Consider the following 141,364-nt stretch of genomic DNA (forward strand, 5'->3'; position numbering starts at 1 on the left):
ATGCTTATTATTATTTTCATTATAAAAAATATTGAAATTTTAGAAAAACGCACCTTCATCCATCTTTTTTTATAATATCAGTATGGATTTTTTATCAACATTAAAACAAAATACCTTTAGCTTTTGTAACAAACAGAAATGGTGTAATTGTATAGCACGATAAATTAATGAAGTTCCAAATTTAAGAAAGATCCAAGAACTGTCTGTCGTCGTCATTAAGTCGATAATAAACTCGTCCTGTCCTCTGTGTCACTTATCTATATGTACTGATAGCAAGATTCCAAATTTCGTATTTGGAGTTTTCATGTTAGTTTCCAAATACATTAGTATGGAGTCCCTTTTCGTCTGCAAATATCAATGCAAATATCAATGCAAATATCAATGCAAATATTTGATATATTTTGTTCACATGTATTTGCTATGTTTTTATTGTTTTGCTTTTTTTCTTTACATTAATGCATCAATTTTCCGTTATGATTTTTATTGTTCGTTGATCGTTTTCAGATAAAACAATAAAGACGATAAAGTATGTTAATGACTCTCGTCTTTTGTCTACATCTTGAACATTTAATCTCCAATGATTTCCCCCGTGCATCATGTATTCTGAATTTGACATCCTCATTGCCCTGTCATAAAAACACAAGACTTGGACGTTTCTGTCTGAATTTGCACACACTGTCTATTCACCTACTAAAATATAACAGATAATCAAACAATGAGTTTTGGGTTTTCTTTTGCTATCTCACGAAGGAAATGACTCGGAAATAAATAATAATCGGTCAATAATAAACAGACAGACGGACGAACGGACGAACGGACGGACCATTAACTAATTAAAATTCTGTGAACTTTACATACTATCAAATCTTTGGTTGAACGACTAGACGATTAAGTATATCATTTAAAAAGTATCTTTGTAAAGTAGCGAAATCCGATATACATGCACACCTTTACAACTAAGATGGTCTGTGTTCTCATTCCTAAACTGGCAATCTACATAATTGTAATACTGTCGTATGATATACTAGTAATAAACACTCTGTACTTCCTTTTTTGTGTACTTCAATTTTAAGAGGTGTCTCGAGAAGGAAAGAAAATCATTAAAAACATGAACAAAAAAGTACCAGCATTATTCTGAAAACTCTGAGAAAGGAGGCATTTGCTCATAAACACAAAGAAAAATAACTTAAACTTCGAGGATGGGGGGAAACGGGACAGGAAAATGATTATGTATAACCGAAACAAAATAGAGACAGGACAGATTCAGAATAAAATTAATATCTGGAAACCTATACAAGGAGAGTGAGAACAGGAGTCAGAGAGATTAATCATTTTAGACTACATCCAGATAAAATAACATTTCCTCCTGACAACATGTCAGCGACCATATGACATTCTTATAGGCTTCATCAACTGCCGTTTAGAAAATCTGAGTTGGAAGTTTTGTTCGACATTGTCAACATACGTTGTTAAAAGTCTGGTTTCGGTTAAGAAGAATGATCCGACAAACCCGGAAGTTGTATAAACTAATATCCTACACGAGGCTATGTCTACATTGCCAAAGGGAGACTACTCATGGATGACCATACAAAAGGGAAATATTTATGTTTCTTCGCGAATATTTGATGTTGAAGGTATGAAAATATCTACTTTTAATGAAAATATTTAGTTCGTAAACACATTTACCTGTTAACTCTACATATCTTCTACACATCTTTCGAAGAGCTCCTGTCGTCTTCGTCGGCATGTTATCTATGTAATTTAACCTGTCGCATTTTTTTTTTTCACAAATAAACATGATACCGCATGTGCCAAACCAACACGTGACGTATCACGTATTAAAATGTCACGTGGCCTATGGGACAAGTACGATAGTTAAACAGATTGACAGATAAAGATCACATATGCGTTGGGTAAAAAGAATGAATAGTCTTGAATCGAAATTATTTTTCATCAAATGCCTTATTCAGTTATTTAAGCAGGTATCGAGGTTTTGTAAATCTCCGTCTAAGCTTCGTGATATCATTACACGTACATTGTTTTGTGCGTGTAATCATACACATAATGAATTCCATACAGAAACTTTATTTTTTATCGATGATACATGCGTGTTTTATTGTCCATTGGAAAACAACTAGAAAATACAAACATGTCAACATAATCATAATCCAAACTCAAATTCAATAAAAATTGGGCAAAACATCAACAAAAAGAAAATTTTCACAGAGACTCCTACTCCTAAAAGTACACTGATAATAAGACCAGGTGTTTCGGAAGAGTAAGTGTCTTTTGCTCAATCGACGACACTCGCCATGTAAACCTTGGTCAATACAAGTAAGTAATGCCACGTTCTCAAATGAGAACAAGGTATACAACAACGGAACCTATAGACAAACTAAAAACATCAAACACGCCCAGTTTCATTTTTCAGTTTTCACAAAAAAAAGGATATCTTTCAAAGAGATCACTATGACGACCGTAAAACTTCCCCATAATTTTCATCAATCTGCATCTTTTGAAACCTTGCTTTACGATTTGGAAGTTATCTGACGGCGTCTTACATAAAAAACGTGACCATAGGAACAGGCCCTTAAATATCAATCATGTTAACATCAGAGGTTGAATGGGTTGTTACTTTCCAGAAATGGAAAATTCACAAAAGGCAAAAATATATCCATCACGTTTATCATACAGCTTGGTGAAAAGATGTCCATGTTGGCTTCGTTGAGGGAGAAGATCGGGATAAGCGGCTTATAATCATGAATTTAAATGAGTGTCTGACATTACTCTACATGTTAAGTATTATATGAAGAGATGATTTAAATTCAAATCGACGAAACAAGATCAGAATATTAACAAATGTACAGTTAACGCTGAGATCACTTAAAAAAGCAGGGACAACCAGACCGGATTTTACGTAAGAGAAAGCATCTTCTGGTTCATCGACGTTATTTGATGTCCTCAGTCGATACAAATTTGTGATGTTTCCCAAATGAGAAAAGGAACAGGTGAATTACAATTGGTTACTTCATATAGCAAACGGATATGACATATTTTCATTGAAATTATGGTGACAATCATGAAATAATTTTCATCATCATAAACCCGCATCTTGTGCCGTAATCTTATCATAAGATTTTATTATATTTTATGAAAACTATAATTAATGTGAACAAATTCATGTATATTCAATCCACTCTTACTTTACAGATAGTTGAATTCTGGTTTCGCTGAAGGCAAAGATTAAGGAGCTGATCTACGTGAGTCCGCTGTGTTCTTGATTTCCAATTATAGTGGGAACTCCAACCATTTGATAGCACGAGCATAATATTCTAGTGGGGATTCTGACAATCTGATGGCACGTTCATAATATTCTGGTGGGGATTCTGACAATCTGATGGCACGTTCATAATATTCTGGTGGGGATTCTGACCATTTGATGGCACGTTCATAATATTCTGGTGGGGATTCTGACCATTTGATGGAACGTACATAATATTCTGGTGGGGATCCTGACAATTTGATGACACGTTTATGATATTCTGGTGGGAACTCTAACCATTTGATGACACGTACATAATATTCTGGTGGGGATTCTGACAATTGGATGACACGTACATAATATTCTGGTGGGAATTCTGACAATTTGATGGCACGTTCATAATATTCTGGTGGGGATTCTGACAATTTGATGACACGTTTATGATATTCTGGTGGGAACTCTAACCATTTGATGACACGTACATAATATTCTGGTGGGGATTCTGACAATTGGATGACACGTACATAATATTCTGGTGGGAATTCTGAAAATTTGATGGCACGTTCATAATATTCTGGGGATTCTGACAATTTGGACACGTTTATGATATTCTGGGACAATTTGATGGCACGTTCATAATATTCTGGTGGGGATTCTGACAATCTGATGACACGTTTATAATATTCTGGTGGGAACTCTAACCATTTGATGACACGTACATAATATTCTGGTGGGGATTCTGACAATCTGATGGCACGTACATAATATTCTGGTGGGGATTCTGACAATTTGATGACACGTTTATGATATTCTGGTGGGAACTCTAACCATTTGATGACACGTACATAATATTCTGGTGGGGATTCTGACAATCTGATGACACGTACATAATATTCTGGTGGGGATTCTGACAATTTGATGACACGTTTATGATATTCCGGTTGGAACTCCAACCATTTGATGACACGTATCCTGGTGGAAACTCCAGCCATTGTGAACTCCAAACCAAAAATTCCTGAATACGTGTTTTGCTTAACCATTCGAAATTACACAAATGAACAACCTCAACAACAACAGGAAGGGGCAATTGTGTGTCTTATTTTGTTGAATAATTGCGAAATGGCCGCCGAATTGTTTAGACATTTTACGAGCCTTCTGAAAATTATAACACTATTATTGCTTCGTGTTGAATCAAACGATATTGCCTGATGGCGTGCACGACTTATATTTCCTTGTCGATAACACAATCTTCGAGTTATTTTCCTTTGGTAAGCAACATTTCGTCTCCTTAAAAACAATGTCCCCGAACGTTACACAACTGGCGGCAGAACAGAAAGAAATATTTTTTTCAGATGTCAAGTCACAAGATTTTGAAATAAACTGGTGAATGTCAAGTGAACGATTCAGAAATATCCGAACCGGTCGTGGGAAAGAGGCAATATAGAGAATTCATGTCAAAGTAAAGACAGACGGGAGCCATCTCGACGCTCTGCCAGGAATCATTTTGTAACATGAAAATAACCGTTGTTTTAATTTTGATTTAAATCTATTTTATTGTACATAAGTAGAAATAGGATTGGGCACACATTCACAACTTATATAAAGCCCTTTCCAAACAAACCAATGTACACACAATACATGTAGTAGTCTATAATAACAATGAAAAATCGTAAACAAGTTGTGAGTCAGTGAGAGAGAGAGAGAGAGGGGGGGAGAGAGGGAGAGAGAGAGAAAGAGAGAGAGAGAGAGAGAGAAAGAGAGAGAGAGAGAGAGAAAGAGAGAGAGAGAGAGAGAGAGAGAGAGAGAGAGAGAGAGAGAGAGAGAGAGGGGGGGGGGTGGGGGGGGGGGTGCGGAGCTAGTATACAAAACAATGGGCTACAAAATTAAAAAGGGATTTTGAGGGGTGGGGGTGTGGTAATAGGCAGGTAAATATTTAAGAACAGGATGGATGGAAGGGTGTATTGGCTGGTAGCTGTGATACTGGAAAAAGTACACTTATGCACGACGGTCATGTAAGAGACTGGAAACTGATGTAATGATAAATACCAATTCATGAATTCTGTTGTATTTTATCATTGTGTACTGCAGGTGATATATGTTACAATTTACATAAATTAGAGACATTATTCTGTTATCTTTATTGACCTTTTTCAATAATTTCCATTCGATCACATATTTAACAGAAAGCATTTCCCATTTATTACAAGTTTGGGCTTTATGCTGAACAAGGATTGAGCATTTAGTTTAAGTAAGTTGTGTACAAATGTTTTTATATACGGAATGACCTGAAAGGCCATTGACGAATAAATAAAGTCAACTTTACATATTGAAACGTTGTTATTACTGATATTATTAAAATGCAAGTTTGTTTATTTAAAGAAAAATGTATCAATCAGAGCGGAGAATACTTGTCCTTTGAAAGGTATAGAGAGTTATCGTCCTTGCCACGTGACGTGATTTTCATGGAAGATAGGCCAAATTTCGTGACGTTTTCTTATGTTGTTCATGATCTCTTATAAATAAACTTCATTACTACCAGCTAATGATTACTTAGACAGTCTAATAAATCATAAATACAATGACACAAATATAATCAAACTTGCAGCAATATTACGCCGTCAAATCCACTTTCTGACTCGTTAAGTCGTGGTTATTCACCATCAACTTGATAAAAAAGAATATGAATACTTTGATACGGTTTCTTGACTTTGAATAAGATTTTGGAATTGATCACATTAAAAACAACATACAATTGTTTCCTTTCCAGTGTTACAGAGCTTGCAGAGAGGACAATCTTTTCGTTTCGCTTTAATAAAAAAAATTGTACTTAAAGTAATGTGTATCATTCTAAGTGATTTGCAAAGGTTTAACCAGTTCTCATCTTTAAAATCATAAAGTTCCCCATTCTTTTTTTGCTCTTAAATTTTGACGGTTCTCTCTCATAAAAAATCATAACATGCTATTGAACCTTTAGTATATTTAATATTCAGTGACCTCCTGTTGTTATCGATAATAATAGTAAGCCTTAGCGCTGCCCAGGAGCCCAACATAAATATAATTACATATACTATTAGGAAAGGACTTCAAAATTTCTCCTTATCTGAAAGTTAGAAATCATAGAAGGACAGTCTGGGGATTGGGCTGGACATAGAAGACAAGGACCCCCTCCGAAAGTGCAGACACAGTGCAACACCAGATCTGTCAATCCCCAGATGACTCCAAGCCATGAGGGGAGAACCCCCCTCACGTCGCCAGAGAATCGACTTTAGTCGATTGGACAATGCCCGGCAAAATGCAGAGTCACTGAGACTAAAACACATCATCGCCTTACCATTCTTTCGAACTGAGTGACGCTTGAATGCCTACTTTTGAGGGAAAGACACGCCCACCATCCTCCCTTTGGTGTACTTCTAATATAGGACTCATAGAGTCGTCTGCATGGGTGTACGCTCATTTGCATACATAGTACACAGTTTCACTTAAAATGCAATGCAACGAATAAAACCAACCTATCGAGAGGTATTCATGCTTAATACAACAAATTACGTAGCAATAGTTTCGCGAAAAAAGTTAAATATGGTGAGATTTTGAAGATATTGGGTACTGGTGTTGCAGATCTGTTTTACATACGTTCAATATACGTTATCTATCCCGTGATACACAATGATATCATGAAAAAACAATTAATTACAATTAGTTAAAGGAAGGTAAAGTGCGATATTTAATTTCACAATTTACGTAATGTAATATCCAACATTAGGCCGCTGTCTGATTTCGTTATATATTCTGAAATTGGTGTATTTTGAAATGAACAAATTTGAAACACCGCGAATAAGATTTTTCCTGTTGTATATATAGAAAACAAAAGCGAGATCAATCCACGTCTTCTAATAGAAGCCAAGTGTGATTTTCCTGACACGCATGGATTGTCACACGAACAACGCTACCTGAAGTAGTGTTCTGTTAATCCCTTTTTCTTAATCTCTTTTATGTAGGAGACTGTGGTGTGTGCGTTACGGAGTTTTTATACACAATTGGAGATCCTTGTGCACGCGGGATGGCCGTGTCCTTATATTTTGGTTTTTGGTTTTTTTTTTTTTTATTTATTAACTGCTGTAAATTGCATTTGTATTGAGAGAGAGAGAGAGAGAGAGAGAGAGAGAGAGAGAGAGAGAGAGAGAGAGAGAGAGAGAGAGAGAGAGAGAGAGAGAGAGAGAGAGGTGTTATACTTTGTATATATGTGTCGATCATGCATCTGCTCATTCTCCACTCAAGCGAAACAGCTGATACACTGTCCACATGTCTAAACTCATAACTTATTGTGACCGTTGTCTAAATTAGAAGGATATAACTACTTGATTCGATGCTGGAACATAATGTAATTTACCCACAAAAAAGCAATTTGCAGGCGATTCTTTCTATTTTGCAGTCTGAAGTTCGCTTGACGAAAAATTGCTATTGGGCGTCTGTTATGCTACGTAATGAATTAAGAAATTGATAACACTCACGGCTTGAGAGGTGACTAGGAAACAAACTTCTGTGTTCCGCGAAGTTTTGGGGCTGTATTTGGTATTTTGACATAGGTACCATGAAAACAGTACGCTCGTTCTCAGTAATATGCCCCATGTGGGGTTTCAAACTATCTGAAAATTAAAGATTGAGCTAGAGTTTGAACTTTGTTGTTTATAAACTCTCATGTATTAGTTGCAGTATTACACCAAACGATTTCAAGTTAAGTGTTCTAGTTTACATGTCATATGCTGTTAAACTTAAGGTGTCATTCTTATAAAAAGTTGAAGTGAAACATACGTTTGTTCAGTATCAGCTGTTTACATCACACCGGCTCAACTATTTAATGACCTTAACTAAATGTAATACTACTTTTTTCAACATATTGGGTATATACAGTAGATGTATCGAACAGTTCCGTGTTCATATATATAGTCAACTCAGAGAAAATGAGTATCAACAAAAACCACATTTATCTATTTTCGAAATCTTTGTTATCGCTATGATAAACACAACGGAATCAATTAACATGAATTGAAAGTAGAGTAACTATGCCTTCAAAATAATTCCATGTGCATTTTGATCCTCGAATTCGTTCATGGTTGTAGACGGATTAAAAAATATAGCGATTCCTGTACTGCGATGAAGGGCTGTCTGTCCAGTAGTGAACACACTTGGAATCCTGATATTCTGGAATCCGCAGATCATAAAACATATCCAGAATTTTTAGTACGGTAGAAGCAGAATGGGTATTAGTATCGGATACTGCGACGTAACTACGATGTTCAACTCCCTTTATCAACGTGATCCTTGAACTCACAAACCTCTTTTTCCTGCAGTAGGAAAAAACCCACAAGTGAGAATTCCTCTACGACAAGTTTCATTTTTGTCTTTTTCTGATCACCAGCTACCACTCTTTTCTAGGCGGAGAAAGAAACTTGAGCTCGAAGTTTATCTTTTGGCACATCTACATTGTTTTTCACAAATTCATCTGGATTTTGGCTGACATTCGGTATACCTTCTTTCCTCGGCATCTGAAGCTTCAGCGCAAAGTTTTGGTGTTTCGTACACAACCAGGTTTGTCGACTGGGAAAATTGGTCAGCTGGATGTACCTTGGCCGTATTCTACAAAAGCTTGCAAATGAAATATTCACTCCTGGATTTTCTGAGAGGTATTTCTGGTGTAGATTTCCCATATAATCTGTTAGTACCCTTTTCTGAACTTGACCCTCCTCCATTTTAACAGAATCTCTTTTACCCGGTTGTACTCGGCAATTATCTTCTCTCTCTAGAAACTGTATAACACTGTCTTGGTACTTTCCAATAACTCTCTTTTTCCATTGCTTTCTTAAATCTATCTTTTCCTTTATGAAACTGGAAAGATTTTCTACTATCAATACTTGTTTCCTTACTCAGCTTTGCTACACATCTGTACTTTTGTACATTTTTACCTGCGAGTGTGCTATACAACATGTTTTTCTTCATTCTATCCTGTTCTATTCCACTTTTCTGTCTCAGCTGTTCAGTGATGACATTACTGAATAAGAGTTGCTTTCTGATTTTAGATCTGTGAGGTTCTTTGAGTCCAAATTCATTCAAAATTCGATCAGTCTTCCTGCGTGGTGTGAATAAACCTTTGTTAGATTTTTTCTTTAATCGTTGTAATTTTCTTTGCGTTGTTTTCAATTTTTAGTGTAAGTCTGTTTTTTCCTTTTGCAGGTTTTTAAAGTGTCTGTGAGCAGTGGATAAGGCTCTACTTAATCGTTTCCTTCTTGCATTTGGAAGTCTCACTATTAATTTCTGCGAGCAGCTTGATTCTTGTGTTTCGTAACCACTAGTAACTTCAGAACTCTCATTCATTTGAACTAGATCCTCTTGCAAGCTAACTTTCTTCTGAAGTCTGTATTTTTTGTTAACTCTTTGGCTTATTTTTTCTTTTCTTTTCTTTCTTTGGGAATTTGTTAGGGAAGCTGCAGGGACATAATTTTTCTTTTGTCTGGCTCTTTCTTTGGCTGAATACGCTTCGCCATCCTGTGCCTTGTTTCTATCCCTGTATAATTTTTGAATTTCTGCTCTGGTGAGAGTTATGTTTGAGCTGAAAAAGGGCGGACATTTGATCATTCATTTCATTTGAAACATACGTTACATTTATGTGAAAGAGGTTGATGAGTTGGAAATAAATAGACTATTGAAATATCTGGTTTATTCATCAATAGTTTTGCTTGGGGGACCCTTACGCTTTTTTTCGAAGAAGAGTGAAATGTTGTTTGTAGAAATAACACAAAATTTTGTGAGAATTTTAATCTGAATTTTTTTTTTACATTAGTGTCTAATATGTGAAAAAAACCTTCTTATTCATAGATTTGTAAATATTCTTCAAGAACACGATATAAAATGTCAATCTCGCTATAAAAGCAAAGAATAACAGCAAAATTTAATTGTCCACTGTGTTTTAATATTTGATAAAAATCATTAAAAAAAATATTTAATAATGGCGCCATCAATCAAAACACGTGGAAAGATTGGTGACGTCAATATAAAGTTGTTTTGGCATATTTCGTATTTTACGGTCACGGAGGTTTCAGTAACGTAGGTTTCAATCAAAGGTTTTTTATACGCAGTGGTCTATTGTGAAGATAAATCTCACGGCAACATAGTTTTGACTACAAGGTTGCTCCTGAACTTTTACAAAGTTCTATCAACATTTGTATCAATATAACAAGCTACAAAACGCAACAACGTATGTTTCACTGTTATCCATACGCTTTCATACACGAACAAAAGCGCATGCATGTTCTAGGATTGTGACCCGTCTCTGTTTAAAACTCTTTAACAACTTTATTAATATTGGTTTACCGAATTTATGACCGAAGGTAGGGCTTCACATATTAGAATTTAAACGACAATATTTATGTTTTGTTCTGGGAAACGTAGGTTTCACATAAGTTGGCGACGCTTGATCATCCATACATAACAGTTTTCATAAATGAATAATTCAAACAAAACACCTTCTTGTAATCAATTTAGGTCTCAATTTTGAAAAATAAAAGTCAATATGTGATGATATGTGCCTCAAATAGAAACTTATGTTCAAATTTAAATAGATACAGAGTCTGGCGTCAGTAACGAATGTTATGTTTCAGTACATTTGCCAACATTTTTTTTTTTTTTTTTTTTTGGAAATTTCTGTCTTGAAAACATAAATTTTCATCAGTAAATGCTCAGATTCATGAGTTCTTTGATCTTATGAAAGTAAAATACTCCGAACTATATTGGTGTTTTGTGCAAGTTCCAGCGACATCGATTGGGGCATATTGCTGAGAATGAGCGTGTAGGCCTGAATTTGAAAGTGTATATTTTCACCCGTGATGAATGTCTTTGGTTAGTGACTGTCCGTATTTTCCAAAACCTCACATGGATTTTCGAGGAGGACAATACGCCATGTCATGTCGCGGCTCGCCAAAATTAAGAGAACGATGTGGGCACATTTCCCTAGCCCTCACAGAGGCATTGATATATATCGGAGGGTGCTGCAAATCCGTGTACAAAAGAGGGCAACTGAGGTTAGTCGTCCAATTGGAGTGATCTCCCTCTACATTATATTCAGAGTCTTTACGCCAGTCTGCCGATCGGGATACGCTGTGTTTCACGTGTTGACAAACACAGGTGAGTATAATGTTATATTAATGAAGTTGATAAAACATAAACATTTCAAATAATTAATGCAATTTGAAAGCTTAAGCTGCTGCAGCCATTTTACGAAAATAATAATGTTACGCTGCTCTAGTTGGGGAGACAGGAAAATCTTATTAAGTCGACTCAGGAAAGATATAAAGTGAATCATACAGCGTTGACCTATCGTACACATGTTAACATCAGCCTTTACTGTGTAATAACCAGATTGTCTCCCCTTTGTGAGCAGTCTGATAAGAGTCTTGATCATTAGATACTATCATATCAGCCGATATAGTACAAAGTACAAATCTACTGACGCAGAGGCGTACGAAGGGCATTAAAAAAATACATACATTGATATGTTGATAACAAGCCAATCTATGTTTCAAATAACTCACAACATGATTAAGCAATTTTACTCGAGCTGCAGTAGAGGTAAGATGTAAACAAAACTTTAATATCTCAATGCGCATTTGTTGGTCAGATCTATTTTTTAGCTATAATTTTTAGACACGTGTGTTATAGCCAGAATGTGCCCGTTGATATAAACATTTTAAATCTCTTTTAAAAGTTCTATAAAAAGTACAATTTTTGAGTGGAGGTAAGCGACTGGATGGCTTTCTATATTGTTAATTATCATAGACATAGACTAATGTGTTTACGAAACTACGCAAATGTATGATGTATCGTTATAAATAGGCAACTTTAAGTATCGTGTACTGTTACTGAGCATCGTTCACGGTTGTTGAGTAGTTTAGTGAACGCGTGGGAAAACTTTTTGTCTGTTTTTGCTTCCCCCATCATGTAAAATATCTATCCGGTGCCAAAGGATTTTTGATTAGTTTCCATGATTTTAAAATCTAGCCTTGCAGTAGTTTTTGATAAAATGAACTGATAAATAATATATTTTCGTGGTGTTTCTATTTTCGTGACATTTTTGATCATAGATAAGATTACCCTATGAAATCTAAGGAAGAATGTCACCTGTCAAAATAGTTCACAAAACTCAGGGTAAATGAGCTAGGAACAGCACAGGAAGATTGAATTAACTGCATTATGAAAACATTGATTCGGGAAGCTGGAGTGTTGTTAACAATCATTGTAAAGTTCATAATAGGGAAATGGAAATCGCCACACTTATACAGCTTAGTAGGAAACTGTGCATGTAGGTTGCGCTGTAAGCAGAGTTTAAGAAAAGTGCTAATGTAGAAGAGTCGATTTCAGATTCTTATGAATTGTTTGTGATCGATAAAATGTATTATGTAACATATAATAGAACTGTCAATTATACGAAAATAATGACTTCACATTAAAGATTACCGGAAGTGGTTACAATAGTGATCGATTTGCAGCAACATTTGTTATCTTGTCTCTGTATATTTTACAGGGGAAAACTAAAAAGGCAATCACAAAAATGTTTTATGTGACTGTATTCTTGTTTGGTATAAAATGAAATTCACCCTGGAAAAGAGATGTAATATTTTTACTAGAAGTTCTTTTTTTCAAAGATATAAAAGATGGTGTTAACGATATAACTGTTGATGATGACGTGTATATCTATAATGAACTATATTCAGAATTATTAATAATATAGTCATGCTCACTGAATTTATTTGATGTACTCAGGTTTACATCAAGAGGATGAGTTTCTTTATCGTAATTCTCCTGATACTAACATACGTGATATCAAAGGCATTCCTCAGAAAACTGAAGATTCCTCGGATCTACGACAAATATGTGTTCGTAACTGGATGTGATAGCGGTTTTGGAAATTTGTTAGTCAAACGTCTGGATTATCTAGGAGCTAACGTGTTCGCAGGATGTTTGACAGAAGAGGGGAGAAGTAAATTGGATAAGTCGACGTCATGTCGCGTGACGCCATTGCTTGTTGACGTCACTGATGAGGATAGTATCAAAACGGCTTGCACGTTTGTGAAATCTAGGCTTCCTGATGGACGAGGTAAAACTTGTAACTTCTATATCTACTCCTCATTTAGAATATACAGTTAAACCTCGTTATCTCGAACTCGTATAACTCGATGAACCATTTTGATTAAAAAAAATCCAAAATTTTTAACCAAATTTTCAATCTCAATTAAATCGAATACTCGGATAATTTGAAGATTCAAACGGTCCCGCCGATTTCGAAATAACGAAGTTCGACTGTAGTTCAATTGATTTCAATGTACATGATTATGCGTAATTTCATCTAATTATTCTATACGAAAAATGCTACATGTGTAAGTTCAGATGATTTGAGTAACTGATTTCAACGCCAAATAAAATTTCAAAAATCGTGATTCAAAAGTTATACAAACATCGTTTCTTAACGACCGTATGTGATATGTGCTACAATACAATAGTGACAGTTGATTATGATAATTGCTTTGTATCGGTATGAAAAATAGTATAATTATGGTTCCGATCTCACTTCCACAATATAAAGTTATATAATAGGTTCCGAAACATTATTTGTATCTATACTGACGGTCACTCTTATCAGTTATAATAGTATCGTTTACAACAGAATCTCATTAAAACTCAATTTCTAATACTGATTACAAACATAGAGTTTATAGTTAATCAATATAACCTGATAGAAATTCAACATGTGTGTTATTATTGTGAGAGAAAATCAAACAGCGCCCTACATCAGAACTGGATATTATTATGCTGAATGGACCGTTATAAATCCGAGTATATCATTGGCCTTTAACCAATATTGATAGCATGGGTGAGTTCTTTACCTACATATATTTTTAACTCTTTTCAATGTTCATTCGTCATTATTGCATTATTAATACGACCGAAAATGTTGGTTGATTTCTTACCATCTCGTTACACTATCTTCAAACTGTGTGTACATAGGATTATAGAACGGCCGAAAATGTTGGTTGATTTCTTACCATCTCGTTACACTATCTTCAAACTGCGTGTACATAGGATTATAGTACAGCCGAAAATGTTGGTCCATTTCTTACCATCTCGTCACAGTATCTTTGAACTCAGCGTACATAGGATTATAGTGCAGCCGAAAAAGTTGGTCTATTTCTTACCATCTCGTACAAAGCGTACATTTTGTACGTCAGTGCTAGTACGCTTCACACTGTCATTTGTCTGGTAAACGTGATCGTGTAGTCATCGAAACGTCACACTCTAGGTAGCAGGAAACAGTTAATTTGCATTTTTTTCTGAAATCATTCCTCATGTTTGAGATATACAGGTATAGCAGTTTGGTTATGAAAAACACATCCTTAATTATATATATGTTGTTATGTATACACATATAGGTAGCTGTATGTAAACCATCCACAGATGGTCAAAGGGGAGATAACTTCGATAACTGTTTTACATGATTGCCTCCCTTGTATTGTAACTCTCATGTGTTAGGATGAGAATAAAGGAAGATAGTTGAAGAGGATGGTTGTTTTATGTATATTTCCTCTCACTACCCAGAGCCTAATTCGCGACAATATATTTATAAATTACATAATAATTTCATTCATAGTAGAGAGATAAAATTTATGTAAATCAAAATTTCCTCTGATTTCTGACATGTGATTGTCATGGTTACCAACTGAAAAAATGCTAAAAATGCTAAAATACTGCTAATTCCAACCTAACACTACAACTTTCTAGAAGAAATTTATTTCTGAACACCTGTCTTAAAATCAGCAACACTGTCATGGTAACAAAGTACTTACATTTCAGCAAATTCCAACTCGGAAATCCTTCACAACATGACCACGTCTAAACACTATGAAAATTTCACTTCCTGTAAAGCTAGTTTTTGGTGCGTTGACACAGATTCGAGGCTGCCCAAACAGTAATTTCCAACAAAAAGCTAAAATATTATTCTAAAAAAAAAAAAAAAAAAATGAAAACCTAGATTATCCACTTCAACATTACATGACCAATTTAACAAGGGTTTGGTTATTTTAACTTTAGTTAAAACCTTTATAATGGGGTAATCTAATGAACAAAAATATCACCAATGGACACACGGAGAAACTGGGTACTGCTATCCTAATCATCTACTGGCTTTGTTTTTAAGAACTCTTAATCTATTGATATTACTATTACTGTTCAGAATAAACTTTAATAATACATTTATTAATATACTCAGGATTACATGGTCTGGTCAACAACGCTGGTATTTACGATGGAGTTGGCCTCTTGATGTCAGAATGGATTCCGATCGAAGATTACAAGCGTATGATGGATGTAAACTTATACGGAATGGTTCGAGTGACAAACAGGTTTCTACCACTACTGAGAGCAGAGAGGGGTCGAATTGTAAACATGTCTAGCGTCTGTGGCAGATTATTTGCGTCAGGGGGATCCCCATACGTCTGTTCGAAGTTCGCGGTGGAAGGCTATTCGGATATTCTCAGGTACGTTTCAAAGGCTTAACAAATTTGACAAAAAGTGAACATTCCCATAATCTGAGGAGGGAGAATATGAATTAAAAAATCACAAATTAAGATCTCAACATTCTCATTTATGCTTAGTAATCAAGAATCTAATTATAACATAACCTTAATTCCGGAACCCCTCGGTCCGTATTCATGGAACTATTCATATCTTCAAGCAGGAAATTTGTGTTGAACTCAAATTTCTGAAATCTCGCTAAAGTCATTAAACATTAATGCAAAAGAAAATCCTGGACATAAAACGTGATGATGTCTCACTTGAAATCACTCCGAATTTCCTTTATATTATTAAAATTTTAATTCAGGATTATCACCAAATATATTTGAACCAGAGAACAAAATATTTATTTGAGCATGAGTGTACGGTTTCATTAATACGGCTCCTATTTTCACGTAAATGATTTGTTTGTATTTTACTTTATTTTCATGGAATTGGAGTTTTGTGAAACTTTTTTTTTATCTCAATTTGAAAAACATCGAAGACAACAAATATATTTTAAGCCGACAAATGCACTTCGCAATAAGTTCTATTTTGAAGAGTAGCATTCACAGTAATTATTATTATATCTATCAAACACGAAGTAAAATGAAAAAAATAAAACATTTGAATATTTAGAATGCACCATAGACATTTAATATAAGTGTACACGTTTTTCTTTGTACTTTAAGACAGGAATATTATTCGGCCGGCATCAAAGTCAGTATCATTGAACCGAGTGGATATAAAACCAACATATACGACATTGAAAAACTGAAGAAGAAGCTACGTGAATGTTTTCATCGTCAAGAAGATGATGTTGTGGAGTACTATGGAAAGGATTACCCTGATGTGTGTAAGTGTATATGGAAACAATGTTTACAATATTGGCAGTTTGCTAATTCAATTAAATTCAGAAGTGTAACTTTATTTTATGACTTGATGAAGCAGAAGACGCCTTCACTTCTGAGACACCTGGTCTAATTTTCTTGTCCTTTTTAGGAGTGTCTATGCAAATCGTTTTTCTTTTGTTTCATATCTTGCCCTAGTTTTAGTGAATTTGAGTTTGGATTATAATTATGTTCTTGGTCCGTCAGTAATTGTCATTAACATGTACTGTTTGAGCTCAGCATCTGCAATTGCTTATGTACCTGTCCTTAATACAAAATTCCCAACTCTCCTTAAAACTTGATGAAAGTGTGACATTATATGATTGGTTATTACCTCTCCGATGTAACAAAAGTGCCACCTCGGGGATTTCCTCTAAAACGAAAGACTACTTGTTATTTTAGAAACTGTTATTATCATTAATCTTCGAGGTTTTATTTAGAAAACATTTCTGCTTTTCATATTCTTAAACGATACTATTTTCTGGCATAGAGTTGCTATAGTGTGCTAGCTGTTTGATATATTAAAGCATTTAAGCGATGTATTATCTAAATGAACTAATCCTATTCAGTTTTGTTTGGAGTTATGTAAAGCCTGTTTGTCGGTAATTATCAGAAACAAAATACATATTGCTACTTTTCTTGAGTCCCGAGTAACTGAATTGTTCAACTGATTTTGCGTCCAAATTTAGATTCTTTATGAAATTTTGCAAAATTATGAATCCTGTTTTGGAAGACATATATAAATATCGGGGTGTAGATACGGGAATTCATAGATTTACAAGACGGTAATTATTTGCAACAATACCCAAATCATCTTCAATGATTGCAGAGAAGACTATAAGACTCTTTCATATGCGTGTATGTAGGATAGGGATATTCCACCCGAGGGTCACAAAATATGGTGAAACCCGAGGCTCTGCCGAGGTTTTTACCATATTTTGTAACCCCGAGGGTAGAATATCCCTATCCTACATACACACATAATGAAAGAGTCTTTTTCTCTCATATCTTTACCAAAATTTTGGGAAAAGGACAGTCAGTCGGCCATTATCTTCATTTTTTTCATTTTTTTAATCCGAAGTTTTTATGAGAAACGAACTGGATATTCTTAACGATCATACCCATATTTTGCAAACTTTAAGTTTGCTGTCAAATTTCAAACCATTTTTCGGTATATTGCAGGATAAATATATTATTCGCAGATGAAAAAAACCAAAAATGATCTCTGTGTGATTATATAGTATGTGTAAGTAAACATCCGCGAAAAGAAATTGTTCGGTCAAATACTTCAAAGAAATCAACAAGGAACGGATTTTTATAATTCAACATATAGTTTTATCATCAAAATCACATATTTGATCATTTTAAGAAATATATCAATGTATCTTTTTACTGTTTTAACATTTTTTCAAAATACTGTGACGCTGACATGACGTCACCATAGTCAAAGGAATTCCATTCATAAATTCAAGGCGTGACGTCACACGATCTCCTATTCCGAGTCGCTGTCGCTCTCGATCACCATGATTCGACGACGTTTTGGTGGTGGAACATTTTTGGTGATATTTACGGTGATTTGGCAATTTTCAATGTGAGAACCAGCAAACAAGGATTCGATGCGAGTTTCAGATTGTTTCTGTGATACAGGATTGTAGGTGTTAACCGTGTTTTCTTGTTGTGATGACGATGGTAAACACACTGTGGCATCAGATGTAGGCCTAGTAACTGTTAAAGTTGATGAAATGGTGGCAGAGGATGGTGTTCGGTTTGATGGAATTAATTCGGAGCTTTTTGTGTTTGACAACATATTGGAAATCATATACTTCTGTCTGTCATTCAGTGTCCTGTAATTATTCAGCGACTGTGTGTTTGTATGACCCGTGACATAAACCTGCAAGTATCGGGTACATGGTTGTCGGTCATTTTTTGTACAAGGGATTTTCGGACGCTGTAAGAGTTGTCTCCCCTGAACACAGATTACTCCGCGCACGTGTTTGCCCATGTAAGATAGAATTTTCTTACATAGCTATCTTACATTGGCAAACTCTATCCAATATGGCGGGATATGAGAGAAATACACGTAAAATATACATGTCACGACAAATCTAGAATAAGATGCATCGAAAGCATGGTATGATTTAAACAGCATCATGCACCTGTTTCCTCCTTCTATGACTCATTAATGATGCCATACTCGAACTGAATGGCCTCAAGCTTTTTCTGGCGCAACATCAAAATTAAGAAAGGGACATGCAAAAACTTTCTTAATTTTAGTATTTTTATTACTTCAAAAGAACAGCTTTGACATGTGTCTATCATGAGCTATTAATCTTCTGTATGAATGAATCCGATTTATTTGAAGTATATGTTTCAGTAATTGATGCCATGCGGCCAAACAAATGGTTTTCCGACCGACTCTGCCAGGTCGTGGATGCGTACGTTCATGCTTTGACGTCCAAGTATCCTGAAGGCCGATATCTTGTTGGCAAGGACAGCAAAACATTCTTCAGATTGCTGTATCTTGCACCGGAATGGCTGTCAGCAATGGTGATGGGAACTCTTAATTGGCCTTTACCTAAGGGCTTACGTAGGTCTCACTCTCATACTGAGTTTCAATTTATTTAATATAAGAGCACCAAAGACAAATTAATGACTAGAAATGTAGAAATGTCATATGACACTAAAAAAAGAAAAATATGAAATATTGGTTTTTTTGCATTATTAGAAAAATCCTGCAATAAATTTGTAAACAACAGATTCAGACAATAACACGTTATGACGAAGAGATCACAGAAATCATGTTATATTGTTAAAATGAAGCATTTCTGAAGCTGATGAAATTTTGTTACAAGTATAGCATCAACAACGAATAAGAATGTGATTGACCTTTCAAAGGGATATGTTATGCCCATATTGGATATCATGCTGGAGTTCGTTCTATTTTCACTTTTTTGTTTACACCTAAGTACTGTAAAATCATATATTTTGATGGGGCAGAACTTCATTGATTTTCAAAAGACTACCATTTTGTCGACGCTTAATATCATGTAGTAATAGTAACTTAGAACTCTACATATACCTGTTGTTAGAGATAGTCTATTTATAGACATAGGAATTCATGGATTAGAAGTCCTGACTGAAATAAATCCTCCGCAAAAATGAATCATGTTAAGACTCCCCCATAGAGAATATACTTACATGCTTTATATATTATTTGTTTACAGGAAAGCCTTAGATACAGAGATGGGAGAATGACACGTGATCTCATCAACATATTATCATTGGATGTTACCAAAAGGTCACCGGGAAATGGGGACATTGCTTGAATGTTGAGTATTAATTACTCGCCAATCAACCCAACTCATATTGTGTTTATCACTCTGAAAGGAGACATGCGATTTTGTAATAAACGTGTCTATATTTAATTTCGTCTTTTATACGTTTTTACTGTGAATTATTTGTCCGATTCTTTTAAAACGACCGAATTATATTTTAACATATGTGAATTTCGCAATTTGGACGTAAACGACATTAAATGTGTATGTGACTTATTATTTCATAGATTAAAATATCGCGATCACATTAATGAACAGCGAAACTATCTCTATTTACGGGCGGAGCTTCTTCAAGATACTTGGGGTACTTAATCAATGCCACAAAAAACAGCCAGGTGATGCTAATAGTCATCATAAGAGACACATACTTGATATGTATATGTAGATATGTAGATTTGTATTTCCAAACGAGTTGCAACTGTCATACGATTGTAATAGCTGGAAGTGTTTCATGAATTGCATATGGAATATAAATTCATATAAGATCAGATATGTATGAAATGCACCTGTATATTTCCAAACAGGAATTGGATGAAACTGATATATTTTTATAAATGATACACGCATTAATTCTACATTATATAATTGTGCTACTTGTGTATTTTCATAAACAACAAAGATTTCGATATTCAATAAAATTTTGCATTTCTGGACGGTAGGGATTCTGCTTCCCCAAACCTCGATGTTTATGTTTTATATAGATATAGGTACTGCAGACCTTAGCCATAGTTTTTCGATGTCCTTTAAATATGTCGACATCTGACAGACATGCTTCGAGAGAACGCAGGTTAACGCGTTTAAGGTTTTACGTTCCTCATTGTGACCTCAGTCGGAAACACTTTATTACCTGATACAATATGCGATTAGATGTGTTCTTCACTTGTAAGAACGTGTTGAGGGCTTTTTCCCCTTTTAGAATATAACATAACTTAGATGACTAAGATAAACATCGACATTTCTTGAAATGTCCGTGAAAGAAAATTGTTTTCGTTTCGGATCAGCAAAGAGGCCCTTGAATATCGAATACATAGCGACATGTAACCATCATAGATTAGGGCGCATACAATGGCTGTTTATCATATGTGAACATCATAGCATAATGTGAAATGATCACGTACAGGACTACTGATAAGTGAAAATCGGAAGATACATAGCTTATCAGTGAGGAAAATGATTGAGAATGGGCTAATCAGTACAAAGCTTTGATCATCAGATTGATCCGAATTTGATAAATATAGCACAGCACTTTGCTTGATAATACAAATATTATATAATTGTCTACCTGTTCGTAGAATCTTGATATGTGTTTGCAGATTAAACACAACATACAGAGCAAAGTTCAAAGAATCAAACCAGGGGTTATTAAAGGACAATTAACGTATATATTTAGGAAGAAATTTAGATAAAACTATGAATAATCTTCTTTATTCATCATTAGATGGTTATTCAATTTTATTTCATGCTTAAACAGATAACAAGTGGTATCATAGCATAGATATTAGCCACACTTTATCAAATTATCTCCCTGTACAAGCCCATCTAAATGTTTCGAAGCCTCCGCTAGAGTCGCATCTTTTTCGCCATATTGACCTGATTACGGCAGAGGTAAGTTCATGTGGCTGGACGTTAGAGAAATAGATAAATATTTAATCAGAAATGTATTAATGATACATATTTAACATATTCACAAGAATAGTTTAATACATAAGTGTCATTCTTAGATCATTGTGAATAATTATCATGTATACAGTAGGTGAGAAAAGGATTTCAAGTCATGTGATATTTCAAAATTGTTTCAAAAGGAAAAAACGTTCATTGTTCTTTTTTTCTGTCGTAATGTTTTTGTAACAGACGTCTCAAACATTAAATTTCTTCCTAACATCAAACGTAACAGTGATGTGATTACTAAGAGAAAATTCTGTCCTGTAGCACTTACAATTACTACATTCACGGCTGATACAAACCAACACTTTATCAGCAAAATTATTGTAAAGTAATGCTTTTTTTCATAAACACATGTGATAAAATATTTTGACTGTCCATATATCTCTCCTCTCAAGAATTTATATGTACGTGACATCATTTGAAGCAGTACTTTGATCATTTCATTATCATAAACTTTCGAACGACCTAAAAGTATGATTTGTTTTTCATATGCATTCAGATATATTTTAAGAAGATGAGTTTCTATATCGTCGCTCTCCTCATAATAACCTATGTGTTTTCGAAGACTTTCCTGAGAAAACTGAAGATTCCTCGGATCTTCGACAAATATGTGTTCATAACTGGATGTGATCGCGGTTTTGGACATTTGTTAGTCAAACGTCTAGATTATCTAGGAGCTAACGTGTTCGCAGGATGTTTGACAAAAGAGGGGAAAAATATGTTAGACAAAACAACGTCGTATCGGGTAACGTCATTGCTGATCGACATCACTGACGAAAATAGTATTAAAGAGGCATGCGCATTTGTGAAAACGAGGCTACCTAATGGACGAGGTAAAATTTGAATATTTTGATGATCATTATGCTTACTGACAATAGCAACACCTTCCGATTGATTTAAACGATGTTTATACTTTAATGCGTTTCTAAGAAAATTGTTGTGATGAATGATTTAGAAAAAAAAACCCAATAAAACAATGTCAACATATTCAAATCAATAAAACTAGGGCAAATAAGAACAAAAGAAAGATTTACATGGAGACTGAAAAATACAAGGATAATAAGACCTGGTGTTCTGGAAGATTATGCGTTTTCTGCTTTATCGAAGTCATCCGCCATGTAAACATTGGTCAATCCATGTAAGTAATGTCACGTTAATTGATTGATTGTCAGAATTTTGACATTCATTTGTTTGAAATATGCATAGACTTACCTGTAAAAAATGGTGATAACCATTCCATACGTTTGCATTTTATATTCAACTAACTTTTCTAATTTCCTTTCTCAGAAAAAATAACTCGCAAAAGTAGTCATCGGTGATCAATTGGCAGAACAGATACTGTTTCATGAGCATAACTATCTCATGTATGAGCAGCCGCCTCAATGCAGGCAATGACCGCAGTTTAATAAGCACAGAAATTCGGTTGAGATGCATCGTTTATTTCCCAATTTACACACTAATTTTTAACTAATGTACGACAAAATGTCTTCAAATAATTTTCACAGTTGTAATGCAATATTCAACTACAATTAGAAGAAAATTTGGCAGCATCAACAGCGTCGTTAATTATATTGCCTAATTCATTTGTTTCATACTTCTAGAACACGTATTGATCGAAGGAAATTTCAAAAAGTAGTTGGAGAGGTGCAGTAGCTTTGTCATTCCATTTATTTCTATGAAATCGTTATTTATCTGGTAACCTGAATATAACGTCAAGTACATGTGTGTATCCTGAACAGTGTCACCATTTTAATGAAAGGCATGCAGGTAAAAACAAACCTCGTGAACTAAAATTCCACAAGCACTGCCTACCGCTTGCAGTCTCGAGGACTATTGAAAAAGCACACAAACATAGCTTGCATAGAGCGCCAAAAGTTAATTTCGGCCGTGTGCAATTCAACTGTAAATATCGATAATTGGTAATAATGAAGAAGGTATGTCTATACAATAGTAGAAATCGTGGGGAAATAGTGGGACTTGGAAAAGGTAAACACTGGTGATGTGTGATTATATAGACTGTTGTAATTTCAGTTGAAAGATAGTGACTGCCTCTTTTTATCTGTAAGTGGAAGGTGTTAACATATCGAATATATCGATAAGTATGACACAATGTTCTTGTTTATCCATGCATATCACTTTCTCTACCCATATATTTATATTCATTAACTTAGTTTGGGATTCAAGTAAGTCATACACAAAACGTTGATTACTTGAACACATTTCAGGTATTCAGATTGAGAATAAATGCATTTTAAAAACCAAAAATTAAAAAAAACAGTAATTTTGACAGTAAAGAAAGTATATACTAGACGTAATATCAAACCTTTACAAGACATTTTGTAGTAAACGCTCTATAAAATATAACTTTTAAATAATTGTTTTATTTTGTAATACAAGTTTATGCCTTGTTATTTCTCTAAGGTTTGCATGGTCTAGTTAACAATGCCGGTATTTACGACGCAGTTGGCCTCTTGATATCAGAATGGATTCCTATCGAAGATTACAAGCGTTTGATGGATGTAAACCTGTATGGAATGGTTCGCGTGACAAACAGGTTTCTACCACTACTGAGAGCAGAGAGGGGTCGAATTGTAAACATGTCGAGCATATGTGGCAGATTAATTGCGTCGATGGGTGCGCCGTATGTCTGCTCGAAGTTCGCAGTGGAGGGGTATTCGAATACTCTCAGGTTATAGTTTGACAAAGTAAAATCTTGCCAATTTGTAAAATAAAATTTCAGATTTATAACAAGATAATATTTTTAGGAATTGACATGGCGAGTAAATTCAATCGAACGCTTATTATCCTTGTACTTTTTTGAGGTGTCCCAATGTATATAAATGTATTTCTATCGCTTTTAATTTTTTGTCATTTTATCGCTCCTGACTTTTTTATGAAAAGATTTTGTCGATGTTGTCTTGTTGTTTTTGTGATCACTATTATGTCTTTAAGGACCCATTGAAAAAGTGAATGCAAATATGATATGATCTGAGTTGTTTTATTTTTAATCTAATATGTAGAAGGTAACATTAATGAATCATTGATTATTAAGGCTTTGGGATAAAATATATAAAAATTAATGACGCTACTTGATAATTATGTGTTAGATACTGTTGAACCAAACAATAGATAAAACTGCATCTTACAGCTGTTTCGTCCCTCTAGAACTCGTCGGTGATGCTAAAAGCCTCAAGTGTGAAGCCTAAGAGGCGACTGGCGAAAATAAAAAATGATCGAAAGAAAATTTTATATCTAGGCTGGGAGATGCAGCAGCCCCAGGACTAAATAAAAATTATAATATTCATATACCAGACAATTTTAGATATCGTCAATCATATTACATCATGTGCAACTTGGTATTCAAAATATACATGTTATTACATTTTATAATTAGGGATCAATTTGAATGATATAGTATAAATTTTATACGCATACTTGTTAAAGGTGTGTGTTGATTTTGGTTTTCGTGAAACTGTGTGTTAATATATATTAGATATCATTACAACAGTTTTAATATATTAATATCTTATCTTTTGCAGACAGGAATATTATTCAGCCGGTATCAACGTGAGTATTATTGAACCTAGTGGATATCAAACCAGCATCTTTGACAATGAAAAACTGAAGGAAAAGTTACGTGATTATTTTAAACGTCAAGACGAGGATGTTCAGGAGTATTACGGGAAGGATTACCCAGATCTTTGTAAGTATATATAAAGATTGATAAGTTATTATAGTTTTTCGGGCTAAAAAAGGATTTTGAATTGTTACATATTAAATGCAGAGAATTATTATTATTTTGATTAGAGTGTTGTTACGATGCAAGATATCCAGATAGGGAGATTAGAACACTTCTTCTTCTTCTTCAGGAATGGCAGGATTATGTCTTGCTGTTTCATTCTTTAGGAATATAAATATTATGTACAAATTAGGTCTAAATCATCCTTAGATGAAAAGGAATCAATTTTGTGCAAAATGTGTCTCTGTCATTGGGATTGGATGGGTAACGACAAGTATGGGAAATAGAGCGAAATCTTTAAAATCTTTCCTGTGTAAAAATGACAAGACTGTCCGTATTTGGTCTTAATCATTTTTGGAAAGAGACTTTGTATAAATGATTAGCTGATCCACTGGGGGGGGGGGGGGGGGGGGGGGGGGGGAGAGGTTGGAGCCAGTAGGGAAGTAGATATGAACCTTTAAAATTCCCCGTTTTTAGTTTAGATTAAGTAATTACAGTCAAATCCAGGCTCGTGATAAATGCTCTTTAGGACTGTTTTTCAGTTGATAATTTTTACATTAGTAACCATAATAAAACATACGATATTACGTGAAATTACATGAATATGCCTATCTCAGGAAATACGCCAGAAATGAAAATAACATCAAATTAATAGAAAAAATTATTGGATCAGAAAAGTACATATTCTCTTTGTAGTAAGAAGATCGGAAATAAACTCAAATTTAAAACAGTTTGTAAAAACATTTGGTACCTCAAAATTAATAACAATTGGTATCATTTAGTCAGATAGCAATAACATGTCTAATTACTTATTATGATATCTTTCAGTAACAAAGGACATGCTATCCAACAGATGGCTTTCTAACCGTCTGTACCAAGTCGTCGACGCATATGAACATGCTCTGACATCCAAGTATCCAGAGGCTCGATATATTGTGGGCAAAGACAGTAACACGTTCATAAGACTTCTGCATTTCGCCCCCGAATGGTTCGCCGCGAAGGTGTTGGGAACTCTCAATTGGCCGCTACCTAAAGCCTTACGTAAGGGTCGATTGCTGGAAGCTTATAAATCATAATGTGTTTGGAATAATATTGTTTGTTTTAAACTACGTTTCTGTTACTGGCAAAAAAAATCGAATAAGGATATTTCGAATTCATTACCATCAATATAGTGTAATATAGTATAGTGTAGTGCATTAACTACCAGGTGATCTGTTTTACATTTTATTGTGTAATAAAGTGCAAAGATACCTAGTGGCGCTGTGATTGCCTTGATGTTTTAATCGTTGGTGACGTGATTTGCGCTGTGACGTCATCAACGATTAAGCATATGTTAAAGGAATATGACGAATGGACGAAAGCATTCTAGTCACGAGGTTTTTATTTCACCTCTCTAACAGCTCAGTAAGTTCAGAATATCTCAGACTATTTTCATAAATTGCAAACGTATTTTCGTATTTATGAAACTAGCACTATATTTCTGTTTTGTTCTAGCGATTTTTAGGAGTGCATAATAGGAATCTTCGTAATGAGTCTCACACTAATATTCGAATAAAACATCTGTTGATCACATCGTTTGAGATCTTAGAATATTTGAAAAAAAAACTGTTTTCTTGTTGTACAATATAAAGTGTTCAATTACACAGACAATGGTTATTTTTAGAGTGAAATGCAATTTCCTTTTCTCTGTAATTGGATGACAACCGAGCAGTTCATAATGAATTTAAACGTTAACTATATAATTGCTTAACGGCTAACTAATATTTTTGTCGTGAATGTTTTAATAGATTATCACAAGTGAATGAAAAATCGGTATGAATGAGCATTGTAAATTTTGTTTTGTAATTGCAGGAAACCCTTAAATTCGGAAATACACGGATTTGTACAATCTCCTGACATTATTAACCTCGGATGATTGCAAAACCTCTGCCAATAGCAATGGCAGTATTCAACATTTGAATACAAATTGTTATCATTGATAATGTTGTTTTCTGCCTATCTGAAAACATAATTGTACAGTGTAATAAACGGAAATGGATTACTATTTCTTCGTTTTAATGTATTCCTTCATAGGTTGTATCATTTCTGTTATTTCATCTATTTCTATAACTATTATTATAAGTAACAGTATTACAAGCTAACCGTTAAGAAATATTTACATATTAGTTTATTCAAAATACAGATTTGTCTTAAAAATTGTATTTTTATAAGTATCCTAATAATAGCCAAAGGGTCGATAAAAAGTGCCATAGATGAGCCCACAGACGTAACCGAGTCCTTGTTTAAAACTATGCTGTACCATAAATTATCGAATGTTTGCTCCTCAGTACATAAGAAATTTACATATAGATAGTTCCGACAATAGCTTGCTACTTAAGGAAAAAGTAGTCGATGAATTTATGGAATAACTTCCGAACTTTAGTGAGCTTTGCATATACTGACTTTTTCACACGCGCATATTACCTAGTGCATGTTGCAGCATTTTAAACGAAATGGCGGCCTTTACAGGCATAGTACATTTAACAGCAAATATTTCGTCCGTAAATCAGACCATCCAACATGAACACGTCTTAAGTGTGAAATAAAAATTCGCAGAGTTTAAACGACACAAAATGGGTACACATATTATCATACTGTTATCGGAGCTTCATGTACCTATGATATCTTTACGCGGCAGAACACTAAGTACATGATCCGATAAGATAATTTTTGATACAACATTTGTACGGATTTACCTCAAGGACGCTTATCAAATACAAATATAAACACATGGTATCGCATTTCATAATTTGAAAAGCTAATAGATAACAGAAACTTTTCGTTAAGAAGACATGCGATAATCGTATCACTACATCGTATACGTGTCTTTCCCCCAAAGTGTGAAAGCTTTAAGCAAACAGATACCACTGTGATGTACTAAAAAAGCAAGTTCCTTTCCTTCGTGCAACAAATAATTGAATATTAAAATGTATTGATTTAGTCTAATGCTCTGAGATATAAGATATAATTAGATCAGCAGGTTTCGAAATGTCCGCATATCTTATAATAATTGAGTTTTGTTTAATTTCTTGGTATTGGTATTCAGTTTTTATTTCAACGAGTAAACAAACATTTAAACGTTTTATATATACTGGCAGATTTTTTAGACAAGATTTAAAACGAAATTCAGTGCCAAGGAAAATGTGTAATCTTTGGAAACCCACAAAAAATATATGATTCTACAACAATTCTTTACATAAAGCATGACTCCTTGATATTTGCTTCAAATAACTTCTTTTACCCACATCAGTAACATACCTTGATTGGCAGTATTCCCAATACTGGAAGTCATTGAATTTAGGCGATACAGTTCCAAATTCAGATCGTGGTATAAAATTGGAAATGGAACTTAAAATATGTAGCAGTAACGAACAAATCGAAAAAAAATCTTAACAAATGATGAAATGAACAATGGAAGAAAAAGACTATTTGGAAGACTAGTTGATAGGAGAGGATATCAGGCACATACAGTGTATAAATGTTTAAACTTGGAAGCACAAAAATCTAACATTGAAAATCAACATCAGAAGGGGGTCGTGGTAAAAGAAAGGAAGCGTATTTTTTAAGATTCGGTATAGATTGACGGTTTCTATGATATTTAATCCCACTGTTGGTTGCAACCATTGTCCCTTGCTTGTAGATATTGCTTATCTTATATTTGACTGTACTAAGACTTCTGTGATGTGATGCATGATAACCAATGACTTAATTAATGCATCAGTTGAAAAATCGAATTTTAGAAGGAAGTGGTCACATGATATTGCCCCTAAAATATCATTACTGATGGTATATGACATTAAAAATCATCAAAAAATAAAAATAGCAATCTGTTGTCCAAGGGAAAATACCCACCTCCTCATGGATATGGACTGTGGTCGGATCACTCACAATTTCTTAATACATGAAAATATAAAAGCCAAAACAAGAGACAATACCAGGAATACAACAATGAGAGTATGGAAGTGAAAGTAAATTGCGTCGGAGGTACAGAAATGGTAAACAGGAAGACAGATATTCCATTTTCCCGTATTATGTTTTAATACTATCAAACCACGTTGCAGTTGATGTTTACCAAACGTAATTTAAAATATCAAAGTAATGGGATGAAAAGGTCAGCTAATTTTTATCATATGTCATTTTCAAAAAACTGAAAATAAACAGATACTTAATTAGCTTAATAATCATCAAATTTCTCAAACAAACAAAAAATTGAAAATGAATAAATGATAAAGCAAACAACAAATACCGATGATGTGGCGAGTCATTTATTGCCATATGAGAATGTAATACTACCTTTGTTATCTCCCTTTTATTTGAAAGCGTCGATAAATCAGATTGTTGATAGGAGAGACGATCTGATAACAGAGAGTGTAAAGGTCAAAATGAAACAGAGGCGCAATTAGGACAATAAGAAAAAAATCAAACACCACGTAATAAAAACTGCAAACAAGTTTGCTTGCTATGAAAATTGACATAAATAACATCTGTGCTTTTTGTATGATAAAAACATGGAGGGGGAGTTTATTGAATAATAATCAGTGCAAAGTATTTACCCTTGTTGTACCCGTCCTGGTTTTCACCCTCTCATGCAGGATTTCCAGATTTTTTAGGGAGTTATTTACAAATGTGCGTCTGCTACATCTAGAGATACAGGTAAGTGCTGTTACCTGTTTATATTAGTTAAAGGACGAATATAGTTGTAGCCGTTGATTAAAAAAATCTAAATCGTTGCCCTTGTCGTCTTGAACAATGTTATCTTAAATACATTGCACTATAATAATCCGATAATATATTTCCTCAAATGAGGCTCGCCATAGAGAAACATGTTCTGTCTTCCAATGGTGGCAATGGTGTTACCAATGGCGACGGCACAATTTTTTGTCTGCGTTCTGTGCTAGAAATTCGATTCTTTTTATTACTGAAACGCAGTTGCTTATTATTCTGTCCCTGACAGAGAATTTTGATATTTCTTTGGCCCCTTTATAAATTGTACATCTATTGTATATCGACTGTAGTTTCCTTATAAGCTTGTGCAAGGGACATGTTGATTATTCTTTGACATGTAAAAAGAATCTCTTGGATATTTTGTTTACTATTTTAGTTTGCAACATTTTCTTTAAGTGAAATGATTGTTTTCATTGGGAAAATTGTTGAATATCCAGATTCAATTCAATAAATGTTTGGACAATAAAAATACTGAAGATTACAATGAAATAGTGAACTAGGTGTATGTTCAGTGTATACATTTTCAATAAGAAAAACTTAAAATGTGTACAACATAATATCATTATCACAATAAACTGATAAACGTCTCAGTACTCAGAAAATTAGCATACAGACTTTAAACTATCAAATACCCGCGGTCGTCGACTATGCGGCTCTCCAAAAGCATTGACGTCATCTTTTGGTCTATTTGTGTATAACAAACTCACGAAAAACCGCCATTGTTGCAATTTTATAAAAATAAATGACAGGTGAAAGAAAATCGAATTGTTGGTCGCCTTACGGTATTTTAAAATATGCATTAGACAGTGGATTTCTATACTTGTACTTTTGAATTACACCATTCAAAATTTCTGTCATTGTAAAAAATCAATATCGTTAGTGTAAAAATCTCTCTGAACTAAATATGATAATAATCTTAATACAAAACAAACGCATTTGGGAGTTTCATTTTTAATCTATCATTGGAGAATGAAATAAAAGAACCAAGAAAATACCATCATATCAGTGGAACACCTTACATAGCGCATGATCTTACTGGCATTGTATTTCTGTTGCAGGGTAAATCGTTTTTCTTTGTCCTAATTTGATTAAATTGCACATTTGTATTGAAAAGATTTTATTGGTTTTATTACAGGATTAAAATGGAGGCTCTCACACTCTTCAGCTATTCTCTTCTCTTTATGACGTGCTATGCGCTCGTTAAAAGGCAATTTCGCCGATTTAAAATCGCGAAGAAAGATGATCTTTATATCATGATAACAGGGTGTGACTCTGGCTTCGGTAACCTACTAGCAAAAAAACTAGACAACCTCGGTATGAACGTATTTGCCGGCTGTCTTACAAAAAAGGGAAGCGAGGATCTGAGAAAAGCAACATCTAACAGAGTTGTCACCATCGACCTCGATGTTACCAATAACGAAAGTATCACTAAGGCTTACGAGGAGGTGAAGAACAGACTTCCCCGACACAAAGGTAAGATTAACTTGCTTAATTTGATGGTAGTCGACGGTTCTGCGTTTTACCTATGGTTAATAGAACTCCCAAAAATCAATTACATTTCCAAATATAAGAAAATATAAAACCCAGGTTGGATACAGGGTTTTTCAATACAGCTGTCTCCTTTTAAGTCCCATAGAGGAATCGAACTCAGGTAATAGTGGTAAATTTCAATTACAGCGCTTCAAGCAATCTGAAAACAAACAATTGACAGTGATAACTTTTGACCACCAAATTAACTCTATTAAGGACATATGAGTATTTAGATGCCAATGAAGAAAAAAAATGTAGAAAATATGTTAATTTAATTTTGGACGTGCCTGCTGACGTTTCTGAAACTTAACAATATTGATGAGAGATTGTAATGTACCGCAAAGAAATAAGAAATCATAAGACAGACATAATGAGTTGATGTTGTGGAATTGTTAAAGGTAAGGGAGAATACTCCTGAATATGCCAGCTTAAAACTGTTTTATTCCAGTATTTATTTTTGCTAGAGCAATTCAATTAATTCAAAAATTTGAAATTAGTGTATTGAGTATACCATTGTTTCTGTCATTGTTGTACATGGTCTTATATTTTGTCAAACACTTAATCCTGAAACATGAAGCATACTGTATTAATAGCGAAAAAACACTGTCATTCTTACAACCCTGATGTGTTTTGTAAATGTAAATAGAAATGTTTAAGCAATTACATACATAAACTCTCGCTTATTTTACACGTGATTGTTACAGGTCTATGGGGCCTTGTTAACAATGCTGGTGTATTCGGGCAGAGTTGTTACGTTGCCGCCGATTGGTTAAACATCGAAGAATATAAATCTGTGATGGCTGTCAACTTATACGGAACCGTCGAAGTGACGAGGATATTCCTGAATTTGATCAGGAAGGAGAAAGGTCGAATTGTCAACACAACAAGCGTGTCGGGTAGAGTGGCTATAGGCGGTGCACCGTATGTTTGTTCTAAATACGCCGCGGAGGGTTTTGCTGATACTTTGAGGTAAAATAGCTCACTACGAAAATTACTTTGGTTGAATTCTATCGTACTTTATAAATTACCAATTTGTTTCAAGTTTTATTTTATTTGAATTTGATGTTGTTTTTTTGAACGTTTTGCCTTGAAATGGCTCTTTCTAACTCGTAATAATACGTTCAGGACAGAACTTTGGAAATCGGGTGTCTCCGTCCATATAATTGAACCAAGTGGTTACAAAACTAATTTCTGTTCCGGAGAGGGTATTATAGAAAACATATGGAAATGTTATCGGGCACTTGATCCGGAGAGAATGGCATATTACGGAGAAGAATTTGTTCGAAGATGTGAGTATCATTACTGTATCAACTGACGGGTGTAGATCTAAATAGAGACAAAAATGAGGACTTGTATATCAAAATATTCCCAAAATTTGAACTTAACTTTTGAAGTGATGCAATTATCAATACTTCCTTTTCTAAGTCATAGGAGTATCAATGTTAATATACTGACACATTATCAAACAAAATTCGTGTTTACAAAATATAGTACATGCTTATACATTTTCATATGCAACTAACTGGTTCATATGACTGATTCTTGTTCAATACAATTTTAATTGAACAATGTTGTGTTGACGATTGTAGAACCATAAAAAACTGTTTAGAGAGAAAATGAAACTTCTGGATCGGCTAAATAAAAAAAGTGGTTTGAATTCGTTCATCTAGCATCCCTGGTCGCAAAGATTGTACAAAAGATATACAAATGAAAAGTTTTTACATAATTTAGAATAAAAAACTATCATACAGCTGTTTTTTTCTTCTAGGACTCAGTGATACTAATGACCTATTTTTGAAATCTAGGAGGCTACTAAGAACATCCATTGATGTCAGAATCTAGAAATAAGTCTTGGCATTGGGTGAAGGAGTAGCTGCTAGGGGTTGAGTTTTCTGCTCAAAGATTTGAAATATGAATTTAGAGATCAATACAATAATAGCAAGGAAACTGAATTCAAATGCTGTGACATTCAATATTCTGTTTGCTTTTCTTAGTAACGACGAGTCTGGATTTCGATGGCAATATGTCTTCAAATCTGAACGAGGTGATTGAAGCTTATACGCATGCGCTGACTGCTCGCTTCCCTAAGGCCCGTTACGTGGTAGGATGGGATGCCAACACACTCTACCGATTTCTATGGACAGCCCCGGAATGGTTGTGTTCGTTTCTTCTCAGTAGATCATGGCCAACTCCTCAAGGTGTGAAAGTACAACATAGATGATGCCTAAATTTTTAAATTAATGCCAAAGAGTGGAAATTTCTGGAACTCGTGATCCGTATTTTTGGGTTTGACTTTGATACACTAATTTATTAACAATGTTTTGTTCAATGCATTATTCTGACAATACTAATGACGAACCGTATGTTGTAAAAATTACTGACAGTTTGAAATTGTGCGAGTGCTTGCTGGTATGGACATGGGAATAAACACTAATGAAAAGTGTTATATGTTGGCACAGATATAAATGGTTACTTACACTAGTTTATTTTTCAAGAAACTGTACGTATATTTCGGGTTATTCCTACTGTTTCTGTTAATAACGTATACATTTATCCATTTATTACCTGAATTACTGCTTTTGTTGACATGAATGACTAGTTCACTATTTCTGGCAAATTTATATTAAAAAGAAGAACTCATATCGTTGTCTTATCAATTCCTGTCAATATTAAGATTGTACAAGAAAAGAACAATACTTGTTTTATTCTTTAATGTTATTAAACAAATCTGAATACTGAATTTACATAAACTTAGCCATGCGTTCGCCTGACCTGCATAGCAATTAGCTTTTTCGAAAAGCGAATTCGATCACCATCATTGGGTTAAAGATAAAATGATTTTACAAATAGAAATGGCTATTCACGTTAAAGGCGAAATAATGTGCTTTACAGCTGAAACTATCAGTGTGATTTCTTTGAACATATTTCTTTAGTAATTTTCTTTGACTAAGCGGCCTCGACACGCATAATCGATACTGGTGATGGTCATCACTGCATGAAGTTTCAAGTAAAAATATTAAATCTAAATTTGGTCGTCCAGTAATACAAAAAATATCAAAGGGCTTTAGATGTTTTCTAGATGTTTTCTAGATGTATTATATCTTTGTATAACTTGTGGTATATTGTATACACCATTTCTTTTTGTTATTGTTGCGAATTTTAGCTGTCTTACGTAGTCAGGATGTTGATGTAAATCTACTCTGGTTTGTTCATACTGTGATATAAATTATGAGGTTAGTCGTTAGGTGTTAAGAATATAAATCTTCTCTAGTTTATTCATACTGGAATATAAACTGTGAGGTTATGTAATGAGAATATAAATCTACATTGGTTTGTTCAAGTCATGATATAAACAGTTAGGTTAGCCGTTATAAGGTGAGAACCTAACTATGTATTATTTATTCTTGTTTGTTGACACTATAAAATTAGACATAGTTGTAGATGATACAGCTATAAAATTACTTTTGCTTGTTAAGACTTTTGCGTATCCTGTGATTTAAAAGCACTGTGCGAAAGATAATGCTATTATACTCCTCTAGCTTGTTAACGTTTTGATTTATCTATAAATGAATTGGACGATGTGATGTATGGATGTACTTTTATATTGAATACACGATAATTAAACAAATAACAAACAAATTGTGTTTTCATTGCGATTTAATTCATCACTACCAATTATCAACCATCAACACTTATACCTGAGTTTTTTCTTATTGCTTTTCACACTTTAACTTTCTGTTGTTTTTACCAATACTTCATAAATAGATTATATATTACAGTAACTATTACTAATATATACAAAACAAATCCTCTATCAATATACATTTACGTATATACAAGTTTTATAATAAATATCTACCTATAAATATATCATAGAATGAGACATACTTTGGATTATTTCTTTTTCTAGCTCTTTTGTCTGACATCCTTATCGAATGTTTCAAGACTTGAAAAAAATAATTTAATAACCTCGGTTCACGTACTGTCACGTGACTGAATTCATGATAATTTTTCGTGTTATCGGTTAGAACAAAATGGATGAAATTTGAATCAAACGGCATGTCATTGTTATCAAGTAGAAACAAAAAATCAGTTCAACAGATAAGGCTTCACATCTCCATCAAACATTTCTACAGAAAAATGTCATATGTAAATTAACGACACTTTTTTTTATTGATTGTTCAACGTTTAGACATATATGACGAAACACACAGAATTGTTCGCTATAATCCTAGCAGAAGCAATAGGCATACCATTCTTTAGTCTTTAACACAAAAAATGGAATTGATCATTTCTTTAATATGATTTTTGATTTTTGTATGTTTCTGTAGAAAATATAAATTGGTGTCGTGATCATAATTGGATATGTTTTACACGTGCATTATTCCTTTAATATTTAGATATAACTTAGTCAGTTAAAGAGAATAGCATTAATTCCATATAAAAGAATCTAACGAAAACAAAACATTTTATAATTCATGATTCAAGAATTTAAGCACCCTGAAAAGACAACATACTGCGACAGGTCAAAATCTTTGTAAAATTATGTTAATACTGTTATTAAAATGCTGCAGATACTCGTAATACTTGTATCTGCCATTGCATAAGAGAACAGGTCGCTTATCAATGCAATATATCAGCCCTCTATCCCTGTCTTATTCAGTGTACATAGTGTTATTGTTTAGTACTTACATAATTAAAAGATATCATTACGACTACCCTCCACACTTATAACTAATGCATTTATGCCAATGCGTTGCAAAGTTCGAACTTCCCTCATGCCTTTCAAAAACAATAAGAACGGCAAAGGTCTGACGCATCTTGCCTTAATTCCAGTTTTGATAGTGTGATTAATGAGGAAAACATCGCTCCTGGTTCTACAGGATTACGATACTGTTCATAATATGCGCTTAAATCAATTTGTCATTCAATTTCTTTTAACGATATTGAATGCGAATGTCAGTCATCCCCGATACTCCAAACGAATCTCTAAGTCGTATAACTGTTTATTGTGATGGCTTTGGAGTTGGGTGTCGCACCTTTGTAATCCTCAAAATCAGCGTATCAGCCTGTGATTGTTAAGTTTTCCTCTCCTGGAACGCATGAAATATTTCGATTGTACCTTTAATTTTGCTATGACATGTTCCAATGGTGCAGAGAGCGAGAGAGCGAAATTGATTGTAACTCTTGCAGTATCAAGTCTTTTCCATTGGGATTTCAACAGGAAATCGAACCGTTTTTTTTTTAAATTCTCATATTGGAACATATCCGAATGCCACATATCGGAATACCACATATCGGAATGCCACATATCCAAATGCCACATATCCCAATGCCACATATCCGAACTTTCAATTTCTTTTCATCTTGCTGGTAGTTATAGTAATTATCATGACTATAACAGTTGTGTCCCTTTCCTCTTCATAAAGCACAATAAAAATATTCAGAACTTTGAAAAAGCTCTATAAAATAATCATTCTTATAATTTTGTATGAACTGAAACCGCCATATTTGAACACAACGAAGTAGGGTTGAACGCTGTACCAGTCACTTCGCCCAGATTCGCACGAAAGGAGCATAAAAACTAATAATAGGCGACAGTTTGAATACATGAAACACCGTCCTAAATCAAATTGGCTGATCAGAAGCGCCGGCTTAACATGTGAATATTCAAAGTGCTTCGACTAGATCAAGTTTAACATGTTCTATGATTTTAATTATCATTATCTATTTTATTATTCTCACACAAATATAAATCGTGATAGTTTCGGGCACCATACCGACTCGCCATAACTTTATAAGTTTTCATACTGCGCTACTGAAGCAATGATATATCCATTGGACCATTGAAACAATATGTGTTCCCTAGGCAGTTCGGATATACGGCATTCTGCTGTAGGTACATATGCACAAATTATCAATGTTTGGAAATTATATTTCGCAACGAAGGAGTTCAACTTGGTCCTTAAGCATCCATTTGTTTAACAAAACCGACGAAATATCAATTTCCTACTGTCTACGTATGACACCAGGCAGAAAACAGGCGATTTTCTCAAACTTACTTACACCTTTAAACTACATATATATCCAATTTTACAATGAATGAAACTATGGTATGTGTTTTGTTAAAGGGTGTAAAACAGTTAATAGAGTAATGTAAACATGTTTGATTTGTTTAGTGTGATTTCGAACTTTACTACAAGTCATCTACATTGTATCTCACTGTATTGCATAGTATACCAAAATTGATGTCTATTTAGCAGAGTTCGTTTATACAATTCCGAAGAAGATAATCATTCCATTTTTAACAAAAATCGTATGAATATGTAAAATAGCTGGCCAATAATTATAGAGAAAACATAAAGATGTGGAGCAACGTCCATAAACAAAGCTACTGACGCAGAACCTGAAAACAACAAACACATTTCTGACCAGTCTATTCCTAAAGCATTGGATGTAATTTCAGTTTCTGGCGTTCTATCACAAGAGTCACCTCCCTTTGAAGAATTTGTTTCCGGTTCGGATTTTGATGTATTGGTAGATTCTGGAGGCGATGATGCAGATATATTATTACACACATGAGTATCGTCCTTCGAAAGTATTTTCTTGTTAGCATTTTCATCCTTGGTAAACGTTAAAGGCCGCGTTGAAGTAAAGCATGACAGATCAGCATGTCCCTTACTTCGAACAAGATTTTTATTTTCAAACACCAGATTAGGTATTGTGATTCCCCCATTTAAACTTTCGGGGAGGTCATTATTGTAACGGAGGTCATTTCCATAGTAACCATCACTCTCAGGTTGGGATGTACTATCCGTTTCAGTATCGAAATCGATATCCGCATCATTCAAGGAATCATCAGAAAGGAACACGTCATCTTCATCTGTACAATCATCGAAACTATCACTTATCCCGTCGAAATCTAAAAAAAACAAAATATCAACGATAAATTCCTTTTTAGTAACAGAAGCCAGATTGCCTCCTTACACTTGGTGATGTAGTCAAAAGGAAGACTTTAGATCTGTATAAACAAGACTCATGGCAATATTTATTTAAAAGATAAATTAAAGGAGCATATTTGTCATTAAAACGAGGGATTGCTGGCAAAAGAAAAAGAAATTTTATCAATTATGAAAAAATGTGTTCTTCGACTCTAGAAGAAGTAAATGCTCTTGTCACATTCAGATACTTTAACCAACAAGATTTATTGAATAAGTTTACAGCGATTGTGTGTTTTGATAAATAAAACCACATACCGGAAACATGCACATGTTATACTTATAACTGCAGGGACCCCTCGAAGTTTACGTTAACAGTATACAATGTAAGTATAACTTTTAATTATAAGTATAAAACGTAACAAACGGCGTGCACAGCATTATAACAAACGGAAGAATAAATAAACATTTCGTTTCAGAAATATTTATTCAGCAGAACATTAGTTACGTATGAATAAATAGCAGTTAAATGTGACAACCACATGCGGCTTTATACAGTAATGTAGATTTAGAAATATCATCTACCGTTAGAATAGAGCAAAGCACGGAATCTGAATAAGAAAGGAGTTATTCCCCTTCAACTAATTCACTAGCCCTCGTGAAAAAAGCATTGATGGAGAGAAAACAATGCATTTTTGTCTTTTTTTCAACAACCAGTTGCAATAGATATTCCGAAAATATGTACCTGTAACTTGATGGTTACGTTGACTTCTGTTAAAGATACGATTGTCAAAACATGGACGTTCGGAATAATCTTTAAGAAGCAGACAAGTGTTAAAGATATTAACATCATCGTCAGCCGAGCAAGTATACCTTGGATATTGTGTCGAAACATCTATTGCGAAAGCAATATTGTCGAAAATGGCAAAGCGCGACATTTGTGTACATTTCGACAAATGACAGTCGCAGCTGCAACATTGTTGCGAGTACATGTATGACGTCACAAATATAATGATATGATGGTGGTCAGTCGAAGCTCGCATTAACAGAACAATGCAAACATCCCGATTATTATAACTGTATGTTAACAAAGCTACCTACAAACTACACGCTATTTCTTCATACCAAGATCACTGTCTAGAAGGAAAAAGAAAAACCAAATAAATTAATTCATTAGTTCATATTTACGTCGTTAGTGGAATTGTATTTGCAAACATAATCATATTGTCTTATCTCCGGATGTTGTAGTTGGTGTCGCCAACTCACTGATTGACAATATAATGACATGTCAAATGTACGAAAATTCCTTGAATCACGTGATATGTTTAATGAATAAATAAATAAATCCAATTTGGTCTTTGGATCTAATATTATCTAAATAACATTCAAATATAGCATTATCTATACAAGATTATATTTTTTTGTCCTTGATGACACTTTGAAGGATCCTGTTGCCCTTGATTCTGAAGGGCTGTGACCAGATATTAGACAGTGGTTGGCGACACTGTGTATTACTATCTAACACAATTTAACTGTGATTTGAAATTATTTCTTCATTTCATATACAATATTACTGACTTTGGCTCATCCTCGATACTAAAAGCGTTACAATCACTTTCACTCTCTGTACCTCTAGAACATGTCATTACAAAATTGAAGATCCCATGTACGACATCTTTTGGAAGGGACCAGGAGATTAGTTTGATCATGTGATTTACATCAAACGAATCGCAAAAAGGTAAATTCTAATGGCTTTGAAGTTGGCTGTCGCTCCTTTGAAATCTTCAAAAGGAGCGTATCAGCCTGTGTTTGGTCAGGTTTTTCCCCTCCTGAAATCAATGAAATTACTGAACGCGTGCCTTCAATTTTGCCATCACAGGGGTGCAGAGAACGAAAGTGATTGTAAACAATGGAGAATCGAGAACGATTATACTATGTTATACACTATTATACTAATATTTCTTAGCAAAATGATTCTAAAATACCTATGATGTCTAAAGTTGTCGAACAGTTGAATGCAGTTAAATTATCTGAATACTTCTGTAACTTCGAAACCTAACATGCAACTTCTACTTGTAATGTTTAATTTGTAAGAGAACATGACATACCTTTTGAGTTCATGCCATTTACGAACGCCCAGCTCCCCAGAAACTCTGGCCATTCGCGATTTTTCCATGTTAGTCCGTAGTACAAGTGCGTGAGAGGGGACTCCGGAGAGCGTTTTGTCTCCTCTGCTTCCGCTTCCTCCTCCGCAACCTTCTCTGTGATTGGTGGAAACATGGAGCGCTTGTGGGCTGCGCGATTAGAAGACTTTTTAGAACCGCGGGATTTGGCTGGAAAACAAGCACGATGGAAAATATGTAAAATATTTTCTGAAGTTTCAGTGTCAGTAATTATTATTTCTAAATCTTTCATGATATGATGAGAGTTATATTCATGTGTCACTGAGTTAAGACTACTCGAACATGCTATATTTGTCAGATAATACAAGACTCGAGTTAACGGCACAATGTATCATTAATGGATAGACACGATCTCTAAGTGACATAAATTACTTGCACAGCCTTTATAGTGAATCTAACTACACACCAATATACAACTTCATATTTACATTTTCGTTTTATACACGAAAAAAGATCACCTTAAGTCTATATACTTACATGCTATTTAATGCTATTTTAGAAACATAATACAGTTTATCGCTTTGTTTAATCATTATTACCTGTGTTCTCCAATCGATACATGGAAGAGCAATTACATAAGGATAAAAACAGCAAGAATTAGATTCTCAAGCAAAACTTCATAAATATTAAAACTGGTATGTAGCATGCCTTTTCCTTTGACGAAAAGTACACATACGTACAAGATGGAATAATAGCACAAGAACATAAAAAATGCACAAATGTTACAAAAAGGCGATAACGGTATTCGAAAAGAAGACAATTCAATTAAACAAACACGCTTTAAAACAGAACGGAAAGAAATGGCATGGATCGTAAACAATGACGAATAACACTTACGTGTATTAGTTAGTAAGGTACCTACGAGATGTTAAACTCAAGTTTTCACTTTTCACGACAGTTTGAAAATAAAATCAATGGCGTTTTTACTAGTTCAATTCTAACGGTGTCGGTAGTGTGCTTCTGTGTCACTTCAATCGTCCATACATATATAATAATGGGCATGTTTCACCCATACCGAAGTAGACATACGTTGTGGTTCAATTCTAATGGTGGTTCCATTCTAACGGTGTCGGTAGTGTGCTTCTGTGTCACTTCAATCGTCCATATATATATACATAATAATGGGCATGTTTCACCCATACCGAAGTAGACATACGTTGTGGTTCAATTCTTATGATGTCGGTAGTGTGCTTCTTTGTCACTTCAATCGTCCATACATATCTAATAATGGGCATGTTTCACCCATACCGAAGTAGACATACGTTGTGGTTTAATTCTAATGATGTCGGTAGTGTGCTTCTATAATAATGGGCATTCTCCACCAATACATACATATGTCCATACATATACGCTGTTGTACAATGTATAGTAATAGGCATGCTTTCGGCAGGCTATCGGCATACCACAGCAATACTGAAATGGACATAAGATGAAGCTGGGCGTTTTTCCCGGTAATCATTTCCTGAACACATGCTACATACTCTGTGATAATTTTTACATACTTTTTAATAATTTGATAATTATGCATGTGATATGAATGGCTCTTTAAGTATTTTCATTTGATCATATTAATGAAAATCGTCACGTTCTTCTATTTTTATTAATTTTAGATTCATCGCTGCACGCTAATATGGAACTTTTTAAAACTGTTCTTAAATCCCATAATGTAATGGAGACTCTCGTGACATCTTATATTTATCAAGTACACAAGCAGGATTTTTATACTTGTGATTGGTATAAAAGTTCTCTCTGTTATCCAACTCGTTTATAAATAGGTCACGTGTCTCCTGTCACAAGCACTACGTTCAGTACCCGCATTGTCTAATAAACGTTAAAAGCTGACGCCAATCAGAAAAATAATTAGAGTCTGGATCGGAAAGGAAATTTATTCAAGATATGAAAAACCACGACGAATATGACGATGCAAAGGCATGTTTGACAAAGACATTTTTTTATATTTGATACGGCAACAGAGATGTTATATTGACATCAGACTCCAGAACTACTGACGACAGATGGTGTTATGTAGCCTAGATCTGGTGCCACCTCCCGAGCAGCCAAGTTTTAATAATATTAAGTGATACAAATGTGTGATAAAAATTTCAAAAATAAATGCGAGCAGCCAAGTTTTAATAATATTAAGTGATACAAATGTGTGATGAAAATTTCAAAAATAAATGCGAAAGCGGGATCCTTCAGTACCTCTTTAAAATATGGTATACCTAACGATTCACTTGGGAGAAGTGGATGCGAGGTAATCATCATTACATTGTATTGATTAAAGCGAAAATTTCAGTTTGATTTTTAAACGAGAAGACATTTGTGAACAATTACAAGAAACACTTATGTGTAGATCCATTAAGTTAGAATAAAAACTATGATAAGACAAGATGTTTAAGAAGACATTTTTCGCTTCATCTATGAAACCCGTCAAATAAATCTTGTTAAATCCCTTTAAATAACGTCTTGTTCCCAAATGAGAACGACGTTAACAGCGGATCCATCATGTATATAGACAGACATGTCAACTTCCCATCGGAGAACGAAAACAAAGATTATTTCTCAGTGAGATCGTCATGACAACCATAAAATTTCCTGATAAACAAAGTGCAATAATAATTTCAAGTTATCGATCGAATGGTAATCAAACATGCGGATCGTCTAATATTCTTGTCGTTGTGAACGCAAAGTTGAGATACATAGTAAATACACAAAAACTGTTTCCTGTTTTGTCACCACGATGCTGGAGACATTCTAATATTAGCTTCATCTTAAAGTTTGCTACACACAAAGGGTTACATGTTATATGAAGGAAGAAGGAGGAAAGATTCAAAATGACGTTGTTCCTACTCTTATTTTAGTGTATCAGCAATCATTTTCTTCAAGACGCTTAACAGCGAGAAACGTTATCCACTGAACTTATGATGGTTTTTTTGACAATTGAAAATAAATACACTACTGCCTTCTGTTGTGCTAAACGGTTTGTGTATAATATCAAACATTGATATATATATTTATATAGCTAACATAACAAAGTGTGCAGTTTTATCCGTCTATTCAATATTTAATATAGTGAAAATATAAATCAATCAGCCGGTTATAGATTCCTTCAGTTTGACACGCAGTATTGACGTAGGATGTTTATAAATTATACACGGTTAGAATTAGAATACGCCATTAGTTCGGACTGTTTTATTTACGCTAGACCTAAACTATGTTGTAGGCACAGTCACGCTCTTTAGTACTTAGTCAATGGTAATTAGTGCTCCAGAACAGGCTTAAAAGAACATAAATGTAAGAAACAATGTTAAATTTACAAGTAATCGATAACCATCCGTCTACACGTCGACTAGTAAACGTAACGCGACAGCTGTGAGACAAAATACGTGAAATGATCATAGACGCTTACCTTTTCTTTATTTCTTAATCTATTACAAAAAATCACACATACAGGGGTTAGAAAAGTTCTCTTGATTATTAATGTGTTTCATATATCAGCAAACAGATCTTTTCGTCAAAGCAATTTTAAATATATTTCACTCACGTGACGTATGTCAAATTAAGTTCAATGGAGAGAATTGTATTTCCTGCAATTTTCGGTAAAATAATTGTTTACCGACTAAGAAAATGTAATAAATAGAAAGTAGAGATACAGAACAAGAAGCAATTAAAAAAAAATTAAAAAGCAACGTTGCAAGATGGATGTTCAAAAAATGCTCCTTTACATTTAGAATAATCGATATTTGGAATGACCTGCCTGAGGCGGTTATTAAATCCAAAATCGTAGTAGAATTTGAAATTAATTTAGATAATTATTGGAAAAATCGGGAAATAAAATTTAATTACTTAGCCAGTTATAAATCAGTCCCCGGAGATATAACCTAATATACTATGTATTTTATACTGTATACCAGTAATGGTATGGATATAGAGGCAATTTAATGTCTGCGTCTATACAATATCCTATTGTATTGTAAAAAAAAATTACAGGACATAGAAGGAAAAAAATGAGAAGTGACAAAAGAAAAGACGGGTGTCTGAAGAGTTGCGTTTTAGGCAGCCAATCAGTTTTCAGGTAAAATTTCCAGACTGGGAAAAACAGAAGGAAATAACTCTGTCATTTTCCCCGGAAATTTAGCCACTAATGTGCTTTCAGTTTGAAACAATTCTCATGTTGGCTTTAGATTTCTCTTTAGTAGTTTTTGTACGACAAATGCAATCTAATCTTTATACGCTGAAGATACAATTTTGAAATTACACTTGATATTGAATGCAACAGTTAAAACTATTTCACACGACTGAGCTTCAATTATTCCTATAGCAGTGCCGTTATTTAAGACTTTCATGAATGCAATGCAATTAAATGATAGTCGTCGTGTTCAAAGCGACTCGTTTCCATCCCAAGTGTCGACAATTGCTTTTTGTTGTAAAATCATACTTGAAATGCAAGAAAAGATCATATTATCGATATGTGACGATAAAAATATGACATGATATCAACGAACTGACACTACAAATACAAACTGTGGACTAGGAAAAACTACAAGGACAGCGAGAAGAATAACTGATTGTGATTGTTGTAGCTCGTTTTTATAGTGTCTGCAATATCAATCTTAATCAAACCAAGATTCAAATTCTAGTTCAAAATAGAAGTAGTAACCGAAACCAAAATACAAACGAAGGTAGAACATGATCACCCGTAATATCCCAGTCACAGATCCTAATGGCTATCAGGGAACTACCAGTGTATTGCATTATCTTGTTCAAATCGCCGTAGAATTATAACACAAACATTATTGCATGTCAATTGTTTACATCTGGAAGCATGACATACCTTACTTGGATTGACCACTATTTACACGACAGGGATCATCGAGGAAGCAGAACATGCTTACCTTTCCGCAACACCTGGTCTCCTTGTATTTTTTTAGGAGTCTATGTGTTCATCGTTCACTTGTGCATATTTTACTCTAGTTTAATTTAATTTGTGTTTGGATTAGGATTATTTCAATATGTTGGTATTTCTTTGTTTTCATCACAATTAATGGTATATGGTATTTTCTCAGTTTTAATCACAATTAATGGTCTTTTTTTCTTTTGCATAACCATTAATGGTATTTTCTCAGTTTTCATCACAATTAATGGTATTTTCTCAGTTTTTTACTGTAAGACTATGCTTCTATTTCTCCATCACCCAATATATGGTATATACTATAACTTAAATCTCTATATCTCTACAGCTGTAACTGTATTCCGATTCTGACTGTCTCGTTGATTTGTGACTTGGCGAGAAACACTGAAACTGAATACAGTTTGACCTATGTCTCAACGACAACCTCGCACCAAACGATTAATTAGGTCTCACACGAAAGCTTTTGTACGTCTGTTCGTGTTAGGTTATGAAGAAAACACTGTGGCAATCTTCTTGGTGAATAAGACCAGGTCTACGTATTGTATATGAATAAGTATTTGAAGATCGTGTAGCCATCGCTCTGCATCGATTTGGCGCAAAGAGCGAGATGTGAACTACTATACAATCTTAATCAACGAGAAACAATATATTCTGTCCTCGGATGGTAACTACAGACAACAGAAATAGGCCAAAATATCAATGCGAGATGAAGAACGAAAGGAAAAACGTCAAAGCTAAGAAGTTAAACAGACTGGACTAAAGCCACAAGAAAAGCTCTTGTCCAAATTATTTTCAGAAATGAGTTATTTTAATACTTGGTACTGTAAACTGAGTTTAGCTAAGTAATATTTGGTACTGTAAAGTGACTTTAGCTTAGTAATACTTGGTACTGTAAACTGACTTTAGCTGCGTAATACTTGGTACTGTAAACTGACTTTGGCTAAGTAATACTTGGTACTGTAAACTGACTTTAGCTAAGTAATACTTGGTACTGTAAACTGACTTTAGTTAAGTAAAACTTGGTACTGTAAACTGACTTTGGCTAAGTAATACTTGGTACTGTAAACTGACTTTAGCTAAGTAATACTTGGTACTGTAAACTGACTTTAGCTGAGTAATACTTGACACCGTAAAACGACTTTAGCTAAGTAATACTTGGCACTGTATACTGACGTTAGCTAAGTAATACTTGGTACTGTAAACTGACTTCAGCTAAGTAATACTTGGTACTGTAAACTGACTTTAGCTAAGTAATACTTGGTACTGTAAACTGACTTTAGTTAAGTAAAACTTGGTACTGTAAACTGACTTTGGCTTAGTAATATTTGGTACCGTAAAAATGACTTTAGCTAAGTAATACTTGGTACGGTAAACTGACTTTAGCTAAGTAATACTTGGTACTGTAAACTGACTTTAGCTAGGTCATTACAGGTACTGTAAAAAATGTAATTTTGAAGGATTCGGTTTTCACTCCTTTCCAGGTAAAATGAAATAGCGAAAAAAGATACATTTAAAATAAAGTAAACGGAGTAAAAACAAAATTTAAAAATTTTCATGAAATATACACTTCCAACTTTTGTTTAAACCATAAAAATGAACCATGACAGAAAAAAAACTTTACAGTAAGATGCAAGCATGATTGTAGAAACAACAAAAATCGGAATGAAAAAGTAAAATTGATCAAACACTAACCAAGATAATCCCGATAATTACTGTACATTGTTTAATGGCACACATTGATTCTGATCAACTCTCTTTCTATATGTGTGTTAATGTAAGCAAATTGCTGCAGATAATTTTCTTCTTCAGAAATGGAGACATTCTACCAAGAGGATGCTATTAAAACATGTTATTACGTATTAGAGGCTCTGTATATAGCTAGTCATATCGTTATTAGAAAGACAGACAACAATAAACACTAAGTAGCTAGGAAATACGTTATCTGTGACTGGTTTCTAATTGTTTATACAGATAGGTTTACCACAGCGTTTCAGCTAATGGGAGAGTCCTGTTGTTACTCCAGTACAGATATGTGTATTTATAGATAGGCCATCCATGTCGGCACATATTTTTCCGAATTCGTTCCGTTTTCTACTTGACAGACACAATGGATTGATTTATATAAAATACAGACATCCACAGAATCGAATTTCTTGGTTTCTTCTATTTAAATACACCGCAATGTGACAAAGTTATTTTCTATGACAGCGATTGATGTCCATTTTAAGACAGTTGAAATTCATTATACTTCAGACGCAGGTTACATGTCTGGTCATTTTGATGACTCAAATTCATGTTAAACTAAAAGAGACAGAGAGTTCACGTCATCTATTTCAAAAGCAACCCTTGAGACGTTCAGTAATTCAAATGCATAGAACCGTTTTATTTGCGGCAGGCTATTGTATATGAAAACGTCCATGACGTCCACACTGATTTGACAGGACGCATTATTTGTTTGGTTTTTTTACCTGTCATTTTTTATGATGTACAAACCTTTTATTTTATCCATAGTTTTCATCCCTCACAACAAATGAAGAAATTGGAAATGTGCATGACCATGAAAATGAACAAAACAAGGTTGCATGTTGCATGCGCGTCGAAAAGCAATTGCTATATATTTTACTATGTCGTCTTAACGGTGACGAAAAAGGAACATAAAATATGCAGGGTGACACAGAATTCATATTTGCTAGGCAAACATTCTCCCGACTTTTCAATCGATAGATAACCTGAAATAAAGTTTTTAAGAGTTAGGGAAACATTGATATCGCCAAATCGTTATTTAGAAGTTGTAACAAAGTTATATATCGATCACAGAATTATAAGCCATCTGATAGTGACGGTAATGTGAATTCATATAAATTATATCAAAACTAATTTACTAAATTTGTAATAATACTATTTCATTGTTGCTTTGTTGTTCATCCTATTAGCAGACTAGTAAGACAGCGGATGTTACACAGATTTTTTAAACATTCCTCTTTCGTAGATAACCAACGTCAAAGCAATAAATGGGATAATAAGGAAATGACTTCCTGTGTTAGAGGGTTTGTTTCCATTTACGATGCAATACTTTGTACATAAAGGTGCTAAGTCTTACACTCGTTTGTATGCCAGAAGCTTCCTTCTTTTGAACTTTGTTCTCATTTCAAAACGTTGATTGATTGTCGTTAATAAGGCAACGACGCTTAACATTCCGGAACCAGTCACTTGATTATTATATATGTTTAATGGTCGCCGGGTGTTGACTTTCCCTGTTTTATCTTTGCTCTGGTTTTACGCGATTATTTTTTTCTATTATGCTTCTGTAGACATGTCGTTAATCTTATTTTAGAACAAACAATTTTAAAAATAGACTTTTTTTTTTTACTTTAGTGTGTCTAGAATATCGTGTTTGCACGTGATGCATCTCTGTTGTATTTTGCTGACAAAAGCGCAGCTACCAGCATCGATCAAAGGCTTGAAAATTCTTCACTTACAAAAAAGTTAATCGCTATGTAATCTCACAGGCCGTAAAACGTGAAGGAGGAGGAGGGGTTGGGTTTAAGGGGGTTTTAAGCTCTGTTGCATACCGATCATATATTTAACTCAGTCTTTTGTCAAGGTTTAAAAATGGTTTTTATTTTGTTTTTAATATATGTAATAATTTAATGGATCTTAGTATCTATATACTGAATTCCATTAATGCACCTCAAATTCATCATCATTAAATGTGATTTTTTTTCTTAGTATATATTCATCCTAGTCATACGTCAAATCTGCATGCACTGTAGTACTTGTGTATCTAATGCAAAGCAATGAAATGATGATCGGAAATGCAGGGTTTTCCTTGACCCTCAAAAACCTACATTTTGACTCCTTAAAATGGCAAATGACCCTAAAAATTAATGAAGGTTTACTCTATTTTACAAATGATGTGAGACCCCCGTCTCTTACAATTCATAAATGTAAGAGTCCCTGGGAGAACCCTGGAACTGATTTTAAAGGAACACGCACTACTTAAGCTAAAGGTTATTGTATTATCTTTTTGTATACTATAGCATATTTCTAAATTATTTTAAACAAAGAATAAAGATTAATAGTCCACAACGGATAATTTCCTACAGCCTTCAGACATTCCCTTAATTTCGCCCACGTTTCCTATAAAGTGCTAACAGCATATTTACACAAGTGATATCTCCAGGTTCTACATTTCCTGGAACATCACAGTTCATGTAGGTCACTCACAAACGAGGCCCGTGGGGACCCTTGACACTACGCCTACACTGACAAAAGCTTCCCACAGCTAGCGGCCCTAATCTACCGCTTCAGCTACAGATATCCCAGTGTCATTTAAGTACCTTCGTACACCGAACAGATGATGCTTAATAATAACAGCGTTTACACAGATAACACTACAGTGTCTACTACTTAATTCCAATCCATTTGTCGCAAACCGTTTAATAAGTTGCCAAGTTACAACGAGAAAATATATCAATACCGCTCTGCTTCATTTTGCACTGACACGAGGTATTTTCAAGAGACACATTCGAATACTAAAACGTGAAATGCAATAAGAAATGATACTGACATGTTATCAAAATCTTACTGCTAACTCAAAATTTATATAATGCTAACTCAGAACAAATATAGTGCTAACTCAAAACAAACATAGTGCTAACTCAAAACAAATATGATGCTAACTCAAAACAAATATAGTGCTAACTCAAAACAAACATAGTGCTAACTCAAAACTTATATAATGCTAATTCAATACTTATATAGTGCTAACTCAAAACAAACATATTGCTAACTCAAAACAAATATAGTGCTAACTCAAAACTTATATAATGCTAATTCAAAACTTATATAGTGCTAACTCAAAACAAATATAATGCTAATTCAAAACTTATATAGTGCTAACTCAAAACAAACATATTGCTAACTCAAAACAAATATAGTGCTAACTCAAAACTTATATAATGCTAATAATCTAATTACTTATATAGTGCTAACTCAAAACAAACATATTGCTAACTCAAAACAAATATAGTGCTAATTCAAAACTTATATAATGCTAATTCAAAACTTATATAGTGCTAACTCAAAACAAACATATTGCTAACTCAAAACAAATATAGTGCTAATTCAAAACTTATATAGTGCTAACTCAAAACAAATATAATGCTAACTCAAAACAAACTTAATGCTAACTCAAAACAAACATAGTGCTAACTCAAAACAAATACAATACTAAACCAAACCCGATATAATGATACCTCAAACCCTATACAATACTCAATAAACCCTATATAATGCTGATTTAAAACCTACATAATGCTAACTCAAAACTTATATTATGCTAACTCAAAACCTACATAATGCTAACTCAAAACTTATATTATGCTAACTCAAAACCTACATAATGCTAACTCAAAACTTATATTATGCTAACTCAAAACTTATATAATGCAAACTCAAAACTTATATAATGATAACTCAAAACTTATATAATGATAACTCAAAACTTATATAATGCTAACTCAAAACTTATATTATGCTAACTCAAAACTTATATTATGCTATTTCAAAACTTATATTATGCTAACTCAAAACTTATATTATGCTAACTCAAAACCTACATAATGCTAACTCAAAACTTATATAATGCTAACTCAAAACTTATATAATGATAACTCAAAACTTATATAATGCTAACTCAGAACCAATGTAATGCTAATTCAAAACCCTTATAATGCTAATTCAAAAGCCATATAATGCTAACTCAAAACCCTTATAATGCCAACTCAAAACTTATATAATGCTAACTCAAAACACTAATCTAATGCTTACTCGGACCAATACAATGCTAACTTAGACTAATAAAATGCTAAAGGGAAATCGATCTATCGATAACTCTAAATAGTTGGAAAGAGAACAAAATAAAGTTTAGGAGGTGAGAGGCTTTCACTTTATTAGCGACACCTTCCATATATACCTTGGTCAAACTAAGTAAGTAAGACCTTAACTCCTTATTACAGGGAAAATACAGTGATGGCGACCCTAAAACTTCCCCATAGACTTCAACAACCCGTATCATACATAAACCGGAATTGTAAATTCAGGTGTCGGCATTTAACCAAAACCTTAACCAAATAATCATCTGTGCCAGGCAAACTACTTCAAAAATATATATACTGTCATCTCAATAGACGTCGCATTCCAATTTCAAAATGTCTCATTTTAGATCTAGAAACATCGTAAGCGTAACACAACATTATTGTATATGATTTGTATATTTTTAAATTGTCTGTTTAGATAATGTATGAGATAACGCCACGTATTACTACAAGAATGTTGTGGAATGCATGAGTATGTGTGTGTGGCCGGTACATGTAGTTGTGTATCGATGTTTCGTATGATAGGCTTCATAAGACATTTGGAATCCTAACTTTGACTCCCACTCATTGAAAACAGATGGTAACCCGGATTACAAGATAATTATTTAGAGATCTGAGCTAATATAGCCGTCGATCCGAATTTTTTCCAATCAAAGTAAATAAACCAGTGGTCCTCTGTTTCATGCCTATTTGTAAGCTCCAGATTGCACTTCCTTGTGACAAAAATATGTATTGTAATTTAAAATGATATATTTTGATATTTAAATGTTTCTGTATTAAATGTGTTCTAGAAGTCATTAACACCAGAACACGTGATTCTGACTGCCACTGTGCTGTTCCTAAATACTCGCTATTAACAGGCACAACGGTACTGCATACCATCTGTTGCTGTCATGTTGGTATGACTACAGGTTTAATGTTTCTGGATGTTAAGTTATCTTATATGGATCTGTTTGACGATCTGTATATAGTAGTGGTGATGATTGCTAAACAGATAGATAAATTCCATGGCATGAAATACCCTTCGGAAACGTTTCCCAAAATGAATACAGTACAGTAATGTTTCTTCGTCGTCAACAGGTCCAGGACCCAATACATATCAAAATCATATGATAGGATAACAGATTATTGAACTGTTGTTATAATTATCTTTATCAAAATTACTGAAAAAAAGACATTGATATACTTAGTATTGTCTGGCATTATAGCCTACACAAACCAATAATACAATTCATATCTATGTATGGGAATTATTCAAACAGACCACAATGTCTTCAGGCACTAACCTTTTACGAAGATCTCTTCTCGTGAGCACGTTCATTGTACAAGATTTAGTTCCCAATAACATCGGACGGTATCCAGCCGTCGCTATGATCAATTGTAGTTGCCAGTGTTCTATGTGTGAGTGACGTGTTTAACTAGCAGAGCTACTATAAATGTTTGAGGTGAACAGGACCGGTCGCTGCAGACTAAAGCGTCTAGGTGAGACTGGTGTCTGCTTTTGAGATGTAGGGTAGTGACGTCACTAATGTTTCTACAGTAAAATAGGCGACAATCTCGTGTTAATAAATCAATCAATGTCTTTACAGTCGTTAACTTGTAACGATTAACACATAAGAATAATTTGGTGAAAATGATATGTTGTTATAGATTTCCATGGGGTCCAATCTGGTTTCTGTTTATATACAGACTCTCATTGTCGGTATAGATGTAACATATCGAAACAGGCTTGCTATTCCTGATAATCCCCAAACGTGTCTTTGTCTAGATGAGAATTATAAAACCATTTCTAATGATATTTAATGTATCCCATACGTACAATGATATTGATAAATTGGAAAAATAATTTCGTTTCTATCTTGACTTTCCCTTATTATCCAAATCACTGATGTTTTCGTTGACATCAGAGTGGTAGCCTGTCTACATCGAATGTTTTCGTTGACATCAGAGTGGTAGCCTGTCTACATCGAATGTTTTCGTTGACATCAGAGTGGTAGCCTGTCTACATCTACAGAGTGGTAGCCTGTCTACATCGAATGTTTTCGTTGACATCAGAGTGGTAGCCTGTCTACATCGAATGTTTTTCGTTGACATCAGAGTGGTAGCCTGTCTACATCGAATGTTTTCGTTGACATCAGAGTGGTAGCCTGTCTACATCGAATGTTTTCGTTGACATCAGAGTGGTAGCCTGTCTACATCGAATGTTTTCGTTGACATCAGAGTGGTAGCCTGTCTACATCGAATGTTTTCGTTGACATCAGAGTGGTAGCCTGTCTACATCGAATGTTTTTGGTGACATCAGAGTGGTAGCCTGTCTACATCGAATGTTTTTGGTGACATCAGAGTGGTAGCCTGTCTACATCGAATGTTTTCGTTGACATCAGAGTGGTAGCCTGTCTACATCGAATGTTTTTGGTGACATCAGAGTGGTAGCCTGTCTACATCGAATGTTTTTGGTGACATCAGAGTGGTAGCCTGTCTACATCGAATGTTTTTGGTGGCATCAGAGATGTTGCTTAATCATATGTACATTTCAGGTAGCATAAGAATCAGACACATTTCCTGTCTACATTGGCATGTCAGGAGGCATCAGACACATTTCCTGTCTACATTGGCATTGCAGGAGTAATCAGACACATTTCCTGTCTATATTGACATTTCCGGAGGCATCAGAAATATTTTCTGTCTACATTGACATGTCAGGAGGAATCAGACACATTTCCTGTCTACATTGACATGTCAGGAGGAATCAGACACATTTCCAGTCTATATTGACATTTCCGGAGGAATCAGACACATTTCCTGTCTACATTGGCATTGCAGGAGTAATCAGACACATTTCCTGTCTATATTGACATTTCCGGAGGCATCAGAAATATTTTCTGTCTACATTGACATGTCAGGAGGAATCAGACACATTTCCTGTCTACATTGACATGTCAGGAGGAATCAGACACATTTCCTGTCTACATTGGCATTGCAGGAGTAATCAGACACATTTCCTGTCTATATTGACATTTCCGGGACATCAGACACATTTTCTGTCTACATTGACATGTCAGGAGGAATCAGACACATTTCCTGTCTATATTGACATTTCCGGAGGAATCAGACACATTTCCTGTCTACATTGACATGTCAGGAGACTCAGACACATTTCCTGTCTACATTGGCATTGCAGGAGTAATCAGACACATTTCCTGTCTACATTGACATGTCAGGAGGAATCAGACACATTTCCTGTCTACATTGACATGTCAGGAGGAATCAGACACATTTCCTGTCTATATTGACATTTCAGGAGGAATCAGACACATTTCCTGTCTACATTGACATTTCAGGAGGCATCAGACACATTTCCTGTCTACATTGACATTTCAGGAGGCATCAGACACATTTCCTGTCTACATTGACATGTCAGGAGACTCAGACACATTTCCTGTCTATATTGACATGCCAGGAGGAATCAGACACATTTCCTGTCTATATTGACATTTCAGGAGGCATCAGACACATTTCCTGTCTATATTGGCATTGCAGGAGTAATCAGACACATTTCCTGTCTCTATTGACATGCCAGGAGGCATCAGACACATTTCCTGTCTATATTGACATTTCAGGAGGCATCAGAAACATTTTCTGTCTCTATTGACATGTCAGGAGACTCAGACACATTTCCTGTGTATATTGACATGTCAGGAGACTCAGACACATTTCCTGCCTATATTGACATTTCAGGAGGCATCAGAAACATTTTCTGTCTACATTGACATGTCAGGAGGCATCAGACACATTTCCTGTCTACATTGGCATTGCAGGAGGCATCAGACACATTTCCTGTCTACATTGGCATTGCAGGAGGAATCAGAAACATTTTCTGTCTACATTGACATGTCAGGAGGAATCAGACACATTTCCTGTCTATATTGACATGCCAGGAGGCATCAGACAAATTTCCTGTCTATATTGACATGCCAGGAGGAATCAGACACATTTCCTGTCTATATTGACATTTCAGGAGGCATCAGACACATTTCCTGTCTATATTGGCATTGCAGGAGTAATCAGACACATTTCCTGTCTCTATTGACATGCCAGGAGGCATCAGACACATTTCCTGTCTATATTGACATTTCAGGAGGCATCAGACACATTTCCTGTGTATATTGACATGTCAGGAGACTCAGACACATTTCCTGTCTACATTGACATTTCAGGAGGCATCAGAAACATTTTCTGTCTACATTGACATGTCAGGAGGCATCAGACACATTTCCTGTCTACATTGGCATTGCAGGAGGCATCAGACACATTTCCTGTCTACATTGGCATTGCAGGAGGAATCAGAAACATTTTCTGTCTACATTGACATTGCAGGAGGCATCAGACACATTTCCTGTCTACATTGACATTTCAGGAGGCATCAGAAACATTTTCTGTCTACATTGACATTTCAGGAGGCATCAGACACATTTTCTGTCTACATTGACATTTCAGGAGGCATCAGACACATTTCCTATCTACATTGACATGTCAGGAGGAATCAGACACATTTCCTGTGTATATTGACATGCCAGGAGGCATCAGACACATTTCCTGTCTATATTGACATGCCAGGAGGAATCAGACACATTTTCTGTCTATATTGACATGTCATGAGGCATCAGACACATTTTCTGTCTACATTGACATGTCAGGAGGAATCAGAAACATTTTCTGTCTACATTGACATTGCAGGAGGCATCAGACACATTTTCTGTCTACATTGACATGTCAGGAGGAATCAGACACATTTCCTGTCTATATTGACATGCCAGGAGGCATCAGACACATTTCCTGTCTATATTGACATGCCAGGAGGAATCAGACACATTTCCTGTCTATATTGACATGTCAGGAGGAATCAGACACATTTCCTGTCTACATTGGCATGTCAGGAGGCATCAGACACATTTCCTGTCTACATTGGCATTGCAGGAGTAATCAGACACATTTCCTGTCTATATTGACATTTCCGGAGGCATCAGAAATATTTTCTGTCTACATTGACATGTCAGGAGGAATCAGACACATTTCCTGTCTATATTGACATGTCAGGAGGAATCAGACACATTTCCTGTCTAAATTGACATGTCAGGAGGAATCAGAGTCATTTCCTGTCTATATTGGCATTTCGGAGTTATCTGAGAATTTTCCGGAAGTACATAAATCATCCTTCGTTTAGACTGACAGTCATGAATTTATCCGAACCATTGATTTCTGGTGTATATTGACATTTGTCAAAGTTTCCAAGAAGTTACTGATTGTCCGTATTGACCTTTCCTAAATGTTTTGTCGAAATATTAAATACTAGCTTTCCCCCAAAAAAGAGGTAATTCAATTGTTTTTACCAGGGTACCAAACTCGTCAGTTCTTACTAGTTGTTTTTATTCTGTTTTATCAATTGTTCGCTTTTGTTCTTTAACATTGATATTTCCTGGAAGTACCAGACTCTAAATTCTCTCTTTACACTAATAATTGTTTTACAGTAACAGACCTTGCCTTGACTTACAATGATTTTTACCATTGATTGCCCACCTGTTTAGATATTTGGTGTCCATCTATTAGATAATTGGAGAGTTTTTCTATATCCTTATCATCTAGTGTATTGAACCATGTTGCGATTGGAATCACAATCACGTGACCAATTGTCTAGAATAATGTCCATTCCTGATTATTCCAAATCTAGCCTATACCTCAGTCGGGAAATTAACAGAGCCAATCGTTACAAACATTTCCGTGACCATTAAATCTGTTTCATCATTACGCTCCTCTTCCGGTTGAATGGAGGAAATTAATTCTGGGCATGTCTGCTTGTTGTCCGAGATTCATTTCTTTATTTGGATACACAATAATTATCTTGCATGCCTAGTACAAGATGATGTACGATACCTAAATATATAAGGAATGCAGTGAACGACCGCATGTCTTTGTGTCTAAAAGATTGATTGTAATGTGAGAACATTTGTCGCGAACGTTTGGCGATATTGATTGTTTTGTAGTGTGTTGGTTGGATACAGAAACGAAGGTCATGATTTTAGAACTTAACATCCCAAATAGATTCAAGTATAGAATGAGCTGCCAGGATATCAGGGGGCTGAGGAACGTTCTTATTGTAGGCGAACAAAAGGATTTTCGGGATTTAGGGATTTTCAGGTCCCTACAGGTCGAAAGTTATCAAAGCTTTGGGACTTAACTTTCCTGTAGTGGTAGGATAAAGAAATTCTCTCATGATGTCTAGCATTCATGTCCCTATAGTGGTTTGGTTGAATACGTGTTATCAAGGTTGCAGGACTTCCTACAGTGGTTGGATATTCAAAGGGTTATTAAACGTGAAATAATCGGAACGTCTCTGCAATGGTTGAATAAAAAGAATGTTAATGTGTATTCATTCCTAGGTGACGATCTATAAACACTGGCGTCCTGTTCGATTCCTGTGCTTCCAGATTCTACGTCTAAGTTGCCCTGATACTCCACTGCATTGTGTGTCCTGGAGGAATTTGGTTTTTGTCTACAGTGCTGTCCCAGAAATCTATCACATGCCTCCTTAACTCAATTTTTTGGGTTTTTTTTTTTTTTTGTTTTTTGGTTTTTTTTTGTCTATTCATGATTATCAATTATCATTCAGACCTAATATATGTATGTGTTCTATAACATTAAAGCAATTCACATAGTATTTTAGATATTGTTGAGATACCTCTTTCCGAAAACTAAAATCACACTGAGTGCTTAAAAAGTGTTTCGGGATTCAACATACATAAAGTGTGCTTGATAAAGAAACGTTTATCAGGGATTCGGTACGTTACGATAATATAGAGAAAAGAGAATAGAATTATGCAGGGTTTCGAAATTTCATGCTCCCACGCTGGTCGGATAAAACAAGCTCCTCTACTGGTCATATAAAAAGCCGTTACGGGTACAGAAAGGACTATAAAAGACTTGAGGAAAACTTCGCTCATGTATAAAATTCACTATGTGATCTCTTGGATTTTTGCAATGGATTGGATTCTAAACTTAACCAAATTGCGCAATAAGGAATTCATAGTGGTATTAATTGTGAACCGCACAGCAATAATGCGTGGAATGACCCCAGGAAATTTACAGTTAAATGTATATGTTATAAGGCAAATGTATATGTTTTCATATATTTCATAGAATATTGTTAAAACCAAATGATATTTATTAAAGCAAATCTTTTTTTAAAGGCAGATGATTCACTTAAAAAGGCAAACGATCCACATAAAATGGTAGATGATCCACAGAAAAAGGCAGATAACCGAAAAATAAACTTCATGCAAACACTACGAAGCAAAATCAAAGCATACCTGAGACGATGATCATATAACGCTGCCATCAAGCTTGTGATTAGAAAAAAAAGATGGCTGACTGAAGCACCACACGAAGTATCTAAACTAAATAAATATGATACCTTTGACCGCTATATATATTGTACTCGAGGACGAACCTTCGTCGTTTTCCGCCCTACACCGGTATGAAGCTTCGTCTTTTTTCGTGACTTTCCGGATAACGAGTGAATACTCTCCGGCCTCGCCCGGCTCTATATTTATACGAGAATTGTCGATGATCTGTTCACCGTCCTTGTACAGGGTGAGGGAGGGTTTGGGAAAGGCAACCACTTTGCAGGTGAAACTTACGGTGGACCCTTCATCCACTGTCTCCTCACCACACAACCGTTTTACAAATTCTGGTGCTGAAACAGGGAAAACAGGAAGTCAGGCAAAGGTAACACAAGGGTAAAAGAGCAGGGCAAGGTCATTTAAAGCATGCAATTTACTAAAATAAAAATCTTTAAGTCACCGAGAAAACTGCATATATCATCAAGGAAGCAGCAGACTGTAAAAAGGTTACTGAAGTCGACCGTTTTTCGCTTGTATGAACAATCGCTTCACAGTAGCTACAGAAAACACAACGTATCAACTACTAGACAAATACGTGGACATACTAGAGCGTAGGTCAGTCAACACAGAAATATTCACGCACATGTTGTGTTGTGTTCACACAGGGATACAATGCAATTTTTTTAATCTTTTGCGTCTGAGCTGAAATTGATAAGCAGATCCCGGATATTCCAAGGGAGATAAGAACGTAAAATCTCACGTGACATGTGGACTTTGAATGTTTTTGTTTTATTGACAAGTATTGATATGTAAATGATATACAATGTTATGTGTTGTATGGAGATCGACGTTTTTCATCACTTTGACTGATATTAGCCTTCAATTTGATGTTAAAACGCTGCTCAGATCCTAAGATATGGCAAAACTGTAAACACGTGCTTTCTAAAAACATGTTAATACCCAGGCAACATGCTTTATTCTATAGTTAACGTATTACAAAATACTCCGCGCGTGTTTACGTCTGACACCATACCTATAAACATCCTGTGCGCTGTTTGTAAAATATAACGGTTTCCATGGCAACGTTGCGCGATAGAAGATATACAGTTGAATGCAGACGGAGACTTAGCTAACCTGCCTGGTACATACAGCAACACGTGGGAGATTTTTCCCTTTGTTCTCGTCCACGACATGGATGACTGATCTATTGTACAACGTTTAATGCAATTGCCGTACATTTTGTGTATTATCAGAATATAATTGAATATATATTTATCAAGAAGGGCTCTAAAATCGAAAAGGGTAGTTTGGAAATATTAAGACATTTACGTTGTTGTCTATTAAACTTAGTCATTAATGTAAAGGGGTTGTCATGGGAACCGATGCTAAAAGTTTTCGATTTGTAAGAACATACGTTTAAGATTGAATATATATGTAATCAGGAGTATATAATAAACCGTTTATATATATATAGATAACTTTTACTTATATCAATAGCTTTTTACTCAGAGAGAGTTTCCAGATGAAATTATCACGGTATAAACAGGGAGGGGAACACCATCATATGTGTGATATGGACACACAGTGGGGAACCCTTTAGGGTATACATAAATACAAGTATTATTCGTTATCATAGCAGATATATTGCTTTTCTTGGGATTTCTACTGAGGTATCTTAATAATTCTTCTATCTGTACTGGTCACCACAAGAACCGTTAGAACTACAATGTTTGTGTGTGAAAGTAAGCATGATTTTACACCAGATCACGATGTGGAGGTCTATATATATATCTACCAGTTAGGACCGGAAATATAGACAAAAGGAACTCTTTTATAGTTTGTTCTCCAAGGGACATAACTTATCAAGGAAGTTCGCCATTACTGTTGTACAGTACGATCTAAACTTCAATAATATACATTGTTATCATAATCCACGTTATTTGATATAAAACGTATATTGGCAAACAAACAAAACTACAGCGTCCTTTATACGAGGGAAACAGGAGAACTTTAGGGTAATGTTGTGTGTGTTCCTTAAGGGAGATGATGATAATCCTTGAGAGCAATTAATGCACCTCAAAAAAGAGTCCAGTAAGTGGACGTAGTGTTAAGTAAGGTGTAACAAAATGACTGACGTTTAAGTGTGTGTATGACATGTCCGCACGCTCAGTTGTTTTATATATATATACCTTCGTATTGTAGTATACATTTTTAGGAAACCGAAATGAACAAAATATTGCTATATTAGTAGGCGTGTAATCGAAATAGGGTATTTGTTACCATACGTAACATATAGGTACACAAACGAGACGGTAACATGACGTAACATATAGGTACACTACTAACGAGATGTTACCATACGTAACATATAGGTACACTAACGAGATGTTAACATGACGTAACATATAGGTACACTAACGAGACGGTAACATGATGTAACATATAGGTGCACTAACGAGATGTTAACATGATGTAACATATAGGTACACTAACGAGATGTTAACATGACGTAACATATAGGTACACTAACGAGATGGTAACATGACATAACATATAGGTGCACTAACGAGATGTTAACATGACGTAACATATAGGTACACTAACGAGATGTTAACATGACGTAACATATAGGTGCACTAACGAGATGTTAACATGACGTAACATATAGGTGCACTAACGAGATGTTAACATGACGTAACATATAGGTGCACTAACGAGATGTTAACATGACGTAACATATAGGTACACTAACGAGATGTTAACATGACGTAACATATGGGTACACTAACGAGATGTTAACATGACGTAACATATAGGTGCACTAACGAGATGTTACCATGACGTAACATATGGGTACACTAACGAGATGTTAACATGACGTAACATATAGGTGCACTAACGAGATGTTAACATGACGTAACATATAGGTGCACTAACGAGATGTTAACATGACGTAACATATAGGTACACTAACGAGACGGTAACATGATGTAACATACGGGTTCACTAACGAGATAGTAACATGTTTTAACATACGGGTACACTAACGAGATGGTAACATGATGTAACATATAGGTGCACTAACGAGATGTTAACATGACGTAACATATAGGTGCACTAACGAGATGTTAACATGACGTAACATATAGGTGCACTAACGAGATGTTAACATGACGTAACATATAGGTGCACTAACGAGATGTTAACATGACGTAACATATAGGTGCACTAACGAGATGTTAACATGACGTAACATATGGGTACACTAACGAGACGGTAACATGACGTAACATATGGGTACACTAACGAGACGGTAACATGATGTAACATACGGGTTCACTAACGAGATAGTAACATGTTTTAACATACGGGTACACTAACAAGATGGTAACATGATGTAACGTATGGGTTCACTAACGAGATAGTAACATGTTTTAACATACGGGTACACTGACGAGATGTTAACATGACATAACATATAGGTACACTATCGAGATGTTAACATGACGTAACATATAGGTGCACTAACGAGATGTTAACATGACGTAACATATAGGTGCACTAACGAGATGTTAACATGACGTAACATATAGGTGCACTAACGAGATGTTAACATGACGTAACATATGGGTACACTAACGAGACGGTAACATGATGTAACATACGGGTTCACTAACGAGATAGTAACATGTTTTATCATACGGGTACACTAACGAGATGGTAACATGATGTAACATATGGGTACACTAACGAGATGGTAACATAATGTAACATATAGGTCCACTAACGAGTTAGTAACATGTTGTAACATACTGGTAAACTAACGAGACGGTAACATGACGTAACATACTGGTACACTAACAAGACGGTAACATGACATAACATATAGGTACACTAACAAGATGGTAAAATGATGTAACATATAGGTACACTAACGAGACGGTAACATGACGTAACATATAGGTACACTAACGAGATGGTAACATGATGTAACATATAGGTACACTCACGAGATAGTAACATGATCTAACATATGTGTACACTAACGAGATGGTAACATGACGTAACATATAGGTACACTAACGAGACGGTAACATGATGTAACATACGGGTACACTAACGAGATAGTAACATGATGTAACATATAGATACACTAACGATATGGTAACATGATGTAACATATAGGTACACTAACGAGACGGTAACATGATGTAACATACTGGTAAACTAACGAGATGGTAACATGATGTAACATACGGGTACACTAACGAGATGGTAACATGATGTAACATACGGGTACACTAACAAGACGGTAACATGATGTAACATACGGATACACTAACGATATGGTAACATGATGTAACATATGGGTACACTAACGAGTTGGTAACATGATGTAACATACGGGTACACTAACGAGATGGTAACATGATGTAACATACGGGTACACTAACGAGATGGTAACATGATGTAACATATGGGTACACTAACAAGACGGTAACATGATGTAACATATGGGTACACTAACGAGACGGTAACATGATGTAACATACGAGTAAACTAACGAGACGGTAACAGGATGTAACATACGGGTACACTAACGAGACGGTATAATGATGTAACACACGGGTACACTAACGAGACGGTAACATGATGTAAAATATGGGTTCACTAACGAGATGTTAACATAATGTAACTTGTAGGCATACTAATGAGATGGTAACATGATGTAACATATAGGTACACTAACGAGACGGAAACATGATGTAACATATGGGTTCACTAAAGAGATGTTAACATAATGTAACTTATAAGCACACTAATGAGATAGTAACATAATGTAACTTATAGGCACACTAATGAGATGGTAACATGATGTAACATATAGGCACACTAATGAGTTGGTAACATAATGTAACATACAGGCACACTAACGAGATAGTAACATAATGTAACTTATAGGCACACTAATGAGATGGTAACATGATGTAACATATAGGTACATTAACGAGATAGTAACATGATGTAACATACGGGTACACTAACGAGATAGTAACATGATGTAACATATAGGCACACTAATGAGATGGTAACATGTTGTAACATATGGGTTCACTAACGAGATGGTAACATGATGTAACATATAGGCACACTAATGAGTTGGTAACATAATGTAACATACAGGCACACTAACGAGATGGTAACATGATGTAACATATAGGCACACTAATGAGATGGTAACATGTTGTAACATACGGGTACACTAACGAGATAGTAACATGATATAACATATAAGTACACTAACGAGATGGTAACATAATGTAACATACAGGTACACTAACGAGACGGTAACATGATGTAACATACGGGTACACTAACGAGATGGTAACATGATGTAACATACGGGTACACTAACGAGATGGTAACATGATGTAACATAGAGGTACTCTCACAAGATGGTAACATTATGTAACGTATAGTTAAGTTAATGAGATGGTAACAGATATAAAACACGTTTGTTACTTAACTAAACCATATCATTATGACATGTATGAAGTTACAATATGTGTATTTTTGTTTTTGATTTTGTTTTTTTGTTTGTTTTTTTTTTTTTTTTACCGTTGTGCTTTTTTTCAATAAATCAGCAGTTTCTGAACATGCCAAACATTTTCGGTTTTGAACACTGAAATTTAAAGAAAAAAGAAAGAAAGAAAGGATGGTACCAAAGGATAATGCTGACACAGCAGATCAACATAAGAAAGATTTGTGTTTTGATGAAATTGTCAGGAGCAATGAGTGTGATACAAAAACAGAGTTTCCTCCAGCACTAGACGTTAGAAAGTTTGACGAATAGATGTGTTCTGTGGTACAAGAATGCTGTACACTATAATTTGGTTTCTAGGAAAACACTATCAGCTATAAAACCTTTATAGCCGTGATTTAAAATTGTTCAAAGCACCATTTCACGAACAACCTTCTTCTCTTACACAAATTCTATTAGATTAGCACGAACCCGAATGAAATACAAATATAAACGGGAGACTTTGAATGTATTTCTATGGTCCACTATAAATCAGGTACAGATGATAGCAATCTGGTTTTGAATATCCCGTTCTGGTCGCAAGCTATTATGTAAGTCGTCGTGTAAAAATATAAATCAAAGTCTACACAGAACATAACAGAATCGGATAGAAGTAAACCAGCAACGTATTGTAATAGAACCAAAGAAACAAACTATGTCCTTCTAACTGTAGTAGACACAAAAATAACGCCATTCCTTTCTACACAGATCCACATTTAGTCGCCATTCATCAGCACATCTATGGGATTCAGTGTGACCTTGTTTTGTTTAATGCTCTAACGTACCCTAAGCCGGCGTCACGAGAAAAGCTATTTCAGTTACAGAAAGGGCGAGGGAAGGGTCAATCACCCTTTAGGCATCTTTGATACAACAGGCTGGTTCGTTCCCTGTCTCTTGGTGAGGTTAACATGATCATCTCTTTAATGAGATACCAAAGTAAGGTGATAGACGTCTTTTCAGAAATCACATCAACACGATGAATGACGCGAGAGTTAATAATTTGACATAAACTACAAACGTACAGAACATCAAGCACGTTCTTGGAGAAAAAAAATCAGAAAATAATTTATATTTCGAAAACAATGTTTTTTTGTTTTTTTTTTTTTTTTTTACATAATTGAACAAATAAGATCTCCGAAGACATGGCCTTGTAGTATACAGAATTGAACGTAATTCAATTAAATAGTTTAGCTTTTGAAGATAATAACGTTGAATAACAAAAAGAAAAGAATGTTAGAGTTTTAATTCAATCGATACCAAGGCTTAAAAATAGAGCGAAAAATTCATTCTGACTTCCACTGTTCTGAAAGAAAAACTTTTCAACTGCCTGGTGAAGGTTGTTATAGAGATGGTGTAAAAACATTTAAAAGAAGTACACTTGTGAAGTACATTATTGGTATCAATTTTGGGATCTGAAAGTACATTGCATATCATTTCATCAGTCTTTGAACGACATGACAAAATTGATTGATGATTGGTAAAAAAATGTCGTTGTTTGATGAATTCAAAAATAGTCATCGTCATAATGATAAATAGCGCTTTGAATAGCATCAAACAGAAGATCAAACGAGGATCAAAGTCCATAATTCACAATTAGGGTATCGTTGTATGCTGTGAACTAAACCTTCATCTTTATAGAGAATTTTTTTACTGTCACTGTCAGATATATATGACAATGCATCTTATCCGTGAAGCGGCGCTGACAGGAACTTTTGATCAAATGGTATGATGTGGAAATATATAGAAAATATTTCGTAACCAGAATGGTTACATTGTAGTTTGAAGTTGAGCGATTACATAATACAACAATCCTATCATGTACGTCTTGTTGGCTTTTCTCTTTCGTGGTACAACATCACAGAAGAACAAAGGACAGTTTAAACTGGTTTGATACCAATTAAACGACAAACAGGAGACAATCAAAATCAAGTTATGTTCCCTTAAACAGTGAGAGGCAGACATCTCGCAGACGTGTACATAATCGCTTTTTGGATATGCTTGTAGTGGTTATCAGGCCCGAATGACAGGGAAAAGTTTTTTAATAAGATTTATAATGATACTAAAACTAACACTGGTTTGAATCATTGTAACAACAGCTTAGACTATGGCGCGCCTTTGGCATCTAATGAGAGAGAACCATATAACGACAGATTTCTTATACAGGATTTTAAACGAACAGGGTTGCATGTAATATTATGCATTATCCATCTTTGACCACAACGTTACCATGTCTTATTTATTGAATTTTTAAAAAAAAAAAATTATATAAAACCGCCCCCTCGCTTTGTTTTTTTTTAATAGAATGTCAATATCTTGAAATGCACATTCCAATCTATGGAAAACATTTTCACGATACGGTGGACCCTACATGAAATTAGCGATTTGAATGACGTTTGAGCTGCCTCCGCGTCCAGCCGAACAATGTTATGAGGAGATAACACTCTGTTCTTATAGTGATAGATGGGTTCTCCGTGGATTGGTACCCAGTCGTTATATGACCTTTCGTTCAAGTGTCTGGCCTTTTCTGTATCAACGCATTCCAAACGATAATTTCAATTGACTAACTTATGATAAAATGTCGACCACATAACAATATGGGCCATAACACGTTTCAATTCAAACGAACCAAGTTACGGCAAATTTATCAATTTACATAAATCTTTTCTCATCTTGAATGTCTTATAATCGATCGTAGGACAATGAAATTAGCATGCCATGGAACAGAATAAGAGAAAAATGTCAATTTCGTTATCGATTTGAAACGCTCGTGGTAATTAGAACTAGATACAGTAGAACCCAATGATGAATTGATCTGAATCATATGGTTATCCTTCCAGGGCCCTTCATAGATAACATGGACCTAAATTTAATAGGCCCAAAATAACGTTAGAACACAGACAATGAGACGTAGTTACCCTATAATTATATAGAGTACATAAGTCATATTTTCATACTAATATTTTTTTTGTATCATAGTATGTGTACCGGAAAGATGTACTGAGTTTACATATTGGTCCGACAGTACGAACAGACAGAGACTACATTTTGGTAACTGTACGAGCAGATATACCTTACTTCTTGGTGTGATAGTACGAACAGACAGAGTCTACATTTTGGTAACTGTACGAGCAGATACGTTTCTTGTTGATCTGATAGTACGAACAGACAGAGGCTACATTTTGGTGACTGTACGAGCAGATATACCTTACTTGTTGGTGTGATAGTACGAACAGACAGAGGCTACATTTTGGTAACTGTACGAGCAGACATACCCTACTTGTTGGTGTGATAGTACAAACAGACAGAGACTACATTTTGGTAACTGTACGAGCAGATACGTTTCTTGTTGATCTGATAGTACGAACAGACAGAGGCTACATTTTGGTGACTGTTCGAGCAGACATACCCTTCTTGTTGGTCTGAGAGTACGAACAGACAGAGGCTACATGTGGGTCCGACATTACCAACAGATACATTACTTGTTGATCTGGCAGTACGAACAGACAGATGCTACTTGTGGATCTGACATTTCGAATAAACATACTCTACTGGTTAGTCTGACAGTACGAACAGACAGAGGCTACATGTTGGTCTGACAGTACGAACAGACAGAGGCTACATGTGGGTCCGACATTACGAACAGATAGTTTCTTGTTGATCTGATAGTACGAACAGACAGATGCTACTTGTGGATCTGACATTTCGAATAAACATACTCTACTGGTTAGTCTGACAGTACGAACAGACAACCCAAACTTGTTGGTCTGACAGTATGAACAAGCAATTTCCACATGTAGGTCTGACAGTATAAACGGACAGCCATTATATATGTCGGTCTGACATTACGAACAGACAGACTTTACATGTGGTGTGACAGTACGAACGGACAGAATTTCCATGTAGGTCTAACAGTAAGTATACACAGTGTTGACATGTGGTTTGGCAGTGTGAACAGACAGACATATCAATGAAGATACTCCAGAGTTCGGTACATCGTTACATGTATCTCTCATCGGTTGGAGACTAAAACCCAGAACAATCCGGAATTGTTTGCAGAGCAACAGGGAACAAAAGGAATATTACATCGAATACTTTAAAAGAGTGATTCAATCATAGTATAGGGTTTAGATAAATTAAGTAAAGTTGTATTTTGCCTTGATATAATTGTCCTATGGGATTTTTTTTCAAAGTATCAGACCAGCAGCCATGTCTGGACAAATTCCAAACTCCTATCCTTTTTCCAGAAAGCTTCATAACCGGGAACACAATGATGGCTTATTTTGTGGAAGAATCGATATCTGGACGTTTCTCGTGTCAGTTTAATTTCGTATAAACATATATTTCTTGTATCGCGACTCGCAAAAATAAAGCACACAGGTGATCGATATGGTGAAAGCAATCAATGATTCAAATAATAATAAGAATCAACTCAGAATGTTGAAATGTTAATCCAAACACTACTTGATCAGGGTAGGGTGCGTCCGAAAATACACTTAGGGGCGGTATGGTAGGAAGCACTAGAGTCATTCAATTTAAGCGTAAGTGCAATTTGAAACTGGATTCTATAACCGCTAAATTTACTGCAATTTAGGGCACGAACTTAATATATGGTCGATACATAATTGCCCCCCTGCCACCCCCTCCCTTCTTTAACATACAGTAAATTAGGCCTATTTCTTAAGGAATAATTAGTCGGGATCCCTTCTATTGAGTACCTATTTCTTTCTATTTTGATCATATATCGTCCTCATATTTAGCGGAAATGACGTCATAACACGATATTTACAAGTAATGGTTTACTGTTTGAATTATCTATGAGAAATATACACTTCGGTCAGTTCGGATTCGACTTGAAGAAGGCCTCAACATAAATGGTGCCCAATTATTTCTTATATCTTCATTTTATTGCAGGCCTTAGTGAAATAATTGGTTTTCTTCGTGGAAAGTATGTACTGTATTTATACAAACTTAAAATTTAATCAATAGTGGGCTCCGCCGAACGATGTGTTTGTTATGCGGTGTATAAAGGATGGAAAGGCCTAAAGACTAATGTGAAACCTCCAAATTCTATAGCGTTACCGGTATGTATTATTTGCTTAAAGGCTTTGAATAAATGGAAAGCCGCTAAGCATGTATGTCAAAAAAGTTGAAATTTATTAAAAAAAATTCTTCGGTCTATCGGAAAAACGTTGTAACTGAATTTAAAAAAAGTCAGGAATGCTGACTCAGATGACGTCATGGAACAAGGACGAGAAAAAAAATCAATACGTAATAGATTTTCCTACAATAATAAAAATTGTGGTTTGTTTTGAGAATCAGATATTTCTCTATCTCAGAAATTTCCCTTCATTAAATTGCAAATAGGCGTCGAGTCTACATTTATTTTACATTTCTCATCGTTCCATTATCGATTTCCATTAAACACGTTTAGGAACCTGCTTATTACTTTCGAACGTGCAGAACATTGCTGATGTATTTTAACGAAATATATTCTACTATCCGTGGAATGACGACAACATATACAGGATATTTACATGGAATTATTCGCGCAGTTGCAAACCAAACTATGTTATTATAGAGTTCAAGTGTAAACAGCTGTGTGATGCAGTCTATTTCGTTATTTAGCTGTTCTGTGTCTACGTTGCATGCTGCAGTTTAATCCGATATTTGGCTGTACTCTATCGTGTACTTTTATTGAAAGGCACGACTATCACTTTTGTCTTTTGTACATGTCTTTAATATTAATTTTCAGAAGAGCAGTACAAAGTTGCACTAACTAGTCTATAGTCAACTGTATACAAGGTCGTCAGAGAGGACACCCTAAGTCAACTGTGTACAAGGTCATTATAGAGGAAACCATGAGTCAACTGTGTGCAAGGTCGTTATAGAGGACACCATAAGTCAACTGTGTAAAATGTCGTTATAGAGGACACCATAAGTCAACTGTGTAAAAGGTCGTTAGAGAGGACACCTATAGTCAACTGTGTACAAAGTCGTTATAGAGGACACCTTGAGTCAACTGTGTACAATGTCGTTATAGAGGACACCTTGAGTCAGCTGTGTACAAGTCGTTATAGAGGACACCTTGAGTCAACTGTGAACAAGGTCGTTATAGAGGACACCATAAGCCAGCTGTGTACAAGGTCGTTATAGAGGACACCATAAGTCAACTGTGTACAAGGTCGTTATAGAGGACACCATAAGTCAACTGTGTACAAGGTCGTTATAGAGGACACCATAAGTCAACTGTGTACAAGGTCGTTATAGAGGACACCATAAGTCAACTGTGTACAAGGTCGTTATAGAGGACACCATAAGTCAACTGTGTACAAAGTCGTTATAGAGGACATCATGAGTCAACTGTGTACAAGGTCGTTATAGAGGACCTCATACCAAGGCAGCATATGCATCTTGAATTAAGGTGTTACCCAATTGTTGTTCAAATCTATCTGATTTATTTCCACACACAAATAAAAGTGTCCGGAGTTCAAACTAACAGATTACAATAGACTAGTGTGTTCATATTAAATGTTTTCCTGTATAGACAGGCAGATATATATTCAAACAGACGATGTACATTTGTATACCCCAAACAATAAACCGTCTGGATTGGATCAGCTATTCTACAGACAAAGAAATGAAACAGAGAGTTTCTAGATCGAAAAAATCTACCTAATGTGTCCTAGTAAAGAGATACAATTCAGACAGAATTATTTTTTCAACAGCAAGTTAAGGTGATCAGATTTTTATTTTGGTCTCGAAAACAACCAAAACCTAAATCCAAACACTAGATCGATAAAATTAGAATTCCGCTGAGGTGGATGTGTCGCCTGCCCAGCAAGGTTTCTGGAGATGCGTTTTATGTAACAATAGCCATGAATATTCATTGCATTTATGCCATTTATATATTTTTTCCATTTGTTTGAGGTGTGATAAGTAAATATGTAGATAATATGTATAGTGTCAAAAGGAACTAAATCCCGAGTAAAGATTTTCCTTATCAATACAACATACTGTTTTATCTTAATTGTGATTTTTTTTAATATATAAAAATGTGGAATTGCAATAATTTCCATGTACAATGTATATGTACCAATATTTGTAATGTAAAAATGAGCATCTGTTTTACACGTTAGAATATATGTAAAAGCTAGGAAATAAATGACATTTGTAGTACATCGTGTTATCTTGCAGTTTCTGTGACATACAGTTAACAGCTTGGAAATAACATAAGTTCTACTAAAATGAATAAAAATTCGTGTTTCCATAGATATCTCCAAATATTGACCAAACAGTGTATTAAAACTACATAAAATATCACGCTAGAAAAACACATCGAGATTTTAATTTTTATTTCCTCAAATGGTTATTACACATTAAGATAAAGGCAATCCCTTGAAGCTCCTTTAGTAAGGAAGCACTGTTTGACGTTTGATGTTGATCGGCCTAAGGAAACTGAAGTTATCACGAAAAAAACTATTTGCTATTTATAGTAACAATGACCTTGATTTTGACTCAAGTTATCGCGAAAAAAACCTTTGTGTGGACGATGATGTAGACATGGTTACACCTATATGTCACCTTTGACAGGCAGGCGACACAGAGAGGGCAAAATATCAGCAAAGCAAATATTCAACCAGGGAACCTTCGGAATATTACAAAGAAAATAAGGCCATGTGTTCTGGAAGGGTACGCCTTTTCTACTTCATCAACGCCCAGCTCCCCAACCCCCGTGTCCTGTCATGTAGGTCGTTGATATTCTAAAAACTAGTAAATCATGTCACGGTCTTTAAGTGAGAACCAATTTTTATAATCATAAAGTTATAGAGAAAAGCTCGCGTGTTAATGATTAGTCAACAAGCAGATTAGTTAAAAACAATACCATTCAATTGTATATTAGATTGGCATGCACGTTTGTTTCTATATGATGTAAACAAATTAGATAGTTCTCTAGGCCTAAGAACATAACAAAACGTCTCGGCATCTTCCTAGAGTATGGTAAAATCTGTATTGTTCATTAGACAAGTACAATTATTAATGTCCGTGTCCATTGTAAACATTTTTAAAAAAAATAAAATCACGGTCAACTTTTACTTCTTATTTTTTTCCGTTTTTCACTTTTTTAACATCGTTTCGATAATTTAAGCCAAACCGAAGAAGTCACAACTCCGCAATACGTGTGACGGAGAAGTTAGTGAAGATTAGTTATCATAGCAGGGACATTTTATATCGGGAAAAATTATGGAAGCGATTGAGACAGTAATCGAAGGTCTCAAAAACAGCCTCCTGGGCACGCATCGATTAGTAATCTATAGCAAATATCATCAACAGTTGAATCAATGTTGTGCTTTCGACTGTCAAATTAGGCAGGAAGGATTACATCCAACCGATAATAATATTCACTCGTGATTGATAACCAGTAACACTACACCCTAACAACCCGAGCGACAAATCTTTGTAAGTGTCACCTGAGGACACTGGACAATCTAGCACGCCATATTGACTCACAGTAATTGACATTGACCTGTGCCCCTGTAGGGTATATGGTTAACAATATATTGTTTCATTGCAGAACCGTCGTTCTAAGTTTACATGGACAATAATAGTAAAACTGGATTAAGGCTCCAGTTTACTTCTTTATCGCCATATCCAAGTTATATGTTTCTCTTCTGTAACACATATTTAACATTTGTCTGGGTCAAGGATGGACACATCAGATAAAATACTTCAAAAGATGATTTATTGAAAGTTTACAATACATTTACCCATTAAAACAAATGGTACGATCAATATCCTGAATTCCACTGTTGAACCTCTAAGTATTTTTGGTGTACAAGTCTACCTTTGTACAGTGTACGCAATATCATTGATTCATGTGCATTGTACAAATAAACACCATGTCAAGAAAACGTCGGCTCTGATACTTGTACAAAATTTATGAGTGTATTTTAAGTATAAACTACATATCTAAACATTGCTAGGTACCAGAGGTTCATATAAGAAGCAAGATATTGCATTGGTTATTGTAATGTAAATTTTATTCCTATGAATTGTAGACCAAGACATCGTTTTGATAAACAGAATTCGAGATCAATTTCTTCGTCCTCACCTTCGACCCGTACATGTGAGATCGACAGATCGTAAAAAGGCAGAGAGAGACTCTCTCGTGTCTAAACCCGCGTTTAGCTACAAATGTACCTTGCAAATAGAAGATATTCCGCGTTGATGTTATTTCTATTTTTAGATCATTATTGACCTTTGTGTCAAAATATAACCTTGTCTCTAATTTTAGATCGTTATTGACCTTTATATTAAAGTTTAACCTTGTTTCTAATTTTAGATTGTTATTGACCTTCAAATCAAAGTTTAACATCGTTTCTAATTTTAGATCGTGATTGACGTTTATATCAAAATTTAACCTTGTTTCTAATTTTAGATCGTTATTGATCTTGATATTAAGTTTGACCTTGCTTCTAATTTTAGATCGTTACTGACCTCTATGTAGAATTTTGACGTTATTTCTATTTTTTATCGTTATTGACTTTTATATGATGTAATTGACCTTGACTTACGACTAACTAGTTTAATATTTGCCACGAGAGTGATACCATGTTTACAATATAAACACACAAGATATGCGGACTGTAAACTGATCTGTTGAATCGATTTCTTTGACCAACGCTAATTTATGTGTTTAAGCATTATTTTTTCATCCCTTTTGATTTTACGCGATTGAATTTGTTGTTTTAAAGACGATAGCTCAATTGTCCCATTGCTCTAGATTGCGGCGGGCCTTCCCTGATTATTTTCTTTCACTTTATTCGCAAATATTTGTAGGGCAAACACTCGATACTTCAGGGGCTTCAATCACTTTCGCTCTCTGCATCCCTGGAACATGTCATGGCAAAATTTAAGGCACAAGCGAAGTAATTTGATTGGTTCTAGGAGAAAAAAACCTGACCAATCACAGACTGATACGCTCCATTTGAAGATTATAAATGTGCGACATCCATCTTCAAAGCCATTACAATATACTCCCCTTTCTGCGGTCTCGAAATTCGTTCGATGTTCATCAAAGGATCAAAGGTGTTGCACACAGAACCTTCAATTTTGTCGTGACCTGGAGTATTGAGGATGAATAAGGCGCTGATTCTGTTCGGGGTATTTGCATCGTCCTGCTTGACAGTTGAACACACCTTGAAATTGATCAATTTAAAAGAAGATCGAAAATAGGGACTAGGGACTGATTGTGTCTGTCGAGTGTGAATCACAAGCTTTCTTTACTGCAGACGAAACACCATGTTGATAGATTTATGAGAATTTCAGCGTCACGGTCTACTGCTAAACCGGGAAGTAATCTACTATGTGGGACGTTCATTCGGAAATGCTGTGTTGTCTTGTGCTGTGCTACAGGGATATTGGTGAGTCGTTGTTACATGGCTCTGAAAATAAAGTCATCACGCGGCACTACGTTACATGGATTTCATTTTCTTCAGAGGGAGTTGTAGTGATGGAAAATGAAAATTCACAAATAAATCATATATTGAACAATAAATACACCCTTTTTCGTGCGAGGCGGCTTGCGATGGACGCAGCCATCTTGAGATAACATTCGGAACACTCAGTTATTATCTATGTAATTAAGACCTACCGTGATAGGAATCGAAGAGAAACCGGATACGACAATATTTTGGCAGTTGCGTTTTGATTAGTAGATTAAAAAGTCATCTGAACGTGACCCCACACGGATCATTATCAGATCTTCATAACGCATAGTGTACAGTAAAAAACAATATTTTATTCAAATTGATGTGCATGTAGATTGGACTTTCTATTTCGACTTCGTTATTTCGATATAACAGGTGCCCGTTATCACCATATCAACTGTTCCGGATTTTGTGAACGATTTTTGAACTGGTCAAAGACTGTTTTATCTCTCTCAAATGTGACAAAGATACTCAAAGTGTACATTTATGTATGAAGGATGGATAAGTTTTACCCCACTTTAAAGGCGTATAAAAATTACAATGTCGAAAGAAAACTTTTCGAAGTCTCTGGTACCGGAAAGAAGTTTTGTCAAAAGGAAACTAATAATAGAAAAACGCGTAGCAAGCGATGTAAACTGTAGTTAGTCTGATAATTTGTAATTCTGATTAATTACATTTACTTGGGATATGTATGTCCACGTTGTCCCTATGTTACTCATACATGTACCAAGTACCCACACTGATGAATACATTTCCCATTTAATCTTCTAATATTTCGAATGTCATATTATCATGTCTCGGTGATCATTTATACTCATCTAATCACATTTTATTTCACATTTGTACGATATTAAAAGGAATTGAACCGGACATGTCGGAGCCACACGCGCAAGAATTTGGCAGATGCCTATATGTACTCAATGTTACGTGAAAAGCACGAGACTGATGTATATAATTACTCTGATGTATCTTATCCTTGAAACAAATGCGTGTATTACAGCCTGTTAGGTAACGTACACACAGGAAACGACCCAACAGCCGCTGTGTGTACGGCTGTCAGCGGTGGCAAGGTGGCACCTAACAGTATGGCAGCCAGCAAAGATTAAAGAGAAAGACTTGGTCTTAAAGGTGCACGATTAAGCATCGGTTCAATACTTGTTCAGTATTTGCAGACTCTCCCTTAATCCCCTAAGGATCCCCTGGTGTAAGTAGCCAGTGATAGAATCCTAATCCCCTAAGGATCCCCTGTAATAACTAGCCATTGATAAAATCCTAGTCCCCTAAGGATCCCCCGGAATAACTAGTCCGTGATAAATTCCTAGTCCCCTAACAATCCCCTGGTATAAGTAGCCAGTGATAAAATCCTAGTCACCTAAGGATCCCCTGTAGAACTAGTAACTGATAAAATCCTAGTCTCCTAAGGATACCTTGATATAACTAGCCAGTAATAGAATCCTAGTCTCCTAAGGATCCCCTGGTATAAGTAGCCAGTGATAGAATCCTAGTCCCCTAAGGATCCCCTGGTATAAATAGTCAGTGACAGAATCCTAGTCCCCTAAGGAACCCCTGGTATAAATAGTCAGTGATAAAATCCTAGTCCCCTAAGGATCCCCTGGTATAAATAGTCTGTGATAAAATCCTAGTCACCTAAGGATCCCCTGGTATAAATAGTCTGTGATAAAATTCCACTCCCTTTAGGACACCCTTTTATATCTAGCTCCTGGCCAAGTTGTGCCTTGACTGTTGTTTTATGAGATACAGCAGCTGATTTACCGGTCACTGTCAAAATAAACCCACATATCCTTAATCACCTCCATCATCTGTTACATGTGTGGAATGCATCAGACATGCAGGGTTTGCATGTTCGGTCGTCGAGACTTGCACATACAAAACTCGTTTGTACATGTTATAATGTAAAGGAATTTGTATGAGAAAAGAGCAAAATAGTCCATGTTTTCAAAGACTTAATAACAATGTCTTTAATCACAGAAATTAAACAATGAATGATTAGGAAGTGTCCAAACCAACATCCAAGTTCTATTGATTGTAGATTTTTATGTCTTTCAAACGAAGTTGGGGACATATTGATTTGCTCTATATCGTGATGTTACATGCTAACTGGTAATACGGATTTATATATATAACATTATTTCAAATGTTGCAATGGCTTCCCTTAGTGTTCTTTAAAAATAAAAGATAAAAAATAGGGTTGCGCAATGGTAACCTAGACGTCCGGGGTTCGATTCCAACCCCCCCCCCCCTCCCCCCCCCCTTTTTTTTTTTAATTTAAGGGGTGGTTGGGGGTTACTCTAGCTTATACCCACAGTAAGATCATGTTCTGGCCAAAAAGATTCATTGAAATAAGCTGTTATTTTTTCGCAATTGTTGTAAAATAAATGAAAGTGTATATCTGTTTTATTTAGATATATAATTAGAAGAAAAAACGTTACCACCTGTCAGCACTAAGCTTATTTGTAAACTATAAAAAAAATATTGTAATTGATAAAAAGGCAATTTCTTCACAATCATCTTAACATCTCTACTAACATGCCGATTTCAAGGATTATGTCTGTCAGTCCTAAAGACTGGCTTTTCAAGAACCGATGATATCACTATATTTGCATATTCACACAAAATATGCAACGAACAAGTATCATCTGGCAACATACATCCATACAGAGATGGTATCTCTTTTATTCTAATGATTATTCATACATTCTAGAAATATCGATTTTATCATACTTAATTCTTCAATAAGTTCACCGTATTTTTTCTCAATGAAACATTAAATTAACGTTTGTTGAAGGGAGGTAACTCCAGATAGTGTGGTTTGGAACTTGAGTGTATGTCCGGCGTGGTCACATAATCCATCTCAGTCAGATATAGCCACATCGGTTAATGTTTAGCCGCTATGGACACTAACATGAAATATATATATGTGGATACATTTTCACGAAACTCTAAATGTGTTTTTTTCGTGAGAGGCAATGTGCAAAAGCTTTTATCTTTTTCGATCCTCTGTCCTCTCCAAATTCAGAAAATTGGCATGTAGGTGAGGATTGATACCAGCAACACAATGATGACATTCATTGTCTGATTGGACAACAAGCACAATTCTGGTGTCCCTATTTTCATTTCACAAAATGACTGCCCTACAGAGACGATTTATGTGGTGAAATTCAAATATTATTCAATTCTTATCACATTTCTTATCAATCTTAATATAACATTTTGTTTATCGATTACGTCTGCGGGGGTGATTGGGTGAAATATGTAATAGATCCAGTTACAAACAGTACCTGTTGTAAAGTTGTTGTATTACCAAAGGTACAACAATCTGTTAGTTTTGTACAAAAGTAAGGGATGGGTCCGAGGTGTAGTAAGGAGTTTTGGAGAGGGGTTGGGGTTGGGGGTATTGTACATAATGAAGGTTGGGGAGAGGCGGGAGTTTGTTAATAGTTGGGGACAAGCCGGTGGTCTGATTGTAGGGGAGGGGCGGGGTATGATAGTAGAGGACGGGCCGGCGGTATGATAGTAGCGGTGAGGCGGGAGTATGTTGATAGTTGGGGACAGGCCGGTGGTCTGATTGTAGGGGAGGGGCGGGGTTGATAGTAGAGGACGGGCCGGCGGTATGATAGTAGCGGTGAGGCGGGGGTTTGTTGATAGTTGGGGACAGGCCGGTGGTCTGATTGTTGGGGAGGGGCGGGGTATGGTAGTAGAGGACGGGCCGGCGGTATGATAGTAGCGATGAGGCGGGAGTATGTTGATAGTTGGGAACAGGCCGGTGGTCTGATTGTAGGGGAGGGGCGGGGTATGATAGTAGAGGACGGGCCGGCGGTATGATAGTAGTGGAGAGGCGGTAGTTTATTGATAGTTTGGGACAGGCCGGTGGTCTGATTGTAGAGGAGGGGCGGGGTATGATAGTAGAGGACGGGCCGGCGGTATGATAGTAGCGATGAGGCGGGAGTTTGTTGATAGTTGGGGGCAGGCCGGTGGTCTGATTGTAGGGGAGGGGCGGGGTATGATAGTAGAGGACAGACGGGAGTTTGTTGATAGTTGGGGACAGGCCGGTGGTCTGATTGTAGGGGAGGGGCGGGGTATGATAGTAGAGGACGGGCCGGCGGTATGATAGTAGCGGTGAGGCGTTAGTATGTTGATAGTTGGGGACAGGCCGGTGGTCTGATCGTAGAGGAGGGGCAGGGTATGATAGTAGAGGACAGGCCGGCGGTATGATAGTAGCGGTGAGACAGGAGTTTGTTGATAGTTGGGGACAGGCCGGTGGTCTGATTGTAGGGGAGGGGCGGGGTATGATAGTAGAGGACGGGCCGGCGGTATGATAGTAGCGGAGAGGCGGTAGTTTATTGATAGTTGGGGACAGGCCGGTGGTCTGATTGTAGGGGAGGGGCGGGGTATGATGGTAGAGGAAGGAGTGGCGGTACTCAAGCATTTTGTTATATTCTGTAATAGAGTCCCGTGTGTCTTGTGATGGTGGCATTTTAAAAGATCATATCACGGAGAGTTTAATAGTTTTCCTCCTTTGTCATTTGATCTGTGGTGCTGTTTCCGTGTATGATAGCACAGAATCCAGGAAATGCTAAAACTTTATTTCCCACAATAAATTACCAACAGAAAAATAAACGACAGTGACGCTCACGTGATAAAACAATCAATGTAGAGGTGCACGAGGACACGACGCCTCGCTGACCTTATCATATATAAATAGTTTACAGAGAAACTGAAGTACCTTATCACCATGAACAAATACATCACATGTCGCTGTACGATTTCCAGAGATCAGTGCAGATTGACATATCTAACTACAATCGATAGTTCGGCTAAATTCAACAACTTAATGTATGATGAATTTTGCTATTAAACTTCAAACATTGTGGGAAACTCTTCTTATTAACACGTAAAGCACGCGTATGACCTAGTTCTGTATTACCAGATGTAAAACACGTGCTGAGGACCGCGTGTTGTAGATGTACCAAGAGTACATATGTACACACACCTCGCTGAAGGCGGTCATATCTAAAATTAGGACTCATCAGAAATCAATTAGCTTTGTGCAGGTGTGCTTCTCAACAGGTTAAACACGTGCATTGACAGATATTCATGTTTATATTTGAGGAACCACCACTAGATCATACATCGAAATTGAGGATTTTAACTTGGATCAAGCAACCGTGACCTCTGACGTTCTCTAAAGAGAATGAAAGGAACCTGGTATGAGATTTCTCGCGTGGTTTGTTCGGTAATAAATCGTCGTGCAAGGTGGCGGGGTCGTTCTTATCAAAACTATAATAGACCCTCGTATACAAAGCTTATAAAATGTACAAAGCCTGTCATCCCAATTGTTATACAATATCGTCATATAATGGTTCACTTAACTAAATGGCCATTTATGTGGTATTGACCTTCCTTGACCTTGAAATAGGACGCATTAAAGAGGGACCAGAGAATGTTAATTTCTCTCTTTATGGACAAGGCCCTTAAGCAGTTTAAAGCACCAAATAATACATTTTAAATTCCATTGTTACAAAGTTAAGTGTCCTGTGACCTAGTACATAAATATTGAGACTATGGACAAGGTCAACAATCATCACTTACATATACGTTCTAGCATGTCAATTGATAAACAAGCTAGCTGTCTAGTAAGCTTCTTGTACAAATATATATATATATATAATCAGTTAAATACATAACCACACGTCTATCGTTGTTTACATGTTTCCACCATCATCCAATCGTTTCACATGTTTATTTTTGAAAGTTTGAATGATGACCTTGACCTCACTCCCACTCACGTGAGGCCGATAAACTACTATCCTTTTACCATGATATCAAGTGAAACATGCTTGACAGGAAAAAAACAATTTGTTTGATTGCGAACCCTACTTAAAAAGTAAATGTTTAATGGTTTAGCGGTAATTCGAACTCGAGGTAAAACAATAAAACCCAAAGGTCACGGCAGTGCAATGGCAGCAGATTGTGTTCTTCTACACAACAGACCGGCTGAGTTCAGACAGCTTAGTGTGGTGGTTGATTACTAAAGCAAAATCGGGCTTGTCAGATACAGAGATAAGAAACAAGATATCATCACGGGCATGGTGTGCGTGGATTCCTCCCGTATATTCACTTTGTACAATCTTTTTCATTTCTAAGCCTGAGATTCTATCACTTCGGCCTTTTCATGTGTTCCACTTCTCTTATACATCTGACTGTGATACATCAGTTAATATCTACGCTATATTTACTAACAGTATACATCTACAAGAACAATTTTACTGAGAGGTTATACAGACGGTAACCCAATCCAATTCTAGATGTAAATCTTCACTTATATAATTCTTTAATAAACAGAACTTCAGATACAACATAGATTATACCTGTAAAATACATGCCGAATCTATCACTTGTGAGAGTTCGTTTTCTTTTTAAGCTCTTTCTTAGGTGAGGGATTTTTAAAACTCTTATTCTTCATTTTTATGTTAAACTTATACTTCTAACTTTTGTCGGCCTCGGGCAAGAACCTCCACGCGCCCAGCAGTGTCTTCGTTACATAAAACCATAGGGATATGACACGTGAAACGTCAGTTATTTTTCATTATATCCAATTTGCCTGGTGCTTCAACTGTATCCATATAGAAGATCATATGCTTATTTCCTGTTTGTTTCCTGGACGCGAACAATCCGCTAGTCAGCAGACAAGTTTAGATTGTCTGTGTAGATCCTTTTTAACCCACCATACAATTACATTTACACAAAGTTACCTTAATGCCTCGATACGTCAATATACTGGCATCTGTGTACTATTATCTAAACACAAGTGAATGCAATCTTAATGTATCGCGTCTTTCTGACAGCTCCTGTTCCGTCTCAGACTTCCACAGCATCTGCCTCCGGCATACCAGTCTAAGATTTATCAATATAAGAAGTTAAATCCCAATAGAAAATGTATGGAATTCTAGGTAGTTTATACAAAGACAATTATTTACCTAAAATGACTTTTTATGACTTTGAGAAGATATATACAACTGTGAGATGTATGTTGTTTATTTGTTTATTTATTTATTTGGTATAGTGTTTTTGTTTAAATGTCCTCAAACAATTTCGGACAGGCTTGTGAGAAACGGTAACTACATTGTAATGTCATAAACGTTTATCCTTGAACTTTAAAAGTATCAATGCTGTCAAGGTCAAAGGTCAAAGATCAAAGTCGAAGTTGATTAAACGTTAAGTGCAAGGTGGCCTGTATTCAAGTTACTTTAACATCCACATCATTTGATGCTGAATATTAAAACTTTAACATAATGTCTATAGAAATTTGTCCTCGTTACTAGGTGATTGTCTTTAGCATCATTTTAAACTGATTAGTCATCTATCGACAATACCAGTTGTTATACCGAGTAAAATGGATACTTTTGTTTAGTGTATTATTGCTCGGGGAAAACATGCATGCAAACTATACGCCTATGAAAAGAGCTATTTCACTTAGAAACACAAAATATCATTTTATCATGTAACTGGTGTATCTGTTAAAGTTTCGCATACAACGCTATACTATAACAAGCAAGGCCTCGAGATTTGAATCAAAGTACTTGTCGTATGACAGATGGAATTAAAACGCATGTCTACAAAACAACAAACCATTAATGTAATACATTCTTATATATCTTATTTACATTGTAATGCAGAACCACTCGCTCAAAAGCTGTAGATATGATAAGTCTATTCAGTGTAAACATAACCAGACTGGATCATCACGCGATCTGACCTCTGACCTTTGGACTGCACGCGCACAGTCTACCTCCACCTGCTTGGAGTGTGTTATATATCCATGCATTGTTAATTTAGTTTGTACAGTTCATATGTACTTATATAAGTATATGCTCTCGGCTAAGTAATGTTACAATATAGAATAACAATCACGTTTTTATTTCGTCACGCGAACATCCTGTCATGCGCAGTCCAAAGGGTCGACATCCGGATACACGAACCATTACATGAAGTTACTCTAGACGTTAAAGTATACGATTTCATTCTATTCATCACTGATTTACATAACTCTTGTCTATTTCCCCAAAAGAATCAATATCTACACGTACACGAACATCATAAAAGCATGACATCTCGTACAAAGCACGTTCTCTAATTCCATTTCAAATACACTGCTTGTGAACATATCGCATATTGTTTTGACGAGAATACTGGTGAGAGGAATGGAGAGAATTGAAAATTCATTAAGTCATTATGTAGTGGTGACATAAATGTAATTTGTAAATGTAGAATTAGGTTAAAAAGTAAATTGGTACAAAAAGATTCGTTCTAATGTTTAATTAGAACATCATCATGAATATTTTCAGCAAAGCACGTAATTGTACGAAACAGTTTCTATCATAGTTGTAATAACTGTCGAGTATACTTCTACTAGCTCACAACATAACACCTATTTCCATCAGAATCGTACTTTACCGCCAAGTCCATATATACAAAGCTATAATGTACAAGATGTTTTATCGATAAAACTTACCTCTGTACAAACACCTTTTTTTCGTAAACGTAAGGGGCCCCCGTCTTTCCACTCTACCCAGAATACTGTCTAGATCTATATTGTCGAAACGACTGCTTCCATCCTCTTCCGAATTGGACATGGTACAAATGTCCGTTTGAATATAAAGCAACAAAGCCCGTGGGGACGGGTTTACGGGGCCCGAAACGCTCGTCTGCTATATTGACTGTCCTTTTCTGCTATTCCATGTCTGATAGCCTCTCACGCGCGTGTCCTTGCTAGCTGATTCGTTTCGTATTTTTCTGTGTGTGTATGATTCCGCTTGGCGTGAAGGTCAAACTGAATTGAGTACACGGTGTATAGTGTAAATAGAGGCACATCGACAGTAATGAGTGATGATAAACTCCTATGAATCCTAATAAACACTCCCAATTGATATGGCTTCACAAACAGACACTTCTTCTATTCACTGAGTCGTCGTAAATCCAATCAAAGCTCGCTTACGTCACAACAGAACTTTGAGAAAGAATAACGAGTAAACGAAATAGATTTGTCAGATACACGTAACTAAGGATATAGACAGAAGATTGCTTCCAAGTGTGTGTACATCAGTGTGTAAACTATAAAAACAGCAGTCAGAATGATTCTGACAAACGCTGAAAAGTTCTGCTTACATTTGTTTGAGAGAATGAGAGCAAGTGCAAGTAATTAAGAAGTAACTGCACTCGTGTGCATCGTAACCACACAAAACGAAATTACATTGTAGAAAGTCCTCGATATAATTAAATGGTGTGTGCAGATAGGTGGTTATTCTGCTGTGAGAGACCTATACGGAGCAGTGGTTTGTAACAGCCTTAGGAACAACACTCTAGAACGAAATGGTGTTGTTTTGGGAACACAGGCGTACTTTGCCGAGATCTTACACATGGGTCCATTCGTGTACACACATATTACTTATACGACCTAACGAAGATCGCCCATCTCTGTTAGCATGCCTCACAGCTATACGATAGAAACTCTGTACCATACAAACAGACGAAGCAATATTTTCCTGTCCCGGTGGAGAATCTAGAGTGCCAAAATGGTATCAAATATCAAAAATAAAACATATAACGATATATTCCACAGGAAATATCTCATATCGATCACATCCCTCACCTCCGTATACATTATACAGAAAAGTTAGTGTCTAAAGTGATCGTTTATATCCAGGAAATAGGAGATGTGTTCTACAGCTTCAAGCCTGCATGCGTACTCAAGAATCATACACCCCAGCCCATTATTTGTGGTTGTCAATAAAGCATGTATATCATGTATGTATGTATGTATGTATGTAAAGAATATTTGCGCAATTAGAAAACTTGTTTGTACAAATCGAACGCGAAGTGTCGAAACCTATAAAATCCTCTTGGTAGTAGAACAGTTGTACGTCTGTGCTCACTGTGCGTGTGTTTGTGAATACTTCATTTATTACAGGATAAAAATTCGTAAAAAATATATCTTAGTACATACGGTTACGTGGAAATTAAGCCATGGAAATTTGAACTGAAACATACATGAGCATCGAGAACAAGACAAATCATCGGTCTGACGTCATCGGACAGTACATATTAAAGATGACGCAGGTGGTGGCCCCTCGTCTCTCTTCATCTAGCTCCTTTTTCCAAGGGATTATTTTCTCCCAGTAAGGGTCAAAATGAAACATCAATCGTGCCTCAGACTGCTTGCAGCAGAAATGCTGCTTTGGGGATAAAATGCGAAATATGACAAATGATCTGAAACTTTCGTCTTTTAACGGATTTGTATTTGATAATGAAAATAGACGTTTAGAAACATTTTGAAAAAATGCTAACATGTCAACATATTCATAATCCAAACTCGAATTCAATAAAACTGGGACAAAATGTAAACAAAAGAAATTTGCTTCATCGACGACACGCGCCACATAAAACTTGATCAATTCAAATAGAAATGTCATGTTCTCAAATGAGAACAAAGTATACAACAAAGGAACCAACAGCCAAACTAACGATCACGTCCAGCTTCATATCGAACAAGGAAATATAATAATTTCAATGAGATCACTTTTACGACCATAGAAGGTTCCCTCATATTTTGTATCGACCTGCATTGTTTGAAACCCTATGTTTGAAATGTTCCGTCAGTTGAAGACTTCTTGCACGAAATTCGTGATGATGAGAACAGGTTCTTGAATATTTTTAATCAACTAGGCATGTAAACTTCATAGGTTGTGGATGCAGGAATATTGCTATCTAGAAAAGGAACAAATCATTATAGAGAAATTGAAAACATCAACATGCTGGTTTCGTTGTAGGAAAAGAAAAGTAGCTTATGTAGAAGAGTATTTATTCTCAATTCTGGTGGGTTTATACAATGGACATGGCGAATAGATTTCTTTTTACTTAAAAACAAGATTTCAACAATATATCTGAAAGTGAATTAAACTACTTTTCAAGGTCTTTGTGACCTATTTTGATAAGTTCTTCAATGAATTCATCCTCGAATAAAAACACCTTCATTATATGCCCATTGCTTACACTTTGTTGTTGACGACATATTCAACATATGTCTAACTATACATCGTTGACACCTTAAATATATGTCTAATTGTTCGTTGTTTTCACTTTCGTCATATGTCTAATTGTTCGTTGTTTACACCTTCGCCATATATCTAATTGTCTGTAGTTTACACCTCCGTCATATGTCTAAATGTCTGTTGTTTACACTTTCGTCATATGTCTGTTGTTTACACTTTCGTCATATGTCTAGTTGTCCGTTGTTTACACCTTCGTCATATGTCTAATTGTCCGTTGTTTACACTTTCGTCATATATCTAATTGTCCGTTGTTTACACTTTCGTAATATATCTGTTGTTTACACCTTCGTCATATGTCTAATTGTCCGTTGTTTACACCCTCGTCATATGTCTTATTGTCCGTTGTTTACACCCTTGCATCTTCGTCATATGTCTAATTGTACGTTGTTTACACCTTCATCATATGTCTAATTGTCCGTTGAAACACCTTTGTCATATGTCTAATTGTCCGTTGTTTACACTTTCGTCATATGTCTAATTGTCCGTTGTGTACACCTTTGTCATATGTCTAATTGTCCGTTGAAACACCTTTGTCATATGTCTAATTGTCCGTTGTTTACACTTTCGTAATATATCTGTTGTTTACACCTTCGTCATATGTCTAATTGTCCGTTGTTTACCCCCTGTCATATGTCTAATTGTCCGTTGTTTGCACTTTCGTCATATGTCTAGTTGTATGTTGTTTACATGTGCGTCATATGTCTAATTGTCTGTTGTTTACACCTTCGTCATATTTCTAATTGTCCGTTGTTTACACCTTCGCCATATATCTAATTGTCTGTTGTTTACACCTTCGTCATATGTCTATTTGTCCGTTGAAACACCTTTGTCATATGTCTAATTGTTCGTTGTTTACACCTTCGCCATATATCTAATTGTCTGTTGTTTACACCTTCGCCATAAATCTGTCTGTTGTTTACACCTTCGTCATATGTCTAATTGTCTGTTGTTTACACCCTCGTCGTATGTCTAATTGCCCTTTGTTTACACCTTCGTCATATGTCTAATTGTCCGTTGTTTACCCCCTCGTCATATGTCTAATTGTCCGTTGTTTACACTTTCGTCATATGTCTAGTTGTATGTTGTTTACATCTGCGTCATATGTCTAATTGTCTGTTGTTTACACCTTCGCCATAAATCTAATTGTCCGTTGTGTACACCTTCGTCATATGTCTAATTGTCCGTTGAAACACCTTTGTCATATGTCTAATTGTTCGTTGTTTATACCTTCGCCATAAATCTATTTGTCTGTTGTTTACACCTTCGTCATATTTCTAATTGTCCGTTGTTTACACCTTCGCCATATATCTAATTGTCTGTTGTTTACACCTTCGTCATATGTCTAATTGTCCGTTGAAACACCTGTGTCATATGTCTAATTGTTCGTTGTTTACACCTTCGCCATATATCTAATTGTCTGTTGTTTACACCTTCGCCATAAATCTGTCTGTTGTTTACACCTTCGTCATATGTCTAATTGTCTGTTGTTTACACCCTCGTCATATGTCTAATTGTCTGTTGTTTACACCCTCGTCGTATGTCTAATTGCCCGTGTTTACACTTTCGTCATGTCTAGTTGTCCGTTGTTTACCCCCTCGTCATATGTCTAATTGTCCGTTGTTTACACTTTCGTCATATGTCTAGTTGTATGTTGTTTACATCTGCGTCATATGTCTAACTATCCGTTGTTTTCACTACAAACCAGGAATTAGATGGATCAGTACTTATACATATGTATTCATATTTTTTCTTTACTTGAAGAATATCTGTATCAAAGAAATCTGTTCATTCAAGAATATAAGCTCATTATATACAATAGATGTATAAGATCTCATATATCCTTTTCATCACATCGATTTCAGGCAAATATATTAGAAAACGGAAATTTCTATGTCAAACAAAAAAAAATGTCCGCTCTAAGTTTATGGTCACAAAATATGTGACGTCATTTCATTTTCTAAGGTGACGTCACAATAACCTATATAGCACGAATGATATGCAAAAATATTCACGGGTATATCCATTGAAAAAAGGCAGTCATGTGATACAGTATAATAGTTTATCGAATCGGGACTCAATATACGGTTATTCTGCTATTTCTGTTGCGTGTTAAAGTACAGAGTCGACTTGAAAACCGCGTTATGTTTTCCGAAACACTGGTCTCCGGCTTGAGATGGCGTGCCGACACGCCCTGGCCAAAATCCATCAGACTTCCTCGTGTAACTTATAATAATGAAAGTCACATAATCACGATATCGTATGCGGCCACGGAGAGTAAAGGATCGACAAAAAGATAAAATGGAGATGGATTTATTGGTCGGTTACGTCGAAAACATGTCGAAGGCAAACATCAAGGGACTTGTATATTCACAGATATATTTATGTTTTGCAAATAATCAATTTACCTGACATCTGAAGAAAAGTATATCTATAACACATACGAAAAGATGATGGATGTGTTTTGTAGATGCCAAACCAACCCAATGAATTATTAACATATTGCTTTCATTTTTGTGTACACATTTCTGTGCCGGAGCGAGTCCTGTAGATCCTAGGAGCAGTGTTTGATATCGTAAAACAGAAATACATACTTGTTTCATCTAGAGACATACTTCGACAAATGAATGACACTCTCACTTCAGGAAGTGTACATCCACTGTCTATTCGTCATTTTTATCGCCACCATCAAGGGAAAAAAATCACACAAGCATAATCCAAATTAAATAAAACTAGAGCAAAATATGAACAAAGGGAAGCTTTACAAGTAGACAAAGTACAGGGAGAATAAGATTAGGTGTCCCGGAAGAGTAACCGTCCTCTGCTTCATCGAAGGCTCCCGCCATGTTTATCTCAATCAATCCAAGTAAATAATGTCACGTTCTCAAATGAGAACAAGGTATACAACAACGGAACCAACATATGTGTTTGTCAATACTATCATTGTTAGGAACGAATTAAATTCCCATAGTATTCATCAACCTTCATCTTTTGGAACCCTGTGTTACAAGTTTGTCTGTCAGCTGACCAAATCGCGATAAAGGAGCACAGGCCCTTGAATATCTACTCCACATGTAAACACCACAGGTTGGAGATGCAGGGATGTTAGCTATCCGGAAATAGAGCTTCCATAAATCACCAAGATTATCATAAAGCTTGATGGAAAGCTGCCATGTCGGTTTCGTGGTAGGAAAAGATCGAGATAAACACCAGTAGAAGAAGCTCTCGTGTCCTCGGTTTCCAATTCTGGTAGCCAGTATATACGATGGATTAGGACAATAAATCTTGTTATTTAAAGACAAGACGTCATCAATATATCCGAAAGTGAATTTAAACAACATTTGCAAGGTTTTCGTGATCTGTTTTGATAAGGTCTTCTATAAATCTATCATCACATGAAAACAAAACCAACTCGACCAACAGAAGGGCACAAACTATGATAAAACGAAAGACACATCTAAGAACGTACCTGGTGATATGACAAGGATTTTCGTAAGGGGAATTTCTTCTGCTTCATCGACTAAACCAGTCTTCATAAATACTATTCTTGTCGGAATGTACAAGTTTGATTTGCAAATTGTCCATGATTTGTCTAGATGAGTATATTACTAATGTTTCAACACCGATATTCGTATTAAAATTGGTTACCCCTTGAACACATCAAGCATGTCATTTCATTCATACCAACTTTATTTAAAGTGTTGATTTGAAGTCATTGTTCAGAAGTTAGGATAAGCAACGTAAATTTCCTGAAGAGCTGAGGACACGTCTTGTTTATCACGTTAAGTCAAGTTGTGAAAACTTTCGATTGGTTTCCATCATCTAACTGACCATAAAAATGATCGGAAATATGAGTGTCTCTATTTTAAGCATTCTGAGGTATTCGTTTCGCTTTCATATGTGTGTAGGACGATTACAGAAGGTGTGTAGTTAAGGACCTTCTCATTTATCGCTTTGTTTACTAACTCCAATTTTTATAACTTTACATGCTACATACAGTCAAATCTGTTATCTCGAAGTCGGCGGGAGCATGGGAAAACTTACTCGATTATTCGATTAAAATATGATCGAATGTTTGTTGTAAAGTTTTGCCGGGGCCGTCGAAATACTTCGACTTATATAGGGCCTTCCATTTATAACTGTTCGCGATAACGAGGTTTGACTTTATTCTTGCTCCTTCACAATTCATAAAAGTGTAACAAGAAAACCTATTAATGTTATTCTATTTTATTGTCCTGGTCAGTCACATCCCGGTGTAAAGGAGGGTTTTCACTATTAATGATGACTTTGTCCATCTTATTTATGGTGCCGCTATAAATAAACACTATAAACTGATTGTCAGCTGCACGCCAATATACATGTAGTGAGGCCAATGTATGTCAGACGGCAAGCAGTGTAGTCCCTTAGATATACTGAAACAAGTCGTTTATTTCTTCCTTTAATTGCAAACATATTTGCAAAATACTTTGTAATTTGTCTTCTTTTTCCACAGCTGTAATACATAATTCAGCTACAATTCCACAGTTTTGATGAGAATATGTATATTACTGCGCCAATCACATCATATAATATTGGATAACAGCAAACCTTGGGTTTCGTCAGGTCAGCACGGCAGTGTATATCACCACGGGTTTCGACAGTCACCATGACAGTGTACAGTGCCACTGGCATCGTCAGGTCACCACGGCAGTGTATAGCGCCACGGGTTTCGGCAGGTCACCACGGCAGTGTATAGCACTAAGGGTTTCGTCATGTCACCAAGGCAGTGTATAGCGCCACGGGTTTCGTCAGGTCACTACGGCAGTGTATAGTGCCACGAGTTTCGTCAGGTCACCAAGGCAGTGTATAGCGCCACGGACATCGACAGGTCACCTCGGCAGTGTATAGTGCCACGGGTTTCCCTCATGTCACCAAAGCAGTGTATAGCGCCACGGGTTTCGTCATGTGACCACGGCAGTGTATAGCGCCACGGGTTTCGTCAGATCACCGCGGCAGTGTATAGCGCCACCGGTTTCGTCAGGTCACTAGGGCAATGTATTGCGCCTCGGGTTTCGTCATGTCACCAAGGCAGTGTATAGCGCCACGGACATCGTCAGGTCACCTCGGCAGTGTATAGTGCCACGGGTTTCGTCATGTCACCAAAGCAGTGTATAGCGCCACGGGTTTCGTCATGTCACCACGGCAGTGTATAGCGCCACGGGTTTCGTCAGATCACCACGGCAGTGTATAGCGCCACGGGTTTCGTCAGATCACCACGGCAGTGTATAGCGCCACCGGTTTCGTCAGGTCACTAGGGCAGTGTATTGCGCCTCGGGTTTCGTCATGTCACCAAAGCAGTGTATAGCGCCACGGGTTTCGTCATGTCACCACGGCAGTGTATAGCGCCACGGGTTTCGTCATGTCACTAAGGCAGTGTATTGCGCCACGGGCATCATTAGATCACCACGGCAGTGTATAGCGCCACCGGTTTCGTCAGGTCACTAGGGCAGTGTATTGCGCCTCGGTCATCGTCAGGTCACCACGGCAGTGTGTAGCGCCACCGGTTTCGTCAGGTCACTAGGGCAGTGTATTGCGCCTCGGTCATCGTCAGGTCACCACGGCAAGGTACAGCGCCAATAAAAATACGGCATTGTCTACTGAACTTTCTAAATGTCAAAACGCAAGAATTTCGAGTTAAGTTTGATCTTAACAAAATGGATTATGTATGTGTGGTTGTTGGGATAAGGGAATATGCATTGTAATTATCTGATTTTTATCCATATATATGAAACATAGAAAGACACACGCAGAAGTTCCTACCAAGACAGAAATGTATTGGAAAGCTGTAACTATCTTTGCTACCGATAAGTATTGATTAACCACAACAGTTTGCAGACATTTCGTCAATAAATCTTTACTTTTGTGTATTTTCTGTCGTCAGTGCAATCCTTTAAACAACATTGCTATTTATTTTTTTTTCATTCTGTACATCATTCCCGATGGGTAGAATTGATATGGAAATATCCATTTTCACATATAAAATGTACATTCACAGAAAATATTTGTAAAAAGAGACATCTTACCATCATCTCAAGTTGACGTCATTCGACAAACTATTGTGTATGTTATACAATTTGGACTAATAGTATATCATTCCGTACAGTAACATACCCTACCTCCTACAATCCAAGGGGGTTTACCTTTGCCAAGTTCACGTAGCGTTTCTAACTGGCACGTGTTGACTTTCTTACTTTGCATGGGAGAAGGGAAGTAACTCTGTCATGTGCAGTTACTATGAGAATGTATAAATTAACGACCTTTCATGTACGTAGAACACAGGGACATGAAACGACACTAACCATATTAATATCGATTCTTTCCAAGACTAAACATTTCATGTAACAAAATGGATTTTCAGTGAAACGTCGAATAAAAAAATTAAAAATAACAAAACTGCCATACCTAGACTGCTGTTAGGTCTACTCCAGTACGAAGAACCAAGCTTTGATGTGTTTATGTAATTTATATGCAATACAATGTATAGCAACTGGAATGTCTGTTATTTCCATCTGAATTGCATTAAAATTAGATAGCACGTGGCATGGAGAGAGAGGGCCATATATTTTATATTTTAGATACGGTAGAGCTAAATAATGAACTTAACTGCCTCATACAGCTGTTTCGTCCTTTTAGGACTCGACAGTGATACTACATCATACAGCTGTTTCGTCCTTTTAGGACTCGACAGTGATACTACATGATACAGCTGATTCGTCCTTTTAGGACTCGACAGTGATACTACATGATACAGCTGATTCGTCCTTTTAGGACTCGACAGTGATACTACATGATACAGCTGATTCGTCCTTTTAGGACTCGTCAGTGATACTACATCATACAGCTGTTTCGTCCTTTTAGGACTCGTCAGTGATACTACATCATACAGCTGTTTCGTCCTTTTAGGACTCGACAGTGATACTACATCATACAGCTGTTTCGTCCTTTTAGGACTCGTCAGTGATACTACATCATACAGCTGTTTCGTCCTTTTAGGACTCGTCAGTGATACTACATCATACAGCTGTTTCGTCCTTTTAGAACTCGCCAGTGATACTGCATCAAACAGCTGTTTCGTCCTTTTAGGACTCGACAGTGATGCCAAGGACCTAAATTTTGAAGCCTAGGAGACTGGAGACTACCAGGTAAAATACGACCAGATCGAAAGAAATATCAAAATTGTGACGGGAAGGAGCACTAACCTTATAAGTCATTGAATTTCCTAACTTATATATATCAGATAGTTATAGAACAACGTCCAATGGATGTGTAGATTCTGAACCGTGCCACTATTAGAATGATGTAAAACGTGGCATGCAGGTTGCGGCAAACATCGGGGACTTAAAGCCCACCAGCAGTGTGTACCGCCAGCTATCACAAACATTGTACAAAAGCCACACAAGTGAAAAGTTCCTTCTAACACAAATTTCTAATAAGGTTCAGTAGAACCAAACAATGAATTAAACAAAAATTTCCCTCCTTCTAAGACTAGTCAGTGATGCGAAGGGAGATGAACCAGCCCCGTAAATAAGTAACTTTGGTAATTTTCATATGTCTGATATCAATTCTGAACCACAGTTACACCAATAGCTAGCTACATAATGCCCTCGTCACACAGTATGCACCAGTGACACCCATTCCGCGCCACAGTTTTCCCTCGTCAAACAGTCTGATATCAATTCTGAGTCACAGTAACACCTATGCCTAGCTTCAGAATGCCCTCGTCACACAGTATGCCCCCGTGACACCCATTCCGCGCCAAAGTGTGCCCTCGTCACACAGTATGCCCCTGTGACACCCATTCCGCGCAAAAGTGGGCCCTCGTCATACAGTATGTCCCCTATCACACCCATTCCGCGCTACAGTTTGCCCTCGCCAAACAGCCTGATATCAATTCTGAGTCACAGTTACAGCTATGCCTAGCTACAAAATGCCTTCGTCGCACAGTATGTTCTCATGACATCATTGCTGTGTCAGAGTATGCCCTCGTGACATCATTGATGTGCCATGATATGCTCTCCTGACATCATTGCTGTGTCACACAATGCCCTCGTGACATCGTTGCTATGTCAAAGTATGCCCTCGTGACATCGTTGCTGTGTCACAGTATGCACTCGTGACATCATTGCTTTGCCAGAGTATGTTGTCATGACATCATTGCTAAGTCACACAATGCCCTCGTGACATCGTTGCTGTGTCACATTATGCCCTCGTGACATCATTGCTGTGTCACAGTATGCCCTCTTGACATCATTGCTGTGTCACAGTATACCCACGTGACATCATTGCTATGTCACATTATGCCCTCGTCACATCATTGCTATGTCACAGTATGTTCTCTTGACATCATTGCTATGTCACACAATGCCCTCGTGACATCGTTTCTGTGTCAAAGTATGCCCTCGTGACATCGTTGCTGTGTCACAGTATGCCCTCGTGACATCATTGTTGTGCCAGAGTATGTTGTCATGACATCATTGCTAAGTCACACAATGCCCTCGTGACATCATTGCTATGTCACAGTATGTTCTCATGACACCATTCCTATGTCACACAATGCCCTCGTGACATCATTGCTATGTCACATTATGCCCTCGTCACACAGTATGCCCTCCTGAGATCAATGCTGTGTCACATTATGCCCTCCTGACATCAATGCTGTCCTATTGAGTCATGGATTCTGATAGCGTTCCTCAGTCTGCCAAAGGTAAATTGTGAGGTTATTGGTTGAGGGATGCGGATGTTGATAAGAGTATTTACCAGTTGTCTATCTATCTTTATATGTCATCGTCACATTATTGTTTTATCAACAGCTGGTTTTATCCATGAATTATACCACTTGAAGTCAATATTTATATTTTGAAAATAATCACACTATGTGCTGTTTTGCGTTTCAATATTAGTTTTTTTTTTCAAAATAATTCCAATTAATGGTATTGGGAATGTTTATAAAACATTCCCTATTACCTACATGTATGTTTCCCGTTTTGTATGCACTCCGTGTATACAGTGCATCACGTGATGCTACAAGAAGATATAGTTTGTCTGCTTATTTTTTAAAAGTGACAAGATATAGACACATTAACAAGCGTTATCTCCCTTGTGTCATATTTTAAATAATGTTTAACGATAAGAAGCTTTCCTGACAAAAGTAACTGGATTAACCCTCCTGACGATAAGATGTGAAAAAATCTCCTATTATCCTTACATGATACTGTTATAAATCATTCTTCTTACAGTGTCTCCCAACGATATACAATTGGGTGGCGCAGGGGTAACGTACTCGCCTTGCACCTAGGAGTCTTGGGTTTGATTCCCGGGAGGGACTTGAAAAGGTATGGGGTCACCCGCCAGACCGCGCGGGTATTCCCCCAGGTACTCCGGTTTCTTCCCACACTAAGACCCCTCGCGTACTTCCGCCCAGACCAACAAGAATGATTAATATAAGCTTAAAGCTTGTTTCGCCATTGTTGTAAAAGAAATAAAGTATATACATAAATATTCCTTTGCATTATATCTGATACTTCTAGCACAATTTATCCAAAAGTTAATACATGTATTAAATCCGGAGTCTTCATAAAAAATTCATAAACCGACAAACAAGACATAAGAAACGCCAATAGATCCATCAGAGTACGAGGACTTCGGTTTCTGATGACAAAACGATATATTGACATATTTTCTGAAAAAGAAATAATATACCGTATTACTGGTAATTTTCACGAGTCAAAATTTTCGCGATTTTCTTTTCAAACGAACGAATTATATTTTATTGAATCAAAATTTCGCGATATGGATGTAAAAGGACATTTGATACACTCGTGTCACATTACGTCAAGGGTAACGCGAAACGGCCAAAATATTATCCCCGCGAAAATAACCAGCTGTGGTTTTCTTTGTCCTTTCATTACAGAGAAAATAAAAAGAATTGCTCTGTTTTCATTTCAAAGAAAGGCGTACTGCAGTAACAGTATATTTTTCAGACCTATGTAGGAAATCATGACAATAATCCTGATTTTCGGTGAGTGTGTCGGTGGCATCATCTTTCAACCTGTTGATATACCTATGGGAACGAAAGGTGCCTTCCTCGTGACAAACTTGTTTTTATTTTCAAATCAGGACAAATAATGGTCAAGTCGTTCAATTTTATCATTTCCTTTTCGTCAACCATGCCCAACGTAGATACCAACTAAAATCAAAATATAAGCAAAAGACAGTTGCAATCGGACCTCCTGTATTAGCTCTGGAGGAATGTGAAAGTCACATTTGAGTAAGTCCTACAACAAACTCCTCTTTTCATATGCTGTTTATGGTGGTGAACACTACAGGTTCATTTCGCATCCGGTCTAAAAATTATCACGTTCGGCATCTTTTTCTTTAAGCAAGTTTTCCAGTGCTATTTGATGTAGACTGAGGTTTTGCTACATAACTTTCTGGATATACAGTGTTTGAGAAGAAATGAAATGAGCCCATGATCTAGCACACAGAATCCATGTTATGTCACTGATATCTTCAAACAAGTTCTTTGTATCAACAGCAAGACTTTTTTTATAATTTTTTATTTTTCAAGATTTTACATGTTGAACAGGACAAATACACTCACACCCTCTCACACATCCAAACACAGGTGCACATATAGTCATTGCGTGTCAAACAAGAACACTCCATTCAAAAGAATCATCAACATCATCACCAACATTCAACAATGCACATGATTATTGTTATTATTATTATTATTATCACCATACATGATAATCCTCATATATCACAATCAATATTATTATGTTACACACTAAATAATGCATCATCATCATCATCATCATCATCATCATCATCATCATCATCCTCAAAAACATGATAATCTTCCTCATTATCCATTTCAACATATATATCACAATCAATATTACTATCATGATTATTGTACATACTAAATAATGCATCATCATCATCCACATTCAACAATTCATCATCATCATCAAATCAAGATTCATACTTTCATAACCATTATGAAACCTTATGATTCATAAATATCACAGTAAACTTTTGTTTGAAATGCACCCATGCATAGCAAGACTTACAACCAGGATAATTTTGCCTGTAGCTTTCGAGGACGGAACTTGGTCACTTTGAAAAAACATATGACTTTGATTAAAAGGGGTCATATTTGAAAATGATCTTAGTTCAGAACCGTTCTGGCATTAAGAGATGCAAAGTCTGCGAAAAAGGTGTTTTGACCAATATTCAAAGTCACGTGGATCAAATTATTTCAGCTCTCCTTCTGATCCCCCGAGTTTTAGCCGACTATCTGATGATGGTTGGTTGGTTATTCCAATCGTCTGTAGTCCATCTGTCGTCAGTTCTTTAACAATTCTTGTTTTCACTATTTTTGGAAGTGTTTGATGGCCCTTTCTCTTTCATATAAAAATTCCCATATGTCCTTAGTTGTGGACATTGGAATTTGAAACTGATAAAACACAAACTGGACGACAGGCGTTCATGTTGAACTTTGAAAATAAAAACTTGTCATCGCTTTTTCTTGAGAAGTACCAGAAAGTTCTTTCTCAAGTTTGATACACAAGTTAGCCTCGGTCTTAAGCAACGGCCTTTAGGTTTTGTAACAGACCACAAAAATAAATTGGGTGAAAGGAGGTCATCCCCGATTTTAGATATGAAAGTTTGTTATCAATAATTCATGAAAATTAACGCAAATATCTTTCTTAAATTATATATATAGTTTTTCCTTGGTGCTGAGTTGATTTCGGAATATATCGAAACAACAAAATGACTGACAGGCGGCCATCTTGAAATTTGACACTGAAAGTTTTTGAATGGTATTTCGCACGAAGTTAAGGATAAATCTTTCTTGATTTTCAAAGTTTTATTTCTTTTGGTTCCTAGTCGAACCCTTTCGATTTTGAGACAAATCAATAAACGAAAATACTGACAGGCTACTATCTTTAATTTTGAAAATGAAAAATTAAAAACAATTTAATATTTATTTCTGAGAGGTAATGGGTACATCTCTCTAGTTATCTAAATGATTTAGTCTCACCGATTTCAACAGCTCCCTCAAAAATGTTATAAAGTTATAGCGAATAACGGTTATACCTATGTTATTTCTATAGTGTGTGAAATTTTATTAATAAATAATATAGAATTCCATTTCAAGTTTCGGCTATTGCGATGTCTTGCCTGATACCAGTCTTTCTATTTGACTATAAAGAATGTATCTCCTTTTCCATTTTCATTGACTAGCGAGGAACGTTTAGAATGAAAAGTTTAACTGATAAAAATGTTCTTTTCCATGATTCTTTTGTTTGAGTCTAATTAAACATTGATCTATATAAATCTAAATTAAAACCAGCTGACTTTCTCTTAGAATCGTTCCGTGTGAGGATGATTAACGCACGTATAAGACATTGCACGCTGTCAACTTTGTAAGGAATGACGACGGTGCAATGTTACAATTACGATCAATATATAGGTGTTATTGACACTGTTGATCAACAACTTCATCCTATGAAGTGAAAGATGCACATTTAACTAATCAAAAACCAGATTAAATGAAGACCAAAATAGACATATATATGTACACAAACAGTGGAATGCATTTTATCATTATTTCAAACAAATTCAACTTTATTCGATAAATACCTGGCTTTTTATAACCTAATCGGAATACATTTCACGTTCAATACGGAAATTTTTCTCGTCATGTGTTATGTTTCTTTAATATGAAATGAAATCCTGCTCGCGTTTATTATTAGTTATAAAGGAAACAATGATGTATGAAAGACTATAATTGACATGATTACCTTCTGACTGTGTTGGAAATAGGTTCACTATGACGTCTCAAAACCGCCGATAATGTAATATCTAAATTCCAAATGGAGTGGTAGCGTATTTATAAATCAATATATTGGACGTTGATTACCTCAGCGACAGGTAGCGAATACGTACTTGACAATGTATGGCTAACACGGGATGACGGCTGCACGCACGGACCTATAAGTACTAAACAGTGATATAAAACATTACCTTCTGAAAATAAGTAAAAGAATGGAAGAGAAGGCGACTGCAATTGAAATTACGTTAGACACTTCACGTTATGTACAATGATGAGGATGACGATGAACAGATATGCGCTGCAGTGACAGAATACCTTACTCACGGTGATCCATGCTTGATAAGACAGGTGCTTTTTATGCCTTGTTATTTTGTGCTAACTGTGAGTTACAATCTCGTATCATGAATACTCTCTCATATAATAGTTTAATGAGATATACTGTGTTTCTGTGTGATGATAAACGACATTCCTGCATTGCTACCTGACAAGGACGATATTGCATTGTTATGGGACCGCTAGAAGTCTCTTAATGATCTCACGGGCCGAACTCGACAGTGTGACAGGTAAGCCATTGATTTCCATTAGTAATCTTTAATATTTGATGATCGTTGGCCATGTATTGTTATGACAAATCTCGATCAGGTGATTTCAAGTTAACACGCTAGAATGAATTCCAGAACAGACATACATCTGGTTATTAGAATACAGCAGTGCCAGACAGTGCGGCTGCATTCACATACTAACGATCAACACCAGGTACTTTACCCTAGTGCATTCCGCTTCACATTTCCACTTAATAATTGTTTAATACGGATGTATTAAAATGCCCAGAAACCACAACATGCTCCGATGATAAAGTGGTTAAGCAAACTTACGTGTATACGTGTTTGTAGCTTTGACGTGCAAGCACGTTCATCAATCTTAATTCACGCATGACAAGTCGTACGCGTGCTACCACTGACCCGTAACACCTTCAGTTGATTCTCACTTTTTCTTTGCAGTATCATAATGGAAAAGGAATTGAGCCGCTAATGTAAACTTGTCTGCCTGTCCAAGTATTCACCCCCGTACAAATACTGTGTTTAATTACAATGATTAGGAAGTTAAGATTTCCAGCCAATTCGTAGCTCGCAATGTTTTGATTTGTTTCTGTAAACAACTGCCGGGTTATATGCAATATCTGGATTGTAATTTTTTTCTACAATAAGAACTTTCGTCGGTAAATAAACGATTTCTGTTTTTTGTATGGGAAAGGTTCACCTTTGGAACAAACTTCACCACTGACATACAAGTCCCGACATTATTAAATTGTAAGTTTAAATACTTTTTTTTGAAATCTGTACAATAACGTGCTGAAATACTACACTTTTTTCACGCACCCGTTTCCATTAATTTTCATAATCTGACACTAAAGCACCATTCTCACGGTTTTCGACAATAGGCCATAATTATTATTCCCTTGTAAGGCAATACAACGTTAAACACATATTTAGATAAGTGGGTCCTTTATACGTGTAACTTACTCTAAAACTATGGATTTTCTATCAGGACCCATCATAATGATAGTTTTTAAAAGGTCGGAGCTACACCATACCAATATTTCTCTTCGGTGATTTCTGGCAAAAACTGTAAAGAAATGCGAAAAAGCTTTCTGATGTAAGGTTGTTCCCAGACAAATATTGCCGTTAATGATATTCGAATATCGTCAAAAATCATTAATAGGAGGATGTGGCATAACGTTACAGGTAAGCGCTGGTATAATGTTTAAACCTCAAGCCGGTAATATCTGTGTTATTGAACACTTGTAATAGGTTAATGCAAGTCACATACAACAATAAGCCAGGTACTTGATGAATATGCAAATGTTACACCACATCGTTTACATAACCTTTTATAAGTCAATACTGCAAATACTTGACAATAAAACCAAGCATAAATATAGCATGATTGAATATGCCACAGTGTCAAAAATGGTGTCACTGCGTCACATCATCATGATTGAATTACCACAGTGTCCAAAAAGGATGTCACTGAGTCACATTATCATGATTGCCGTACCGCAGAGACAGTTTGTGTAACGAATATTAACTGAAATTGCCGTACCGCAGTGACGGTTTGTTGTAACGAATATTCACTAAAATTGCCGTGCCGCAGAGACGGTTTGTGTAACGAATATTCAATGATATTGCCGTACTGCAAAGACGGTTTGTTGTAACGAATATTCACTGATATTGCCGTACCGCAGAGACGGTTTGTGTAACGAATATTCACTGATATTGCCGTACTGCAAAGACGGTTTGTTGTAACGAATATTCACTGATATTGCCGTACCGCAAAGACGGTTTGTTGTAACGAATATTCACTGATATTGCCGTACCGCAAAGACGGTTTGTGTAACGAATATTCACTGATATTGCCGTACCGCAAAGACGGTTTGTTGTAACGAATATTCAATGATATTGCCGTACCGCAAAGACGGTTTGTGTAACGAATATTCACTGATATTGATATTGCCGTACCGCAAAGACGGTTTGTGTAACGAATATTCACTGATATTGCCGTACCGCAAAGACGGTTTGTTGTAACGAATATTCACTGATATTGCCGTACCGCAAAGACGGTTTGTTGTAACGAATATTCACTGATATTGCCGTACCGCAAAGACGGTTTGTTGTAACGAATATTCACTGATATTGCCGTACCGCAAAGACGGTTTATTGTAACGAATATTCACTGATATTGCCGTACCGCAAAGACGGTTTGTTGTAACGAATATTCACTGATATTGCCGTACCGCAAAGACGGTTTGTTGTAACGAATATTCACTGATATTGCCGTACCGCAAAGACGGTTTGTTGTAACGAATATTCACTGATATTGCCGTACCGCAAAGACGGTTTGTTGTAACGAATATTCACTGATATTGCCGTACCGCAGAGACGGTTTGTGTAACGAATATTCACTGATATTGCCGTACCGCAGAGACGGTTTGTGTAACGAATATTCACTGATATTGCCGTACCGCAAAGACGGTTTATTGTAACGAATATTCACTAAATTGACATATTCTTTTGGTATAGCCTGACTACTAAATCCTTCTCGGGTAAATAGCTGAAACTGGTCAATGGTTCCGTATAACATATTCCGAAAAATAATAACAACCAAGACAAAAAAATTTAACTTGTCTTTCTTAGTCTTAAATTTATCCGTTTTTGTTATGTTGCAATAACGGTAAATCCATATAATAGAATATTTCTACACATAGAATTAAAAATATAATGCATCATTATTATTATAAACTTTCTGTAAAATAATAGAAGAAAATAAAGGATTGATTGATTTCCAAGGAATTCCTATTAACAAATAGTATACCTGGTCATAGCTAGTTGTTAATCCAAACATCTATTCATGGATTTACTACCCTGTTTCTTACTTATATCACTGTCTTACGACACAATATTCTCTAAAAATAGAATGAATGCAATTAAACGGATTATACAACACTAATAAAACCTATAGCTTTTTCTAATCAATGCCTTTTATTCTAACGAATGTTATTACAAACTGAATTGTTTCTCATGATAAACACACATAAACAGCTAATTATTTTCACTGATAAGATAAAATTGTTCTGACACATATTTGTTTTAATTTTGATTAAATCCTTACATCAGTAATCATATGTCGTTTTGTAGGCTTTTTCTACTTTAGATATTATTTGTACATTGTATCGTGTGTATTTGAAGTACCGTTTTATCATCGGTCTTTTCCAGTTGCGATGTTATGACAATGATGATGATGAATGTCTGATAACGTTCATTGCGAGACGATCAACAAGCTGATAAGATAAAAGAACTATAGGTTTGCTAACGACAAGCAAATACTCTTGAAAATCAATATTTAAAACATTTTCATCGTCCCGTAATTGGATGTAGTGACCTACTTATAAACGCTTACATAAAATGCAAACAGCCACACCATTAATAACTCTAGGTCTTAATGAAGCTAAAATAAGTATCACTTACAGTTTAACACCTGAATATGTAAATAAACATTATCACCTGAATATGTAAATAAACATTATCACCTGAATATGTAAATAAACATTATCACTTAGAGTTTAACACCTGGATATGTAAATAAACATTATCACTTACAGTTAAACACCTGAATATGTAAATAAACATTATCACCTGAATATGTAAATAAACATTATCACCTGAATATGTAAATAAACATTATCACTTACAGTTAAACACCTGAATATGTAAATAAACATTAACACCTGAATATGTAAATAAACATTATCACTTACAGTTAAACACTGAATATGTAAATAAACATTATCACCTGAATATGTAAATAAACATTATCACCTGAATATGTAAATAAACATTATCACTTACAGTTAAACACCTGAATATGTAAATAAACATTAACACCTGAATATGTAAATAAACATTATCACTTACAGTTAAACACCTGAATATGTAAATAAACATTAACACCTGAATATGTAAATAAACATTATCACTTACAGTTTAACACCTGAATATGTAAATAATCACTATTACCTACAGTTTCACACCTGATTAGGGGAATAGTCACTATTACTGACAGTTTAACACCTGAATAAGTAAATAAACATTATTACTAACAGTTTAACACCTGAATATATAAGTAATCACTGTTACTTACCGTTTCACACCTGATTAGGGGAATAGTCACTATTACTGACAGTTTAACACCTGAATAAGTAAATAATCACTGTTACTTACCGTTTCACACCTGATTCTGGATATAGATAGATATAACGTGATTGTCATTACCAACAAATGAACACGTGGAAAGTGCAAAATGCACCATTACAAACTATAAACATTAATGCTATGCGCACATCGCAGCTTGGGAGACGCCAGTAAGATCAAATAGTTAGAGACAAATCTACCTAAAATATCCACCTCAATTACAGACTGATCTACCAAAACATCGCCATCAATTACAGACTGATCTACCCAAAACATCCTCATCAAATACAGACTGATCTACCCAAAACATCGCCATCAATTACAGACTGATCTACCCAAAACATCCCCATCAATTACAGACTGATCTACCCAAAACATCCCCATCAATTACAGACTGATCTACCCAAAACATCGCCATCAATTACAGACTGATCTACCCAAAACATTGCCATCAATTACAGACTGATCTGCCAAAAACATCCTCTTCAATTACAGACTGATCTACCCAAAACATCCCCATCAATTACAGACTGATCTACCCAAAACATCCCCATCAATTACAGACTGATCTACCAAAAATATTCCCATCAATTACAGACTGATCTACCAAAAACATCCCCATCAATTACAGACTGATCTACCCAAAACATCCCCATCAATTACAGACTGATCTACCCAAAACATCCCCATCAATTACAGACTGATCTACCCAACATCGCCATCAGTTACAGACTGATCTACCAAAACATTCCCATCAATTACAGACTGATCTACCAAAACATCCCCATCAATTACAGACTGATCTACCAAAACATCCCCATCAATTACAGACTGATCTACCAAAACATCCCCATCAATTACAGACTGATCTACCAAAACATCCCCATCAATTACAGACAGATCTACCAAAACATACCCATCAATTACAGACAGATCTACCAAAACATCCCCATCAATTACAGACAGATCTACCAAAACATACCCATCAATTACAGACTGATCTACCCAAAACATCCCCATCAATTACAGACAGATCTACCAAAACATTCCCATCAATTACAGACTGATCTACCCAACATTCCCATCAATTACAGACTGATCTACCCAAAACATCCCCATCAATTACAGACTGATCTACCAAAACATCCCCATCAATTACAGACTGATCTACCCAAAACATCCCCATCAATTACAGACTGATCTACCCAAAACATCCCCATCAATTACAGACTGATCTACCAAAACATCCCCATCAATTACAGACTGATTACTACCCAAAACATCCCCATCAATTACAGACTGATCTACCAAAACATCCCCATCAATTACAGACTGATCTACCCAACATCCCCATCAATTACAGACTGATCTACCCAAAACATCCCCATCAATTACAGACTGATCTACCCAAAACATCCCCATCAATTACAGACTGATCTACCCAAAACATCCCCATCAATTACAGACTGATCAATTACAGACTGATCCAAAACATCCCCATCAATTACAGACTGATCTACCCAAAACATCCCCATCAATTACAGACTGATCTACCCAAAACATCCCCATCAATTACAGACTGATCTACCCAAAACATCCCCATCAATTACAGACTGATCTACCCAAAACATCCCCATCAATTACAGACTGATCTACCCAAAACATCCCCATCAATTACAGACTGATCTACCAAAACATCCCCATCAATTACAGACTGATCTACCAAAACATCCCCATCAATTACAGACTGATCTACCCAAAACATCCCCATCAATTACAGACTGATCTACCAAAACATCCCCATCAATTACAGACTGATCTACCAAAACATCCCCATCAATTACAGACTGATCTACCAAAACATCCCCATCAATTACAGACTGATCTACCAAAACATCCCCATCAATTACAGACTGATCTACCCAACATCCCCATCAATTACAGACTGATCTACCAAAACATCCCCATCAATTACAGACTGATCTACCCAAAACATCCCCATCAATTACAGACTGATCTACCAAAACATCCCCATCAATTACAGACTGATCTACCAAAACATCCCCATCAATTACAGACTGATCTACCCAAAACATCCCCATCAATTACAGACTGATCTACCCAAAACATCCCCATCAATTACAGACTGATCTACCAAAACATCCCCATCAATTACAGACTGATCTACCCAAAACATCCCCATCAATTACAGACTGATCTACCAAAACATCCCCATCAATTACAGACTGATCTACCAAAACATCCCCATCAATTACAGACTGATCTACCAAAACATCCCCATCAATTACAGACTGATCTACCAAAACATCCCCATCAATTACAGACTGATCTACCAAAACATCCCCATCAATTACAGACTGATCTACCAAAACATCCCCATCAATTACAGACTGATCTACCAAAACATCCCCATCAATTACAGACTGATCTACCCAACATCCCCATCAATTACAGACAGATCTACCCAACATCCCCATCAATTACAGACTGATCTACCAAAACATCCCCATCAATTACAGACTGATCTACCAAAACATCCCCATCAATTACAGACTGATCTACCAAAACATCCCCATCAATTACAGACTGATCTACCAAAACATCCCCATCAATTACAGACTGATCTACCAAAACATCCCCATCAATTACAGACTGATCTACCAAAACATCCCCATCAATTACAGACTGATCTACCAAAACATCCCCATCAATTACAGACTGATCTACCAAAACATCCCCATCAGTTACAGACTGATCTACCAAAACATCCCCATCAATTACAGACTGATCTACCAAAACATCCCCATCAATTACAGACTGATCTACCAAAACATCCCCATCAATTACAGACAGATCTACCCAAAACATCCCCATCAATTACAGACTGATCTACCAAAACATCCCCATCAATTACAGACTGATCTACCCAAAACATCCCCATCAATTACAGACTGATCTACCAAAACATCCCCATCAATTACAGACTGATCTACCAAAACATCCCCATCAATTACAGACTGATCTACCAAAACATCCCCATCAATTACAGACTGATCTACCCAAAACATCCCCATCAATTACAGACTGATCTACCAAAACATCCCCATCAATTACAGACTGATCTACCAAAACATCCCCATCAATTACAGACTGATCTACCCAAAACATCCCCATCAATTACAGACTGATCTACCCAAAACATCCCCATCAATTACAGACTGATCTACCAAAAACATCCTCATCAATTACAGACTGATCTACCAAAACATCCCCATCAATTACAGACTGATCTACCCAACATCCCCATCAATTACAGACTGATCTACCAAAACATCCCCATCAATTACAGACTGATCTACCCAAAACATCCCCATCAATTACAGACTGATCTACCAAAACATCCCCATCAATTACAGACTGATCTACCCAAAACATCCCCATCAATTACAGACTGATCTACCAAAACATCCCCATCAATTACAGACTGATCTACCAAAACATCCCCATCAATTACAGACTGATCTACCCAAAACATCCCCATCAATTACAGACTGATCTACCCAAAACATCCCCATCAATTACAGACTGATCTACCCAAAACATCTCCATCAATTACAGACTGATCTACCCAAAACATCCCCATCAATTACAGACTGATCTACCCAAAACATCCCCATCAATTACAGACTGATCTACCCAAAACATCCCCATCAATTACAGACTGATCTACCCAAAACATCCCCATCAATTACAGACTGATCTACCAAAACATCCCCATCAATTACAGACTGATCTACCAAAACATCCCCATCAATTACAGACTGATCTACCAAAACATCCCCATCAATTACAGACTGATCTACCCAAAACATCGCCATCAGTTACAGACTGATCTACCAAAGCATCCCCATCAATTACAGACTGATCTACCCAAAACATCCCCATCAGTTACAGACTGATCTACCAAAACATCCCCATCAATTACAGACTGATCTTCCAAAACATCCCCATCAATTACAGACATCCCCATCAATTACAGAGATCTACCCAAAACATCCCCATCAATTACAGACTGATCTACCCAAAACATCCCCATCAATTACAGACTGATCTACCCAAAACATCCCCATCAATTACAGACTGATCTACCAAAACATCCCCATCAATTACAGACTGATCTACCCAACATCCCCATCAATTACAGACTGATCTACCCAAAACATCCCCATCAATTACAGACTGACTGATATTCCCAATCTATTCCCTTCATTTCCAGATCTACCAAAACATCTCCATCAATTACAGACAGATCTACCCAAAACATCCCCATCAATTACAGACTGATCTACCAAAACATCCCCATCAATTACAGACAGATCTACCAAAACATCCCCATCAATTACAGACAGATCTACCAAAACATCCCCATCAATTACAGACAGATCTACCCAAAACATCCCCATCAATTACAGACTGATCTACCAAAACATCCCCATCAATTACAGACTGATCTACCAAAACATCCCCATCAATTACAGACTGATCTACCCAAAACATCCCCATCAATTACAGACTGATCTACCCAAAACATCCCCATCAATTACAGACTGATCTACCAAAACATCCCCATCAATTACAGACTGATCTACCAAAACATCCCCATCAATTACAGACTGATCTACCAAAACATCCCCATCAATTACAGACTGATCTACCAAAACATCCCCATCAATTACAGACTGATCTACCAAAACATCCCCATCAATTACAGACTGATCTACCAAAACATCCCCATCAATTACAGACTGATCTACCCAAAACATCCCCATCAATTACAGACTGATCTACCAAAACATCCCCATCAATTACAGACTGATCTACCAAAACATCCCCATCAATTACAGACTGATCTACCAAAACATCCCCATCAATTACAGACTGATCTACCAAAACATCCCCATCAATTACAGACTGATCTACCAAAACATCCCCATCAATTACAGACTGATCTACCAAAACATCCCCATCAATTACAGACTGATCTACCAAAACATCCCCATCAATTACAGACTGATCTACCCAAAACATCCCCATCAATTACAGACAGATCTACCAAAACATCCCCATCAATTACAGACTGATCTACCCAACATCGCCATCAATTATCAATTACAGACTGATCTACCCAAAACATACCCATCAATTACAGACTGATCTACCAAAAATATTCCCATCAATTACAGACTGATCTACCAAAACATCCCCATCAATTACAGACTGATCTACCAAAACATCCCCATCAATTACAGACTGATCTACCCAAAACATCCCCATCAATTACAGACTGATCTACCCAAAACATCGCCATCAATTACAGACTGATCTACCCAAAACATCCCCATCAATTACAGACTGATCTACCCAAAACATCCCCATCAATTACAGACTGATCTACCCAAAACATCCCCATCAATTACAGACTGATCTACCCAAAACATCCCCCAAAACATCCCCATCAATTACAGACTGATCTACCCAAAACATCCCCATCAATTACAGACTGATCTACCCAAAACATCCCCATCAATTACAGACTGATCTACCCAAAACATCCCCATCAATTACAGACTGATCTACCCAACATCCCCATCAATTACAGACTGATCTACCCAAAACATCCCCATCAATTACAGACTGATCTACCCAAAACATCCCCATCAATTACAGACTGATCTACCCAACATCCCCATCAATTACAGACTGATCTACCCAAAAATAACATCCCCATCAATTACAGACTGATCTACCCAAAACATCCCCATCAATTACAGACTGATCTACCCAACATCCCCATCAATTACAGACTGATCTACCCAACATCCCCATCAATTACAGACTGATCTACCCAACATCCCCATCAATTACAGACTGATCTACCCAACATTCCCATCAATTACAGACTGATCTACCCAACATCCCCATCAATTACAGACTGATCTACTCAAAACATCGGCATACATCATAGCCTGATCTACCCAGTAAGTCAATATAACGATAGAAAAATAATTTTGTCATGGCAACGACTTCTTTTGTTCCCAATCTTTTATTCGTTTGCTTTTACTTCTAGTGTTCCGAATCCGAAAGCCTTGTTGAGACATTTAAATAACTGTATTCTTCGTTGATGTTATGCTGAAACATGTAGAAGATCCTTGCAAATGACTGTTTTGTCTCCCCGTTCCTTTTTCCGTAATTCTCGACTAACATACATGTATACACAGCTATGTAAAATCTGATATTGTACTGAATTGTCTTTTGATGTTGAAATTTTGAATATACGTTCGTAAACCAGAAAGATGTTTGGACATTGCCGTTGTAACTTAAAGCAATGATATAACTTAGCATGTATTTTCATCTTTAACCGATGAACATGTTTATGTATAAAAGAAAATACATACCCATATGTTCATGGTTTTGTGTCAAGGAGGTACCATATAATGCGTTACTATGAAATAGTACTATCTTGTACAACGAATAAAGGCCCTTAACATTGCTGATGAAACAACTGTTTGATTCAAATGTATCCGATTCTAAATTTTCATTAAAATGTGCTAATCACGTATGTCTTCTGTACATAACATAATAAAACGAGAGAACGTAATGTGATTCACATCAGATGTTACCTTATTATACAATAGAGCTACCTCGTTTCTTAACTGATTTCTATTCTGTCATATTTTGTAGGGACAAAGTGGCTCATCGATCTACGCCCTGTACACATATGGCGACTATTCATAATCGCTATTGTAAGGCGATGCTAGGACTAATTAATGACATAAGTCAATTAACGCATGTGGAGCGTTGATTATGAGTTCTACATCAGAAGATAATAGCGGCCCCGTAGGAGGAAATGATTCGGAAGATTGTAACACAAAGGATCAGGAGAAGACGACCACTGTTAGTAAAGATGGAGTGGCAGAATCACTCCGAGAGGTTCCGAACGAACCAGGAAAAGAAAATATCGACGTTTGTACGGAAAAAAGTAAGACACAGCTGCAAACGACATATACAGTTAACAAAAGGGATACAACAGATATACAGGATACTTCTGAAAATGCTGACTCACAAAAAGATAATATTGACCAATGTGAAAAGGGCCCAAACCTGAAGGAAACCAACACACAGAACGAAAAGGAAAGCCAGATTGAAAGTACGTATTTCGGATCTCCAAAGAAAACATCGATATCTAACATTGTTCTGGAGGTACAATCGTCACTCAAAGAAAAAGAAAAAGAAACCTTTGCTGAGAATAACTCCAAAGAAACAGTCGATAAAACAAATGAAAAACCGGACAGTTCCGAACAGGAATCGTCTAGCGATATTGCTAAATCCCAACACCAACCGAATGGATTAACAGTGTCTGAGAGTACACCTCAAAAGAACAAATCGCTTCCGCGAGGGATTTTAAAAAACACGAAATCGGAACCCCTTATTGTTATAAGTGGACCGAACGAGAGACTCAAAAATTCGGATTCTACGGGTCTGATAGAGACATCGCGACCCACGTGGCCTAAATACGGAAAGAGAAAGTTCTTTAACGTTAGTACAAGTGCAAGTTACTTCAGAGTAAGTATTCAGCAATTTTTACATTTACTTTTAAAGGAAAAGTTACTCCCGTGTTGATGAGTTGTATGACGAAAATAATTGACCATAAACCTTAACACTGACTGACTTTGAGTTTGAATTGGGCGTTTGGCTTACTTGTGACATTGGTCTCTGTATAGAATAAGGGGATCTATTGTTCCAGTCACGATTTAGCCCTTACCGATTTTAGCTTTGTAATAAAGTTATTGAGATCGAAGTCTACACATTTCTTGATATGTCTATGTTTGATTTTTCCAAATATAGTTCATTATTGAACCTTAGCAATGCCTTGTGCTTACATCAAACAATTAGAATATGCGATCTAGCAACACTTATATTTTCAGTAATTCAATATATGTCCCTATTTCAGTAGATATATTTACCTTACAAGACGTGCGATTCTCTACCACCTGACATTTCAACTTAGCAATATACACAGGTATTGTAGATTATAGATTAATTGTCTTAAGTGTTAGAAGATGAGTTCATCAGTCCCCGAGAGTTCTCAAATCACGATTCGTACCTCTGTTCGGTAAACTATTTCCTTTTACCGCGTTTGTACTGATCTCTTTGGCCCTGAAATCTGCGAAAACGGTCTTTCTGAAACTTTATGGAATCTTGATATTTAGAATTGTCACTTGTGACCATTTTGTAATCCCTATTTCTGATCTTTACGTCACGAACGAGTCCTGATTGTGCTGGCAACATTTTGAGCATAATTGGATATTTTAAAGATGAGATATTTCAAAATGGCTGAATTTGAAATTCAAGAGAATATTTTATGTGAATAACTGTGAATGGGATTCTCTTTAATCTGTAGTATCATCATCACTAGTGCTTGTTCATTGTGCCTGCTACCGTTTTAGCTTCAAATGAAAATTTTATAAATAAGCCAACAGCTACTATTTCGCGGTTGATTGTAAACTCGAGACCGGAGTCAGTGACAATTTTTTTTTTTTTAATAGAACTCCTAAGATTTTAACCAATTATCTTCAATACCACTATTTTATTCATAAGGTTTGACAACACTTTCACTTTCAAAGGACGATATCAATCACAGCCAGGGAAATTATAACTTTGTACAACATGGATTAATAACAACTGGCATGACTGCACGAATAATTCATCAGCGGTATTGATCCCACAGCTTTTGTGTCTGCTCCAGTTTTACGTATCAGTTTGAACAAATTGTAAACCAATTAGCATGATTTCACATTAACCAGCACGAAATCCCAGTAAACAACAAGATATCCAGCTAACAAGTGAAAATTGCCGTTAACCAGCCTAGAATCCCATTGACCAACGTTATTTTCCATTTACCAGTAATAAATCCTATTTAATAGCTTTCTGTTCCCATAACTCAGGATTACTCCAAACTACATATATGAAGATGAACCTAAAATGTGTATATTTACTTAGGGAGTACTTTAATTCTACCCCTCGGACCTCCTTTTGATTTATTGAACAGTATGATAGCTCTATGAGCCGTGATAATTCAGGAAAAAAACTTGCAATTGCTATGAACTACAGTCGAACCTCGTTATCTCGAAATCGCTGGGAACATGGGGAAGACTTCGAGTTATCCAAGTATTTGATTTGGAGTCAGGTTCGAATGTTTAGTGTGAAGTGTGGCCGAGACCGACAAAACACCGAGTTATACAGGGTCTTCGAGTTATAAGAGCTAGAGATAATGAGGTTCAACCGTTGAAATTAAACACAGCGTAGTCTGTGTGAGGCCCTGGGCTCTCGGACACAGATTCCCAGGTGTCCTGTTACTGTCTCGCAGTATCAATTAATCAATATTAGAGATAACACAAGTACAAACATTGTTGTCGGAAACTTTTTAGACACCTGTATAATAGACTCGAAAAAAATCGATATAGCAAAAGCTATATATATACATGTCTGATATGTCCTTATATGAATTCTGCGGAACACACCTGTTAAATGAGATCTTCCTGGATATAAAATCAATGTCTAACAAAGGGAAATGATTATATTCGAAAGAATCAAACATCTATTAGGGTTTCTGTTATGCCGGATATCCTTTGATATATACACTCATTATTTTAAAGGGTTGAAATTTTGCGATCACGTTGATGTATTAATAATTAGCGAAATAACATTATTCCTAAGAATATAACATGCTATATGATTTCATTGATTTCTCTATGTACTCAAACGTATTTTTCATATCAAATAAGGGTAAACTCGTTATTCCAATAAATTCTAAAATGTTTTTATTATATCAACTTTTCATTTTATAAACAAAATACGACCGGTTGAATTTTGACGTCATTCATCAGGTTTAATGTACATCTACACATTTACGTTGTATTATGGGATGTCCAAAAGTAAAAGTACATTCGTGTATATCGATCAGACATTGTCATACATGTACCAAACAGCACGTGGTCTGATAAGGTCTTTATCTTCACCATGTTTACATCGATAAATGATTTGTTCTTTATCGCATTTTACAATTGATTACCAATATCATGATAATACTATGATGGTAGACCTTGTGTATACCACTCGTTTTCCTATCTCCCTCCATACATGTACTTGTCAACTTTGCACAAACAGCCATTTTGTAACAAACAAACGGTATTTAGCTATATATCAAAAGTGTGCTTTTAAAGTGGCTAATTCACATAACAGTTTTCTCTGGGTTCTTATTCTAAAACTAGGTAGTTTCCATATCAATCGATAAATTTAACAAGCGACACACAAAAAAAATCCCATGATTTTACGCTTGAAAACATCATCAATGTTATATTTTAAAAGTACGTCACTTTAGCATTTCTGTCCTAAATGCTGGGGTCCTGTTTGTTGGACCGTGCATTTATCGATCGCTAGTGTTATATCTGTATAGATTCAAATCAGAAAGCATTGTCGGCTTATAGCCTTTTATCATTAACGACACCGCCATCTGTTTAAATTGTGAATATATTCCCTATGAAATACATAGCTTGATTCCAATAGGAAGTTCACGGTAATATTCAAAGGTTAATCCTGCGCCCAGGGAAAGTACACCTGAACAGGTTACTATAACTACTCATAAACCGTCACGTGGATGCATTATGGCGATTTCATTGTTTACAAATAAAATTGAATTGAACAAAGAAATTAGCTTTTTTCACATGACAGTGAAAGCCCTGACTAAGGTATAGGGACAAGATGTTACATTACACCGTTTGTATAAACGAATCATTGCTTTAACATAAAATGTGCGGAGAGATGTAGTCAGTTTTACCTCATATGGCCTTACATATGATAACAAAGGATGATGATATTAGACGGGTTCTAAACATGTCTCCACATCGTATAGTTCTGGTAGGTACACCTTGTTATTGTTGATGTTACACTGTAATAATGATGGTTCCATTATTGTCGCAGTCAGTTTATTTTTCGTTCGATTTGTGTTGTTGTGAATCTTGAGTCAGCTTTCTTGTTACTTCTCCACTAATTATTCCGTGTGTTTGACATCATGTGTTTGATGAAGTGTTCTATACCGTATGTTCTATACCATGTGTTCTATACCATGTGTTCTATATCGTGTGTTCTATACCATGTGTTCTATACCGTGTGTTTTATACCGTGTACCGTGTGTTCTATATCGTGTGTTCTAGACCGTGTGTTCTATACCGTGTGTTCTATACAATGTGTTCAATACCGTGTGTTCGATACCGTGTTTTCTATACCGTGTGTTCTATACCGTGTGTTCTATATCGTGTGTTCTATATCGTGTGTTCTATACCGTAGGTTCTATACCGTGTGCTCTATACAGTATGTTCTATACCGTGTGTTCTATACCGTATGTTCTATACCGTGTGTTCTATACCGTGTGTTCTATACCGTGTGTTCTATACCGTGTGTTCTATACCGTGTGTTCTATACCGTGTGTTCTATACCGTGTGTTCTATACCGTATGTTCTATACCGTGTGTTCCATACCGTGTGTTCTATACCATGTGTTCTATACCATGTGTTCTATACCGTGTGTTCTACACAATGTGTTCTATACCGTGTGTTCTATACCATGTGTTCTATATCGTATGTTCTATACCGTGTGTTGATACCATGTATTCTATACCGTGTGTTATATATCGTGTGTTCCTATATACACAATGTGTTCTATACCGTATGTTCTGTACATTTGTTCGATTCTGTTTGTTTGATACCGTGTGTTCTATATCGTGTGTTCTATACCATATGTTCTGTACATTTGTTCGATTATGTTTGTTTGATACCGTGTGTTCCATACCGTGTGTTCTATACCATGTGTTCTATACCGTGTGTTCTAAACAATATGTTCTATACCGTGTGTTCTACACAATGTGTTCTATACCGTATGTTCTGTACATTTGTTCGATTCTGTTTGTTTGATACCGTGTGTTCTATATCGTGTGTTCTATACCGTGTGTTCTATAGCGTGTGTTCTATACCGTGTGTTGACATTGATATCTCTCATTATAGCCAATGACAATACATATTGCTGTATTTCTTTCCTTATTCATTTGATCAATGATCTGAATTTTACAATATACCTGGGGTTTTTTGTATCCTATCTAGGTTAGGTTGTGATTATCTGTACTTGGCTTGTAATTATCATACCAAATCAACATGGAAATAGCACGTGTTTTCTGACACAAAATCAGACGATTGAATGATGAAAGGATATCGCTGTTGATCTTATTAATCCTATGTAAAATTCAATCTGTTATATATAATTAACACAACTAAATACGTTTTGTGTAGAACCATAATTTGATACGTCACTCGTCATCTTATCATACGTGCAACAAAGTGTCAAGACCGTGCCCGACAAACGATGGACAATTGAAGTAAGGAGAATCTGATTTCACACCTTCGTGGTGAAAAATTTACACAAGTTATCAACAATCGATTACCATCATAATGGTTTAAATATATTTGTTTATTTAATGATCAAATTGTCATTCTGATATTACACATTCTCACACGAAAGTAATAAAGGGAGACAATCAAGTTGAACAGATATTTAAACAATACACGATAAGCTAATGACCCATTTCAATACAATAAGATACACTATAGTCAAATAATGTACTAGTGTTGTTTGGTTCGTCTTTCTGGGAATCGTTAGTCACGCTAATGATCATACACGTGACCAAATATTGGTGGTCACGTGCCAAACAGTAAGGTTAATTTTCGAAAGTGACCAGGTTTAAATCTCTGTAATATTGATCATCAATTTCTGCCAAAATTTGTTTTACTTTCAATACGTTATCTGATTAAAATTAAATTCAGTTTAAGTTTCTTCTAATTCTGTATGAACAGGAATACATTATAAGATAGGCAGATTGTAATATCGACTGTGCTTCAAATAGAAGGAGGGACCACAGAAGTCCAAATTTGACAAATCAGATACAATGTAATACCATGTAATTCTAACTTATTGTCAGCAAACGCAACACATAAAAGTCATGTTAATATCAGATCAAGCAATTGGATTGGAAAATATATAAATGGAGGATATAATCAGTCTTTTGTACCAAATCTCAGCAAATCTTGCTTTAAATTGCTAAAAAATGTTGTGATGAGGCTGTAAGCGATAGTTAATTAATACATGTGAGCTCTTTAACACTGTGTAGTGAATGGTACAGATATATGCATAATACCTTGGGAAGAGAGTCATTTACTCGATTTGCCATGAATGTGATTATTGCCAGTCTAAAATGCAGCTAATTCCTTTTTGAATATATAAATTCGACGACCGTACTTCATAGTGTATGGTACAGATATATACATAATACCTTAAATATCTCTAATTCCTTTTAAAATATACAAATTTATCTTTCAGACAACCCAGGAGTTTGTGAACCCAGCATTCGAACTGGATGAAAATATTCCGACTGATTCAAAGCTCTCTGATATAGTTGAACTTGTAATGAAACAACAGACAGACGAAAACCGTTATGTTCATCCTTTTGGTCAGAGTAACATGTACTCGTCCGTGTTTCTGGACAACACACCAACAGTGATACAAAACACGGAAAGGGTGGTCTTCTGGCTAATCTTTATCATAATGCTGGTTGGCTTGGCTGGTGCTATCATTCTCATGGCAGGTAGGTGCACAAGTAACAGATTCAGATAACAGCTGTATCGTTCTTCTAAGAGTGTAGAAGTCTAGAAAGTTAGTTTGGGATCGTGTTATCGGCTGAACGGTAGATAAAGATAGACTGGGGAATATACAGTATCCTCATTATTCAATCAAATGTAGTGGACATACTATACCATGCCACCTAACATTCAGAACCAAGACAAATCATTGGGACTTTTTTGTTAGACGGCAAATATTCTTCCATTCACAAGATAAAAGATAAACCTGCCTTGGTCGTCTTTATAATGCTTTATTGTTGTTGTTGATGATGATAACGACGACGACGACGACGACGACGACGATGATGATGATGACGACGACGACGACGACGACGATGATGATGATGATATGGATTTTAAAATTTCATAAAATAAATAGATAAAAATTGTAAATAAAAAAAATGCTGTATTTTTTCCCATGCCATTAAAATGATTTCGTCATTAGAATGATTTATGCATAACGGATGTCCATACGATCGTTATATATAGATTAATAACTAATACAACACCACTAATTCGTTCAATGTACCACGATTTCCTATTTACCTCTATATTCACACTGAAATTGTTTTAAAACTATAGATCTAACGAGAAAAACAAGACATGATAAATGATTAAGTTGGTATTCTATAAATTAACCATGTTGCGATGGTTTATATCAAGTATTTTTGTATTGCATCGACTTTATACCACCTTTAACAAAATATCAATTCAGTCACGATCTCCCTTTAATAGTACATCGTACATGTATACTTTAAATTAGAAGAGAAGACTAAAGCATCATCGTCATTTTCTACATGACGAACTATGTCACATGAACTGTTTTATCAAAGACATGAACCTACATGATTCTTGTTTTTGTCTTTAATGACGATGATATGTAAATAGTTTGCCTCTGTATTGATCTGACGGAATTGCGTGGCAGTTTATAGTTAAAAGACAGTGCTCACGAAAATCAGAAATGCATGTTATTGAAAAACATTGATACTGTTTTAACTGTCAGTATAATGCAGTGAGCTATTGTCGCAAATGAATTTGAGCCAGTACAACGTAAATGAGACAAACATATATAGTCTACCTGATATCACATAAGAATATAAGGTGTGATGTCGAACAGAAAAACACATATGAAACATCAAACAATTTTCACTGTCGAAGCCTGAAGTAACCTGTGATTAGCTACTAATGGGCCACTGAATCTTCCATCGGCTAATGAAAGAGAGTATCTAAGGACTGCTAATGAGGTCAATGAATTTTCGTCAGTAAACTCGTGGGAAATGACGCTTGCCTCCGATATTTTTTTTCCAAATTATTATTAACATTTAGGTATAAATATGGCAATTTTAATCCAGTGTGGTTTTCTTGAACACATGTTTTAAGATTGCTGTCTCCATTACTAGCAGTCATTACAAATATACACTATACATTGTCTCCAAATCATAACACATATGCTCATATGTACTTTTTAGAAAAGGAAATTCTTTATTCCATTCATTCAACTGGGAGATATTCTATGTGATAATGAATGCTTTCTTAATAACATTACCTTTAAGAAATGTATTCGATGTCGAAAGGGAGCGCCGAAATACCTGGTAATAAAGATTATACCTATATGTCAGTAAAATTTGCTTCCGAACTCACATTCGATGAAACTATGTCAAAAAAACTAACATTGATATCCTTGAAAATGTATTAAAGAATGAAAGAGAATAAAACATGTTGTTCCGGAAGAGTAAGCGTCTTCTGCTTCATCGATGTCACCCGCTTTGTAAACTTTGGTCAATCCGAGTATGTAATGTTACGTTCTTATATGGGAATAAGGTATGCAACAACGGAGCCAACAGACAAACTAAGGAGCATCAAACACGTCCAATTTCTTATCACACAAATTATTTCCGAAATTAATATCTTAACACTTTTGGTATATATCTGCCAATAACTACAAGAAGATGCAAGTATGTTCCTATGCTTGTACAATGCTAAAACTACTGCGACGCCATTTTGTTTTGCTATTGAAAATATATGTAGCTTATAAAACGTATCGATTATGTGACATACTTCTGATTTATATTTATGCAACATTACTCTGCATTTCTTTTCTTTTTATAATTATTATTTGTTATCATTTTTCTGTAAGAACTCATTCATATACATATATAAGATCCGAATGATAATTAATACACAAAAATTAAATTAAACAGACAAGTAGTATATTCCTGAAACAGTAAATATAGACAGAAATTGGGTTCCTCCAACCAGGACAAACACTGTGGTGGAGAGCCTGGAAAAGGTTATTAAGGACAATAATAAGAATAAGAACCATGCAGGTATATGCACTGGAAGATGGCACTGTACATAAATAGTCACCTAAGAATGAAACAGAATTGGGTACCGAGGGACATACCAGGCCAGCCGTATATATTCTATTTGAAGATTACAAAGTAGAGACATCCAGTTTCAAAGCAATTACATTATATAACGCTATGCGAGCTCGAGACTCGTTTGATGTACATTAAAATGATCAAACTAGTTTTTTTTTGTCTTGTCCACAATGTGTTGCAAATGGAACTTTCTATTTTGCCATGACATGCTCCAGGGTTGCAGAGAGCGAATGTGATTGTAATCCCTGGAGTATCAAGGATGTTGCTATAATAGGGTACAACCAACCAATCGAAAAACAGACTTTTGAAATGGCCCCAGAAAAGAATTGGCCACCACTGATTGGCCAGTAACCGATAAATATCGCAAATTTCAAGTAATTTTTAAATCACCGTTCGCGAAATCATTAATTTGCGAATATGTCAAAAAAGTTTTGTTCCCGAAATGAAGTATCCGCGAAATCTAAGTGTTTTACAGTATGTTTGTTTTATTGACCGGGAATAAACTGAAATTATCCCTTGTCACTTTCGTTTTTTTCAGAAATGTACAGACAGGAAGGCCAAGAGAGGTATACCCTGACTAATGCTACATTATCCAGTTGAAACGAAATGTTTGTTGACGTTAGTCTGACAACGAATCACTCAAGCCCGTATAAGCTTTCCGGATTGTATTGACGTTACTGGAAATTGATAAGAGGCAAATGAAGGTCTGTGTTTACCATGGTGTAGCGTAACTCCTCATGATGGAGCCTATTATACAGCATAACGACGTGTTAGTCATACACAATGTGTCGGAGACATTTGACGACGATCAACGTGCCTATTTATGTCCGAGAGTTTTATTCATTTCCCGTTATGCACAAGGAATGACACACGAAACTCACAGAATATTTGGTTGTATTAACACTGATTTATGACTTGTTTAGATTTCAGCTATGCTTACCTTTGCTATTTTTATACATGCACATTTGCGCCCAGCGCTGTTTCTATTTCAACTGATGACTGAATTTCATCAACGCCGACGGGAAATCGCTTAACTTAACACTGAAGTGCGTTATGGAGCCATGGTCAGCAAAAAGGTCTTGTGATGGAGAATGACTAAAGTTGTATCTCTACAAGAGAAAAACTTTACAACAAAACATATCAAAGACCATTTTCATATTGAGCCATTTAAAATGTCCTATGCATCTACATTAAGAAAATAATTTTGTCATTTTTATTCAATCTTTGATTAAAACGTCTTAAAGTATGAGACATAACATATGATAGCTTTGTACGACATATGTATCTCAAACGACACTTTTTATCATTGATATCTGGCTTTTCCTTGCTATAATTATGGTGTTATTTTGTTCCGAATGCCAGTCGTTACCTCCATATTTGCAAAATGTAAATGGGATATAAACAGTACCTAGATCATTATTTATTTTTCTGATCCATCCGAATGATTATGTACGTGGCGGCAAACCTCGGGGACTGAAAGTCCACCAGCAGTATCTACCACCTGTTATCTTAAAGATTGAACAAGAGATACAATAGTGAACAATACTTTCTAATACAAGTTCAGCGTTAGATACATTAGAGCCAAACAATGCATTAAACTACCTTATACAGTTGTTTCGTCCTTATAGGACTCGTCAATGACGGCCTGAATTCTGCAGAAGCCTAGATGATCCTTCAGGATGATGAAACAGTTATGATAATCTACACCGCAGCCTGGTTTTATCACAGCTGCTAAGTTTTAATTTTGTGACTTGTCTGGAAGTAAACAAAAAATGTGTAATCGTCATGTTATCTACCCGGACGGGTTAATGCATTCTTTGGCAGCATCATCTAAGCTGTTTGAGATTTAATGAATAAAATGTATAATTTTGATTGCACGTGAGCAAACTGTTAAATAAAAGGCTAAAATAATACACATTCCTTTAATAGAGTGAATACAGTACCATCCTCCGTGCACAACATGAAGGTAGAAACGTGACTAATGTTTAACATTTTGATACTACAAATTTAGTGTTATTTTCAAGAAATGTTTCGTACCAAAAATGAAATATTTTAAAATTTAATGTATTCCTTTTTCTCGCGTCCTGTGATCCGATGGAAAGCAACATTGACCAATATTGCTCAATATTTCTTTTTTCCCCCGTCACGTTTGACAAAAAACGAAAGCTGGGGTTTCACATTGAATTATGCCGTATGATCTCGTCCACTCTCAAATTGTTACTGACCACAAATTTTTGACCTGATTAAAATGTTATCAACAAATATTTTAAGTTTTGAAACGAAATAAAGCGAATATAACTAACCTGTAAATCATCTTAGGAAGCTGAACACCGCATGTTAACGGATATCTAGTTGGTTTAACGGAAGAAACGAGATAAAATTCGTATTTATTGTGGTGTATTATGGTGTTTTCACTGTTTATTGCCCCTGAAATTGTCTTCTGCACATAAATCATTAGTTAAAATCATTCTACAAAACGTCATTAGTCAACAGAAAGCATGATATTCTCTGATATGCAAACTTTTATAATTTTGTCAATTAATTCGCTGACGAAGTATTTGAGAAATGCCAATACATTTACGATATGATATACAGGGCTTCCTAACATTCAATCCGTTATAGGTGTCATTCATGAGTTATACAATCACCTGACTCCCTTGTAATATATATACTAGGGGGAAAACTTTAAGTAATTTAATATTTAGCTACACTTTTCTAATAACATTTGCATGACGGAAAAATTATGAGAGAAACAAGGTTTATACATTTATCCTACTTCTGGCACTGTCATTATCGGAATACGTCTGCCACACATATTTTTTGCTGTATTCGCAAGTGACGGAAAACAATAATTTAGCATGTGCTTTAATTCGACAGAATTTACATATATATTATTACACTTAGAAATATAAATAGTTGTTGAAATAAACTATTTTACATGTTGTAATGAACAAGTTGATTTATGAAAATTCATAAAATCGCTGTTATATCCGATGAAGTTTGGAACTATATTTCCTCGCGGAGCAATTCTTTTAGCATCCGCCACCTGGCACACAGATTGAACAAAATATTTTCCGTTTCAAAAGTAAAATTTTCAATCAATGTCGCAGGATGAAGAGAATACCTGGCTTCTCTATACAAGTATTTTTATGCCATCCTCTTCATATACTTCTGACATTGAATATAAAAGAACCGCCGTGCATACTTATGTTTTCTGTAGTATAGTGCTATAGGTTAAACATTAAAATGAAACCGGGAATGATATTTCATTTAAAACAATATCTTTATTTCATGGAAATGCATGTTTCTTTGATAACAGTTATAAAATGCATCGACCAGAATGATAATATCAACCTTTCCCCAGCATAATCGGATTAGGCTGTCAAACCCTGCTACATCACCTACTACTGTGACAACCTCAACATCTTTGCCTGATTTTTCACTTCATCCTTTGAAATATTGATTGATGTTCATCCATCGATTTCCGACAGTTCATTTCTATTCCTCTTATACCTGTGTAATTTGAGTTGATAATCCGATTGTGACGTTATACTGTAAAGAGCTTTTTGAAATGTACTGTATTTAGTTATTTAAGAGCGTTCTTTGCTGCTTATACAGCCTAAATTACACATGTAAGTTCTAATTTCTCTATTTTCCGGGAAAAAAAATATATAATTAACATACTAGTGCCCTGACCTATGGCACCTGAAACAAACCAGCAAAATCATTTTCAGACAGATAGACAGATATACTTATCTCCTCTCTCATGAGATATTCTAACATTCCACCCATTGTCGTTTAGTATAACCTTGGCTTGCCCAGAAGGAAACTGACTTTGTCCGCTTCACCCAGGAATGAAAGCTTTACATATCACAGCACAGTTATAGAATTTACTACTTTCTACAGGAAAGACATCTCAACTATCAAAAGATACAGAACAGTAATCCCAAAAGCCGTGGACAATATCAATAATTACCCTTCACACGGTTTACTAATCACACCATATTCTGTCTACGTGGATATTAATTTCCAAAGGTCCAATGTGAACCGTTCGCTTGTTTGATTCAAACAGGTTAGCGCCCTCTACGGAAGCGTATTCCGGCCACGTTGTGTTTTATTTTAACTCGAAATTTCGAGAGAGAATAACTCGAATTTTTGAGTTAGTAATCCGAAATTTTGAGTTAGTAAGTCGAAAATTTCGAGTTGTTTTCTCGAAATTTCGGGTTAATATCTCAAAATCTCAATAACTCGAAATTTCGACTTACTAACTCAAAATTTCGGATTATTAACTCGAAATTTCGAGTTGCTATCTCGAGATTTCGGGTTAATATCTCAAAATTTTGGATTACTAACTCAAATTTCGAGTTGCTATCTCGAAATTTCGAGATAAAATAAAACACAACGTGGCCGGAATACGCTTCCGTAGCCATCTGTCTTATGAATAAGAGAATGACGCTCAAGCTTATCATTGAAACACAGCCTGGCAGGAATCTGTCAACAATCGTTTCAAAGCATTTTTCTGAACCTGACCAGGACTGAGATAGCAACTCGCAGTTTCTCGGTGAGGCGATGGGTAATAATTTTGTTCATTAATTTACCCCATTATAAAGGTTTTAATTGAAATCTTAAAAATAAATCTCATAGACCCTGTCATGATGAAGTGGACAACGTGGGGCTTTCTATTTTTCCAGAATGATATTAGTGTCGGAGATTACTATTTGTGCAGTCTCGAACCTGTGAGTACACACCAAATTCTAGCTTTCTACGGAAGTGAAATTTCCTTGGTGTCTACACGTTGCATGTAGTGAAGCCATTCCGGCTTGGACATTGCTGACACGTGAGTTATTTGTACAATGAGAGTGTCATTAATTTGTAGACAGGTGTCCAGAAATAAGGTCCTCCTCAGAAGTTGCAGTGTTAGGTTGAAGTTAGTGATATTTTTGCATTTTTAGCATTTTTCAAGTTGATAACCATGGTAATCTCATGTCAGAAATCAGTGGATTTCTTTTTTGTTTACATAATTTTTATCTCTCTAATGTTAACTGTTATGTAGTTTATATATATATATATATTTAAGGCCGTATTTTTCATTACCAAACTGCTATACCTATATATCTCAAACATGTCCTATAATTTCAGGGAAAATACAAGTTAACTGTTCTGCTACTAATCATCAAAATATCGGAATAGACGTATTATTCGAAACGTCCTGAATATCTTGTTGATATTCAGGTTAAATTTGTTTTATCGGTGGACACCCGTCATGATTCTCACAACAAAATCAACATTCCACATAAGTTTCAGCGTCCCAGAATTTATTTCAGCGTATTAACTTCATGATGTACCTATTTTCAGTTTATCAGTCAAAGATCGTATGGTCAAGACTGGACAACATCATTCAAATAACTTTACATTTTATCTGTAGTCCTCTCATGGCACGTTGATCGCAGTTTTATTTCTGCCTTATTTACAAAAAGTTAAAATGGACAAAAGTTAAACTATAGCGAAGTTATCCCGTACACAGTGCATAATCCGTAAATCATTCATTGGATCGTAAGCTAAATAAGAATATGTAATTAAAAAGATGAAAGTTGAACAAATTTAGAAAAAAAACTTTAAAAGAAAATTAAAGAAAAAACAAAAAATAAAACAAAGCAAACCAAAAAACAACAAAATAACAAAAAACAAAACAAACAAGATGTGTTCATGAAACACCGGTTGTTAAAAAATTCTGAAGTTGGGCATGTAAGCTCTACTGTGTAAGGGATGTGTTAATAACAAGCATACTTTGTGAAAGACTTATGTTTTCATTCTGGTAATGATGTGACAGTTTAAGTTAAATAATTATGGTCGGTCAAAGGTTACGATCAAGGTCATAAGGTAAAAAATTACCGATACCACCGGAAAGGTCTTGTCCCAAGGAGTACGCCTGCCAAATATGAAACCCTTACCTGTTACAGTTCAATAGTTAATGGCAAGGCTTAAATTGACAGTAGACAAACAGACAGACATATAAACAGACAGACGGACAAACAGTCAGACAAACAGCATATAAAACAATATGCCCCCGATCTTTCGATCCGGGAACATGAAAACCAAAAAGTAATAACATTTGCATTATACAGGGTTCTTAGTCAGTTTGGTTATGATTCATTGTACACGCTTTTAAACCTGGGGAGTGCAATAAAAGGTTGTGGATACTGTTAGCTGGCTGTGTTGTCCACCTAGTGTAAGGTTACTGAAGCAGATATTTGTTTTGAGGCGGCGTAAGATGGCGTAGTTCCTTGGAATATTTTTCCGAGAGAATTTAAGTGAAAGCATGGACATAAAAGTCCTTCTTCATGCTCCTTGGAATTCAAACAGCGAGACATGACGGAAACGAACTGTAAAGCTAATGAACTAACGGTGTACCAATTATGTCTCCAGCATAGTCGACAGTCTGATTGCACGTGGAAGTGATAGATCCATCGCGAGACCTATTAAACTTGCGTATTTGTGTTAATCAGCCGCTTCAATTTGTCGCTTACGACACATTCATCGGTCCTCATAGCGTGCATCGATAAGTGAATATTGATGGAATTACATCTTGTAAAGAGGATTGCTGTAGTCGGTATGTAAACTTCCAGCGTTAATTGTACAGCGTGGTTTGCATTTTATGCATGACCGTAACAGAAACTGTTAATTCAAACTATCATACTGTCAGATTCGCATTAACCATGGGTTCATCTCGTATAAACTCATTTAATAATTTCATGCAGTTACCTCCCCTTCATCACTTTTGCATCTATAAGTAACCCGGCAGTTGCCAGAACAGTGACGTACATCGATGAGACAATACCCGGTACACGGGAGGAGTCGCTGAGACGAAAAACCAATTAAGTCGGTTTCAGCTATTACTGTAACCGGAAGTAAGTCAACAACATCTATATCCTTTCAACATATCACGTTTACGCTGTGTGCGCCGTCACTATCATAATACGTTTAGCCTCCCCCGCCCTACCACAAAGAGTAAGTAATTTCCATAACCCTTTGTGTATTTGCCCTTAATATGTTTAAGGTTATGTGGTATCATAATTGTGTTCAATCGATCAAGTTAAAGCCTATTTTGTTGTCAATTTGATAATAATGAAAATTCTCATGGTCATTTCGCCCCAATATTAGAACTTGACATTTCGTAATTTTTAAGCCGACGAACTACAGTTCAGTTTGTAGACAATTACATAGATCTGTTGTTTAAATAATAAATATTTATTGAATGTTGCTTTGTGACAAATAGTCACAGATGATTTAATATGTAACAAATATTAAATAGTACATCTTGTAAGATATCAAGGATGTGCTACATAATGATATCAAACACACTTGTCCATTTCACTCAAAGATAATTGATTGTTTGTAGTTTTTTACCTCCTCTAAGAATGTGTAAAGAATTTAAAGGTTGGAAAATTACATATTGTATAGAGACGAAGCCTTTTCTAGCAAAGATGCCATACTGACAGTGTTCTCAAACATTTTGTATACGACACGTTAAGCTTCGAGTAGAAAATTTTGCCTATCCTATTGCACAGATGTACCCACATTTGTAGAGCGTTAAACGAATAAGATAGTGCTAACGAGTTTGAAAAAAAACTATATCTGTAAATGAAACTTATTAAAACGACTATAAATTTTGAGCAGTAGCAAGATTTGAACGGAGATGTTTAACTAATCACAGAAAGAGTATTCCGGATATGTATGCATCTGCTTCAACGACAATGCAATGATCTGATAGTAATTTTTAATCTAAGTTCGTACGAGTTATCTTTCCTTGTTCTTCTAGTTTTGTTATGGGTACACACATGTATGCATACGCACAAATAACATAGAGTTCAAAACAAGCTCGCCGTTCCTCGTTTGTCCTGAAAATACAAGAACAAAGCAGACAACATCCGCCTAATCAATTAAATTACCGTCACGCTTTCAAAATGGGAAACGAGTTAATTTTAAAGGAAACTAGGATAGCATGATAGATAATAAAATACAGTAATAAAAAAACAGTCTTCATCAACCTGCATCTCGCAAAGCTGGGCGTATTTGATGCTCGTTAGTTTGCCTGTTGGTTGCGTTGTTGTGTACTTTGTTTTCTTTTGATAATGTGACATTACTTAAATTGACTGACGAAGATTTAAATGGCGGGTATCGTCGATGAAGCAGAAGACGCTCACTCATCCGGAACACCTGGTCTTGTTCGCCTGGTACTTTTTCAGGAGACTCCGTGTAAATCTTTCTTTTGTTCATATTTTGCTGAATTTGAGTTTGGATTAAGTTAATGTTGACATCTTGGTATTTAATTGTTAATTTTTATATACACAATGATAGAACTTAAAACAACTATAACAAAAACACTACCCCATAGAATAATTAGATATGATAACTTTAACCATGTCGTCTACCCAGGATCATAATGATGAGTCATACACATTCTTAATTCTAGGATGTTGACACGTAGATTAAATCAATATATAAGTGTTCTAAATGATAAAATCCCTGACCTCAAAGACTGGCAAAGAATCCTAAATAATGATGCCAAACAAACGCCTTTATGACCAACATTTAAAGCGGAATATGACTCAAGCTACTTGTGGAGGCCGACATATCGACTCCAGCTAAATCAACAGAAACCACATCCACACTCCCCGAGTAACGTTTCCTGTCTCTAGACAGTAAAGTCATACTGGTACATGTACATAAGAAATGTTAACATCACCCGGAAAAATTACTAAATATTTCCAAAAGTTAGATATTTCTATTTATTTTGAACAATTTTTTTCTTTGCTAAAAACTCAAAGCTGTCCTTTTCGCTAATTTAATTGCGTGAGTCATTTAGGCTGGACTCGGGTGTTTCCGTCAAACCAGACAGGAGAGAGATGGAATTTGCCTCTGGAAACAAGAAAGTTGCATATGTAAAATGTCCCTTAGATCACACTGTTTTATCATACCTATACACACTGGAAATATATTTATACAGAAGCTATTAACAAAACAACGTTCATTAGGAAAATATTAAGATAATCTTTTCTATGTACGGAAACCTTGTTGTTCGGTAACAAACTCCATCAACTTTTTGTCTTATGTGCTCAGCAAGATTGTTTAGCATTTCATTTACATATCTCTGTTTCAGTCAGAATAAAACGTCATACCAAAACACTGCTAAGCGAATTCATGACAAAAGTCAAGATAGATTCTGTTTTACCAATTACCTTAGTTAACACAAGCAAAACCAAAAAGAGGCACATGTAGAATAATACTAGATAATTTTCAGGGAAAATCGTATTTCTCAGAATACTGCAATCTCTTCCAATGCTATTTTGTGTCCTTGGTCAATTTTACTCAAATCTATATGGATGTCACGTTACGGACCTCCCGTATTACGATCAATGTTAAATTAACCATCGCTGTCATTAAGCGATAAAATACACAAAAGATGCGGACGATAAATAAAACGACACCGTACGATTGTTTGCCTTTCTGAGATAGCTTAATGATATTAGAAGGTAAAAGGATGGAAGTGCTGAGAAACACAATACAATCATAGCAATGATTCCGATATAGGAAAAACGGAAACTAGGTCCATAATAATAAAGTATATATATATACTGACAGAGTATTGGAGATAAAAAATGTATGTGACAGAATAAAACTGGTGTCGAAGAAAGAAAAAAAAATAAGCCATTTTAAAATTACCTTTAATCTATATACTTGGCTGTCGTTTATACACGTTTAACGTGGTAGTGCCTTTAATAGTTATACTGTGACGCCAAAGAGAATGTGCTGAGTGCCTAAGTACTGATTAGAAAACTATTCTAATAGAACAACCGTCTTAGTGAAAATGAACAGACGTCCTTTTAGACGGATGTTCTTGTAACGGTTTACGGTTCAGTGATTTCGTTTCCAATGTCTTGCCCTGTATTTCTTTTACAAGTACATTAAACGTTTTGATGGCGAAGTTTTCAACAATAGATAAAGGAAACCAACAAAGGTGATAATGTGATCAATTGTTATATAAACAGAAGTATTATCAATAAAAAGTAACAGTATTAAACGATTGGTGTATATAATCTGGTTTGGAGGTATATAACTACACTATATAGCAAGGAAAATTAACAAATATAAAATTTATGACTTACTTCATATTAAGTTCTACATATATATTATCATTTTATTATCAATAAAACAAATTAAGTTATAGATTTAGCTATAACTGTATTAATTCCTCAATATCGTATGGAAAGTAGAAAATCACACATATCGTGTACCACACGTATAGCGTACTATACACACATACGGTGCACTATACACACATACAGTTTACTATACACACATACTGTGTACTATACACACATACAGTGTACTATACACACATACCGTGTACTATACCCACATACAGTTTACTTTACACCCATACGGTGTACTATACACACATATAGTGTACTTTACACACATACAGTGTACTATACACTTATACAGTGTCCTATATACACATACTGTGTACTATACACACATACAGTGTACTTTACACACATACGGTGTACTATACACACATACAGTGTACTATACACAGTTACAATGTACTATACACACATACAGTGTACTTTACACACATACGGTGTACTATACACACATGCAGTGTACTATACACACATACAGTGTACTATACACACATATAGTTTACTTTACACACATACGGTGTACTATACACACATATAGTGTACTTTACACACATACAGTGTACTATACACTTATACAGTGTACTATATACACATACTGTGTACTATACACACATACAGTGTACTTTACACACATACGGTGTACTATACACACACACAGTGTACTATACACAGTTACAATGTACTATACACACATACAGTGTACTTTACACACATACGGTGTACTATACACACATGCAGTGTACTATACACACATACAGTGTACTATACAGACATATAGTTTACTTTACACACATACGGTGTACTATACACTTATACAATGTACTATACACATACTGTGTACTATACACACATACAGTGTACTTTACACACATACGGTGTACTATACACACATACAGTGTACTATACACAGTGACAATGTACTATACACACATACAGTGTACTTTACACACATACGGTGTACTATACACACATACAGTGTACTTTACACACATACGGTGTACTATACACACATGCAGTGTACTATACACAGATACAATGTACTTTACACACATACAGTGTACTTTACACACATATGGTGTACTATACACACATACAGTGTACTATACACATACCGTGTACTATACACACATACAGTGTACTATACACACATATAGTGTACTTTACACACATACGGTGTACTATACACACATTCAGTGTACTATACACACATACGGTGTACTATACACACATATAGTGTACTTTACACACATACGGTGTACTATACACACATACAGTGTACGATACACAACTTGTACTATATACACATATAGTGTACTGTATACACATATAGTGTACTACATACACATACAGTGTGCTATACACATATATAGTGTACTTTACACACATACATGGTACTATACACACATACAGTGTGTACTATACACACGTATAGTGTATTATACACATATAAAGTGTACTATGCACACATACAGTGTGCTACACACATATACAGTGTACTATACACACATATATATAATGTACTATACACACATATAGTGTACAATACACACATACAATGTACTATATACACATACAGTTTACTTTACACCCATACGGTGTACTATACACACATATAGTGTACAATACACACATATAGTGTGCTATATACACATTCATATATATCTTGACTTTTCTTCCGATCACTTTTAGGTTTTCCGTAGTCGCCTCCTAGGCTTCAAATTTAATGTTCTTTGTATCACTGACGACCTCTAGAAGGACGAGACAGATCTATGGCGTAGTAATGCATTATGTAGCTCTATTGTATCTGACACTAATTTCTTATTAAAGGTGTTATTTACTTGTATATCTTTCGTAATTCTTTCATCAGAAACATAACACATAGTTTAAGAAAGTAAATAAACACGGTTAGGTAGCCACGTGACCGAATTTGTTCCACATTCAATCAAGCAACAATTAAATAACTTGATCAGAACTCTTTTGAAATGGAGGCGATTTTAAATATGACATTGCGGGAACTATGTAAACAATCAACATGTCGGCATTTATATAAGTACAAGATGACAGTTGAACGATCTCAACAAACATGATTTTCTTCAAACATATAATATTTCACAGAACAAATATATCTGTAAATGGAGAATTGTTCAGGTGATTCTTATTTTATTAAATAATTAAGGAAAACAACGATATGAAGGACTATCCGTTTTTTATTTTTGAATGGGTTCCGTTTTTTCATTATGAGAATACCTGTAGAAGTTGAAAAATACAATAAAGTAGGATAACAACGCCTTCCAATAGCGATAACTCCTTGTAAACCCCTTTCACTATCGGAATGTCCGAGTAGGGTCTCTGCTGTGCCACCCACCTTTTTGCGGTAACTGGAAAAGGCTATGGAGCATGTTTTTATGTGGTTTCTGTTCAGTCTAAAATCTAGCTGATAGCGAGATAACTTCCTGGCTATCGTAGTCATGGAGACATCAAACTATATTCATCAAAACAACGTATCTTTTGATATAGATCCATAGAATCCTGTTCTATGAAAACTGCGTCATCACTGTAAACATTCGGTTGGATTTGTTTTATAACTCTCGACCAAAGAACGGGGTACTATTCACTGAGAGAAGTGGTTTGGCACTAATGAATGCCTTACACAGAAACGTAATAAGGTTTAAATGTACTATTTAATTTAAGTGTCAAAACATAAATGGTGGATCATATTCGTTTTTTTACTAATAAACGACCGGAACAATAAATCAAAGCGCTTTTCTTTGACTAGTGTTTATTTCATGTAGGTGCAGATCAATGATAACTTGCTTTGATAATTTAGACAAATGCGTAAACGCCTGTAAAAGAAAAAAACACAGATACCGAACGGAACTTGAACTTACTGCACTGCTGTGTTCACTGTCTTGTCAGAATATTCGGACTGGCGGCTTGTATTAACATCGATCGGCGTCATGTATTTCGGTCAATCACAGGGATCTATTGGGATATACAAATAATATACGCGCACTCTGATCGGTCCTGCTTTGTAATTTGTGAATGCAGTGAAGAAAATTTCTTATAATTTTTGTTGCATCAATATAGAGATCCAATTGTGAAGTTTATATACATGTACGAAAGAAATACATTGATGGCAATCACTTTCTTTATAAAAATCATTGCGGTACCGGATATCAAAATCACTATTGATTGAGAGGCTTTACGTCTTTGTTGCCTATCAACTTTTGTCATTATCATCACAAGAAAACCTCAATATCTCTTCAGAAAATAATAATTATGTTTCTTTGTGCAATATACATTTAGATACTATCGTCGCTTATTAATATTCCTGGCGGATTCATAGTGGTGAACTCGGTTCTAATTCTAGTTCGATAAAAATTTGATTAGATTTAACCAAATTTCAAACTTCACATTGACATAATGATAAATCGAATTATGAACTAGGACTGGAAAATATTGGAATATTTGTAAAGGTTGTGGGAGAAATATTGATCATTATATCTAAAGTATTCACAACCTATTCATTGACAACAATAAGGCGAGACTAATTAATGGTATATATAAACCCAGCCTCATTGTGCTGATTCGTGATGTCAGTAATGGTGTATTGTCCGAAGAGTATAGACGAAGTGTCAAAATGCCATACCCTAGTATGGCAGTAGAGAGAGGAGGATCTTGTCGAGACCCCTCATTGTTTTTATTTTTAGAAATGCGTTATATGTGATAAATCTAGATAAATCTTTTCAACAATTATTGAAACCCACCTTACAAAGTCGTTCTTGCTATAAAAATATGTTTGAAGAAATTGGAAAATACAACACCTTACATATCACTTTCATTTCTTTGATATGGTTTACTGGGCATTATAAAAGATGCTGCTTCCGATTGCACTATATGTATTAGTGACGTGGTATCTCTAAGGAGCAGTTAAGTTCACGAAATGGCTAAGTTATGTTCAATTATCAACTGATCAATAGAAGGATGTTATTCAAATGGGTATATTTCGAACTTTCCTTTGAAATTATCCCTGGTTTTATCCTTGATACTATTTTTTACGTATATCGCGGGCAGAATGTTTCAATTGTAATCTCAGTTTTACGTCAATTTGAATTGTCGGTGTAAATGCCAGTTTGTTTGTTTGTTTGTTCAACATACTGCCGATCAACTGCCCTGCGTTGGAAGTCAATAAATCAGTTCATATTTTCCTCGAAACGACATATTAATATATATATTAGTAATATAGAACGACGCATGATCAGGAGTGTATGACAATTGATCAGTAATATAGAACGACATATTATCAGGAGTGTAGGACAATTGATCAATAACAATAGAACTACATATTATCAGGAGTGTAGGACAATTGATAAGTAACAATAGAACTACATATTATCAGGAGTGTATGACAATTGATAAGTAACAATAGAACTACATATTATCAGGAGTGTATGACAATTGATAAGTAACAATAGAACTACATATTATCAGGAGTGTATGACAATTGATAAGTAACAATAGAACTACATATTATCAGGAGTGTATGACAATTGATAGGTAACAATAGAACTACATATTATCAGGAGTGTATGACAATTGATAAGTAACAATAGAACGACATATTATCAGGAGTGTATGACAATTGATAAGTAACAATAGAGCTACATATTATCAGGAGTGTATGACAATTGATAAGTAACAATAGAACTACATATTATCAGGAGTGTATGACAATTGATCAGTAACAATAGAACGACATATTATCAGGAGTGTAGGACAATTGATCAGTAACAATAGAACGACATATTATCAGGCGTGCAATTGATCAGTAACAATAGAACGACATATTATCAGGAGTGTAGGACAATTGATCAGTAACAATAGAGCTACATATTATCAGGAGTGTATGACAATTGATAAGTAACAATAGAACTACATATTATCAGGAGTGTATGACAATTGATAAGTAACAATAGAACGACATATTATCAGGAGTGTATGACAATTGATAAGTAACAATAGAACGACATATTATCAGGCGTGCAATTGATCAGTAATATAGAACGACATATAATCAGGAGTGTATGACAATTGATCAGTAACAATAGAACGACATATTATCAGTGTATGACATCAGTAACAATAGAACGACATATAATCAGGAGTGTATGACAATTGATCAGTAACAATAGAACGACATATTATCAGGAGTGTATGACAATTGATAAGTAACAATAGAACGACATATTATCAGGAGTGTATGACAATTGATAAGTAACAATAGAACGACATATTATCAGGAGTGCAATTGATCAGTAACAATAGAACTACATATTATCAGGAGTGTAGGACAATTGATCAGTAACAATAGAACTACATATTATCAGGAGTGTAGGACAATTGATCAGTAACAATAGAACTACATATTATCAGGAGTGTAGGACAATTGATCAGTAACAATAGAACTACATATTATCAGGAGTGTATGACAATTGATCAGTAACAATAGAACTACATATTATCAGGAGTGTATGACAATTGATCAGTAACAATAGAACTACATATTATCAGGAGTGTAGGACAATTGATCAGTAACAATAGAACGACATATTATCAGGAGTGTAGGACAATTGATCAGTAACAATAGAACGACATATTATCAGGAGTGTAGGACAATTGATCAGTAACAATAGAACGACATATTATCAGGAGTGTAGGACAATTGATCAGTAACAATAGAGCTACATATTATCAGGAGTGTATGACAATTGATAAGTAACAATAGAACTACATATTATCAGGAGTGTATGACAATTGATAAGTAACAATAGAACGACATATTATCAGGAGTGTATGACAATTGATAAGTAACAATAGAACGACATATTATCAGGCGTGCAATTGATCAGTAATATAGAACGACATATAATCAGGAGTGTATGACAATTGATAAGTAACAATAGAACGACATATTATCAGGAGTGTATGACATCAGTAACAATAGAACGACATATAATCAGGAGTGTATGACAATTGATCAGTAACAATAGAACGACATATTATCAGGAGTGTATGACAATTGATAAGTAACAATAGAACGACATATTATCAGGAGTGTATGACAATTGATAAGTAACAATAGAACGACATATTATCAGGAGTGCAATTGATCAGTAACAATAGAACTACATATTATCAGGAGTGTAGGACAATTGATCAGTAACAATAGAACTACATATTATCAGGAGTGTAGGACAATTGATCAGTAACAATAGAACTACATATTATCAGGAGTGTAGGACAATTGATCAGTAACAATAGAACTACATATTATCAGGAGTGTATGACAATTGATCAGTAACAATAGAACTACATATTATCAGGAGTGTATGACAATTGATCAGTAACAATAGAACTACATATTATCAGGAGTGTATGACAATTGATCAGTAACAATAGAACTACATATTATCAGGAGTGTATGACAATTGATCAGTAACAATAGAACGACATATTATCAGGAGTGTATGACAATTGATCAGTAACAATAGAACGACATATTATCAGGCGTGCAATTGATCAGTAACAATAGAACTACATATTATCAGGAGTGTATGACAATTGATCAGTAACAATAGAACGACATATTATCAGGAGTGTAGGACAATTGATCAGTAACAATAGAACTACATATTATCAGGAGTGTAGGACAATTGATCAGTAACAATAGAACATATTACATATTATCAGGATCAGGCGTGCAATTGATCAGTAACAATAGAACACATATTATCAGGAGTAACAATTGATAGTAACAATAGAACGACATATTATCAGGAGTGTAGGACAATTGATCAGTAACAATAGAACGACATATTATCAGGAGTGTAGGACAATTGATCAGTAACAATAGGACAATTGATCAGTAACAATAGAACTACATATTATCAGGAGTGTAGGACAATTGATCAGTAACAATAGAACGACATATTATCAGGCGTGCAATTGATCAGTAACAATAGAACGACATATTATCAGGCGTGCAATTGATTAGTAAATCTATTTATATCCAATTTCCATGACGGTAATCCTGAAACATTATAATATCAAGATGCTGTCGAGTTGATCTACATAGCAAAAAGTTAGGTTTCGCAATATCAGGAATGTACGACGAGTGACCAATTTCTCAAAATTCCGACAGAACATTTGTCGTTGACGATGGAATATTAACGATGTATTTTTCAACTTAATGTATTGCCCCTAGTTATGTATTTGGGTTTTTTTTGCCGATTAAACTTACGAACTCACCTGTTGAATCTTTTTTTAATGTCATTTTACTCTCATTTAATTTCTAAATATTCATGGCCAAATTTGGCCCTTCTCACTTAGATAAAAGTAATAACGAATAAACAGTAGATTATTTGTGTAAATAAGTGATTTTTTTCGAAGGACTATGACTGAGCCTTTGTACATAAACCCTCATGTCATGTTACGGTGGACGATTAGTGTGAATATGATGATTCAATTTAAAGCATAGTCAACTTCATTGTCGGTTACAAAGTACACGCTTTCTTACGTTTTATAAACATTTGCTAAATAATATACAAAATGCGCTAATTTAAAACATACTATTACATAAACACATTTCTGTTCCTATCTCTTCATTATGCATTGCTTTTGTAATCTGTATAAACACAGGTTGAGTTGAGTCTGCTCCATTACAAAATACACAGAGGTGCTGCAAGATCCCATCTCTGAACGCTCACTTACACCTTTACAATACAATGAATCAGTTTGAGCTAATAGTGTGATAATGTCTATTATGATAAATTTGTAAAGACCGTTTATACCTTCAAAACGGTGCCTCTTTTAACGGGAAAATGATTAATTCTCTCCCCTATTGACATCATGAATTACCAACCTGATGAAAGACTTGTTTTCTACAAGTAAAATATTTGTCAAGACACCAACTGTGTTCTGCATGATTGATTTTTATTGTTCGTGGTCAATCATACATTTTTGTTATTCTTCATGACTGAAAGAGGAAATTAAAGTATGTTGGGACTAGCTGTAGTGTGATATGCGTTGTTTCACAATATTGATTAAGATGACAGAACCTACAGTGTGACGACCCTGTCTGTTTTCATTATATTGGTGGAGCAATTTTACTTGCGTAAACGATTTCTGGTAATACTGCGTTCAGTGTTCTCTCAAAAAGGTTGATAATTTTGCTAACATTCTGGTTTCATGCTTTGAAATTTTGAAAAATGGTGGAATTCACATGTGAATAATTTGAAATTATAACAGCCGACCAATACCCTGATACAGTGTACTACAAAACGAGTAACTTAACGGACTTAACCGTCAGAAACAGGAACAGTATGAACATCGAAATATGTCTAATATTTGTATTTCTTGGCAGCAATGTGCTCTGCTTGGTAAGTATTTAATTAATTTTTTTATTTATCTATTTTTTTGGTCATGTTTTCCGTAACATTACATTTTTGTTATAAAGGTATTATTCTAATTTTAAAAAAATGATTTTAAGTTTAATTTCTAAAATGTGTTTTAATTTTTGTCTTTCTTTTTGAACAGTTTATATTAAAAATATTTATTCATCTGATTGAGATTTTGATATAAAACTGATATAAAATGATTATTATGCTTTAATTTTATATTAATAGTTTCATATAGTTTTACTCAGCAAACTAGTGACAGTTTTTAGATTTGATATTTCAGAGGATTTTTACGGGGATATCCGTGCTTGTAACATGAGTATAATCATGATAAAGAAAAAAAATCAAAGTTAAATAAGTTGTACATGTTACTTAAAAGTATTTTCTGCTTTCCAAGTAGGCCAGTAAAGAAAGCTTGAATCTTGTGTGTTATTTAACCTGAGATATTTTAACAGCAACACTTTAAAATAGGGTTTACGTTCATGACTGGGCTTTGCGCATACCTCTATCATACGTTTCATATTTCTATCGTCGTCGTATACCTAAACGCATTACAGTTCTCTACAATATGCAATAAGTCTTAATTGATTATGTAAAGTTATTGAAAAATGAAAATGGTAATTATGCATGTAATGTATTATACATATACTGTATGCTTCCTTGTGCTTCATGTATAATACTTAAACTATCAACCCCGATGTGTACATGATAGAGCATGCGTTATGCCGGAGGCCGAGTGTAATATAACAGATGGGCAATTACCAACAATACCAAGATATTAAAAACGATTTTTTTATTATAAAATTATGAAAATACTTCTTGCAAACCTTCTAAAAGGAGTATATTCTTACTCCAGACGAAGTTTCGTCGACATATGGAACGAAACTCCTAATTAAACTTGTTCCGAGATTTGGTTTCATATCATATTCTACTTTTTGAGAATCTGAAAACAAATCCTGTCAGTCAAATGTTAGGCGAACGATGCATCAATAATTATTGCACGCCTTCAATCAAAGACTTGCTGATGTCACGTGATATCATTTTGATGTCATAATTGCTGACACGTATACGTCATCGTGCAATAGAATGCTATATTACAAGGTCACATGGACATGTGTTTCACTTCTCATTGGTTGTCTATAAACTTGAAATAATTTGTGTTATTTAAATATAGTATAATAAGGACTGGTTACCATTAGATTGCGTTCTGTTAATAGACAATATCTACCAGGCATGGGATTATCACGTAATCCTTTGACGGTGACCTTTGACCTCTTGATAATCATACTCTTGAAATTGTTATGGTTTTAGGTTGGAAAAGAATTTACAAGAAGCTAATTGATTGACTGTTTGAACGTGTAGAAAATTAGTATCGTAATTATGTAGGCTGTTTCAAATTATTGGTATTAGTTCGTGACTTCTCATAACGCAACGACGATTCTTTAGAATGACAGGCATTCATCAATATGAACCTGATAAAACGATGATTTAAAGTGAAATGACAACGTGATATATAGCGGAGTACAGAAGGTTGAATATAGGGACGTCACTTATAACCTCGAACAGAACGTAAAACGTCATCAAAATACCGTAAAACGTCATCAAAATACCGTAAAACGTCATCAAAATATCGACATACCGCATTGTTAGTAGATACAATTAAGTAATGATGTATCAGATGCGCAATTATTGCTACAATAATCAGAAAAAGAACACAATTTAACTCAATAATTCAGCATCGAAACTGAAATATTGACCTCGTTAGGAAAACGATGGGAACACCATGGGAACACAATTCGTTTTACATTGAAAACATATTTATATGCAATTTCTATTCTTTGAAACTGAATTTATTTTATATACATTTTGTTCCAAACTTATTTCAACAATTTGTATTGAATAATGTTTATTCGTGACTCTTAGTTGGCGTTGAGGAAATAGTAACAGTTTTTATTGATTGGTAAAACTATTATGAAAATATTGTAAGCAAAGCATGATATTCTTTACGTCATACGAAGCATTGTATCAAAAATACTAAATGTTAGATGCTAAACGTGTGCTCATCGTTAAGTCCTTATGTTATTTTTTATGAATTTTAAAACATGTGTATTCAATGTAATGTATCATTTGACAAGCATTATTTATATTTCAATAACATCGAATTTTAGCAGTTACAGGGTGATGGAGACATAGCCTACGTTTAATAGTAACTATCATAGCCCCTTTGAGAATTCCTGTGATTTACATGTCTCAATTATTTATTTTCCTTTTAATTAAAAAATTCTGAATCTGAAGTGAAGTTCGTTTAAGAAATTTATTAAACACTAATCTGACACTCTATTTAAACTTTATTTTTAAGCCTCCAGTCATACATAACCTACCCAACTCCGTCTCCATCGTCGAAAGTGACGTGGGCTCGACGACTGTCGCGTTATCTGCAGTGTCACCCCTTAATATTAGCGACCCCGAGACAAACACATTTAGTTGTCAGGTGTCCACTGTAACCCCGACAGTCACTGGTTTCGCCCTTACTGATGATGGTTCAGGTAAGCTGTGGCCCTTTTGATGCCCACTTTATTACATGTATGTTTGTATATCCCA

At 35.5% G+C, this 141,364-nt stretch overlaps 4 protein-coding genes across 4 annotated transcripts; 3 read left to right on the forward strand and 1 right to left on the reverse strand.

Annotated features, from left to right (window-relative positions):
- Positions 1-13,075: 13,075 nt before the first annotated feature.
- LOC132564518 (dehydrogenase/reductase SDR family member 9-like) lies at positions 13,076-19,371 on the forward strand. The gene is made up of 4 exons (XM_060229175.1): positions 13,076-13,406; positions 15,573-15,840; positions 16,549-16,712; positions 19,121-19,371. The coding sequence occupies exons 1-4, from the start codon at positions 13,088-13,090 to the stop codon at positions 19,369-19,371; spliced, it is 1,002 nt and encodes a 333-aa protein (XP_060085158.1). The 5' UTR covers positions 13,076-13,087.
- A 2,874-nt stretch (positions 19,372-22,245) lies between these two features.
- Positions 22,246-26,561, forward strand: LOC132564529 (17-beta-hydroxysteroid dehydrogenase type 6-like). Its single transcript, XM_060229186.1, has 4 exons — positions 22,246-22,579; positions 24,168-24,435; positions 25,286-25,449; positions 26,314-26,561. The coding sequence occupies exons 1-4, from the start codon at positions 22,261-22,263 to the stop codon at positions 26,559-26,561; spliced, it is 999 nt and encodes a 332-aa protein (XP_060085169.1). The 5' UTR covers positions 22,246-22,260.
- Positions 26,562-31,391: 4,830 nt separating this feature from the next.
- LOC132564540 (17-beta-hydroxysteroid dehydrogenase type 6-like) lies at positions 31,392-34,000 on the forward strand. The gene is made up of 4 exons (XM_060229197.1): positions 31,392-31,722; positions 32,484-32,748; positions 32,905-33,068; positions 33,774-34,000. Exons 1-4 carry the CDS (start codon positions 31,392-31,394, stop codon positions 33,998-34,000), a joined length of 987 nt encoding a protein of 328 aa, XP_060085180.1.
- A 1,418-nt stretch (positions 34,001-35,418) lies between these two features.
- LOC132564641 (uncharacterized) lies at positions 35,419-84,846 on the reverse strand. The gene is made up of 4 exons (XM_060229282.1): positions 83,690-84,846; positions 59,160-59,441; positions 40,826-41,050; positions 35,419-38,701 (listed from the first exon to the last, which is right to left on the reverse strand). The coding sequence occupies exons 1-4, from the start codon at positions 83,808-83,810 to the stop codon at positions 38,073-38,075; spliced, it is 1,257 nt and encodes a 418-aa protein (XP_060085265.1). The 5' UTR covers positions 83,811-84,846; the 3' UTR covers positions 35,419-38,072.
- Between the last annotated feature and the right edge of the window lie 56,518 nt (positions 84,847-141,364).

This window comes from Ylistrum balloti, unplaced genomic scaffold (genome assembly GCF_031769215.1).
Source record: "Ylistrum balloti isolate Yb309-2 unplaced genomic scaffold, AGI_CSIRO_Ybal_v1 Utg369680, whole genome shotgun sequence".
NCBI lineage: Eukaryota > Metazoa > Mollusca > Bivalvia > Pectinida > Pectinidae > Ylistrum > Ylistrum balloti.

Bases quoted from the DNA above. Each gene is read 5' to 3' on its own strand.
- LOC132564641 (XM_060229282.1), bottom strand. From the start codon at position 83,810: ATGTCCAATTCGGAAGAGGATGGAAGCAGTCGTTTCGACAATATAGAT. The intron at 59,442-83,689 runs GTAAGTTTTATC...TCCCTGTTTCAG, and splicing joins AAAAAGGTGTTTGTACAGAG to CACCAGAATTTGTAAAACGG. The intron at 38,702-40,825 runs GTATGTCATGTT...TGTTTTTTTTAG, and splicing joins AAATGGCATGAACTCAAAAG to ATTTCGACGGGATAAGTGAT.
- LOC132564518 (XM_060229175.1), top strand. From the start codon at position 13,088: ATGAGTTTCTTTATCGTAATTCTCCTGATACTAACATACGTGATATCA. The intron at 13,407-15,572 runs GTAAAACTTGTA...TAATATACTCAG, and splicing joins TAGGCTTCCTGATGGACGAG to GATTACATGGTCTGGTCAAC. The intron at 16,713-19,120 runs GTAAGTGTATAT...TATATGTTTCAG, and splicing joins AAAGGATTACCCTGATGTGT to TAATTGATGCCATGCGGCCA.
- LOC132564529 (XM_060229186.1), top strand. From the start codon at position 22,261: ATGAGTTTCTATATCGTCGCTCTCCTCATAATAACCTATGTGTTTTCG. The intron at 22,580-24,167 runs GTAAAATTTGAA...TATTTCTCTAAG, and splicing joins GAGGCTACCTAATGGACGAG to GTTTGCATGGTCTAGTTAAC. The intron at 24,436-25,285 runs GTTATAGTTTGA...TATCTTTTGCAG, and splicing joins GGGTATTCGAATACTCTCAG to ACAGGAATATTATTCAGCCG.
- LOC132564540 (XM_060229197.1), top strand. From the start codon at position 31,392: ATGGAGGCTCTCACACTCTTCAGCTATTCTCTTCTCTTTATGACGTGC. The intron at 31,723-32,483 runs GTAAGATTAACT...TGATTGTTACAG, and splicing joins CAGACTTCCCCGACACAAAG to GTCTATGGGGCCTTGTTAAC. The intron at 33,069-33,773 runs GTGAGTATCATT...TGCTTTTCTTAG, and splicing joins AGAAGAATTTGTTCGAAGAT to TAACGACGAGTCTGGATTTC.